Source organism: Drosophila novamexicana, unplaced genomic scaffold (assembly GCF_003285875.2).
Source record: "Drosophila novamexicana strain 15010-1031.04,08,12 unplaced genomic scaffold, DnovRS2.1 tig00001062-arrow-arrow-pilon, whole genome shotgun sequence".
In the NCBI taxonomy this organism is placed as follows: Eukaryota; Metazoa; Arthropoda; class Insecta; order Diptera; family Drosophilidae; genus Drosophila; species Drosophila novamexicana.
This window is the reverse complement of record NW_020824838.1, coordinates 116837-239730: the sequence shown is the minus strand read 5'-3', so window position 1 is coordinate 239730 and position 122894 is coordinate 116837. Positions and strand designations below refer to the sequence as shown.

At 39.9% G+C, this 122894-nt stretch overlaps 11 protein-coding genes across 16 annotated transcripts; 4 read left to right on the top strand and 7 right to left on the bottom strand.

Annotated features, from left to right (window-relative positions):
• The first annotated feature begins 18195 nt into the window (after positions 1 to 18195).
• LOC115766085 (elongation of very long chain fatty acids protein) lies at positions 18196 to 20686 on the top strand. The gene is made up of 7 exons (XM_030709894.1): positions 18196 to 18438; positions 18509 to 18699; positions 18768 to 18848; positions 18909 to 19071; positions 19147 to 19283; positions 19345 to 19626; positions 20537 to 20686. Exons 1-7 carry the CDS (start codon positions 18378 to 18380, stop codon positions 20684 to 20686), a joined length of 1065 nt encoding a protein of 354 aa, XP_030565754.1. The 5' UTR covers positions 18196 to 18377.
• Positions 20687 to 24159: 3473 nt separating this feature from the next.
• Positions 24160 to 58491, top strand: LOC115766047 (elongation of very long chain fatty acids protein AAEL008004). Of its 4 annotated transcripts, none has more exons than XM_030709820.1 (11): positions 39513 to 39609; positions 42633 to 42771; positions 48170 to 48406; positions 51216 to 51298; positions 52415 to 52522; positions 53964 to 54047; positions 55163 to 55219; positions 55282 to 55387; positions 55456 to 55592; positions 55895 to 56050; positions 56959 to 58491. In XM_030709820.1, exons 3-11 carry the CDS (start codon positions 48349 to 48351, stop codon positions 57310 to 57312), a joined length of 1143 nt encoding a protein of 380 aa, XP_030565680.1. In that variant the 5' UTR covers positions 39513 to 39609; positions 42633 to 42771; positions 48170 to 48348; the 3' UTR covers positions 57313 to 58491. The 4 variants fall into 4 exon arrangements, with proteins under 4 accessions (XP_030565681.1, XP_030565680.1, XP_030565684.1 ...); XM_030709824.1 differs by lacking the exon at positions 39513 to 39609 and adding an exon at positions 52880 to 52960 and having other exon boundaries at positions 41941 to 42771; XM_030709821.1 differs by lacking the exons at positions 39513 to 39609; positions 42633 to 42771 and adding an exon at positions 24160 to 24447.
• Positions 58492 to 58932: 441 nt separating this feature from the next.
• On the bottom strand, positions 58933 to 63668 carry LOC115766185 (nuclear transcription factor Y subunit gamma). Its single transcript, XM_030710028.1, has 7 exons — positions 61908 to 63668; positions 60569 to 61536; positions 60349 to 60502; positions 60162 to 60286; positions 59994 to 60096; positions 59633 to 59934; positions 58933 to 59574 (listed from the first exon to the last, which is right to left on the bottom strand). The coding sequence occupies exons 1-7, from the start codon at positions 63465 to 63467 to the stop codon at positions 59463 to 59465; spliced, it is 3324 nt and encodes a 1107-aa protein (XP_030565888.1). The 5' UTR covers positions 63468 to 63668; the 3' UTR covers positions 58933 to 59462.
• Positions 63669 to 64377: 709 nt separating this feature from the next.
• On the top strand, positions 64378 to 65184 carry LOC115766113 (nucleoside diphosphate kinase). Its single transcript, XM_030709934.1, has 2 exons — positions 64378 to 64566; positions 64759 to 65184. The coding sequence occupies exons 1-2, from the start codon at positions 64393 to 64395 to the stop codon at positions 65089 to 65091; spliced, it is 507 nt and encodes a 168-aa protein (XP_030565794.1). The 5' UTR covers positions 64378 to 64392; the 3' UTR covers positions 65092 to 65184.
• Positions 65180 to 66035, bottom strand: LOC115766112. The gene is made up of 2 exons (XM_030709933.1): positions 65370 to 66035; positions 65180 to 65311 (listed from the first exon to the last, which is right to left on the bottom strand). The coding sequence occupies exons 1-2, from the start codon at positions 66011 to 66013 to the stop codon at positions 65197 to 65199; spliced, it is 759 nt and encodes a 252-aa protein (XP_030565793.1). The 5' UTR covers positions 66014 to 66035; the 3' UTR covers positions 65180 to 65196.
• LOC115766114 (tubulin-specific chaperone A) lies at positions 66036 to 66667 on the bottom strand. Its single transcript, XM_030709935.1, has 2 exons — positions 66320 to 66667; positions 66036 to 66259 (listed from the first exon to the last, which is right to left on the bottom strand). Exons 1-2 carry the CDS (start codon positions 66526 to 66528, stop codon positions 66136 to 66138), a joined length of 333 nt encoding a protein of 110 aa, XP_030565795.1. The 5' UTR covers positions 66529 to 66667; the 3' UTR covers positions 66036 to 66135.
• A 607-nt stretch (positions 66668 to 67274) lies between these two features.
• On the bottom strand, positions 67275 to 71785 carry LOC115766158 (elongation factor 1-alpha 2). Its single transcript, XM_030709998.1, has 5 exons — positions 71699 to 71785; positions 70219 to 70274; positions 68788 to 69688; positions 68516 to 68721; positions 67275 to 68448 (listed from the first exon to the last, which is right to left on the bottom strand). The coding sequence occupies exons 3-5, from the start codon at positions 69608 to 69610 to the stop codon at positions 68089 to 68091; spliced, it is 1389 nt and encodes a 462-aa protein (XP_030565858.1). The 5' UTR covers positions 69611 to 69688; positions 70219 to 70274; positions 71699 to 71785; the 3' UTR covers positions 67275 to 68088.
• Positions 71786 to 72534: 749 nt separating this feature from the next.
• On the bottom strand, positions 72535 to 73553 carry LOC115766160 (nucleolar protein 16). The gene is made up of 3 exons (XM_030710000.1): positions 73309 to 73553; positions 72957 to 73247; positions 72535 to 72896 (listed from the first exon to the last, which is right to left on the bottom strand). Exons 1-3 carry the CDS (start codon positions 73404 to 73406, stop codon positions 72656 to 72658), a joined length of 630 nt encoding a protein of 209 aa, XP_030565860.1. The 5' UTR covers positions 73407 to 73553; the 3' UTR covers positions 72535 to 72655.
• A 201-nt stretch (positions 73554 to 73754) lies between these two features.
• On the top strand, positions 73755 to 75277 carry LOC115766159 (cleavage stimulation factor subunit 1). The gene is made up of 3 exons (XM_030709999.1): positions 73755 to 73931; positions 73990 to 74854; positions 74911 to 75277. Exons 1-3 carry the CDS (start codon positions 73861 to 73863, stop codon positions 75247 to 75249), a joined length of 1275 nt encoding a protein of 424 aa, XP_030565859.1. The 5' UTR covers positions 73755 to 73860; the 3' UTR covers positions 75250 to 75277.
• A 404-nt stretch (positions 75278 to 75681) lies between these two features.
• On the bottom strand, positions 75682 to 81343 carry LOC115766024 (protein tramtrack, alpha isoform-like). Its single transcript, XM_030709795.1, has 2 exons — positions 81325 to 81343; positions 75682 to 78807 (listed from the first exon to the last, which is right to left on the bottom strand). Exons 1-2 carry the CDS (start codon positions 81341 to 81343, stop codon positions 77231 to 77233), a joined length of 1596 nt encoding a protein of 531 aa, XP_030565655.1. The 3' UTR covers positions 75682 to 77230.
• Positions 81344 to 81926: 583 nt separating this feature from the next.
• On the bottom strand, positions 81927 to 102333 carry LOC115766066 (protein tramtrack, beta isoform-like). Of its 3 annotated transcripts, none has more exons than XM_030709867.1 (6): positions 101457 to 102333; positions 85431 to 85804; positions 84805 to 85323; positions 84516 to 84620; positions 84354 to 84438; positions 81927 to 83195 (listed from the first exon to the last, which is right to left on the bottom strand). In XM_030709867.1, the coding sequence occupies exons 2-6, from the start codon at positions 85572 to 85574 to the stop codon at positions 82081 to 82083; spliced, it is 1968 nt and encodes a 655-aa protein (XP_030565727.1). In that variant the 5' UTR covers positions 85575 to 85804; positions 101457 to 102333; the 3' UTR covers positions 81927 to 82080. The 3 variants fall into 3 exon arrangements, with proteins under 3 accessions (XP_030565727.1, XP_030565728.1, XP_030565729.1); XM_030709868.1 differs by lacking the exon at positions 101457 to 102333 and adding an exon at positions 88432 to 88676; XM_030709869.1 differs by lacking the exon at positions 101457 to 102333 and adding an exon at positions 87933 to 88012.
• Positions 102334 to 122894: the final 20561 nt, after the last annotated feature.

Sequence of the window (122894 nt, the reverse complement as noted above, 5' to 3'; positions counted from 1 at the left end):
CATATTTCGAACTTTTACTGTTTTTATATTTTTAAATTTATTTTTCGCTTATGCAACAATATGTTTTACACGGGTTTATTTCGCTGGATTTTTTTGATCAACAGAAATGTGTTTTTTATTTTATAAATAAAATTGAGATTGAAAGAAGCAATGTGGCTTACGGTACTGTTGGATAAGTTGCCGATCCCAAAAAAGTAAACAAAAATAAAAATAAATTCAAGAAAAAATAAAAACAAAACAAAACATATTGTCATAGAAATCCAATTTGTAGCAATTGCAGGTCTAGGCCAAGCAATCATATTTTTATTAATCCATCTATCTATCTATCTATCTATATATATATATATATTATAGCTATGCATCTATACCTGCATTCTTAGCCGCTTTCACATCGGAAAAACAAGCTAACTACTTTTACAATTTGATAAGCATCGAATTTTCATATATATTATATTATATATAGTTGGATCTTTATCGATATGATGCTATCCATTTTATATATACGCACCTAAATATTATTTCATATTTCAAGCTTTTACTGTTTTATTTTTAATTAATTTTTTATCGGTTATGCAAGCAACAATAGTTTTTATACGTGTTTATTTCGTTGGATTTTTTGATCAACAGAAATGTGTTTTTTTATTTTATAAATAAAATCAAAATTGAAAGAAGCAGTGTGGTTTACGGTACAGTTGGATTAGTTGCCGATCCCAAAAACTGTAATCGATTCGACATGTGTTTTTCTTGTTAAATGGACTTTTGTGGTAAATAGCTCTACAGTTCTGAAAGTTTCTGGTTAAGATAACATGTCGTTAATTAAGATGCCTGCCCGAGTACGACACCCATTCGAGTAATGTTGAAATTAAGGGGGGGGGGGGGGGGGGGGGGGGGGGCAGTAATACGTTTCACGATGATTAAGCACATGCCAGCATAAATAAACACTTGAAAGACATAAACTAACTGACTAGGCACATTTAATTGCATGTATTTGCGCATAACGGAGTACGATTTATTATCTATGCATGATTTTCTATAAAAGTGCTTTAAGCAAGCGTTTTTTGCTTAGCCAAACTAGCTATTGCCACATACTCCTTCAATATAAAAATATAAAATTACAAATTTAAATATCATAACTCCAAAGCCGTTAAAATGTGTTTCTGATCTTTCGTACAGTTATTTTTAGTATTTTAGTATATTTTCAGCATTTATGTTACTATATTAATTCAATTGCACAGTACGGTCACTCCATTTTTTTAGTAGGAGTTGCCACATCACTGAAAAAACTTGACGCTATAGTGTATGGTCGGATGCGCTCTCTTTATCAAAATACTCAACATGATAAAAATAAATGTTCAGGGGCACAGAGGGCGCTCTCTTAAAGCGAAAAAAGCATGCAAGAGTGACGTCAAAAGCGCGTCGTATACAATGTTTGCGCTCAAATAAAATGAAATGAAATAAGACAATATTATTAAATCATTATTTTATTATTGCGATCATAATTTTAATTGTTTATTTTATTAATGCCATCTAAAAAATTATGAGCCAATGAAGTGCATAACGCAGATTACTTTCGCGCTACCTTGTCAATATATGACCGCATGCATTCTCTGGCTTTTGTCGTTTTTCTTTTGGGTTTATTGTTTTTGTTGTCCGCTTAGTTTCATTTCAGACTTCCTTGTGCATGGTTGTTGCCGTTGTTGCTGCGATTTCTGTTCGGATATAGTTTTGTTTAATTCGATTCCTGTGCGTGGGGGTACGTGTATTTTAATTAATAGTACAAATATATTATAACATTCGTTGTCAGTATCCAGCATCAAGTCACCTAACGGCAAAATTACCGCTGTGTTAAATAAACGCGTAACGTTTTCTACATTATTTAAACGCGCGACGATCACTTTGATATTGTGTGAGTGTGTGTGATATTCTTGAAATTTAAGCAAAATTCCAACGCTGCACGTTCGCTGCTAAGTTCGCCGGCCTTAAATCATTGGCGGTAAGTTCGCATCGATTTTCTGTTAGCAACTTGTTGTGCACTCACAGAATATGCGTACAGTGGAGAAAATTAGTCATCAGAGTAGTTGCTGCGTGGTTTTAATTATAAAAAAAAAAATACAAAAAAAAAACGGTCTCCTGTTTCCCGCCGCGCCCAGCAACGCGCCGTAAGAGTGGCAAACAGGAAAGCAACAGCCAATGTAAGAGAGAAAGAGAGTGCACGTGCATGGGGCGCATAATTCGCTCTTTGCATGTGTGCCTCTGTGTGTGTGTGTGATTGCGCTAGAATGAGAGGGAGAGCACGTTAGCACGTTAGGTCGTACGTGTGCGGTCTGCCCTTTAAGAGGGGAAGATTGAGGTGCGTTAATAACTGTTAATTGTTGTTCAGACCCGCATGAAATAAATCCACAATGGCCACAGCTAAAAAGGCAGAAGCCCTTGCGAATACCAATGAAACGTTTCCTTAACAACAACATAAGTACAATATGCAAATGCGGTTTTTGACACCGCTAAAATGGTGCTGTCAATTGCTTGGCACACATTCAGTTATGTCAATTCACATTTGTTGCATCATGCGCCTCTCCCCCAGTCAACGTCAAACTGTCAAGTACGAGTGCGAACGCGCGCCTGCGCAGCCCTGCGGTTGCATTTTTCATTTTGTCGATCAAAAAAGTTTCACCTGTCAGCAATGCGGAAATTGTTGGCAATCGACAGTCGACAGTCGACAGTCGACAGTCGCCAGTCGATAATCGAAATCGCAATCGCAATCGAGTTCATGCAATGTAGAAGGTCAGCCAGTTAATGCGCCAAAGAGTGGAGCGAATGAAAGCTTGGGGTTTTTTTTCTTTTGTTTTTACGAGAGCTTTCGCAAGTGCGTTGTGCCATCGCATTACAACATTGACGGGAAAAAATGGCTCATTAGCAAACTGAATGTAAAAAACAATAACTATCAAATGTATAAAGTGCAATATGCTAATTGAATTCTAAAAATGTTGCGCATCTTAACCGAATAGCTTAACACTTGTAAATTGTAAAATAAACAAATTAAAAGAAATTAACGCTAAAACCGTTTGCCCAAAGTCAACAAATACCAAATCGAAAGTCCTAAGGTTCAAGTTCGCCCATATATACGCATATGCTCATATATCTATTTTTTTTTTTATTTTTTCTTCAGTCTGTTGATGAGATGCTCCGCACTTTTGCCCGAGAGCAGTCGCTGCACTCGCTGCCAATTGGGAGAGCGCTCAAAATATCGTATCATATAGAAATTTCATTTTAGCACCGCAGCGTCCAAAGTCCAAGCCAACTGGCTGCCGAATCGGCCATACGAATGTGTATGTATGCGAGCGAGTGTGCGTCTGTATGTGTGTGTGTGTGTCTTGGCGTGGCCTGGTCTGATGATGTTTGATGCCAACGTACGCGTAAATGTATGTAAATATATCGCTTATATGTAGGTCTGAGCATCTCATGCTTGATAAGCACTCTTTGGCATTGCCTTAGCTATTGGCTTGAAGTTCTTGCAACCGGTTTGCCCGCAAGAAATGCAAAGAGAGCTTTCAGCAAAAACAGCTCGAAGACATAATTCCCTGTTTTTGGGCTTGAAGCTTTTACTGCCCTTGAATTCGAATTCGAATTCGAATTCGTATTCGAATTTCGTTGTTACGAAATTACATAACAAATAAAAGGTGTCATTGTCAACTCCGTGAGCTAAATATGAACATATATTAAGAGTTAAAACAAGTTTCTCAGTTTTGAAACATTGCCTCAGTTTACCGAATCGAAGCTTTCCATATATATATATATTGTTAAAAACCTGAGGTGTTTTTCGATGAAAACCTAACTATGAAAAACTGAGTAAATTTCTCAATATTTATTTGGTATGCTCGCAATATATAAGTTGAATTATCGCAGCATTAGGAAACTATTGAAGTTTCTTTTCCAAGATAAACACATAAATATGTGTACCAAACTCTCCTGTCTTACCAATATCGGAATATCCTAACATACCTATATCATTAGATATAGATATATACATATATTAAATGAACATCGTTTTCTGGCCAACTACATATTCAAATATATCGCACATTTGCTGAGTATCTACAAGAATTTATAATTTCAGGTGTTTACAAAATTTGTTTATCTGTTTTCTTTCGGTTTGCCTTTATCATTTTTCAGGAACTATGTGCTATATATATAAACTAAGCAGTATAAAATAAACCAAAAACTCTTTGAAATACTTATAAAACGAAATATATAACTTTATAATCATGTTGAATATAGCTCAAATTTTGGTCTGTCTTCTGTCTTCTTCTTATGCTGACCAAGTAACCATGAGTTGTCATGCCCCTTTTCCATATATTGTTCTAGGGTATTCAAAAGTGATTCTTATTGAAATCGATCCGATTCCATGCTGGTTGCTGCGGCACGTCTTTACAGTTATTGTGTTTGACCACAAACATTTGAATAAGTCAAAAAGAGAAGTTAAGAACAGCGCCGACTTCTCGACCACCTGTTGCTCGATTGTGAATACAAAAGATGCCGTTATATGTGGCTGCCACAGCACTTGAGAGTTTTCGGCGTTGCCACCCGGTTGCAAACGCAACGTTTGACCTAATAGGGCTTGGACATTTCAGGCTGTCGGCAAATTTGCATAATATTTTGGAGCTAAATAGTAAAAAAGTTCTTTACCAAAATATTTAAAGTTCAAGTTTTGCCCTTAATAGATTTATGTATATTTCATGTTTCATGCCTTACTTTTGTTTAGGTTTGCAAATCTTTGCTGAACTTTGATCAATTTGGCTAAAACGTTTTGGCCATCTGCAAACTGGTTAATAGGCGAACCATCTGGAAACTGTTGCATTTCGTTTTGCACTGTTTTGGTTAATCTTCGATTTAAGTCTTAAATGGCTTTGACTCAATTCAAAAATGTTCGCACAATAATTTGTTGGCCTTCGTTTGGGATTGTCATTAATTATGTATTCACTGTGTCTTCAGCCTAACCTAGTCTGGCTGTATTCATAAATTTTTGGCACAACTTTGTCTGGTTTTTTTTTTTTGGCATTATGCAATACTTCAGCTGGAAGTTTCTTTTTCTTTTTGCTTTATCCTAGAATGCCGCAGGGTTGGCAACATCAATATTGGGGCAAGAGGCAGGCTTTTAAACGGTAAATCAATGTTATTCATATGGTATGTGTGTATGTACAGTGAATGCTCTACTAACGAACAGCCAACTTGTGTTCAACAGGCCAATTTTATCCTGTTTTTATCTTTTACCCATTTCAAAAAGTACACTTGACTGCAAGGGCTTGATCAAAGAAAATTAAAATAATCAAAAGGTTGTTTTTCTTTTTTAAACAAAATTTGAATGTTTTTTAACATTTTTTTTTTAGCTTTCAACAAGTTTTGTATAAAATATGTCTTGAAACTTTATATTTCAAACAGAAAGTATATTTTGCTGTATATATTTCTAGGAAATATCTTTAAAGTCGACATATCTCTTAAGCTACATTTAGAAGGTTTGAGTTCTCAGCTAAGATTTTAGTCAAGCCTGAGTGCCAGTTCAATTGAACCAGAAAAGAAGTTCTAAGCAAATAAGCAGAAAATGATGAAGAAACCAGGATGTTTATTGTGGTGTTATCGATAGTCGATGTATCGATAGACGATACCAAAAATCGATTACAAGGAATAAATAGAACAGGCTCTTCTGCTCCATCTGAGTTTTCCTCTGAACAAACCAGCTGAGAACTCAGTTTGTGTAAATTCAGCAGGACAAAAGACTTGCCTGCGTACGCTCAAGTCAGCTTTCACTGTACTTAGCCTGCCTGTGCCAGTGCTGCATAATTTCAATATTGTAAACAAGTGAAACTTTTACGTTAAATTGCATTTTGATCGCTTTTATCAAAGGACTGCTCGCATGAGTATCAGGTATTCGAGCCAAATTACTTGCGCTTTCGTTACAACATCATTCATACCATAAAAAATGGAGAAGATAAAGAAGAAGCTTGGCGAAAAACAACAACAACAACAACAAAATGAAATGAAATAAATAAAAGCTGGCCTGACGATCGAATCGATCGGCCTTTATTTAACTCTTGAAACGCTGGAATGCCAACTATTTGAGCACATTTTGGCTGTAACGTCTTTCGTGGCCTAAAGCCGGCCAAGCGTCACGCACTTGAGCTCTTTTTGGGCGTTGGGCTACTTTTGGCCTGTTTAGCTGTGTCTGTGCTTTTCTACTCTGCGCCCTCTTTCTGGCACGAGAGATGGCCAAAATATTTACAAAATTATTGGCTGAATCGCTGCAATAAACAATACGACTTTTTATACCCTGAACCCATTAAACATGGGTATAAGGGTATATTGTATTTGTGCAAAATCCAAATGTATGTAACAGGCAGAAGGAAGCATCTCCGACCCCATAAAGTATATATATTCTTGATCAGCAACAATAGCCGAGTCGATCTAGCCATGTCCGTCTGTCTGTCCGTCCGTCCGTCCGTCCGCATGTTTGAACGCAAGGATCTCATAATCTATAAGAGCTAGAGATGTATATGCTCTTAGTTCCCGCGCAGATCGAGTTTAATTCCGATAATCGATAACTTACTCCGTTTCCAAGCAATCGATAAAAATCTATATCGATATCCTGTTTTTTTTTTGGCAATTTTGGTAAAATACTTGACATATAGCTACTAAAATAGAATATATATATGCATTTGATGTTGGAAGAAGAGGGTTCAGGGTATCCCCTAGTCGGGAGCTCCCGACTAGAACCTCTTACTTGTTTCTTTTTGCCTTTTTGCTCTTGCCAATAAAGTTTGTTGCTTGCGTTTATTTTTAAACTTAAACTTTTTGTTCAGCTTATTAGCGGGTATCCACTTTACATATTCCATCAAGAGTTTTGTTATTTATTACGTTTATACAGAATGAATTTGAATAAAGTCTTAAATAAAGTATAATAAATGAAATGTATCTGCAGTTTTTCATTTAATTTATTCAATTAACCTAGATATTCATTTAAATGCTAGATGATATATTTTGTGTTTAAGCGATAACAACATTAACATTTATATCTTTGTTTATTTAATTTATGGCATATTGTCAATTGCGCCTTTGGGGCTTATTGGGCTAAAGTCAAAGAGACAATGTCTTGGGCACGATTTCCTTAAATAATTGAAATAGTTGTCGCTTCTTTTAAGCACTTCAATTCAGTTGGCTCCAACTCTAAAGCTCAAGTGCCTAAATTTGGCTAAGAAAGTGAACAACTGTGTCAGACATTTGAACTATGCATTTATTTAAAAACTTTACCGACCTTAATAGCTATATATTTAATTGTTAGCCCGGCTAAGCTTTTTTTTACCCCATTTTTCTGCGTTTTTTTTTTCATTTCTGTTTTTGCTCTTCTCTAGCGAAATCGCTGTTGAACTCATTTCTTGCGCTAATTTTGAGCGCATCAAAAATTAATTGTCTTTTTCATTCCATACATGTACAAGTGCTTGCATGTATGTGTGCGTGTGTGTGTGTGTGTGTGTGTGTGAGAGTATTCATCGACCTCCATATGTATGCCGAACTCATTCATGATTTAAACAACATCCACAACGGCGTCCACATAGCATCCACATGTTTCCCGATAATAATGCCTGCGAGTACGCCATTTTGTTTGCATTTCAAATCAGCGCCATCTAGCGCTAATGAGCCGTACACACACAAAATCAAAAACCAACAACAGCAACAATCAAAAGTCAAACGAGTTGAGGGTCAGCATTTTACATATGTATGTACATACATGGCTCATCTTCGCCTTTAAAAGACATATGTATGTATGCATATGTTTTCGGCATTTGCCCTAATCCAAATCTGACCATGAAATTCATTTGCTACGTGTCATAGTTTCCGTTTTGTAAGAAAGCCAATTTGCTTTTAATGCGTCTTCTGTTTTACGTCTCTTGTCTATGCGATTTGTGCAATTCATTTCGCACATGCCCCCTCCCCTGCCTCTAAAAAAAAAAAAGAAAAAAGTTCAACACATAATACATATTTATGTAGTTTTGACTTTGACCCGCTTCGCGTGCCACATTTAATTACACGAAATATACAAGTCGCACAAATATACAAATTATTACAGACTGCTTGAGGGAATTTCCGATTTGTCATCTATTTTAATATAGGCGTTAGATCTTTTACTGTTTTAAAAACATAAATTGTGAGTCAATTTGGCATGTGCTCCAATTAAGTTTAGTTGAATGCAGGCATTTTATTGTCCTGAGCAATGTATTGATTAATTATTTATTTTCTACCCGTATTTATTGTGTTTTCCACACTCGACTGGGTGCGTGTGTGTGTGTGTGTGTGTGTACCATAGAAATTGATTGAAGTTCTGTTATGTTATTAACTGCGGGTTGTATAGAAATACGAGGTATGAATAAAGTTGGTATTTTTACTCTATTCTAGTATATTCTATATACTCCAGCTACACAACAGATTTCATAACTTTATTTAAAGTATTTTTCAAATAAGCCATTTCTCGTTCAACTTGAACTTTGTTTGGCTAAAAATCGCAGTTATTTGCCTGTGCAAGCACACGTGCGAGCGTTGCCAATCGTCTTCAAAGTGGACATCAGTCGACATTTGTAGCGCTAAATAAACAAATAACTGGCAACGCCCGTTGCATAAATTAATAAGTACATATTCAGTTCTGCATTTGCATTTGCATTCTCCTCGAAAAAAAACAAAAAAAAAAGATTAGAAAATAAAAGAAAATACCGACGCGACATAAAAGAAATGACATTTCTAGTTGAACAAGTCTGCGCAGCTAGACACATGCCTAGACAGACCAGAAGTCAGCTAACAAATTGGGTCTCTACCGTATGCATGTAACGGTTTTTGTTGCTGTTGCTGTTTCTTGAATTCAAACGAGTTCAAGCCGCGCTCAGCTCTCTCACCAACACAACACAACAAAACACAACACGCACACAATGGAAAACGGTGCTTTCTGTGCATTCTGACGCTCTCAGCTGCGTTTGTGTGGCATATTTTAGTCTGCTGGCTTTTAGCGGGACTTGCTGCTGCTGCTGCTGTTATGGTTTTTTTCTTTTCGTGTGTTTTTTTTTGCACACCTGTTGTGATGCATGTGGCACAGTTAACCAACGGCTGTGTCCCACCATCAAAAGCGTTTATAAACAAATATACAAACACAGGTACGTGGACAATCATAAGCCGGAAAGCGAAAGTGATTTTGTTAGCAGCTCTAATAGCCTCAAGCGATATGCTGGCCAAAACGAATGCCTAGACAAATGGCCAGCAGCCACGCCAGTTACATCAACAGTCAACATTGCCGCAGAAGATGGCGAACTGCCACAAAATGCCTTAATTCACATACATACACACAAACACACAAACACACACACACACGCGCATCTGTGCATGCATGTGTATGCATCTGCATGCCTGTGTGTGTTGAGCAAAGTTTTCTTCTCCTTTGACTCGCCTTCGCTTTTGCAATGCAAGCACGACTCAGCATAAACAGGGACTGGCCAGCGCACAGCCCCAGCCCCAGCAGCAGCAGCAGCAGCAGCATTGGCCACTGTGGCAATAGCTCAGTTGTATTTTTGGCACGCTGGCCAACGGTTCAACAAGCGGTTGCTCTGCGCCGTCGGCTTTGTCCGCTCTAGCAACAGCGGCATCGTTAAAGCTTTTGATAAACAAACATAAATTAAACACACCAAAAAAACAGCAGTAAAAGCTGCGATTGAAACTGTTAATTTTTTGATTTTCTTGACGAAGGGTTAGATTCTATTTTGCGCGCGTTCTCTCGCTTGTTTACTCTCCCGATGGCTCGTTAGGGCATGATTCACCGTTAAGCTGTGTAATCGCTCTGCTCGTGCGCGCACTCACTGATCGATTCGGCACGTCAGTCGTCGCCGTCGCCGTCGTCGTCGTCGCCGTCGTCGTCGTTGCCGTTGCCGTTGCCGCCTGATAAGGTTCACAGGCGCATCCAGCGAGCCGTCAGTTGGCTGAATAGCGCGCAAGGCGAAGCATCGCGTGAACGAAACGGTAAACTTTACCAAAACTGTCAAGTGTTTGTTGTCACATTGCGTGTGTCTGTGTGTGTGTGTGCGGCCAATGTTGCTGTGATTATCTAATCGTCATAAACACAGCAAAATACATACATACATGTAAACATAAAATAAATACATAATTAAAAGAAACCAAGCCAACGCCAAAAAATACTAGCAAAGAAAAGCGGACAACTTTCCAAAAAAACAGATATATACATAGTATATACATACATACATATATATATACATATATATGGTATATAAATATTAAGAAACTATAACGAACGACACAAACATCAGGTGCGTGGTCAAACTAACGAACTTTGTAACCAGCTTGTAACTGTATGTGTGCCTGCATGTGTGTGTGTGTGCATGTACATATGTATGCAATTCGCATTGTATAATCGCATCAAGTACGCAAACGTGCCTGGCCTGCAAACCTAACTGTGATTAGGGCGTCCGCAAAGCCAAAAGATATACATTCATATGTAAACATATACTAGCAAGTATTAACCGGCATTGTCCGGGCAAAGTGTTTATCTATATTTAAGATATATATATTTAAGATCTGTTAAGCCTAAGGCCTATCGATTAGACTCTCAGACCCTCTTTAACCCTCCGGAAGGTTGTCGTTTTCCGTTTTTACAAAGATCTGTGAAAACGATTCTGAAACTAATCAAAAGACAAAGAAAACAGTTTAAGTAGAGACACGTGCGTTTTTCTAGCTCTAACGGTGGTTTATAATACGCTACAATCGACAGACCGTCATACTGTTATATTTATAACACATTTCTATATAATCTGTCCTAACTGGCCTAATCTTTCGACTGCTCTGCGAGACGGTTTGTTGTCGTTCCAAGTAGCGGCTTATTAGTCACTTATTTTTTATTTCTTTTTGCTTTTTGTTATCATTTCTTAGTTATCATTTCATTGCTTTTTTTTCGTAACTCTTTGTAATCACTCCCCAAATCCAATTAGCTCAAAAATAGTAGCATAAAAATATCATAAGCCGGAGCAGCCCAATTGGCATTGATAACTGTTTGATTATGGCCAATTAGTTAGCGGCGTCCGCCTCAAGGCAACTAGCTCTTTTTTTTTCATTTTTGGCTATCTTTTGCTGCCTGACTCAGCCAAATGGCTGCTGATTCAAATTGGCAACGATAAGAAATTGTCGATCTCATAACCGATTATCGATTGGGGGCGAAATCGACCTATCTCTAGGCCGAGTCGTGTGACTCAGTTAACTGTTTGCTGCGTCACAAGGCTGCCTGCCGTTGCATTTGCCACTTGAACACGCCGCATTTATATATATATATATATCTATTTTTTGTATATATATACATATATGTGCTGATGCATCGATTTTGCGCTCAATTAAGCTTTCTAAACGAGCGATTATGCCAGATAGGGCACATCGCAAAATAACAATGGGTCGCATAATCCAATAGTTCATTTAGAACACCCAACACCCCCCACCCACCACCTCCCCCTCCCCCACCCCCTTTCTGTGACTAATGCAACGCTCGCCGCGATTGGATCAACAAACTTGAAACTATTTCTGCTCGCGTTTTTAGCACAATTTATATATATATATATATATCTATGTATATATACCCTGTACTCTTGTAAAATGTGAGTCCATTTCTATTCGATTTATTCTTCCAAAATTAAGTAATATCAATTCACAGTTTTGACTATGTCCTTGAGTTAAGATCTAGAACAAATTTCTAATCCCAACTCTTTTCGAATCATATCTCCGATGCTTCAAAATAAACCAAGAACGAAAAGACAGAAGACTCAATGCCCAGGAATATGGCTTACGGACTTGCAGATATGTCCAGACCGATTCTTCGTATAGTTCTATATGGTACAGTTGGACGATATTGATAAGACATGATTAATAAATTAGCAGCACAGTGAAATCAAGAATGTTTTTCATGCAAGAGCCTGATTAATCCCCGATCTCTTATCTCTTGGTATATACAGAAGAAATCAAGAAGAAGAAGAAATCTGCCCTAATAAGGTCTAGGTTAGTGTATTTGGGTAGAGTACACATAGAAGGAAGTTGTTATGGTAACTCCTAGTCGGGCATTCCCGTCTAGAGAATTGCAACTTTTTCTTTTCGTGCTCTAATTAATATGGGAAATTCAACAATGACAAGAACAACAACATGCGCTGCATGTTAACATTGCGTGCTGCTCCACATCCCCAACCCCAACCCCCACCCCCCATTCCTCACCCCCCATCCTGCATCCCCATCTGCATGCCAGTGCCAGTGCAACACCCAGTTCTCGCGATTAATTTGCCCAGCGGCCGTGGAGCCTCGGTGGGTGCGCTCGGCGGTGCACACAGCCGGAAGCAACAGGCGTCTGGCAGCGTGCGGCGTGTGGCCTGCGGCGTGCGGCATGCAACGGGTGGTGGGTGGCAGGAGGCGGGTGTCGGGTGTCGGACGGCGAGTTGTTGTACGCCAGTTGCATGGCTCATTGATTGTTTGCTTGGGCGCCAACAATGACGATGACGTCGCGCCTGGTGACACAGCAAATGTGCAAAAAGATAATAATAAAAAAAAAAACACAAACAGGAAAGAATAGCTATATGCGAAATGCCGAATATGCAATACACTTACTTGCGAGCAATGTTTGCTATTAATGCTATTGAATAGTTGCTAATAGTTAATAGTTAATAGTTAATAGTTAATAGTTAATAGTTAATAGTTAATAGTTAATAGTTAATAGTTAATAGTTAATAGTTAATAGATAATAGTTAATAGTTAATAGTTAAAAGACAGATATTGATAAGGTTTTATTCAATTGTTGTTTGTTAACTATTAGGGCTAGATCAGCTCAGCTTTTATCGGCTTTATGTCAAAGAGTATACCTTTAAATGCGTTACATATTGAATGACCGAACTGGTATGCCCTAGATAGTGTATACATTTACAAAAATACCAAGAAAAATATCATCGGCGGCGCCGCAACCCGCAAACCATTTGGCCCGCCTCTCTTTGTTTGCCAATTTTATTTGCTCCACTTTGAGTTGTAATTCTTCTGGGCTTATTATGTAAGCCAAGCCAAGCCGAGCCAAGCGGAGCTGATGCTGCTGCTGTTGCTGTTGTTGTTGTTGTTGTACCTGTGTTACCTGGCGCGATTTATGATGCCACAGCCCATAAATGTTTGCCTTGACAATTGGAACTGTCAACCGGGTGCGAGCCAAAACGAACTGTGACGAATCACGCTCCAGCGGCGCAGGTGGGGCAGGTGTCGGTGCTGGCCATGCCCATCAATGCCGCCTCTCGTCAATATTTCATAATTCGCAGCAGCACATTTATTGACTTGCTTGCGCATTTTGGAGGCTGTTGCACACGCACACACGCATACGCACACACCTTCAATGGAGGTACACAAAACTTGCCACTGACCCACACAACAGGCGCAGCAACAACAGCAACAACAGCAACAAATTGCGACAACTGCTGGGACTGCGACCAAGACTGAGGCAATGCCAACGCCAACGTCAACGGCAACGGCAACGGTAATAATAAAACTTAAAAAAAAAGACAAAAAAAACACACAACCCACAGACTAGCGGCACATTTTTGTCAACGATTGAGTCGATTGAGCAAGCGGCGCTTACGTCGCTGCCAGCTGCAACGCCCCCTCCCCCCCGCCATCTCCAGCGGCAGCAACACATTGCCCCATTGCCAGTCATTGTTCATGACATTCAAAACAAACTTCAAGTGGCCACAGCCGCAGCGCACGAGTACATTGCCTTTGAATTGGCATTAGGCGACGACGACGGCGACGACGACGACGGCGACGATCACGGTCATGGGACTCTGTGGCAGCCGCTGTGGAAGGCCGTTGGTACATGTGCGAAATGTTGCCTGGTTTAGAAGTCAATGAATTCTTATAAATTTAAGTCAATTGTTCAGTGAACATGCTTCTATAATAAAAAACGAGCAAGAAGTGCTATCTGTGGCACGCCGACGATTTAATGCCCTTGCAGACATTTCCCTTTCGCAGATATGTGCAGCTCGAAAATGTTGAGTTTGTTGAAATATCTTTGAAACAGAATATTTTGGCTTAGAAAATCCTACTATTCCGCCGATCTTTCGTATAGAGCAGCTATATTATAAAGTGGTCCGATGTTGATAGGATAGGGGGCATGGTAAAACCTTTAATCCAGACGGTTCCGTTTTGCAAAGCTTCAGGACGAAGCTTTCACTCTGAGAAACAAGTTCGCATAGCAACAGACAGACTCGGCTGTTGATACTTTATGGGTCGGAAATGACGCCTGCTATGCGTTACATATTTCGAGACAAACTTATAATACCCTCTGCAAGGGTATAAAAAGAGCGCTCTGATCGGTAGTGCTAGATTTGCAGACATCCTGGACCTAGTTGAAAATAACTGCTGTCTCTTACTTCAGATTGTTATCAAATCTTTAGATTAAATATAAAATATAAATATCTGTATATACAAAAAGAAACAAGGGTATACCTATGCTTGTTTTAAGTTTGTTGAATGGAAAAGGGCAACTTAACTAAAGTATCCAGACGCAACTTGGTTAAGCTTGAGGATACTTTTAACGAGAAATAAGGGCTATCTTCGGCACGCCGAAGATCTAATACCCTTGCAGACTCAACCTTTTCATAATGCTTTGCCCGTATCTAAGAAGCACAGGGAAAATAGTTAATGCCGAGTTTGGGCAAGATTTCTTGATAAACAAAATGTTTTTTCATACAAAAACTTAATTTTCGACCGATCGTTCCTATGGCAGCTATATGATATAGTGGTCCGATCCAGCTGGTTTTCACATATGTGCTGCGTGCAACAGAAAGAGGGACTTCTGCAAAATTTCATTAAGATAGCTCTAAAACTGAGAGACTAGTTCGCATAGAAAAAGACAGACGGACATGGCTGCTTTAATCAATAACTTATCGACAATTGCAGATAAACTTAATCAGCGACTAATTCTGATGAACACAAACAGCGTAAAATGTTTCAGAAGCGTTCTCTTCGGGTTTTATGGCCGCAAAGAGACCCAGTATTTTGACTATGCTGTTTTTGCTGATGCGGAATATATTCACATATTTTTCATACCTATGCACAACGAAATTATATATGTTTGTTTTTAACAATTTTCAATGACCTTAAAATGATTTTTATGTCGAACTCGAGGCAGCTCCAATAAATGCGAATAAAATCAAAACATTTGCGGCCCGATTCGCTTGCACGTTTGCCAAAATCATTAGCGCAGTCGACTGTGAATCGAATTGGCATATTGAAAGTGGGAGAGATAGTTGGGCATGTCTAGTATTTGGTATTGTAATCCACGCTGGCAAATTCTAATCAGATATTTATGATAGATTTAATATTTACAGATATGTGTAGATCAAGGTATATTAAATATTTATTATTTAAAAGTGTTTAGATAGAAGAACCTGTCTACATAATGCCTTTAAAGTGTACATATATTTGGCAACTACTCCTCGATTGGTTTGCATAAACCATAATAAAAAATAAGAGTCGGGAGTACCCGACTAGGGGATACCCAACACCAAATGCAGCTCGCTTTACGCGCTCCTTTGCCTTAGCATTTGCCTTGTATTATTCAATCCCTTAGATTATTCAATCCATTCAAATTGATGTTGATTAAGAATATATATACTTGCTTGGGTCGGAGTTGCTTCCTTCTGCCTGTTACATACACGTGCACCAAACCATTATGCCCTTTGAATGGGTTCAGGGTATAACAAAATTAAAAGATATTCAAAATCTGGAAAGTTTTCGATAAAACTAAAGTACTGTAAGAGTTTGTATCTTGCAGCTGTCAAGCTCCGAAATAACTTATATATATTCATTTAAATTGAAAATTATGTAAATATATAACGAGCAGCTGTCTGATATGATTATTAAACAATTATCACTCTTTCAGCAAATATAGCACAGCTCAAATCATTGATTCAATTATCGATTTAGATGATTCTCATTCAGGTTTCGCTCCTCGTCTCATGAATCAAGGCGCAGGCTTAAGTGTAGGCTCGCAGCATTGCATTTCTTTGTTATGCCAAGAGCTCTTAATTGAACCATCTTTGAAGTATCTACATCATAAGCCGCAACACGTCACAAATGTGGCCGCAAAGTCGCTCGCTTTGAGCTCGGACAAGGGCGATTAATGACCGCACGGCTGCTTTTGCTTTGCTCTGGAAATGGAATTCCAAATGCCACCCGCTGCTTAAATTGGCTAAGGTCACAGCTTCCGCTGGCGGGGCACAACGTGCAGTCTTTGTCTATTCATTGGCATTTTAATGAGTGGCCCGACTAAGTAAAAAAAAGAAAACAAAAAACAAAATGTACAAATAATTATATAAAATGCTCACATTATGCAATTTCTTCAAGTCAATTCCGCATCGATACTTGTACTTTAGGCACGGAGTAAATGCAACTGCAACAACAACAACAACAACAAAGTACACATTTACCTTTCACACCCATAAATATTATTTTAGTTGAATTAAGTGGTTGATCGCTCAATTGCATAAATTACGTTAGATTGTCTCTGTGTGTGTGTGTTTTTTGTTTTTGTTTTATAATTTTTATTCTCTATTGCAATTAACTTGTCGCGGCGGGGAATTACTTAGCCTCAACATATTGATTTGTCATTGCAATTTTGCTTCCTTTAAAATTTCATGCCATTCATTAATTGCCTTAGTTTTATTTTTCAACTAAATTTGTTTTTGTTTTTTGTTTTCTATGGCCCGCTGTCAATTTTCCGGTAAAAAAAAGCATTAAGCGACAGAATCTCGGGAGAAATTTCACATTGAGCTACAAAAAAAAATCATGTTTTCATTTAAGTAACAAAAAGTATGCTCAAATATTTTCTATGTTTATTTAAAACATATTTCAAGTCAAATCATTTTAGATTATTTTTAGACCAGTTGTCTTTTGAAATTGAAGAAAGTGCATAAAAAAGAGCTTAAAATAATAAATATTAAAAGAAAATGCACCAAGTCTTGATCAAATTGGAGTCTGTAGACGTTAACAGCGCAATAAATTACTCATATGTCATAGCATTATGCCAGATTGGAATAAAAAACGAGAAAGTAAGGATATCTTCGATACGCCGAAGAGTTAATACCCTATGTAAGAATTGTGAAGCTCGCAAATGCAGAGTTCGCTGCAAATATCTTGTTAAATAGAATATAATGCCATACAAGAACTTACTTTTCGGTCGATCTATCATATGACAGCTATTTGATAAAATGGTGCGATCTTGATAAGATGTTGCAGATATATGAAACATAATGCAACAACTCGTCTGTTGATGCTGATCTAGAATATATATACTTTATGGATTCGGAGATGTCTGCTTCTATGCGTTACACATTTCATGACTAAAGTATAATACCCTCTGCCAGAGTATAATAATGCAAATTGCTCTAGACTTTGTTTTAATAGATGTTTAAAATACACGTTGCTTTATGGTCTACTAAATTCCCGTTCACTTTGTAGGCTATGCCTCAACACTATTACTTTTATTATTCTAAATAAAGTACTCTGAAAAAATACACATTTACAGACTTAAAATGTTGTCTAACGTTGTCAGAAGTTGCCTAAGGTCGGCTAAGCTTAAAATAATAAAAACGAGTTTGTTTTTATTAAACCCGGAATTCTTAATTTAAGCCCATTTTGAGCGTAATCAGCTTAATTTGAGCTTAATATGGCTTAGCCTTAAGGCAAAAATGGTATTGGCTTAAGACAGGAAGGTGTTGATTTAAGCGCAAAACAAGTCTGTTTTCAAGTCCAAAACAAACTGCACTTATCTAAATTACAGTTCGTTCGATTTAATCACAATTTAGGAAGAGGGGGATAAGCATGAGCTTGCTTTAGGTAAACTCGTGAATTAAGCTTTAGCTTTCGGCTAAGACATGCATACACCTGGCTGGGAATCACCTGCACAGACGACTGGTTTACTTAGGCACATTGCCCGGGAGAAGTTCTTAAACTGAATCTAAATTCAAAGTCAATTTGTGCATTAAGCACTTGAAGTTGCAGTTGTATCTTTGAAATTGATTTGACGGAATAAAACTCAGTAGTAAATGTCATAAATGTCGATATGGGATTCCATTCATTTTTTCATTAACACAATAGAAACTAAATATTTTTTATGTTTAACAAATTTAACAATGTTTTAAATTAAATTGCAGCTTTTAATTTTGGAAGTCAAACAGCAACTGAAATAACAAACAAAGGAAAACGGGCATTTCTGCAACAACAACAACAACAACACCTGCAACTCCAGCAACAACAGCAACACCTGCAACAACATGGATGTACTCGTGCATGATGCGTTACATTGGTACGGAGACCTAATGGACAATAAAAGCGGTCAGTATTTAGAATCTTTTGAAGAGTTTCAAATTGACTAAACTCAATTTTTTATTGATTTTCGTGATAGATCCGCGTGTCAAGAACTTCTTTCTGCTCTCGTCGCCGCTGCCCACACTTGGCTTGTGCATATTTTATGCCTACTTTAGCAAATCCCTTGGCCCCCGGCTGATGGCCAATCGCAAGCCCATGGATCTCCGCAAGGTGCTGGTGTACTATAATGCAATACAGACCATATTCAGCGCATGGATTTTTTATGAGGTAACTGATCTGATATTATATTCAATTAACTGAATGCATTTAAAAACTGTTTATCTTTTATTCATCAGTACTTAATGAGCGGCTGGTGGGGTTATTATAGCTTCAAGTGTCAGCCCGTCGACTACAGCAACAGTCCCATGGCCATGCGGGTAGGTTACTGGCGCAGTTCCATAAATCCAATCGTTTTTAAAATAACTCTTGCTCTGTAGATGGTCAATATCTGCTGGTGGTACTACATCTCAAAGTTTACGGAATTCTTTGACACGCTCTTCTTTATATTGCGCAAGAAGAACGAGCACGTTTCAACGCTGCATGTCATACACCATGGCTGCATGCCGTTCTCGGTGTGGATGGGCCTTAAGTTTGCACCGGGTACGTGGCCTTCGCCCCAAATCAACTGTCACATATGTGTTTAATAATAAATATTCATTTGGTTATTTATCGCAGGTGGCCACAGCACTTTCTTTGCCCTGCTAAACTCGTTTGTGCATATTGTGATGTATTTCTATTATATGATTGCTGCCATGGGTCCAAAGTATCAGAAGTTTATCTGGTGGAAGAAATACCTGACCACCTTTCAAATGGTATGGACCCACAATTTACACAGCCAAGCAACCTGACTAACTGAATACTTCGTTGTTGCAGGTACAATTTGTGGCCATATTTACGCATCAGTTCCAGCTGCTGTTCCGCGACTGCGATTACCCCAAGGGCTTTATGGTCTGGATTGGTCTGCATGGCGTGATGTTCCTATTTCTGTTCTCTGACTTCTACAAAGCCAAATACCTAAATGCGCAGCGTCGTCGCCGTGAGGCCATCAAGGCCAATGGCCACCAATCCAACGGCGTTCACACGAACGGCAAAGTCAAGCATTTGGGCAGTGGCGATCCCCAGCTAACCAATGGCGGCCACAAGGGCGCCTGTATGGTAAGTTTCAACTGATATCAATTTGCAGGCGCAAAAACAAAAACAAGAAACATCAATAAACGAGTGGCGTAGGTAAGCAACATTAAATCAAGTAGCCCTTGAAAGTTATTAGCCGTGGCTAAGCACACAAATCGACGACGCCCGCTCCAAGTGCAGGCCCCCATTGGAGCCAGGTGAGAGGAGTGCCAGTCTATGCATACTAGAGTTGGAAGCGTGTCGTCTTTTTTTTTTTTTTGTTGTGTGTCATGATCACGCACGACGTGTTCGTATACAATTATCAAGACGAAAACAATTTCGAAACATTCCAAATGTTTAAAGCACTAGCAAGTCCTTAGTTAAATAATCAATTCAATAATCTAAATCAATTGCAAGAAAAAAACTTCATATTTAAGCTCAATTTATTAGAATACGAAGGCTAATAACAGCTGCTTTTATTGATTATTCAATGTATTATATTATATCCTGCCCTTTGATGAGATTAAATTAACTTGCGTGTTTCTTAATTGCAATTCGCGTTTTCAAAATCCGTTCTATTCCATCTCTAATGCTTACAGATACGTACATGTGCGTAGTTGTTGTTGTATTTTGATCAACTTAAAAATTCTAACTAGCTTAGTTAAGCAAACAACACTCGCACACACACACAGACACGCACACACACGAGCGCAGCACTCGCAAACTCTCAACACTGCGCGGGGACATTTCAATTAGCGTAATCATGTGAAGCCGGATGCGAAGGCCCAATCATATTGGCTGCTGGCCATTTGGAAGGCTATGTGCCGTGCTTTGAACTTTAGCTGGGGGCCAGTTCCAGGGGTGTTGAGGCAGGAGAGAGCGGCAGAAACGTGCTCGTCAAAAACGAATCTTACAGAATACTAATCGCATGTTTATCTTCTACATACACTTGCAGCCCGTTTTGGAGGATGAATATGTGAATAGCAATGGGCATGTGAATGCCTATCAGGATGGTTACTTCAAGGAGGGCGTTCTGTCTAGCAATGATGCCATCCTGAATCCGGACAGCAGTAGCTCTAGTCTTCATCAGCGCAAAGTCAAATAACTACTACTAAGACGTACTACGATGATATTCATTATGTTTACTTTAAGTGTTTAGCAAGTAACTGAATTGATAGAGCAGATCGAAACAGGCTAACGGCAGAATAATAATGCATCCATGCAATTATGACCATTGGCAAAAAAAAAAAAAGAAGGAAGCAACAAAAATCAACAAACATCTAAAAAGCAAAATATTAAACCATTATTTGATTTTAGTAATTTATGATAAATACGATTGTAAAAGCAAGCCAGATGTTAGTGTATAATGTGAAGCCACATGCCTCCATATATATATATATGTATGTATATATGGGCAGACCAAGAACCAGAACCAGAACCAGGGAAACTCATTTCCCTCCACCAATAAGACCATCAGCACCACTGTAGCCGAAGCCGTCAGATAGATTAAGGAGAGGATAGCAGAAGAGAAACTGTTATAAGAAAAAAATGTTTATATATATATCTTATATATTGTCGATTGTATTATTCCCCTAAATAATATTCTTACGCCCACATAAATGAACATATTTTTTGTAAAAATATTTGTAGGCTAAATTTGTATTTCTCAATTTGAGGCGTATTCTAAACTGGCAACATATGTATCACATTTATATAATAGGGCAAATTGACAAATCCCCACTTACTACAACAACAACAACAACAAAATGCATATATATAAATATATTTACTTATGTAACGATACACTCACACACACACACAAACACACAAATATATAACTAGGCATTATCATTAATATGAGAATTTTGAATAACAAACTAAGACGTCAACCTAACGATAAAAGATAACAAAACATGCTCTTAAGCCTGCTTTAAACTTAAACGTTAAACTAATTCTAGCTTGTTTTTTGTATATTGAAAGAGAGAAAGGCCGAGAGAGAGTGCGAGAGAGAGAGAGAGAGAAAATGTTTGTTGCAATATTTTGTAAATGGTCTAATTGTTAAAACTTATATATAGTGCGACGTTGTAGTTAGCTAGCCAATTGCAAACAAAAACAAAAACCAAACAAATTTAGCACAAAATGCTAATGCTGCGAAAACAACAACAACAACAACAACAAAACATTATGGAGGAATAGCTTTAGACTTTAAGTGTAAAACAGCTGAAGGAGCAGACAATCGGTTCGACGTTGAGCCCCCCATTTAAAAATTAGATGCAAAAGAAATTTTAGAGAAACTCCCCATAACTAAAAGATTTATATGTATTACCATTTTGTTTCACATTTCATTTTTAAATATTTCAATTCTCGGTGTGGCTTTTGTGCGTAGTTTTTTTTTTTATATTTGTTACTCTTTATATTTGGTTTGTAAATGTTAAAATAGTTTTTTATTTGGCGCTTAGCGAAATGAAGAAGATTTAAGAGTTATTTGTACTACAGTCTGTTAATCTGTGCATTGGTTTCTTTGTTAAGTTGTGGTTTAAGCTGACAAGTTCAAAAACTATGGAAAACATGAGAAAAAAGCTAATTAATTTATATTAAAGAAATATGAAAACAACAATGTGTTTTTAATTAATTGATATGCATCAAAAATGTTCGTCTAGGCTTGATGCCAAAAAGGTTGCTAAGTTCTTGGGAAATGTGCCTTGCAGACTTGGCTTAAACCTTGATAATTTTGGCTTTGCGGTTTGGTCTTCTAGATTAGGTAAATCTTGACATGAAAACATCTCCCACTTCGTAGCAAATGATTTCTTAAATGATCAATAGAAAACATTTTTTGAATTTCCCATGTATATGCCAATTCATAAAATATAAAATTTTATTACTTAGCGTAAACTTAGCTGATTTTCTTGTATAACTTGTCTGTCTTTAGATCTTAAATAATTTGCAGTGACAATCTGTCATTAAAATCGATATTTCTTTAAAAGATCTTTATTTATTGCACAATTATGTCGTCAGCCCGAAAATAGTCTTAAGGAAGCCCACAATTCCTTTTATCAAATCCAATTGGATTGATACCGGATCTTCAGTATAATATTCGTAGAGCACGGGAAAATAATTGTTTAATGCTTGTTTTCTAGTGCATAATTTTAGGCACTCTTGTTAATTAGTTCAAAAGAAAGCATTAATTGATCAAGCTTCATTTGAGAGGGCTTAACTCATTTAAAGTGTAGAAGCAAGCAACAAAATTAAATTTCGTACAAAAAAGTTAAAACGTAATTGAAAAATATTTCTAAGTTTACAGCCTCTTAAAATGTATATAAATTCTAAGCAGAAAGCGTTTTAGTGTAAACAATAGTTGAACCCAAATGTCAAGTTCTCAAAGTGCCAAGTCTTAAGGGCTATTGCACAATTCTGAATATGATTTTCCCCTCCAACTACTTCGTGGGGGTATCAAGTGCACTTGGGTCTAACCTGCGGGTAAAGTTGACTTGCAGTCAATAGACAAAAACACACAAATCGTTTAACACGCCAATATTGAGTCAATAAATATCGGAAATGGGCTGACGTTTTCACAGCTCTTGTCCCTACCGGTGGCTGCATGGGAATTCCCTTACACCGCACCCCCGCCACCCGTCCCACCTACTACACACACTGACCTAATGGCAAATGGCAACAACAACTTTGTACATTGCACCAAAGTGCAGTCGGGCAACTGAAAGCCAACTAATGAACAACGAAGGTTGCTTGCCGCGCTTGGCTGGCCAAAAGTAAAGGAGTTGCAATTAAGTAAAAGTTAATAACAATAATTTGTTGGCTTAACATAAAAATTAGCGATTACTTCATAAACTAATTATTGGCAAACATAAGTGCAATTTATGTTGGCAGCTGGCCGCGTGCCTGGCAAATATTTGCCACCCACTTGACCTTGACGAAGTCGCCCGTCAGCCGTCGGCCACTGTGTTTGCCCAGTTAACACTTAGTCAATTCAGTTGCGGGGGAGCGCGCGGGTGGGTGGGTGGATGGTTAGTTGCTACTAATGCTGGCAGCATTGTGCATTCGCTGAGTGTCACTCGAAGTCAATTAGATAATCGCTGGCTGACCTGCTGGTCAACTTCGTTGCAAGTTCGTTGGTCTGTTCAAGCACTTGGCAAATGTTACGACGTGCGCCACCTGTTGCTGTTTACTTGAACTTCAATCTGTTCGAGAACAGGAGCGCACACTAGGGCCAAAGCAATTAGTGTATTTGCTTTGTGCTTGCATTAAGCGCGGAGCGGGGGGGTTTGGCATGTTGCGGGGGTTAACTAGCAGCTGCTCCACGGAAAGTTTTTTGCGTTGCACTTGTATCGTAAGTTTCCACTGTCAGAAGCTTTTTTTTAAGTTTTGCGGCCCAAGTTCTGCGCCTGCTCGCCAGTTGTGCAGCTTTGGCAGCGCTGCCGGCGCCAGCGTCGCAGCCACAGTTGCTGCGCAGTTGCGTCGTCGTCGCATTGCGCGTTTAACAGCCGCACCGCTCAATTTTCGCTCAGTTTCATTCAGAAGTTAAGCTTAAGCGTGTCTCGCCCGCTCGGTCAATAGACTCGCTCTGCTCATTAGCCAATTGCGAAAGAATTTGGATTTTTACAAAGTTCTTGTGAAATATTTACGTATGTTTCGGCACATTCGGCCATACATATGAGCATATAGTTATTTCAGTCTTGTCCGTGCGTTATTTGTGTTGTGGTTTTTGCGGTTTTTCAGTTCCAGTTTCAATTGATTGCAAGCAGGAGCAGCGCCCCCAGCACCAACACCAACACCAGCAGCGGCAGCACCAGCAGCAGCAGCGGCAGCAGCGGCAGCAGCAACAAGCGCCATAGCCAACACAAATTGTTGGTAAGTTTCTTCACATACGCTTTGTGCTATTACTTCTTTTGCAACTGTTATTGTTGATTTGTTGAACAGGCTGGCAACACTGTGCCGAATAACGCATTGCCCAATATGATAAAGCAATCACATACATACTTCTACTAGAAAAAAATATTAAAAATAATCAAAATGCGGTTTGAATGATTTCACACTTTTGGGCCAGCACATAATAATTAATTACATTAGATTCAGGTTTTTGGTTATATGCAGATTCTTATTATTTATCACCTGTTTTGGCCAGCAACCTGCCGCCAACTGTTAACTCAAGCGCATATGAATAATGTTAAAAGAATGCAATATTTAGCATATTTGCTGTCAAATTTAGCATAGATGACATTTTTGTGTCTTCTTTTGAACTAAATTTGCACTGCATTTCTCTTATGTCCCGCCGTCAGCTGATTTCTGTTTACATTTCACAATTGACCAGGGCTGCAATTTGGCTGTGCTTGATTGTGTTTGCATACTTATTGTTCTTTATCTTTCGCCTCTTTTTCTTCTCTTAAAAGGCATCATTGCATTACTTAATGGAAAGAGTGCAAGTCAGCAGACTCTATGCTGCTCTTAGTTTTAACATGCTTTGTCTGTGAAGCTGTAATGTAGTTAGTTATTACATTGTATTAACCCTAATAAGCACACATTTTTATTCTCTTGTGACTTTAATTGTTTTTAGTATAGAAAATATTTACAATACCCTGCATTATGATCATTGCAAGATATGTTTTATTTTCAAAACCAATTCGATAACATTGCCGATCTAAAAACTTAATTTATATGAGAAGTTTTTACAAATTTTATGATATTTGAAATTATTGGTATATTAAAATTTCAACAAAACATAAATCACAATTTGTATTTTCGCCTAAGAATGCTATCAGGCAATAACAGCATTAACATTTACGACTTTCAGCAAAAAATATATTAAGTTGACGGCATTAATGGGTTAAACGATATTAAGAGCTCTTGTAATTATTAACAGAGTCGCGATAACAGATTGCTTACATTGCTGCAACGAGCTGCAACCAGCAAAGCAAAACAGCTTTTGCAAATTGCAGAAGAGACAAAAGCGGCAACAAATTAAGCTGGGCTCCATGCACAACCTTGGACTTGACTCTTGCCACTGATGGGCAACTGATTACCTGGTCGGCTTACCTGCCTGCCTGCCAGCGCGATGTCACATTATGTCTTTTGTTGTTGAGCGGCCTGTGGCCCTGTTGTTGTTACTGTTATTGTTGCGTTGTTATTGCCGGGCTTTAAACAACTCTTGGAACAACTTTCAAGCTTTTATGATGATGGCACTGGGAGAACATGGCGAAACATTTTATGGCTGGAACAGCCCTTTTTGCTATATCGATCTGATATATTTTTAGTTTGATGTTCACTTCCGCATTGCTAATTTAAGCACAGAATTGATTAAACTCCTTAATTGCTAGTTAAAGAATGCACTGCATGCCGACACGACTAGTTCCTGGTTTGGTTTTTCCCCCTCAGACAGTTCACATGCGGCCTTTGTCTGGGCACTCGGACTCGTACTCGGACGTGTATTGCGCAGATTTCTTCTGGCTAAAATTGCAAATTACAAATTATTGACTGTTAATGGCAATTGAATGACGCGGATTTTCGCTTTCAAACGGTTACAAATGCAAACATTTACGCTATTCCGCGTGCTTTTGCCCTTCTTGGAATGCCACGCACGTAGACCACATTTCATGCGAATTTACAGGCTTACCCTCTTCCAGCCTACGCTGCCTGCTGACAGCAGATCGTCACTGGAAGATCTGAAGCTTGCGCAAAAGAACAATTACATTCGAGAAACGGCATACTGAATACCCTCACAAGCATAGAGTAGGTATAGGAAATAAAATTAAATCATAGTGCATCAGCTGCTTATATTGATCAAGAAGATATGTATGGAATATCCCATATGCGATCGAAGATACGTTTAAGAGAAAGTGTATCGTATTTAGAGACACAATTGTGCTACCTTTTGCTAGGGTATAAGAAGAACAGTCAGCGGTCAATGCGCTGGAGGTCTCCATCCGAACGAAAATTCCCCAAACATTTAAATGTTTAGCACTCGGCGTCGAGGGCTTCACCTGCACATGGCTCCGCTCACTCTCTATAAATAATTCAAACGCACGTTTGTCTAGAACAGGATCCGCTCTGCCAGCGCCCGTTGATCGAAAGGGGGGTTGTGGGGGTGCCCTGTTGCCTGGCATGCTAATTTGTAAACATAACAACGAACAGACATTGACAGCCAACTGTGATTTTGGGCATTCATAAGCGCTCAAAAAAGATACTGCAGAGACAGAGCACGCCAAAGAGAATGCTTGGGCTAATGTGCCAAAATATATATACTAAGAGATTGGCAACGGCAAACCGATCAAACTAGTTGATAACACCAAAGCTACACTAAGAGAAAATGATCCATTAAATCTGTAAAAACGTGCTCCAATTGTCTCAGTATTGATGCGAATTTGAATTTTCTAGGGTATAAAAATGCATTAAAGTCAAAAGAATTTATACATGCATCTACATATACTTCAAGTCTGCCTTAAAAAATAGTTCAGAAAATGTTAAATTTAACAGAAACTGTAATCACGCAATGACTGTCAAACTGTAAATTGTCCGTAGTTAATAAATTTCGAATTTTTTGGGACAAAAAAGTCAAAAGAATTTATACATGCATCTGCATTTACTTCAAATTGCCTTAAAAAAAACAGTTCAGCAAATGTTAAATTTAACAGAAACTGTAATCATGCATGACTGTCAAACCTTAAAATGTGCTTAGTTAATAAATTTCAAATTTTTTGGGAATAAAAATTCCTTAAAAGCCAAAAGAATTTATACATGCATCTACATATACAGCTCCGTAAACAGCTTCAAGCCTGCCGTAAAAAAGAGTTCAGCTAATGTTAAATTTAACAGAAACTGTAATCAAGCAATGACTGTCAAACTGTGAAATGTGCGTGGTTAATAAATTTGTGGCTTTTATGTTGCGTGCTTCATAAAACAGTTAATGTGCATACAAAGTTTGTTTAATGTTCGGTTTGTGAAATTATTTGAAAAAAACTCCTGGTCAACAGACTTTGACTGCGATGTATATACATACAAACATACATATATATGTACGTGGAGAACGTTCCTGTCATGATGATATAGTAAATCTTGCAATCATTGTACGATTTGTAAATATGTGCAAATTTCATTTGTTGCTGTTGCGAATGCGACTGTTCCTGTTTTTTTGTTTTTTGTTTTATATTTTGTTTTGTGCTGTTGTTATGACTAATGAAAACAATTAACAGCATTTTATCTGCCTCCGACTACGTGTGCCGCATATTCAAACATGAAACGAACTCCGAGCGGCATCAGCTGACAGATATTACCAGTAGTACCAGAGTTATGACCATACTTCTAATGCCTAGCAATGGCATCGACGATCCGACTATATAAACAGACGGCGTGGGAGCTTATAGATTGACTGCATGTTCTTCCTTTTTACTTACATACATACATATGTATATATTTTTGCATTTGATGAATCAGTTCGCTGGCATTAGCTAGCTGCATTTGGAGCATTAGTTGAATTAGCCTGGTTGTAAGATATAAATAGAGATATGTCAAGATATTAACTGTTAATTGTGCTAATTAGCCAGCTAATGCACTTACAAACGAGCCACTCAATTGCAACAATAACAACAACAAACAATGCCAATGCAACAACAACAACAACAACAACAATGGCAACAAATTGATTTCAAAATTGTTGCCAGAGCTTACATGTGCACAATACATGCGAGTACAGTGAAAGCTCTCTTGACGAACACTTGCCTTGTGCGAAACTCAGCCAAAGTTGTACGAAATTCAAGTTAAGCCAAAACACACACATCTTGCCCAACATAAATGTAGGTGTAGCTGTTCGCCCAAGGGAGTCTTTACTGTGTTCAACTATGCAGTCGCCGTATTAGTCGTTTAGTAGCTCAGCCAACAAATTTGTTAACCTCTGACATGATTAGCGCTTTTGACAACATTTCCAGCTTGTAATTTGCAGCTAAAGTTAAAGCCAACAACTCTGCAGTTAATTGCGGCAGCTTTAAGCCATGTTTACAGTCTTAAGAGCCATAAAATGACTTCCCTCTGCCCTGCATGACAATGCGTTAAATTCAATTTAAATGCATTTTTGTCCAATTCATTAACAAATATAACCAAAATCTTGTACATTTTTTAAAGACATGCACAAATTTGTATACAGATTCTTAAGTAACTGAACAAGTTAAGGGCGTATTGTTCAGTAATTTTATATATTTATATGATATATAAATACTGGAACCCAGCTAATTGCTTGTTGAATAACTGAAGAGATTCAAGACGTGTCCTTAAGTAATTCCTATATATTTACCGAAACATTACCTCTAAAAATATTAGGAGAATGTTGGCCATGAACTGTATACAAAGCAAGCTGCTAGCTTCTTGAATAATTAAAGGTATTGAGTTTTATCATTATGTATTTATATATATTTAAATTGTGAGAAAAGTTTTGACTATGATCTAATTATGCTGTACATGAACCAGGCTAACTGCTTCTTGAATAACTGAAGAGATTAATGGCGTATCCTTTATGTTTATAATGTTAGGAACTTAGCTTCTCCATCTAATCCAGAATAAATATACTCTATGGATACTCTCTGTAGTTAACAAACAGCTTACACCTCTTTAATTTATACTTCTTCAAAAATTCGTTTCAAAAGCGAAAACAATAAATAGATATATACATACCAAATGTACATGAATAATGATACTGCACAAATAATGGAAAGAATATATAATAAATATATTTATTTATTTGACATGAGATATTGTATTAAGAGTTCAATGAATTCAATTGAATAAAACATGAATAGCTGGGCTATAACAACGTACTTAACAGATTTTTGATTTCTGATTGAGTTTCAATTTGATTGAATGAATATCTAATATTTGTACAAAAGCGAACACAAGGTGTTTACCCGCAGCTTACCAAGGTCTTAATGTCAGCTTTCATTTAAGCAAGTGCCTAAGTTGAGTTCTGACGAGGATATAGACGAGAATATGCATATATATAATATATATATATCAAATGTCAGATCCCCAAAAAAGGAATTTGCCACAAAGCCAATATACTCTGTGCACTTTTTGAGCGAGTATCGAAACCAGAAAAGTGAAGCAGAAGCAATTAGATGCTCTTAAAAGGATATATATAACTGTTGATCGAAACTTAATTAGTTCTGGGCACGCTTTTGAGTAAATATAGCATTGAAACGGAAAACTTGCAACTTATTCTATTTGTTATTTATTAGCTTGGCCCAAAAAAAGCAACAAAAATCAACTCAAGTTTTGGCATAACAAGTGCATCTGTGTTGTAAATGTAAAATTTCCGTTTACATTCGCATTCGCGAGGCATGTATGTAAATACTTTTGTTGCAATAAATGAATTAGGTAAATGCGAGTAAAAGTTCTGTAAACAAATAACATTAACTGAACAACACAAAGCAAACGCACGCGTCGCTGATTTTGCAGCCAACTCATGTATAATTGTATTCCAATTTGCATACACTGTTCGCAGCGCGAAAAGGAGTATATGCTGTCTGTTGCATCGAAGAACAAGAAGTCAAACTGCAAATCTAGATTTGCCTGCAACATAGTTTTCAAGTCACTGATACAGTTTAAGAGCCACAAATAGTAGTAGTAGTAACAGGCTCGTTTACACCTGTTTACACCTGTTTCTTGTTTTGACTGCAAACAGAGCATGCTGCAGTCGTTTGCTTGCGGCTGCAACATCAATATTCTCTTATGCTATGCATTTTGAAAGCTTCCGCAAAACAAACACAATTCAATTAATTATACAAAACTGAAAGGTCAACCCCTTTTACAAGCGTCGACAATTGCCAAGTTAACATCAAATTGACGCAATTGTGCGCAAATGTTGAACATGAATTCATATAGATTGCCAAAAGTGAAAAAAACAAAATGTACTTGGTTAAGTATTTTTTGGTTGTCAGTTTTTTAATGAACACTTTGCTCATTTGCGCCTACATTCAAGATGTTTAAAACACACACAAGATACTTAAAAACAAACTGAAAAACAAAAAAAAATACAAAAGGAAACTTCTCTTTAAGAGAAGCTTGGCATTGAAAGACCACAGCGCGACGTTGATTAAGTTGTCAAAAAGCAACAACAATTGAAAATCCCACAAGATACATTTTCTGCCTCTGCCCCGCCCCTGTCCCTCTCGCGCTTCTTCAGTTGACATTGTCTTTGTGCCTTTGCGGCTTGTGGTTTATGCGTTTTGTTTCACTATTGGACACAAAATATTATATGGTATTGTAATTTTCTGGTATATGACAGACTTTGCACACAGATTAGTAACTTATTAGCAGTTGAGCCTTGGATGCATGAGATGGATATGCTGTTGTGGTGCCCAAGCCGGGACTTAGCTTGGCCTTAAGGCTTCAACAGTTAAGCAACCTTAATTGGCCCAAAACATGCAGGCATTAGGCCTTCACATAACCCTTCCCTTTTGTCATGTACTTGTTTTTATTGCGCTTAACTAGAATGGATACGTGCGCTAGCTATGAAGCAAATTGTTTAAGCAAATACAGAGTTTAATAATAATAACATGCTTAAGTTGTCTAGATAGGAGAAAACGACTTTAAATCTCAGACTCTTAAGCTTGTTTATAGATGCAGTAATATCTGCGCCGAAGGCTATAACAATCATCAGTCTATAGCTTTGTTAAAGTGCATAATAAACGAGAAAGTAAGTATGTATTCAGCACGCCGAAGATTTAATACCCTTGTAGACATTTGCCTTACGGCTCTGCAGATATCTGGGAATAGTGAAACTCGCAAATATTTCGAAAAGCACATATAAGAACTTCATTTTCGATCGACCGATCTATCCTATGGCAACTATATAATAGACTGGAACGATGTTGATAAGATTTTGTATATATCTGAAAAGTAAAGGGAATCTAATAAATGCCGCGTTTTGTTTATCTTGATAAACAAAGAAGTTTTACATACAAGAAGCTACCTTTTGTCCGATAGTTCCTATGGCAGCTATATGATATAGTGGCCCGATCGGGCCGCTTCCGACATATATACTGCCTGCAACCGCAAGACGGACCCATGCAAAGTTTCTAGATAGCCTTAACTCTGAGAAACCAGTTCGCATAGAAATTAACGGACAGACGGACATGGCTATATCATGGCTGATATCAAATACATATACTTTATGGAGTCGGGAGATGTCTCCGTCAATGCACTAAACATTTCATGCCAACGTGAATTATGATTTATATAATACCCTCTACAAGGGTATAGTAATAATTATTTTTTTAATAATTACCACATTATTTTATGCATTCATAATATTTCCAATATACAAGTATAATATTGTTAAATATTTCCACGTTTTGAGTGATACGCATCTAGTATCTAATCTCGTATATCGTATTGCAGGTCTCGAAGTGTTTTTCCGTTAATTGAAATTCTTTATTTCAAAATAAATATCAGGTATTATGATTATATCAGAAACTCAACGTTATTTGCCCTGTAATTAAGCCAACACCTTGCTGCTTTAAAATTGCACACCCTTCTATAATTGATAATTGCCTAACTAATCAATGACTTGTGGGGTTAAAACGTCTGTTAATTTCGCTATTGATTCGGGACTCTTCCAACTGTCTCATTAACAGTCGAGTCAATTAGCGCCCTTCAACTCAATTCCAGTTATTATCGTCATGCGCTAATGTTACAAAGTGCAGGAAGTACTGTACCTTGGGGCATTCGGGACGAGCGTTCGATATAGACAAAAGTCAGTCAATACAATAAGTCGGCCAAGACTTAAGTCGAAGGTCCAGTACATTACGAAAATATGTACACACATTGTCGGCTGTTCTGACGGCGCACATGTTACTATAGATAGACTGAAGTGTTTTTTTAGTTAGGCACAAAAAAAAATGCCAAGTACGCGCTTTAGATAGATTTTTGTTTATCTTGTGCTCGGATAAATAAACTAAAAAATTGCTCCTTGTGTGGGCCAAGACCTAAGCATTTACTTTCAATTATATTCTCACGAGAAAAATATCACAATACGATTGATTTGATCACAAGTGCTCGACTGAAAGATGCCCTGTAAACAGCTATAAATGATGTGTGATTGTATGCACACGTGCGCATAATATTCGCACCTTTCTCCACCTGTACACTTCTAGTATTGATTCTAGTAAAAATCGTTGTGTTTCTTCGAAGATCTTAAATAACATCTAGGAGACAGTTGTTGATTATATACACACATACATGCGCAGCTGGACTTATGACTATGTCACACTGCAAACATTTCAAGCCTATGTAACTTGTGTGCTTATTGTAGAGGGTATTATAATTTTGTCAATAAGTATACATGTTCTTGATCGGCATCAATAGCCTATTTGATAAGCCATGTCCGTCTGTCTGCCTCTATGCCAGCTAGTTTCTTAGTTTTTAATGATCGGACTACTATATCATATCATTACAGTCGAAAAGGAGGTTCTTGTATAGAAAACTTCATTGTTTATCGAGATATCTTGACCAACTGCTTCTCTTATGTATGCAAAATCGTATTAACATCGCATCACTTTATCTTAAAGCTGCCATTGAAACAATCTGCCATTTTCGAGCTTCACTATTCTCACGTATCTGCCGAAGCGAAATATCTAAAGGGTATGCAATGTTCCCTCGTTTACCCATCTTAATAAACTTTTTACGACTTGAAGATGGCATACTAAAAATGAAGATTTTATCTCATAAAAAGGTTTTGTGTCTAGAGGGGAAAAGACATAAAGAAGTGAATTATTGTCGACTCAGCAAAAAAAAATGCGATAGAAATCGATATTTAGGCACGAGCAGTTATCGAAAATGTATATAGACGATGTGCTTTGAGGGAACCTTTATAATTTGATGCTTTGTGAAGATCGTTAAGACTGCGGACTGTAAAGTTTCTAGCTCTTATAAGCTATGCTAAATTCAATCAAAGTGTTATTTCGATATTTATCGATTTTGGGCAAACGAAAACTTATCGAAGTTATATTTGAAATGCTTAGTCTGTTAGTTTCACACTTGAAACTTGTTATGAATATAGAGGATATACAAAGTTGGAAAAGTAGTTCATAGTAGAGGTAAATCCTTAGCCCATGAAAGGTTAAGTGGATTTGCGTTCAACTCGCATGTGCTGTACATTAAACCGAGTTCCGCAGTGCTGAGAATTTGTTGTTTTTTTTTTTGTTTTTATAGATCTATGCGATTCTGTTTGCTTGGCAATTGCGAAATCGTAACGCTTGAGCGCATTTTATATCCAACAAGTGCGGAGGCGACTTCAGATGTTTGCAGTCGATGTCCGCCAATTACGCAAACAGCTGGACCATTTTTGGGCGTGTCTGTTAAATATACATATGTTTATATTGAAGTGCGTTATATATCTATATGCTCAACTGTATATATTAGCTGCCAAAGCCAGTTAGTACATGCGCTCATTGCGCGTTGCCTACCATTAGTTTTGGCCAAAATTTCACGCGTTCGCTCGAGGCTTAGAACCCGTTTCGGCTAGATCGCTTGACAAATATTTAATGGGCCAACTTTGATGGCTGCTATTTATATTCGGTTCATTTTATGCTTGGCTCTCAGGGCTCTCAGGGCCCCCCATATTTTAAATGAGCATTGAGAAAGCTGCGAGCTGGGCTTTCAGCACTTTCAGCCATAATATTTGGTTTGTTTGCCAAGCTTAATCATTATCATTACCACACATTAGCCAACCGTGCCTTCAATTTTGAAAGGTGTCTTTGTCTGTTGTTTTTTTATTTTTTCCTCTCTTTGGTGGGACATTGTGCAACTGCAATTGCCCCGGTCCCAGTCTCAATCGCAGTCGGAGTCGCAGTCGCAGCGCCTGCCACTGCCACTGCCAGCGCGCCGTGCCCCAGATCAAAGCCAAAAACCAGGCTTCGACTTTAATTTAAATAGTTTTCGTTTGTTTTATTTCACTTTGTTTTTGCTGGCCGTCGTTGTCTTTGGCTTTGTTTACAGCTGTGCTGCATACATAATTCAATTTACAGTCGTTTGTCATCGTGGCGGTCACACAATCGCAATCGCAATCCCCATCACAATCCCAATCACAGCCCGGACCAAACCAGACCAGGTCAGACCAGGCCAGGCGGAGAACTGGACACCTCTTAATGAGACGCATTTCACTCTGCTGTTTGCTGCTGCAATTTTTGTGGAATGTTTGTCATTTTTTCAGTACATATAAAGGTGAACATTGCTATAATTGGCTTTGGGTCAGTCGTTAAACAGCTTGCTTAAAAATAAGTTTACCAATCATTTAACAGTCAATCACAAGGTTAGCCTCGTTGAATAGTATGCTAAAAGCTATTTTTGTAGAGGATTTTATAATTTCGTCAAGGATGGAGACATCTCCGACCACATAAAGCAGAAGATATGCATACCTTCTCGTTTTCTCAATGTTAGTAGAATTATCTAAAAAATGTTTTTTTATATTATTTTATATTAGTCTGCTTTAAATTATAGCATAAAACAGATATTTAGATTAGTTATCTTATTTATTTATTATAAATATAAATATATATTTTCATATATTTATAAAATTTATTATTCATATTTAATGCTGGTTTTGGCGACCTTGGCATCTATCTGGAAAAATGGGCTCAGAAAAGGGGCTGTTATATCCCCTTTTGATAAAGAGAACCCAACTTTATAGCTGTTTTTTATATATCCCTGCCTTACATTTAGTTTTATGAAATGTGTCTAATGCAGATAATAGAGTCTCCGAGTCTATAATTGAAGTGATTGATCTTCTGGAGTCATTAAATCACAATATGCTCTTTTGGTCTAATATCTGGGTACATTGGTTTTATTAACTTCGTAACATCATCATCATCATCTTAGTTCTACAATGATACATGTCCATTCGTATTGCAGTCAATGACATCAGACGCATATTTCTTCGCTTCAGAAGCTCAAACCCGACTCTCATTCCTAATATTGTATGCTCCACTTAATAGTAAGAGAAGGAATGGTCCTTCTGTTAAATCGTCCTGCTCTGATCGACATTTATATCTGACAGAGAAGTCGGCTTTAAATATATAGTATATAGTTATCTTAGTATATAGTATATAGTATATAGTATATATAGTATGTATAGATTTTTAATCAGTCACAGCAGAAAAATTACTATAAGTTTTTCCGTATGTCGGAATTACTGAACCAAAAATAAATTTTTGTCTGAATTTTTATTTGCTGTTGTTAAGTTTTTAGTTATTTGAAGGAACTAGAGTAATTATTAATTAGGCAGCGAAAAGCTATATTACCGTAAATTATATCTAAGTCTAGAAGTAAACATATTTGAGAGCTATCAACTATTTATAGCAAATTCCACCTTAGACACTCCATTGTTCCCTTTAGTTTAAATTGTTTTTTAATTGAACTTTTTAAATTTAAAGCAAGAGAAGATGCTTGATTACGAACTCTATTCCAGCCTGGGGAGTTGTAACACGCTTAACTAAATGAAACAGCTTTCCCATGGAGTAGAAAGTGGGTATTACTGCTGGAAACTCTTGTCAGATTATGAAAGAAAAGAAAGAGAGAGACTGGGAGAAAGGGAGAGAGAGGGAGACAGGTCGAGCTAGAGAGAGATTTAAGTACACAATGCTCCCTTTGACATGTTTGAGCATCGCTTGAGAATGCACCAGAGTGAAGAATAAACAACTTATTTCAACATTTGGCAAACATTTGAATTTATTAAATAACAACAAAAAAAAAACAACAGAAATTGGTTTTTAGCTTGACATCAAAATTTGAGTTGTTCGATTTTGACATACATTTTGACATAGTTATTGGCTTTTGCCGAAAGCAAAGTCAATTGCTGTCGTCTGGCTGCTGCCACGCCCCAAAGGTGTTGGCAGATGCGAGTGGCATGGCAATGCCGAGGGGGCTGTTCAGAGGGGGGAGTGGGCTTTGGGCAAACAACATCGAACTACGTGTTGGCTATGTAATTTTGTATTGTCAATGCGCTGCCAACGGCGCCCGCCCTTGACTCAATTTGTTGGCCTGGCCGTGGCGCATGCGCAGAATGCAGAGCGAATTGTTGTGGCTTAAATGGCTGGGCACACATGGCCAGCGCTTGGGCTTGGGCCAAAAGACATTGGCCTAGGCAGTGTCCAACCCATTAGGTTGAGTTTAAATTGTGCGACTGCGTCTAGCTAAGTTAATTAGAGTAACTAAGCAACGCCCACGACTGGCGTTAAATTGTGCAATGCACTCGGTAATTAAATCAAAGAGTTGTAAATAAAAGACGTTCGCTGCTTGGACTATTTTTAATAGCGCCGCCAAATCCCGTTTGCTTGTTTAAGCAACTGGCGCGGCGTCGCTGCTGGCATCGCAGCTGGCGTCGCTGCCGGCGTTGATAATGGCGTTTCATTTACGAAACTTATTAATCGATTTATATGCGCCGGCACAACAGGCAAAAGTGGGCAACACAACAACAGCAACAACAGCAACAACAGCGGCAGCAGCAACAACCAACACTCGGGCAATTTCTTTGACGCACACAGATACAGATACAAATACACACAGATACACAGAGCATGTGTGCGCGCCCAAGGTGAGATGTAAATGTTGTGCGTGTGTGTGTTGGCCTAAACATGAACCGTTAGCGTTTGAGCCATGATGATGACACGAAGTCAAACAACAACAGCAACAACTACAACAACATGTTGTTGCGCGCTTGACACGTTTAGTTTTGACATTGTCAAGCCAAAGCCAAAGAATATTGGCCACCACCCAGAGCCCCCCCCCCCCCTTACCGCAAGCCCCGCCAGCCCACGCGTGCAACATTTCGCAATCATAAGCATTTGCGCGTGCGCAACACTTTTAATATTAGTATTTATATTATTTAATTTATTTATTTATGATTATTATTATTATTTTGTTTTCGTTTATTTGAAAGTGCGTCGCGGCTTTGTATCTAACCAACTATTGTTCAGTTGTGCAATAATGCAATATTAATTGGCCATTTGAAATGGATTTTTGATTCGATTCGACTGCATTGGCCATTGCGATTTTTGTTTGTCTGCCAAATTGAACGGTTTGACATGCGCCTTTCAGCTAATGAGCTAATTAGTTTGCCAGTTATTAACCATTTTCAGTCAGTTGCAGTTGTTTGCACAGATTTATGACGCGCGGCGCATTGTAAACTTAACAGCAGTCGTTAATACAGTGTGCGCTGGCTAAGGCGAACACCAATGCAAATATCAAGACTGTAAACATAAGTTGAAAGTTATTGCTTTATTTTTTAATAAATCAAATTTCGGTTTAAAAGCATTTAATAATTTTATTTTCTAATATTTTTGGTATATACATTATAATATATTATATTATATTATATTATATTATAAACATTTATTTTACTTTACTTTTTGTAAGAGTTCTCTTATCCTAATCATCCTTTAACCCATGTTGCCCTCATAAACTGAGCTGTATTTTGGCAGATGCAGGATAAGCGGGAAATTCCATTTGGCTTAGATTGTATTGTATCGCTCCTTGGCAATTTCATGGTCTACTTGCCGCATATGATTGTTAATAACTTTGCAATTTTGTTACTTCTGTCGGGCCAAAAGCATAAGCTGTAAACGAAGCCCGCTAACTAAATGGGGTAAAATCATTTCCGGTTCATATCCGCACACCTTCTTCCAGCGAGAGGTGCGGCTCAGTCGAAAAAGGGCAAACACAGGACCAGTAAATATCCGTGTGGCAACTGAGCCATGTCCTGCTGGGCCAAAAAGGGGTGGCTCGACTACAAATTGAGGAAAACAAAATACAATGCCAAATAATAAAAAAAAACATAACATCTAAAAAACAACAACTAGCAACAACGACAACAACAAACAGTTGAAAGCGCCAGGCCTCTCTCAACTTGGATGACATAATGCCAAGTGGAGTGTGTATCTGAATATGTGTGTGTGTGTGTGTGTGTGTGTGTGTGTGTGTGTGTGTGTGTGCATACACACGTGCGTGCATGTATCTGTGTACACGCTCGAGTGTAGCTGTGCTTGCAGCTGTTGTTGTTGCTATTGTTGTTGAACACGCTTACTACAGCGGGCGCAGAGCTACTCGTATTTATTTTGCGGCATTTGTGTTTGGAAAGCAACCAACAGCAACAACAAAAATGAGAATGAAAAAAGTAGGCGACAACCCTTGGAAAAGCAACAAAAGTGCACGTATCCCATGGATACACGCTGGCAAAGAGAGCGCCTTATCAATGGCACGCACCAACACGGAGATTTTGTAAGAGGCATAAGCAGAGAGAGGAAGAGAGCCAGTGAGAGAGAGAGAGAGAGAGAGCGAGGAGGCGAACGAGAGTAAGCGCTTATGGCCGGCAAGCAGCCGGCCTTTTTGCGCCACATCCACATCCACGAAAATATGCCTGTCGGGCTGGCTGAATGTATCTGTCAGATACGGAGAGGGCGCGCGTAACTGTGTGTGCGCCCGTTGTATCTGTATCTGTATCTGCTGCTGTAGCTGTGGCAGTTTCTGTGTTGGCGCGTGACGCAACGTGTGTAGTGAAACGCGAATGTTGCCAGCGGTCATGCTTCTTCTTCTTCCACAATCGGCCGCTGCTGCGGCTGTCGCAGTCACTGTCACTGCGGCGACTGCTTGTCAAATGCCGTTCCGTCTGCTGTCTGCTTCTTGCCGCTTGCCAGCCACAAGATACAGATACACAGCACTTGGCACTCAGTGCTCAGTACTCTTTCGCTCTCCCCCTCTCTCTCTCTCTCTCTCTCTGTGGTGCTATCTCCCTCACTCGGTTCCTCTCTCGCTGACGCACCGCATTCACTTATTTCTCTGGGGTTCGCTCGCTCTTCGCCCAATTCGTGTGCCTCAGTTTGCATTTCGCTTTGGGTTGTGTCTTGTCTGGTTCGCTTTTGGGTCAGGCCAGACCAAAAAAAAATTAAATAAAATTAAATAAATGAAAAAATTCGCATTCAATTCACATTCGCGCACAAATTAATTCCTAGGCCTGCCTGCCCAACTGCTGCAACAGAAGTAAATTGCCACAAAAAAAAAAAAAAACACAAATCTAAATAATGATATCATGAGATATCTACAATTACACGTGACTAACAAAAAAGAAAAAAAAAAAAAAGTAGAAAAAAAAGCAAACAAATACGTTTTATTAATGTGTGTTACGTTTATGTGCTGCGTCTTCGTTGAAATCCTCGTGCCGCGACAAAGTCGCGTGTATCTCAGAGATACACGTAATATAAAAACTGTTGTCTGCCCGTTAAATGTTCCAAGTGCCAGTTTCCGCCTACAAAAAGACAGCGGCTTATCTATGTGCAACGTTTTGTATAGCCACTCGATAAATAAGCTAATCTATCGGTTAAATATATCTATATAATCAGATGCACATCTACGTAACCAGCCCAGCCTCCGACACGAGCATCCTGCACTCAGTTAACTTGCCGTCCAACTCGGGCCAAGTTAATTGAGTCCAAATCGCTGGCATTGCTCAATGTTGGCCCATTGTCACCTGCCAATAATCAGTTGGCCAGCGTTTTTTTGGCCAGCTAATTAATCAACAACGATAACACCACAAACTTCACAACAGCCACAACCACAACAACAACAACAACAACTAGCACATCCGCAGCCAAAGTGCACGTTTCGTGGGCAAGTGTGTGGCATTGGAAGATATGACATAATTCCAAGACATTCACATGCCACACAAAAAAATTCATATATATTATATATATATATATACATATATATATTTATAAAGAAGCAGGCACCCAAAGAGCGCACGCTCCCACTCGAAGAGCGCTGCCCGCCGAAGAGTACATCAGGTGCGCGAGGCGACCAATGATCCGAATCCGAGTCGAAATCCGAGTCGTAGTCCAAAAACCCCAAAACGAAGAATGTCTGTCTACCCCGTCCCCGTCCCCGTCCCCACCCCACGCACACACAATCAAAATCATCTTGGCATTGCGATTGCAGCGTTGAATTTAATCTGTCTAGCGGAAATGTGTCTGATACACCAACAAACCCCCCCCCCCCCCTCCTCCTCCCCACACACGCCTCCAGAAACCCTTTCGAATAACGCCCACCCATAACCTAATTGAAATGCATACCGGCAGTGCCCGTTTCTATATGACATATATATTAATATATGTATGCATGCATGTGTATTTAACTGTGGCTTCAGATATATTTGAATATTCGCGGGGGCTTGAATTATTACAAAATTGCATTCTGCGATGGCGACCCAATAAATAACACACACACACACACACATATATATATATATATATATATATATATATATATATATATATATATATGTATGTACATACATACAAGACTGTATAGATATGCATAATAGATAAGCAATAACAAATTAGATGATTGCGACAAAGGGCTGCGCGCGACTTAATTTCCATTTCGTCAAGTTTACCTGTTAACCGTTGCCGCTTTCATTGTTGTTGTTGTTGCAGTTGCTGTGCCTGTTGTTTGGCGACACACATCGCCGCTTTGACCATGAATTCGATTTAATGCAAAAGTCCCAAAAACGTGAATTTATTTTCGGGCGAAAGGAAAACAAAAAGCCGAAACCTATAAAAAAAAACCCAAAGGCATGCGCATGTGTATGTGTTCGTGCGTGTGTGTATGTGTGAAATGCCGTAATAATTAATTGATCGACAAGTGCGCAGCTTTGGTTTTTTTTCTTCTTTTTTGTATACGGCGCGTCGCAAAGCTGCGACTGCGCGCTGCGCGTCGCGTTGCCGAAATCGAAGTCGAATTCGAATTCGATATCTACGAACAGCCGCTGTTGACGGCAGCGCATGTTGTTGCTATTGTTGTTATTGCTTTTTGGGGGGCCCTTGCAACATCGAACCGAAGCCAAGTCAAGCTGAGCCAAGCAGTGCTTGAGCTTGCGACAGCGCTGCTCGCGTCGCTGCCAACGTATTCACCTGTTGTTGTTATTGTTGTCTGCAGCTCTTGGGCGCGCCAATGCATTGCAATTTACATTTCTATGAAGCTCATTTTAATGATCTAAATAAATTTCGAATATTAGCACAAAAGACAGACCCAAAAATAAGAAAAAGAAAAAAAAAACACCTACACATACATTTATGTATATAGACACATATCGCAGCATATTGCATTAAATACCAAAGTCTATAAATTCGTAATCAACGACGGCAGCAACGCTGGCGGCGCCGCAAGCTCAGCTCTTGCGCGCTCAATATCGCGACTGCGACCGCGACCGAGACGCTGACGCTGACAGCGACTGCGGCCGCAGCAGCGACGATGGCGACTTTAACGGCGTCTTCGGCCTTAGTTAGTCAGCCGTTGCGGCAGCCAGTTAGTCGTGCTTTGCTAGTCGCTGTCTGCGGTTTTGCCTCTCTCGGTTTCTCGGTCACCTCGTCTTGTCTCGCCTCGTCATTATTGTCCCCGTCAACGTCCCCCCAGTCACCGACGCCCCGAGTCTTGTGCCTAGCGTCGCGTCGCCTGCGCCAACCGTGTTAAGCTACTGAATTGCATTCAAAGTGTAGTTTGTAAAGTGCTCGGAAGGACACGCGCTTTTCGCTGCCAATTTGGCGAACTTGGCCACACTGAAACAAGACACACACACACACACGCACGCACGCACAACTAAATAATATATGCTTGTATATTTACATATACACATAACGGTTGCCAAAGTGTGATAAGCAAACGCTGAGAGCGAAGAGTGCGCGCCACAAGTAAATGGTGTACTTAATGGCCTTCATCGATTGCCAGGCAAATGCCAGCTGCCGCAGCAACAATTTCAATAATTGATAACAATTCTACAATAACAACAAATGCAGCAACAGCAACAGCAACAACAAAAGCAACAGCAACAGCAACAGCGACGGCAGCAACAACAGCAACACGCACGCATATCCTTAATGCAAGCGATATAACTGATATTACGATATAACTGATATTACGATATAAGCACACAACCGACGCACACTTATAATTATAATCAATCAAATCGAATCGGAGCTAAATTCAACTGGTTTTCCTCCCAATTTCCATAGCCACTGGCAAATTGTTCACGTTTCTACTCGCATACATGCTTGCATATATTAAATAGTTATTAAACAAATTTTTGCAACAAATTCGAGCAAAGACAATACACAGGAAAAATACTGCAACGCACGCTACTACGAAAACAAGGTAAATTTCGGGTTAAAAATAATAAACAAAACATTGACTAAATGCAATTTTTAATCAAATTTGTGTCAATTGTTGAAAATCAAATCAAATATGCATTTAAAAAAGGAATCAACATTTATGCAATTTTTGAATGGAAAAATGTCCGTTATAAGAGAATTCTATTCTATCTAATTCATTTGTATTAATCAAAAGTTCCTTAAATTGTTTTGGCACACAACACTTTCCAAGTCTAACTGACTTAGACTTTCCTGGAACCCTTATGAATATTTCATTACGTGGATTACATCATCGTCCAGGTGATAAATGACAACAAAAAAAAAAAGAAGAAAAAACAATTGCCCACATTGTCCACAATTTAAGCCCAGTCAAGCATATACTAACAAGCCGTTTTTTAATTCATATTTCGTGATTGTTTTTGTAGAATTGAAAATACTCACGCTCGCTATATTTGACTTGATTCGATCGTATGCAAATAAATGTATATTTTCGCATCAGAATGTTTAACGATAATCTACGCTAATTTAACGCAATTTTCGATAATTTATTTTAGAGTTGAACGGGACCTATATCTTTATATTGTTAATAACTCGCGCAGCAGTCAATGAACTATAGTTGATTCCTATTTATAATATTTAATTTATGCTTCATGTTTACCCATTAAAAACCTACACAAAGGGTATTTTAAAGTTGTGCAGATTTGTGGATGTCATGTAAAGTGAAAAGTCTCCATCCACCCAAAGATCTGGACAGATTAGAGACATGTAGGCGGAATTTCTTTTTTAGGCCGAATCTTAAACACATACATATGCTTAATATGAGACGTAAATTTACTGATGTAAAACGTGGTATAAGGCCATTCGGAAATACCCAAAAATGGTGGCCAAATATAAATAAATGAATAATTAGTAAAGAAACTGACATTTTGGTATACTCTTCATCGTGCTTAGAGGGTAGCTCTTAGCTGTGTGCTCTTGGCAACAAGAGTCTTGCTGCGATTTAAGCAAATTTCGAATTCCAATCAATTTTTAACCAGTTTTTTGTTTTTTTTTTTTTTTGGCTGCTTCGTTGTGAAAGGCGTTCCATTGTTGTATTTCTTATGATTGTTGTCGGTTGTCATCGGTTTGGTCTATAAATGTCGCAGTAAATATATATTAAATTAATTGGAATAAATCTTAGCTAGGTATCTAGGCCGAAATGTATGTACGATTCAAGCGTTTCGCATAAACCTTCGTCTAATTGCCGCTTAGATGCGTTTTGTATAAGATACAGTTCATATGTATCTCATGGATACACGTGCCAGTTGTCAGGGCTATCTGGAAAAGATGTTTAGATGTTCATTTAATTACCATTTCAAATCCATTTTAGCCGCTTGTCGGCCGCTTGACATGTGCGCTGCCATTTGGCAGCAAAACACTCTAGATAATTGCAATTGTAGGCCAAATAACCGAACAACCTTTGACTGAGCCCATTCATTGACCCGGCCCGTTGAGCACTGTCAACACTTGGCAACTACCAAGTTGTTGCCATACAAAAATCAATGGCAAATTGAAAACGCGAGCTGCTTAACCAACCCCCAGCCAACAAGCACCCCACCCCCTACCCAGAACGCCCCCCAATAATGCCTGGCTCAAAACGCACGTGACACCTTTTGCTGGGCGAGAATCGAGGCGCGGCCCAGCTCCTCACTCACACTCACACTCCCACACACACATACACTCATACACTCACTGACATAATACGAGCAGCCACAACAACAACAACAACAACTGAAACTACAACAACAATTACGACGAGCCACGCGTCTTTCAGGCGTCATTCATGGCGTGTTGGTTGCACATTAAACGCGTTTTGTTTTAGCCTTTTTTTCATTTTCTGGCAGGGCTGGCAGCAAGTGCCTAACGCTGTGTTTGCGCAGTGCTGCCAGCTGATGAAAGACTAAAAAAAGCCAACTCCAGCAGACAGGAAACAACTTAATTTACTTTAAAAAAAATACCAATAAATATGTTTATAATTTGTATTTCGCAACTATTTTTGGGTTTTTACATTTCTCTGGCAGTTAATAGCTAAACGTGCAGGGCCATTTGCCCACTTTGAATTTAACGTGCTTTATACTCTGGACTATATATTATATATGTATAATTACATAGCATGCAATTTTTGTAGAAATTAACAGAGAATTGAAAAGTAAAACGAATTGAACGAATTGTAAGCTAGAATTCCCGCTGCGTGCAAACGCAGTTTGAAAAACGGCCAGACTTGGCGGGGGGCGGAAAAAGCTTAGCTGGCAACACTGTGTGTGAGTCACACCAACACCAACACCAACACCAACACCAACACGGATCCAGGCGCGCTCTCGATAGAGCCCGATTTTCATTCAAGAAATTCGCTGCGCGACTCTGCGCAAAAGCGAACCGAAAAAAAAGAGAGCAAAGAGAAACCCTAGCAAGCCGCTGGGCTGAGGGCGCAGGCTTTCATTGGAGCAGGAGTGTGGGGGCGGGGGGCGGGGGGTTAGCCGTGGCTGTTACAGCAGAGAGTCGTCATCACGTGATTGTGTCTGTATGTGTGCGTGTGCGTGTGTGTGACAACGTGGCGCCGGTTAAGCGGCATGTTGCCGTCTGAATTGGGCGCCCTGGAAACTCAATTCGTTGCGGGCTCGGCTTCTGTTTTGCTTTGGGGTTCGCTTTAGCTTGTTTTTTTTTTATGCTTTCTGTTTTTTTTTTTTTTTTTTTTTGGGGGTGTCGCTTTACATGCTCGTGTGCATTGTTGCTTCATGCTTTGGCTTTTGTGTGGGCTTACATGGAGCGCACGGCAACAACAGCAAAAAAACAACAACAAGCGCGCTGTAAAATCAGGTCAATGAAATAGCAATATTTGGCACGGCTTTAAAGCGTCGCTGGCATCGCGTTTCGCTGCCTCTTCTTCTGGCCGTGCGAAGGTGAATCTGAGCCGCAGTGGGTCGCCTCCTATTTGTGGTGTCATTTGCTGCGCTTTCAAATCGGGCAAAGCCATTGCCACCCACTCGCACTCGCACTCGCACCAAAAGCCCAAAGACAAAGACAAACTGGGGGGTTTTTTTCGTTTGTTTGTTTGTTTTAGCCCGGTTGACAGCATTTTCCGCTTGCGCGCCTTCAGCTGTGTTTGTTTTGTTGTGGCTCAGTTTGTATCTATTATCTACTTTCGTCCTTTGACTTTGAATGTATTCCTATTCAGCTGGCAATGGCATACTTTCTGTTTGCTGTCAACTGTGGTGTGTTGCCTAGACGGGGGCCTCTTTGCACCTGCCCTACGATAATTGGCCACGCCAAAACTGCAATCAGAACTAGCACTGCCTTTGGCATTGAGCACGATCCTGTTAAGATCATCACACATCATCCCGTGCATTCAGTCAGGCATTGTTGCCCTTTTGTGCTAACTGAAGCTTTAGTGAATAGTTAAACTCCGGGCTCGAACCGGTTAGTTGCAGCCTTGATCCATGGGTGTATTACCAAAGTCCAATATATTATTCAAAGCCATCATTGCGAAAATGTGCCGTGTAATAATGATTTCTCATGTAAATTTCCCAATATTTGAGTGTGTCATGCCAAATGAACGCTTCGGGCCGGAGCTATTAACGTAAAACACATTTACAATATTGTAATTTACGTTAGGCTTGACTTATCAATAAATTGCTGAGCTCTAAGTCTTATTGTTGCGATGTGTGTATTCTTAACTGCACAAACACAAGATTATTGCCAGGCACAAATTAAATGTATTATAGATACATATATATTCGTGGCCCATTTGTGCAGTCTCTGCAGCAATGAGGTAATTAGACAAGCGAGATTCCTTTCAGCGCATATTATTTCATGTTTTTTCAGCAGCACGCGGCGTATGAGTAATGCCTGACCATGTTTACGTACATGCATGTATATATATATGTGTGTGTGTGTGTGTGTGTGTGCGTGTCTTCGTGTGTGCAAGTGACGTCAACAATTGCTACTCACTTGGGTCTAGATATTTATTTATGCAGAGGCCTGTCGATTGAGCTAACATGGCTATATAAAGTGCGGCATATTGTTTGGGCCACATTTGTAAATTGCTATGCCAAGTGCGTCTGCCATAACCGACAAGGGGCAGTACGCAAGGGGAAGGGTGGGAGGGGTGGGGTGTGGCAACAACGAAGAGTCAGCAGCTGCGGCTGTTGCACTTTTCATTTGCCAAACAAAATTTGTGTATTTTGCGGCCGTTGCAAAGAGTTGCCTCGTGCCGCCTGCTTACGTGTGTGTGTGTGTGTGTGTGTGTGTGTGTGTGTGTGTGTGTGTGTGTTTGTGTGTGAGTGTGTTTATTGTGTGTCTGTGTGTCTGTTTGTGTATGAGTGAGTGTATTTGCTTGGTCCGCTTGTTGGTCTATCCTTGAACTTTGATTGCACTTTTGCACACAAATCCTATAATATTTACTTACTTTTCGGCTAAGCAATATTTGTACAGTGAAACCTCTCTTGGCTGACCGCCTTTACACGGTCAAGTCTAAAATATTTCCCACATTTTTTGAGCAACGCTTCATTTAAAATTGTTATCTATGCAAAAACACAACTTGAAATATTCAATATAACAATATAATATAATAATAATATTTACATATAATTTTTTGCTCTTCTTCTTACTTTTTTATTTCCTCTGATATATCCGATAAACATATGTGTATATAAATATAGGTATCTAGCAGGATAAGAACATTAGTTTAGCTTATAAGCTGCGTGTGCGCTTAGGAATGTGTTTGGACAAATATTACTCATACGCCGCCTTGTACGTTTAGGGGTCTGCATGTTTCGTGGCCCCAGCACAAAATTAATATCGATTTGAGCTTATCTGTATTGATATGCGCTTGATTAGGTGCGATATCGTATCTTCTGCTTGAGCTCAAAGTCCGCGCTTATCGACGGAACTAGAAACAGAACCAAGAGCCCGAAGCCCAAAACGAGAACATCAAATTATAAACAACATGTAAATATGCCGCTTAAATGCTGACTGGCAATTTTATATGAGTGTGTGTGTGTGTGTTTTTTTTTGTTTCTTTGGATTTTAGTTTATTAACCTCATTTTATTGCTGCTGTTTAGCTGGGCTTTTTTTCTCAACACATATGCAGGTGTGCGAGAGTGTGTGCGTGTGTGTGTGTGTGTGTGTGTGTATGCATAAATGTATTTAGTTTATTTTATATTTATCTGCATACTGATAAATGTCCAATCGCAATAATTATTGGGTTGAAAGGCGGCCGCCGGGCTTAAGTGTTTTATTTGGTTCACTGTTTAAATGACAAAATGAAAACAACCGTTAAAATATAGTTTTTATATATATATATTATATGTACATATATATATTTTACATAATTGTAATATTCTTTATCATTTTCTCATTGCAGCTCGACACCTTTTGCATTGCACTAGATGCATTAAACTACTGAGCAGCTCGGAACGAACCACCACTAGAAACAAGAACAACATCCACACACACACACAAACAAACAAACACACACACACACACACACACACACACACACACACACACACACACACACACACATACACACATAGCAACAAAATGGCCTTAATTATGAAATACATCGAGAGCATAAACAGATATATGGACTCACATAGTGGTAAGTTGGCATGTGCGACTAACACTTACATACCTCTCTATATATATACACACATCTATATATATATAGTTATATATATATATATATGTGTGTGTTTGGGCCCGCTAATTTGTGTAACCTTGATTGTTGTTGCTGTGGTTGTTGTTGTTGGTCTGTCTGTTGCTCTTCTTTCTCACATTTCTCTGCAAAACGGCAAAGGTTTAACAAATGATTGAGTAATTTTTGACACCAGCTCACTAATTGCCCGGAAAGAAGAGAGCGCGAGGGATTCAAACAGCGGCTCTTGGTTTAGGCCAGCAAATAATTAACTGATAATGAGAAATTTCAATGTCAGTCAACGTCTTGGCCAGAATCAAATACAGCAGAGAGTTACTCTCTTCAAATGTATCCTTTATCAATCTGTGCATATCGATAGATATACACATATACATACATACATATGTATATATTCTGTATTTGCTGAATACACATTGACCCCCAACCCCCTTCCCAGGCCGTTTTTGACAAATGTTTAGCAATTTGAATGCGCTAAAATTATGTTTCAACATGACATAGATACGACTACGTATACCCATACGATTTTAGATATACTTATATATAGCTGCCATAGCTGCTAGTTGTTTCCCTGTGCGTGTCGCCAGTCTCTCTTGTGTGTGTGCGTATTGTGGTTATTTTAAGGGCGCACGTGTAATATGACTTATTTGCGCGATATCGGAAGTAAAATAGCCATCAAATACCGCCACTCTGCATGCCACAGAAAAGAAAAGCCAAAAAGACAGGCATTTACTATAGTACAGCATTTCTAGAAAATATGGCTTACAGGCAAACGAAAAGGCGCCAGTCAGAAAGAACTATTATTTTAAATATGAGAGAGCATTGTGTTGCGGAAGATACAAAAGATACCCTTTCAGATATATAGTAGTTTTCGCATATACATAGTACTTGTGTCTAAACTACAAATACTATGATATAATACAAACACAAATACAATTATGTGTGATATAAGTGCCAAATAGTTTATATATTAGGCTTAATAGGGTTATTAGAATATCTTTCAGATACAAGTGTTTGTAACTTGGTTTTCCACTAATATCAAGCCTACAACTTCTTCTTTCTTTATCATTTACGCCTTATTATACATAGGAAATGTCAGGCGAAAATACTGTGTGCAGCAAAGAGACGTAACTCTACCAAGTTTAAGTTAGCATAAAACCTGTGAACCATATAAATAGGTTACACAATCATAAAAATACCTTGGCTCTGTGTCTTTTAGATTTAAAAGATTACTCGTGGCTGATATTCCACATAAGATCGTAAGGTCAAAGTAATCAAACTATAATATAATATAAATTGTTTGAACTCGCTGGAGCTCAAATGTACCTTAATTTCCAAGCAATTTGCTTATTGTCCTAAGACAGATTACAAACAAAACCCGATTATTGATCAAGAATATAGATAGTATATTACATTGGGTGATTGTATATATACTTAGGCTATGCTTATCGCAAATAGTCAGTTGGCCAAAAAGAATACCCGCAACTAAAGAAGGACAACTTGAATTTATTTGAAGCATTTACAGACACCTTCAAAAATTGTACATTAGCCATAAATCTTACCTAAATCAATGCAGTCTGGCACTTTTATAAGAACTCTCGAGACTTTATGGCCAGACACAGTCGCAACTTGACAGCAAAAGTAAATCGAATACACTTTTAATCTAAAACTTGAGACCAAATACATGTAGTTTATTATAGTTTAACACTTTGGAGAGCCTTCAAATGTTTTACGGCCCGAGTTTGGATTGGGCTCGAGCTGATTGCGATTAGCCAATGTGATAACCAGACCAGTTAGTCCTAAGTTTCGCAATCCATTTATATTTGATATTTGGGCAACAATTTCACTTGGCACATAGCTCTTCAATCAAGTTGGAAATCTTAATTAATATTCGTTTATTAATTTTTTATTTTTTATTTGGACTTTTTCTTCACGGTTTGTTAATCTATTCATCAAACTGCGTCAGTTGTGCGCAGCTCATCAATTTTTGATACTTTTATTATCTAGCCTTTGATTGTTTTTCCGCTATATTGAAATATTTGCTAACGCATATATTTAATTATTATTGATTTATTTATTTTGCTGCTTTTGTTGAGTTTTTGCTTGGGCAATCGAAATTCGCGTGATTATTCGTCAGGTTGCATAAGTTATTCATGAGTTAAACACCCAGCTAAATTTACGCATTTTTATGACAATTATCGCTGAACTGAATGCCAAATGAAGCGAATGAAGAAATTCCAAAGCTGAAAAGATATATGTTTACATATATATATGCTAAGCATTTAAATAGTTGGACTTAAAATGTAATTGTTGTGCAGTCTATTAAACAGGATGAGCTGCACGTCTCATCATCATCATCATCAACATTCTCATTATCATTAGCATTGTCATTATCATTATCATTAGCGTAGCTAATGATCGCCTTGGTGACATTGTCTCAAACATGAACGTGCCACAAATGAGGGCCAATGCCCAATGCTAATGATGTACAGATGATAAGAGCAATGTTGACTTGCCTGCTTTCTTATCTAATAGATACTTTGTGTATGTGCGTAGTTAGTAAACAACAACAACAGCAACAACAACAACAACAACAACCACAAAAACAATGCTTCAGTATTCAAACATATGCCTTGTGCTTTGTTTTGATGCGTGTAGCCAGGTTTTACTCTTGATTCGCGTTTAGTTTCTACTAATACATTATAAATATATGTAATATTGTTTTGTAACTCTTGCCCCATTTCTAATTGCACAGATTCAAGGACTAAGGACTGGCCCATGATGTCGTCACCCTTCCCCACACTCGCCGTGTGCCTCACATACGTCTACCTGGTTAAGGTAAGTCGCCCACTCTGCGGAACACGTGTTTGTTTTATGGCCTCTCGATTTGACCATATGGTTAGCCACCTAATACACAGATTTAGGTCATATCAACAAGACCAGCTGCGTCTACGTCTTAATCTCAAGTGCTATTCCCATGCGGAAAACGCACAACGTGGGCGTATCCACTGATAGCGTCCACAGTTTTGTGTGTTTTTTTTTTTTTTTTGTTTGAGCAAGCTTTATTTATGGCTTACTCACACTCAAACGCACACACATATGAATTTCTAGTCATAAGGCGTTTTTATAATAGACCAACCTAATCAGAGCGTTGATAAGAAACAGACAGCACAGTGAGTCAAGCATGAGCAAAATTCCAGGAGTATTATTCGACGATAAATTAGGACTTAAGTTTGTGGAAATTCTCAGGCAAATGCGTAATAACTAGAGAAGCATCGACTCAATTGGATAAGTTAAAGCCAAATTCCTTATAGGGCAAACGAGCCCTAAAAATAATTATGGACAAACAGGTATTTTATATAAACAGACTGAGGATGTCCATACTTAACATGTTTTTGAGAGTATATATTTACGCTAGTTGGGATCACATTCAAAGCGTAGAAAACAGAGTATCTATATAAACAGACAGCGGATGTCACGCCTTGAATGAGATACCATAAAGCATAAATATAAATAATATAAAGAACTTATTCAAACTCGGCTCAGACTAGGCCCAAACGGATTGTAGGCATGCATCTTATATCTTACTAGGAATATTCCTACTATGCTCCTTTGCAATGCTGAAGCAAAATCATGTCCATAACGAACGACTTAATCATAAAGCGCCTATGAAAACAATTGGTCAAACATATTTCTTATTGTTAAATATTCAAACCATTTGCAGCAAAGTTTCTCATCAGAATCGGACCCATCAAACTATATAGCTTTTAAAGCAACAACTATCAGATATTGAGTTTTTGTTTAAGGAAAAGAACACCTTAGTGTGGTTAAGTAAGGAAACAGTGAAAATCAGTCAAAGAGCATTACATCTTCGGCTTCTCCGAAAGCAACTGACTTTGTTGTACATCACTATGACATAATCATTAAGCGATATTCTCTTGTTTTCATTAACAGGTGCTTGGGCCGCGATTAATGGAGAATCGAAAGCCTTTACATCTACAGAACATGCTGGTCGTCTATAATGCGTTACAGGTTGTATTTAGCGCGTGGCTCTTCTATGAGGTAAGTGGCACTCACACCAAACCAAATAACACGACCATCAACATCAACAACAACAACAACAACAACAACAACAACAAGAACAACACCAACCACAATATCCATCAACAACAACAACAACATCGCTGGCGTCGTCGTTTTGGCTGCTTGCTTAACTGACCTGGAAAAGCGTTTAAAGGCAAACAACTTGCTGCTGGGAACTGCCAACTGCCAACTTCTACTGCCAACTGCTACTGCCAATAGGCAACTGCCTTAAGGCAATTGGCAACTGCTGCTGCTTTTAATGTGCACTTTATTTTATGTTTTTCTTACGTTCTCTCTATCTCATTTTCTTTGGCATTAATCTGATTTCGTTTTTAGTGTTTAATGGGCGGCTGGTGGGGTTCGTACAGCTTCCGCTGTCAGCCTGTGGACTATAGCGATAGTGCCACATCTAGGAGAGTAAGTGTCTCGTCTTTAAATGCCAATAAAACCTATTTGACTGTGTGCAGCAGGAACGCGCTTAGCTCTTGAAGCGTGAAAGTGAAAGTGAAAAGCCTAGGGAAATTCGCGCCCATTTAGCAGACCCTGATTTATAGATTTTCTCCGCAGAACGCAGTTATGCGCATACAACTAGGCATTCATATAAATAAATACATATATATATATATATAATATATATATATTTTGGAATTAATATTTTAGCTTATGTATATGCAAACGCTTGAGGCACAGCCATATAAATATTTAAGATTAACCAGCATTGCTTTACATGATTTTCAATATGTATATTATTATTTTCTTTTGATTTTTTTTATTTTTGTAATCATATTTAGCTTTTTATCAATTAATAAATGCGCCACATAAAAAATACTACACGAGGCGAGCAAATGTGTAGCTGGTTTCTAATTAGACATAGAACTGCCCTGAAAATATCGCTTAAGATATATATATATTAAATATATATATTCTATATACATCATATGTTTTGTATATAAATGCTAGAAAACAATTGGTAATTAATTTGTGCAAAAAACAAAACGAAAAAAAAACAATGAAAAATATCGCTTACAACTATTTGATGCTTTATTAATTAATACCATTTAAACGCTGTCTACTAACCCGGCCAAAATGTATATGTACGTGTGTGTGTGTGTATCTGTGTGTGTGCAGTTGGCTAAATATCAATATCAATGTGTGTCTGTATGTGTGTGCCCGTGTGTGTGTCTGCCATGCCTAATTCTTTACAGCCCGCAAACTGGAAGCAGCTGAAACCGAACGCCAACGCAAGCCGATGCCAGCCTAAAACTCAAAAAACAAAAAAAAAAACATAAATCATTTCACAACTCACGCCACAAAATCGAAATCGAAATCAAAATCAATATCAAAAAATAACCAAAATTCGATAAATAAAAAACCAAAACAAAACAAACACACACACATTTTACACACTCTACATTTGCAGATAGGAGTTTCCGGTTGGCTAACTGGACATTATAGCTTCCGATGTCAGCCAGTTGACTATAGTAATAATCCTAGAACGTTAAGGGTATGTGTTAAACTGACAACGAGCCGTTAAATAACGATATTGATTAGCCTCTACTGATAACGATAAGCTATTGATAACGTATTGGTGCTGTGCTCTGGTCTGTGTGTGTGTGTGTGCGCCCGTGTGCATGAGGTGTGCTTTTGTACCTGAATATTGGTTCTGGGCTTATTATATAATGTACAAATAAATACCTCGATACTTACCTTACATACACATGTACTCAATCCGGGTTAACAGTTGTGGGTTTCACAAGAGTTAAGGTAGCACCTATACACTCATACACATAAGCAATAACTATCTACTACATAAGAACAACTAATGCTAACCCCCCCGTCCCCCCTCCCCCAATAAAAACAATAACAGATCCTAACCCAGGTCGCAGCATGTGTATGCCGTAACGCATAACTGTCAGCACTTAAATGTCCTTCAAATGTCACTAAACCGAGAAATGAGACAAGTCTTGTCGTATTGTCGTTATCTCTTACAGAATATAGAAAACTCTGGGGCCCCTTTCCCGCCCAACAGTGAACACCCCTACCCAACCATGTGGGAACTGTAAACAACTCTCTTTAAACTCTTATAAACCCTTTGTACCCCGGAATATGCATTAAACTCTATTTTATAAATGGCCAGGACTATGATATTTCAAATTTCAAAACCGTTAATCAATTAATTGAATGTGTTTCCCCATTCTATACTATATCTTCTTGGACTATCTGCTGCATTTTGAAAAATAATATACTTCTAGTTAAAGTTTTGATTGAACTGGAACCGAAGCGTGTGCATGAATGTTTCAATTGAATTGAATTACAAAAATAATTTGATTATAATTTAATAACAATAAAAACATAAATTGACTCCACAAATTGAGCGTGCGAATGAAACAGAAGCGACGGCAGCGCCGCGCTTAATGTATACCCTAATTGACGGCACGAATATCGCCTGAAACTGATCTGAAATGCTCAAAAGCTGAAGTGCTGCTCAGTTAGGGTATCCAGAAGTGCGTGTGTGTGTGTGTGTCGAACATTTATTTGCCATCCTCAAAAACAAGCCGAGCTAATCGAATATTTCATCTCTTCTTCGCGTCGCTGTCGCCTGCCCACTCATCAAATCAGATGGTTCATGCGTGCTGGTGGTATTACTTCTCAAAGTTCACAGAGTTCATGGATACGGTAAGTGTGACCATATCTGTCAGTTAATTGCCTTGGCACCCACACACGCGATACCCTTACAGATTTTCTTCGTGCTGCGCAAGAAGACGAGCCAGGTGACTACACTGCATGTCATACATCACGGCTGCATGCCCATGTCCGTGTGGTTCGGCGTCAAATTCACTCCAGGTGCGTTAACCAGGCACGGCTAAACGACCGTCAGATACCCTATAATATATGTCTATGCCTGCATTTAGGTGGCCACAGCACCTTCTTTGGCCTGCTCAATACATTCGTGCACATTGTGATGTACACGTACTACATGTTCTCGGCCATGGGTCCACAATACCAAAAGTACCTCTGGTGGAAGAAGTACCTGACAACGCTCCAAATGGTAAGCTCCTCATACACTACGCTGTTCAAACCGAATCGATAACTAGAAGGAGCGTACTTAACTGAGAGGTGTTTCTTAAATGGCTTTTCAAAGTTAGATAGTTATTGGAAGAGAAACTGAGATACAATCAAATATTTATTTTAACTTCTGGATAGAATATATCTTGGCATATTAACGCAATTTATATTTAACTAAAGTTTGGCTTAGAGCGTAATATGTTATGTATTTGATTATCTATTTTTAAATATATTTCATTTGATTAATCACCGCCTCTTCCCACTTCCCTCTTCTTACTGCAACAGGTTCAGTTCATTCTCATCATGGTGCACGCCTTCCAATTGCTCTTCATTGACTGCAATTACCCGAAGGCCTTCGTCTGGTGGATCGGAATGCACGCTGTGATGTTCTTTTTCCTGTTCAATGAGTTCTACAAGGCAGCCTACAAAAACCGTCTAATGGTAAGTGCCCCAGTGCCCCACACACACACACACACACGAAAACCTTTTCTAAAATGCCGCAAGTCCGGAAATGAGACAACTTTTGAGGTGCAACCGCATCTCACGTCGCCTATTATGATAATTATCAACCATTTAAAAGAAAAGAAAAAAAAGCTCGGGCCTAGTCCATGACTTCCCACGTTGGCTCAAAGCCATTTAAAGCCATGAAATGACAAACATAAAATGCGTTCGCATCCCAGATGCCGGATTGTGAGTTAATGAAAACGAAAACCCAGCGAAGTCTTATATCATAGGCATGTTCGGTCCATGGTTACGGCCGATGTCTGCACCTGCCAGATAGACCCTCCAGATAGGAGGATGGGGAGGGGGAGACGGACGGGGCGGCCTATTGCAAACATATAACTGTGGTCTAAATTCATTAACGAAATTTCGTCAAGTGGGTCTCGGGGAACTGGGTTTACGAAGTCCGCTTTGTCCGACACAAAAGCGCCAAAATGACGTCGTTTAATGATCGTTCACATTCATGAGGCCAACATCGACGTCGACCGCGACTGCGACTGCGACGGCGACGGCGGCGACCCACAGCATCCATTGAGCGGTGCGCAAGTGAAAGTTGAATTGAAAAGAGGCGAAATACAAATGAAAAGGCAAAAAAGAAAACAAAAATAAATAAAAATAAAAATAATAAACAAACGCTGACAAGGCATCTCAGCTGATTGCATAATGTGCGTTTCTTGCTTTTTGTGGGGCACACACACACACACACACACACATACACACACACACACACATATACGCGCATATATAATAAAATTTACAAAAAATGCGAACGCGTGTCGCATGCGCAATATATCTCATACGCCCCGAATGCCCACAACTAAACCTCTTTTTCACACACACATTTGCAGAAGAAGAACGCGCTGCTGGCCAACGGACACGCCAAGCCAAATGGCTACTGCAAGAGCATCAATGCCCACGACGATCTGTTCATGCCACAGCCGGCGGCCCAGACGACGACGACGTCGACGGCCAAGGCCAATGGCAATGGCAATGCGACGCTCAGCAACGGGCATGCGAATGGCCTGAAGAACGGCTACAAGCCTCTGCCCAATGGCAATGCGGCGGCCGTGGCCAATGGCAGTGCGCACAAAACGAACGGTATCCTGCTGGCAAATGGCTTTGGCAATGGCAGCGGTGGCTATGCCACCAAGCTGCTGGACGATGTGGCACAGGAGCTGACACACCGGAAGACACAAAAATAATATCGGGATAATGCGGGTCGGCGCCAACATAGAGCTTAGGATGGTAGCGGAAAGCACAGCAAGCGCCAGGAGCACCATCATATGCTCCAACAGTCATAAGCACATACACACACACACGCACACCTACACACACCTACACACACCCACACACACTCAACAAACGGCATTCATTTACATCAACATAAGCATATATATATACATACATGATTCGGATATTGTATTGACATTGAAATAACTTTTAGTGAGAATGGAAGTGAAACAATAAGGGGCATATTGTTATTGGTACTAATTATTATTACAGAAATTAATAATAGTAATAATAATAATGCATAATAATGATGCTTGTTTTTACAGCGAGCCATCGCATATATTGCATACAATCTGCTGCACACATATTTTTATGTATGTATGTATGTATGTATATGTCGTATGTGCGCATGTTTGTAGCATCCATATAAATAAAATACATTTTTGTTGCTTTTTTCTTTTTTTAACTACTTTAGTTGTACAAAGCTTTGTATAGAAAAAAAAAAACAAAAACAAACACAAAAACAAAAAATCAAAAAAACAATACAATTTATAAATTGAGCCTAATGCTTATTTAACTGAATTGTGTGTGAGCATGGAATTAATCTATGTATTTAAGCATAGAATTTAATTTATATACATACTTATATATATATATATATATAAACTTATACATATATAAATAAAGTAAATGGAAAATATTTAGTTGGTTCTGCGTAAGTCAAGCAAGTTTTGTAAATGTATAAAGCAAAAAAAAAAATATATTAAAATAAAATGTATGTAATTTAATATTAGTCGCAATAATTGTTGAGGAATTTAAACAAAGTCAAGCAAAAAGAAAAAAAAACAGTCACAAATATTTAAGTCAAGCAACAAATACTACAAATACCAACAAATTTGTGCTTCGTTTTAATCATAAACGACCACAAATAAACAAAAAACAAAAACAAACCCTACCCACATGTTTAATTAATTTATTAAAAATAAATTATGCCACTAAACTGGAAAATTATAAAGTATGCAACTTTAGCTATTTGATAACGTTGCATGCAACAACTTACAAAATCAACAAACACACATAAGAAAAAAAAACCATCTGAAAACTTCGAGCATTGATAACAAAAGCAACATTGTTAAACGCATAAAAAAAAAGTAAATATAATAAAAGAACAAATAGACTTTAAGTCCCACACTCTAGGTTCTATAGGTATTCAATTGCAATACGTTTTGTATGCGTAGTAGCCATTTTTGTGGAGCTGGAGCAGTATGTAAACAACACTATGTATGTATTGTAATTATTATTATTATACAGAGACAAAAAAAAATATGAGAAACAAAAATTATGTGTAGAAAATTAGGCAGAAACGGAGTGGAGCATTTTTTCAATAAAACACTAAAAAAAATACGCTTATGCAAATTCAAACTTTGTCTATGGAATTGGGTTTTAATCTCACTTCATTTAAATTTTAAGCTCTCAACCTTTTTTTTATAGCTCAATATATTTAACCAAATGACAACAAACTAATTCCAGCTGATGCGTTTTACCCAATTTTCGGGGCATAAAATACAGTTATAGGTGAAACAATCAACTCGTTAGGGTCTCTATATGATTTTTATTAACATTTATAATTCGGATGTGTTAGATTTTACATATTCCCGCATTATACGCCGTGCTGCGTGGCGTACAATCCGGCTGCGGTCTATAATTTTAACTTAAAACTAGGCTTGTTTGCTATGAGCTAAGCGGGTTAAGCTGTCCCTAAGCAGTAGGCAAAAAGTAAAATGTAGAACACAGATGTCAACTACTTAAGTGATGGATGGGCAATCGTAATGCCCTTAGACTTATGCAAGACCATTAAAAACAAAAATTCTCAAAATAAAAATTATTAACAGCAATTGGTAGTCATTGTACTTATGGAAAGAAGTGTTATTATAAAACTGAATCTGTTTCGATTGTGGTCTAGTTAAGTGTGTGTGTGTTTGAAAAACGGGAGATGGTTGCGCTGATGTTGGCCTATTAGAGTTTATCTACGTGAGTAAGCAGCCAACGGCGCCATGCTTATTAGTGTTGAACTGCAGATTGGAGATTTTAAAAACACTTATGTCTATGCCACAAAACAATTTCAGTTGCGACGAGTGCGACGACGTGCATTACCGGCGAAGGGCGTGGCATTGGACGCGCCCGGATGCTGCCCGCTATACAGATTATCCAGAAACTCATGCAACGTGGCCTCACTGCGAATGGACAAATATTAAATAGCTAATTCTGATTAATTTAGTCCGGATCTCTTACCTGACACCACTGGCTGGGCCGCCCGGATGATGTGCATGCGACTGTGGTTGCTGCTGGTGTGGATGTTGCTGCTGCTGCTGCTGCTGTTGTTGCTGCTGCTGCTGTTGTTGTTGCTGCTGCTGCTGTTGCTGCTGAGCGCCGCGCACAATGCGATACTGTACCATGTGCGAATTGGGCTCTAGATGCGAGAGCGCACCCTTCTGACAGTTGGCCCATTCGGTTATGTCATAGACCTTGCCATCCATTAACGCCAAATATTTCCAGCGGAGACCCAGCATGCTCGTCTCCGCCCATATGTCGCCCTGCCAAAAGAAATACAGGTGTTAATATTAATACCGAGTGTGGAGGAGCTACTACTCACATCCTTGGCCGAGTGCCGTATCTTACAGGAGGCGCATTCGCGCGCCGCATAATGAGGACGTTCAGTTAGCTTGCGAGGATGGCGCTGCGCACATGTGCTACATCTATGGGTGATAGCGAAAATGGTTTTAATCATAATCAGCCTTTTGTAGCTGCTTGTGTCGCTTACCTTATAGTATTGGCCGCCTCGGTCATTTTGGTTTGCAGTTGCGATAGCAAATCGTGCAGCTCCGTCCACGCCTTCTCCGCGTGCAATGCCTCGGCAATGCTTTGGTCATAGGCAAGACGATTTTCCTGTAAGGAATTTATGCAAATGAATACTGCATGTTATCTAAGAAGCTGTTTGTTTAACTTACCGGTTCGCCAATCAATTCAAATGCACGCTGCAGCACCTTGAATGCCTCTTCGGCGCCGGCCTGCTTGTTTTTATCCGGATGCACCAGCACGGCGATTTTCTTATAGTGTTTACGTATTTGCTCCTGTGGACTATCCGGCGGCACGCCCAATATGCTGCAATGAAATATTTCAGTTAGTTAAATATGTATTTTTTTTTGAAGATGTCCTAAGAGTACATACCTGTAGGCATCCTTGCCCTTGCAGTTTAGCAGCGAGTACATGGCCTCTTCGCCAGTCTGTGGCAAGCGACCAGTTTTAAATGCCTCCGCGCTGGCCTCAGGCGGCTTGCGCTTGTAGAAGCGACGCCAAAATGCCCAACGTGAATTTTTTCTAAAGCGTGCATCAAAGCGACGCCAATAGTTGCGCCACCAGATGCTCGGCTTGCCGGAATTCTGCTTCAGTTCCTTGTGCAGCTGGCGTGCATAAGCCACGCCTGCTACATACGCTGTGGTCAGCCGCTCGTACGCCATGCTGCAACCGAGCACAACAATATCATAGACCAAATAGAAGAGCCAGGTGATCAGCTTGAGCGTGTATATCCACCAGGTGTGCAGAATGCGCTTGGCTAGCTCATAATTGCGATTCGAGGCGCTCGCATGCGCTGGCGAATTGGATGACCCATATGCGCCACCCCGATTGCGCTTCGAGGAATACGAGTACGAGCTAGAATTGGAATTTAAATTCGCATTCGATGAGCCGGAATAGCGTTTCGATGATGAGGAATTGCCATTGTTGTTGCTGTTGCTATTGCTGATGTTGTTGTGGTGGCTGTTGCTGTTGCTCGAGCCAGATGAATTATTGGAATTATTCGAATTGGCGTTCGAGAAATTTGCATGCGAGCCGCTATTGTTGATGCTGCTGCTGCGATTGTTGTTGCTGGCGTTGTTTGACTTCCGGCTCGATAAATTGTTATTGCTGCTGCTGGGTAAGCTGCTGTTGCTACTAACGGTGTTGCCGCTGTTGTTATTAGTTGCCTTGTTGTCGTTGGCTTTGGCGCTGAATCCACTTTGGTTGTTGCTGCTCGTGTTGTTAATAAATTTCATTTGGCCAGGACGCTTCTTTTCGGTATTCGGTTTACCAGACCTCAGCGCAGGTTGCGACTGTTGCTGTTGCTGTGGCGGTGGTTGTTGTTGCTGTTGTTGTTGTTGCTGCTGCTGCTGTTGTTGTTGTTGTTGTTGTTGTTGTTGCTGCTGTTGCTGTTGTTGTTGTTGTTGTTGCTGCTGATGTTGTATTGGCTAGCGAAGAATCAAATTTAACAGAAAAGTCAATTAAATAACTATAATCATGAATATCTGGTTACATCGCATTATAAATCAACTGACTGGAGAATAACCCACAGTAATTTATGTTAAAACTTTTGGATAATTGATGCCGCAATCAAGAGCTACCTCAATATGGCAGGGAAATAGGTGGAAAAGGGTTTGCTACAGTCAAAGTTGCTGTTAAAGCCAGCTTATGTCCACCAGTATAAGTAAAAACTATCCTAGTTATAATGTTTAAATTGTGCCTTTGGATTTACCGCTTGTTGTGGTTTTTGCTGTGCTCCCTGACGCCTCTTGCTGCGATGTCCTGTAGCATTGCCGGACCCATCCTTGATTTCGTGTAATGGCGAGCGCTTGGAATTATTGCGCAGCTCCCGGTTACCGTTGCCATTGCCATCTTCCTTGCCTCCTCGTCGCTGCGTTGGATGCCCATTCTCCAAGTTGTTGACTGAACGCGCTTCAATACCCGCATTGCTCCTGGCAAGCATTGTGCCCGAGCTACGCAATGTGCTGCCCTTGCTCAAAACATCTGAATAGGACATGGGCATGGGTTTTACTTCGGCTACAATGCGTCTTTTGCCCTCGTTCAAGCCTGGCACGACTATTGTCGCTTTCTTCAGGGCAGCGGGTGTTGCGGTTGCTGTTGCTGCTGCTGCAGCTGCTGCTGCTGCCGCACTTGTAATTGTTGTTGTAGTGCTTAAAGTTGGATTCGGGTTGACTTCTTTGTTGCCAGAGCTACCAGGAGCTATTTCCACGCTTTTGGGCGGAACGACCTTAGCATGATACTCAGCTATGGGCTGCAGCTGCTGTAACTTCACAGGTGAAGTCGGCTGTGTTGGCGATTTTGTCGATTCTATGGGCGTGGATTCAACATATGCATTAGCATTTTCGGGTGGCTCGCCACCAAACTGTATATAACTGCTACCCGTTAGATTTGGCGACCAGTTATTTACAAGATTATTGATAAACAAATTAGCGCTATTGCTCGGTGCAACAGCCGTAGAGACTGCCGCGGGAACATCATCAACCTGATGGAATTGTGGTGTCTGCTGTTGTTGTTGCTGTTGCTGCTGTTGTTGCTGTTGCTGCTGTTGTTGCTGCTGTTGTTGCTGTTGTTGCTGTTGCTGTTGTTGCTGTTGCTGTTGGATTACAATATTCATCTCGGGCTTTGGCAGTAACGGATTGGTGGCAAACAATTCATAAAGTGGCGTCTGCTGCGCAGCTGACGGCTGCGCCTGTGCCTGGTTCTGTGCAGCCGTGGCCGCAACTTGGTGATGTTGATGCTGGTTCATTGGTGCCATGTTGATATGCGAGAAATTGGCCGCCGCTTGCTGAGCGTAAACATCGTTGACGGCATTCTCTGGACAGTGATAAACCTTAAGAAAATTGCCATGCCCAACAGGCAACACGGAGTACGTTTCGGTTTGACCAGGTGGTCCGGAGTATGCCAAGTTGTACAGATATTCATTATAGACGTGTGCAGATGGAGCTTGCTGTGGTTGTGGTATCATAGGTGGCTGATGATGATGTGGTGGGTGGGGGTGATGTGGGGGAAATTGTACACCCATGTGTGGCGGCCACATCAAGGGCCCCTGCGCCTGGCCCTGTTGCTGTTGATGCAACAAATGTTGTTGTTGTTGTTGTTGTTGCTGTTGTTGTTGCTGCTGCTGTTGTTGTTGTTGCTGTTGCTGATGTGCCAGAAAATTGGCATAGTCCGGACTGTGTGGTGGCAAATTGTGGTAGGTGGCGGCAATTGCTTCGTCCTCGACCATACCCCCCGAGCAGATGCGCTCATCCTGATGTGCCCGCGCCGTCATATCCCGCAGCACTGCGCCAAAAAAAAGGCCCGTGCCAGTGCCTTTTCTTGCACTGACGCTATTGTCCTATTAGAATTTCATGCGATTGTGCGTTTCGCTTGCTTGGCGATGCATTTATGAGTTACTGAAGTTGTTTGCAAATAACGATTGCAAACGCTGCCACACAAATTGAAATACGTTGCTACACTTCTTTCTGCAATCACTTTTAACACAAATAATATATTATGCTTGCGTATGTGAGTGTATGTGGCACCGATGCCACTCACAAGAAACGCAAGCAGGGATGCACACAGTATACTTATATCGATTAACTTGAATTTGCGAATTCATTTTTGAATATTCTAGGTGGTAGCTGTTTATTGTTAAATAAATATAACGTTTGCCAGCTCTTTATATTTACAGCGGTTATATATTGAATCAAATAAAAAGTGCCTAATATCTGTAGCATTTCATTAGGGGCTAAAACGGGTTTTATTAATCCGCACAATATGGCAACCTTGTCTCTCTACCTGTTACTTTTGTTTTAATATGTATTTTTACTTTATTAAAGTTTAGGATGGCTATTCATAATAAATATGTAACATTGTAAATAAACGAGCATGCGTCAATTTAGCATCAGTCAGTTAGCGACGTTATAAAATAAAGGGCGTAAAATTAAATTAATTCAAGGTATAAAAATATTAGTTGGTAAGGATATTTAGTGGAAAATACTATTGAAAATACTAAAATACCAAGAATATAAAACCCTTTAAGTGTAATTCTTAAATATCTTCTTATTCAGATCTTTTAATCAAATTGGATAAAATCATATTATTGAATAAAATAATATTATTGTTATATTGTTCTGGTAGTTTTGCACTGCACATTAGGTATTTTGACAGTTTTTCAATATGGTCATACTACTTAAATAAAAAACTCAACGCTGATGATTGCTTCTCTCTTGGCATTTTATTCCCTATTCTCATTCGCAATGGCCGCCAACAAGGAACGCACTTTCATCATGGTTAAGCCCGATGGAGTCCAAAGAGGACTCGTCGGCAAGATCATCGAGCGTTTTGAGCAAAAGGGCTTCAAATTGGTAGCAATGAAGTTCGTCTGGGTGAGTAAAGCCGGCCACATAATTGAATTAAGAAATCAATAAGTACGCGTGTGCAATTGTCGTGTTTAACCTCAACATGGCATGGGGTCGCCCTTGCTTACATTATAAATGACCGGTTGAGGTTATATATATGTATGCATACATCTGGTTTTAGAGGTCATGAAAATGATAGAATTACATATTTAATTGCAGGCTCAAAAGGACTTGTTGGAGAAGCACTATGCTGATCTGTCTAGCCGCCCCTTCTTCCCCGGTTTGGTCAACTACATGAACTCCGGTCCAGTGGTTCCCATGGTGTGGGAGGGCTTAAATGTGGTCAAGACCGGCCGTCAAATGTTGGGCGCTACCAACCCAGCTGATTCCCTGCCTGGCACCATCCGTGGTGACTTCTGCATCCAGGTTGGCCGCAACATCATTCATGGCTCTGACGCTGTTGAGTCCGCCGAAAAGGAGATTGCTCTGTGGTTCAATGAGAAGGAGCTTGTCAGCTGGGCTCCAGCCGCCAAGGACTGGATTTACGAATAGATTCAGCATGCAAGTGCATGAATCTGTACGCCACTCACATAAGTCTAACAGCGATTCTTCTAAAGAATAAAAATTCCACCTTATATATACATACATACGTGTGTTTTATTCACATTTATATCGGGCCCACTCTGCAGTGGGCATATCGGTTGGCAATACCCAACCGTTGGGTATGCTGCTGCCGCTCTTGCCGTAACTTATATAGGAGTCCCAAATGATTCTATATGGCAAAAGACGTGTTAGTTAATTCGACCACTTTAAATTCCCATTAAACTTACCGCCGCTGTATCAATTCTTGTGTATATCGCTTTTTGTCCGTATTCCCTTGCCTTAAAGGCACCGAAGAGCTTCCAAATATAACTCCGGCCCACTGCGCCCCGCAGTTGGTAGTGGCTTCTTTATTGATTTCATCGGTACACTCCTGCAGCACACTTCGCCAAACTGTGCGCATTCTGGACAGTTTTTCAGCCAAGTCTTTGTTGCCACCGCGAGCCTTGTACAGTTTTTCCAGCAAGTCAAATGTGTGCAACATATTTGTGGCATCGTGCTGTTTTTTGAGTGTGATGTGTTCCGCTTGCTTCTGAACCGGCAAATGTGCTGCAGCTGCTACATTTAACTCGGAAGATAGCGCTTTATCCTTGGCATTTTCTGGAGTATTCCTTTTTACGCTCCATTGCAACTTGGCCCTTTTTTTGGCCCGTTGCCGTCTTTGTTTACGTTGGAGTTGAATGCGTGCAATGCGGTCACACGGCAACTCCTTCAGTTTCTCTAGCAAATTCGTGGTCTGCCACTTCAACTGGCGAGTCTTATTCAAATCCAAGTCATCTGTTGACGCATTGCTCAAACCTTCCAATAACTGTAAATTTGCTATGACACTACTAATATCTGTCTTTATTTCGCTTAGTTTGTGGACTTGCGGCATTTTATCTACATATAAGTGTTGGTTAACGTTGCAAATAGTTTTATTAAGAGTGGCGTGCTTGTATTGAATTTTAACAGGGAAGAGTAAGATTATTATGTGGCTGCATAGAATCAGCTGACAGCCTACGATTTTAGCGCAGATTCGGCTTCTACTAGCACCTCAGAAGCTTTTGTGTAGGCCTCCGTTTCTTTGAGATCCAGTTCATCCTGTAAATATTTTTGCAGCACTTCGAACTCCTTTTGCAATCTGTAAAAAATCACACCATTATTGTTGCCCGCAAATTGATATCATTAAATGATGACTCACCTGCGCTTTGAGTCTGGTATCATCATTTGGCACTCCTGTATCACCTCTTCCTGTTTGCGCAGCACATGATCATCGGCGCCTTCATTTTTGAATTTATCCAGACGAGCCAGCTCTGTGTTTATCTCCTTCTCATAAACTGTCTTCTCCTTGGCCAGGCGCTTCACAACACCCGTTTTAATAACCAGCTGCCTAATACGTGGATCTGCCATTTCTGTAATTTTATTGGTTTATTATTACTTGTACACCTCTAAACAATCTTTAGATGTCAATATTAATTGACGTTTTTAAATTATTTTATAAATTTGTAGCCAATTTCTGCACAGCCGGCTGAGCTTTCTTGTTGTATTGTTTAGAAATGCCGCCTGTGAGTCAGCTTGCAGCGTTGCCACTCTTTCCAGCTTACCTTATGGCCATTCACAATAGTTAACGTTCTGGAAAAAAATGTTACGTATCAAACGAGCGGCAGTTCGAATGTTAAATTCAAATAGTTTACTGTTAAAAGTAGATCCAGGTTATAGCTTTTTTAATTTGGTAACTAAAAGATTATAAGCGGTCCGTGGGCTCGACCAATCAATTTTTCACTTTGCTAACAGCGTACAAAAAAAGCTAGAACCTGTCAATTGAAACAACCATTACATTGTGTGTATTTATTACGGTTAAGCATTCTTTATTTTTATTTTGTCAATTAATACATTAAAAGATCATTTTTGTTTGTTTATTAAGCAACGTTTTCTGTATCCATGAATGGTTTTCTGTTGTGGGCTACATTAATAAGTTTCATAGTAATGACAATGAATGCACTATGTAATGTTTTGTTATGTGGTAAATCGTTTATGAGAAACATTTGGTTAAAGTATGGAAATGCCAATGAGACCCGATAGAACATTTAGAATGTTTACAAAACCGCATGATTATGTTTTATGAATATTTTTATAATACTTCTTAAGCATTTGTCTTTTTTTTTTTTTCTTTTTTGGGATAAATTTTGAATTCATTGCGAATGTAGTCTTGGTTTTTTTTTAAGTATTGTTATTAGTTGCAGAGTGGTTTATAACTAAATTCTGAAATTGCTTTATATAATATAGATTTTAAATCGAATGCCTCCGACTGACTTATCAAAAGTATAAAAAGTGTTTAAAATCTTTTGATTGAAATAATGATTAATGCTTTAAAATTATGTTTAGTGATGGATAAATGAGAGACAAGTGGGGTCGCAGTGACGGGCTGGGCTAGCAGCAAACTCCTGTGGCGATTATATTCTGATTATGTTCAATGCGAGACTGTTTCCTGCGAAACGATTTGCGGTGGCGAAACAAGTTTAGATAGTTATAGTAGATAATGATTATGAATATAATGGCGACCGATTTTGAGTACGCATGCGGGAATGATTCCAGACGACCAATGTGTCCAGGCGCCTCCTCGCCGTCATCATGCACAGCTGGCGTGAGGTGGATGGTTGATGTGCCTAGAGGTCGACCCATTATTGTTGGCGTACATATACCCTCGCCAATTGTATGTGTGTTTATAATAAATTGTAATATTTCCTCAAGTTTATATAATATTTGAATGCAGCAGTAAATAGTTGTAGTTAATGATGGTGATTGATACGCCACGGACTTTGTGTTTAGCCCCTGATTCGGTTTTGATCGTCTATGATTAATAGATACTATAAATTTTAAGTGTGTTGTTGCTCTTGCCATTTGTTGTTCGAGTGTTTGAGTGTTGTTGTTTTTGTTGTTATTTGAATTACAAGTCTGCAGACACCCTAGTTATTTCTTCTTCTGCGCCTTCTCAGCTGCTTTTGTTACTTTGCCCGAGGTCGTTTCTTTAAAGTTCACCGACTTGATGACACCGACCGCCACAGTCTGACGCATATCGCGCACTGCAAACCGACCCAGCGGCGGAAATTCTTGGAAGCTTTCAACGCATAGAGGCTTGGACGGAACCAACACTATGATGGCCGCATCGCCCGATTTGATGGCCTTCGGTTCGGTCTCGGTGGTCTTGCCAGTACGGCGATCGCACTTCTCCTTGATCTCGGCAAACTTGCAAGCAATATGTGCCGTATGGCAGTCCAGCACAGGGGTATACCCATTAGCAATTTGCCCAGGATGATTGAGAACAATAACCTATTAAAAACCAAAACATTTAGAATACCATTAAAGCGATTAACTTTTATATTTTAATCTAACGCACTTGAGCAGTAAAATCGGCAGCACCACGTGGAGGATTGTTCTTCGAATCTCCGGCTACGTAGCCGCGACGCAACTCCTTTACCGAAACGTTCTTTACATTGAAGCCCACATTGTCGCCTGGCAAGGCCTCGGTCAGTGCCTCGTGATGCATCTCAACGGACTTGACCTCAGTGACCAAATTAACGGGAGCGAAATTTACCACCATGCCTATAACGAAAGATGGGGAATTTGTAAGTAGCAACAGAGCTACTCATAGCTGAAGTGTGAACATACCTGGCTTGAGAATACCCGTCTCCACACGGCCGACTGGGACTGTGCCGATGCCACCAATCTTGTAGACATCCTGCAGAGGCAGACGCAACGGCTTGTCAGTGGGCCGCTGGGGCGGCATAATCGCGTCCAGCGCATCAATCAAGCACTTGCCCTCCGTTTTGCCCTCTTTGCGTTCGACGGTCCAACCCTTGAACCACGGCATCTTCTCGGATGGCTCGAGCATGTTGTCGCCATGCCAGCCGGAAATGGGCACAAAAGCGACTGACGCCGGATTATAGCCGATCTTCTTGATGTACGAGGAGACCTCCTTTTTAATCTCTTCGTAGCGTGCCTCGCTGTACGGCGGCTCCGTGGAATCCATCTTGTTAACGCCCACAATTAGCTGCTTGACGCCCAGCGTAAAGGCCAACAGCGCATGCTCACGCGTCTGGCCATTCTTTGAGATGCCGGCCTCAAACTCGCCGGTGCCAGCGGCAACAATTAGCACAGCACAATCGGCTTGCGAGGTGCCGGTAATCATGTTCTTGATGAAATCTCGATGGCCGGGCGCATCAATGATGGTCACATAATACTTAGCCGTCTCGAATTTCCAGAGCGCAATATCGATGGTAATGCCGCGCTCGCGCTCAGCCTTCAGCTTGTCCAGCACCCAGGCGTACTTGAACGAGCCCTTGCCCATCTCCTGGGCCTCCTTCTCGAACTTCTCAATTGTACGCTTATCGATGCCGCCGCATTTGTAAATCAAATGGCCGGTGGTGGTCGATTTTCCCGAATCGACATGGCCAATAACAACGATGTTAATATGAATCTTCTCCTTGCCCATGACGCTATGTAATCAACGACTCCTTGGTCTCTGAGCTCGAATTATACGTTGTTTTTCCTTTTAGATGTTTTATAGAACCTGAATGCAAATTACATACACACACACATATATATATATATATATTTATATATAGAGAGAGATATATATAAATCAAATTTGGAGAGTGGGTGACAATAAAGAGAGTGAGAGAGAAAAAGCAAAGGCGTGTGCTATAAGGACACGAGTGAGCATATCCAGGACTTGCATATGTATGTGTGTATGCTTCTAGGTATATGCATGCGTGAGTGTATTTATGTATGACATAGGTGTGTGGGTGTGGGCGCGACTCTGTTCGCAGTGTAGAGACTGAAATGCTACAACTGTGTAGGTGTATATACGGTGAAAGCTTTTCGAGCGGATATTTACTGTCCTGAGATTTCTGTCCTGCTGGGAGAGATGTCCACTTGAATGGTATCTCAATCCAAAATATCATTTTATGAATGTTATGAATAATTAAAAAAAAAACTTCGCCAAGCAAAGAGATTGAGACCAGGGATTGAGGGAACTGTCCAATATTGGTACCTTCACTGTACACACATTCAATTTAACTTCTTTTGCTATAGACTCACCTGAAAATTGCTTGAAATTTAACTTGCTGCTTACAGGCGCTCCAATTGGCGATGCACTGCAAAATAGGAATAACAAAATTATTTGCCATTTGTCGATTAATAGGAAATAGAGCTTAGTGTAAGAGACGACAATTCAAATGTATTATTTTGCAAAAATATATAAGATTTAGTTATATGCATATGCAAATTACCAATTGCGCCCGACACGTCTGAACGTTAGTAAAGGCCCGGAAAATCTGGACGATAAGTATGCAAGCGAGTCTCAATGCTCGACAAGAAAAATCAATAATGAACCCAGACAAACGACGAGAGCCTCTGGAGCTGAAAAGCGAGCCAGCCGAATGACGACGTTGCCGAATGCACTCCCCACAGTCCCCCCCCTCCGCGACAGCATGCAGTACTCGGAAAATGTACGGCCCGCACCCTTTAGGCAGGCACTTGCACAAGAAACAAAACCAGGTTAGCTATGCATACACCTGCTGACAATGAGCTTTATAATTGTAGTGTAGCAATTATTAAACAACAATTATAAATCAATTTATTTTAAGAGGCAAAGAGCGGGAGGAGGGTGTAAAAATTAATGCTGGTGGTGAAAACGTATTGCAACGGTATTTGTACATTTTACTCACCGCCGGCAGCTGCCGCATTCGTGAGCTCTTTTCTGTGTTCTGAACGGAAAATTCGCGATTCAAAAGGGTGAAAAACTGCACATGCACACATACGCACACAGGCATGCAGAGGCATAAATGCCGCTGCTGCTTCGTGCTGCACTTGGTGCTCATCGTTTCCGTTGGTCGCCGTCGTCTTTGATAAACTTGCAAAAACAACAAGGAGACAAACATGCACGCATACATGCAAACATAAGTGCATGCATATGTACGTGTGTGTGTGTGTGTGTGTGTGTGTGTACTGGCTGTTTAGCGTGATTTATTTTCTAGCCTAGAAACAATTTTTACTTGCACTTTTTCTTTAGTTATTTTTAACTACACACGAGTGTGTGTTAGTGCATTTGCACACAAGTGCAAATTGAAAAGAAGAAGAACCTTAAAGGGAAATGTAAAAATACTTTGCAATGCAGCCTCTTTGCAGTGCATTAACAGCACTTAAATCTGATGAAATATGCGTACACAGGCATGAAGTATGTATGTATTATGTTAACTCAGTTTAAATTTGGCAACATAACTGTGCAGCAAGCTCACGCACTCACACACACACACACATACGCAAACACATGGGAAACTGCAGACTTCTGCAGACACGGCCGCCATTTTGGAATTTGCCAGAGAGCTGGGCATACTTACATACATATGTACATACATATATCTATATCTATGCATGTATACTGTACATTATATATGTATGTATATAGAGACAGAATTTCTTCACACACATCCATAGATATATGTATGTTATGCATTTAAAAAATTAATATTTGTTATTTTTTGCGATCAATTTCGCATGCTTGTATACAAAGGCATACCGTTAGATAAACGTGTATGCAGGCACGTATTATGCAAAACCTCACAATCGAGACACCGGCCGGTAAACACACGAAATTTAAGCCGACTCTCACACTTTAAACAGTTCGAAATACACAACAATAATAAACATTTAAAGCAGCCCGAGAACTTTTTTGTCATTAAGCACACAAAAAATTAATCGATGGATATTAGTCTAAGCGTTATTTAAGGATTTTATGAAAGCTGCACGGACCTTCTCTGTACGTGCACTTACCTCGAAACCAGAAAACGGAAAGACCGAAACCGTCAGAGACAGGCAGTCGGTTGACGATGACACCGAGAGACGATCCGAGCCGATGCACGATGATGCAACGCCGAATGGCTGACAGAGTAGCCACCAACTGGGGCAAGGGATAGACATGGGATGACAAAATTGAGAATTGCGGGTAATTTTAAAAGTCAACAGTGATTGACAAGCCAATGTATTTTTGATAACGCTAGCAAGAAGAAGAACACTTGAGTTGCCGTTAGCTGTTCGTGGCGGTCAGCTGTTCACTTTTTAATGTGTGTAACGAACGTTGGTTTTATTACGGTGAAATTTCTATCCTTGAGCCAGCATATTTTAATGAACGAATAATTTCAAAGAACCCATTCAAACGTATTCACAGTATTTTTACACAAATACGTTATATGTAGAAAAAAGTATCTATAGTACTTTAAAAGGTATCAGATTGAACAAAAATTGAACTTAAATATTCGGTCATCGGCAATCTGCCATTTGTGAGTAGTGAAACTTAAATGGGAATGAAAATTGTTAGTTCCTGTGAGCATTTCCCTTTAGTTAAATCAAAACTTTCCGTAATATACTTTAATATAATCAACACAGAAATGAAATTTCTATCAGAAATTAATTATACATTTGTATACATCTATATGTACCGTATATGCTTATATTCTATTCTAGGTCACAGCAATAATTATTTCCATTCACTGTCCGACTCGTATTCTGGCCAATCTGGCTTAACGCCCGTGGGAAGCTTTTTCTGCTCCAGATATTCATTGAATTGTTCTGGTATTGACATGAATCTGCGTATTTTCAATCGAAATTGCCTCCACGTCCATTGGCCATGATTGCGACGATCTGTTACCATGGCCTTGTAGTTGAACTTGTGTTTATTGAGGAAGTACGAGAGCTCCTTTACCACACCCTTGGGTAGTCTAAAAATGCATGGTATTTATGAAGCATAATAACTAATAATAGATATTAAATTTGCTTACCTGAACTCTGGATCGGCTCTTCGATCAATTGCCATCTGTTCTAGGTCTTGGACGACATGCCCGCGTTTTGGTTTTTCAGGCTCTGGTTCTGCGGCCTTAGAGCCTAGCGCCGCCAGCTCCTCTTCGTCGAGCTGCTCTTCCATGAAACCATTTACAATTTTAACAGCCTCAAGCCTTTCGCGCTTATAGTTGGGTATGCCCACCGACTTGTTGGGATCGCTAGCCAGCCCCATTTCACTGAAATTGGTACCCACGCGTTTACTTTCCAGCCACAATTTCTTCATTTCGGGACTGTCAAGTGAGCATGTTTTATTAAAGGCAACTGAATATGCTTGCGCGCTGGGTAACTTACTCCTTGATGTTGCCAGTGGATTTTCGTGGTTTGTTCATTGTTTTGCGATTGACATTGTAGCGGTAACGCTTACGCACGTGATTCTTGCGAATTTTCATTTTTCGTCTTTAAGATTGTTAACAACGAATGCTATGAAAACAAAACAATTGCACGTGTTGCAGCTGTGTGCTATCGAAATTTGAAACAATCGAAATTAGGATTGCGGCACGCTATTTCGTTTGTAATCTGATTATCGATAGTTTTACAACATATGAGAAAGTGACTGCGATCGATAGGCCTCTTTTAAAGTAAACATCGAAATATCGATGTTTACAGAAAAATATGATTTGAATGGTACGGAATATTGATACATTTGTATGTTTGATTTAAATTTATGACAAGAATTTATGCCATGACAAATTTAAGATTATATGCACTTGTGATATGTTGCTACAATTCATTGATTTTCAAACATCTTAAATGACGACCAGCAAACACCGGCTGCCGCGAACATCGATACATCAACGTTTTTAATGTTTGCTCACATCACTAATTTTATATTTATAAGGAAAGATGCGCGACGAGATTTTGGATCCGCATAATTTGGTTAAGAACCGGGAAATATTATACCGGTTAATGATAAGGTAAGCTGCAATTGACCATTCATAAAGTGTATTAGTTATTTAAAGTCTCTATGTGTAGCCAGTTAATGTACGATGGCTTGGAAAAATTTGCAATGGAGCTGTCAATGCTGGTCAAGGCGGATCAATGTGCGCCAAGTGAGCGTCTGCTGCATGTCATGATCTCGGGCATGCAGACAATGGCTGACAAAGATAAAACCAACACGGATGATGTGCTGCCTGGCATTGATCTAGAATTTGAGCCGGAAGCATCTGCACTGGCGCCAGAGCCGCATTCCTATGAAACTGCATATGTTACGTCGCACAAGCAGGCTTGCCGGGCTGGTGCCTTCAGCTTTGATGGCTCCCTGGTAGCCACGGGCAGTGTGGATGCCAGCATCAAAATATTGGATGTGGAGCGCATGTTGGCCAAATCGGCGCCAGAGGATATTGAGCCTGGCCGCGAACAGCAGGGTCATCCTGTTATTCGCACACTGTATGATCACACGGATGAGGTGTCCTATCTGGAATTTCATCCGAAGGAGCACATACTGGCGTCGGCCTCTCGCGATGGCACCGTGAAACTCTTTGACATTGCCAAGCCGTCGGTAAAGAAGGCGCACAAAGTACTCACCGACTGTGAGCCGGTGCTTTGCGTCTCCTTTCATCCAACTGGCGACTACATAGCCATTGGCACAGAGCACAATGTACTGCGTGTTTATGACGTGCACACGACGCAGTGTTTTGTTAGCGCCATTCCATCGCAGCAGCACAAGGCAGGCGTTACATGCGTAAAGTATTCGCCCACAGCAAAGCTCTATGCAACGGGAAGCTTTGATGGCGATATCAAAATCTGGGACGGCATCAGTGGGCGGTGTATTAACACTATTGCTGAGGCGCACAGCGGGGCAGCCATTTGCTCCTTGCAGTTTACGCGAAACGGAAAGGTAAATATAATATCTATATGATTACCAGTTTTAATGCGTTCCCATTTTTGTTGTAGTACTTGCTCTCATCTGGCATGGACTCGATTGTTTACCTGTGGGAGCTGTGCACCAGTCGACCCATACAGACATATACGGGCGCCGGCACCACCGGCAAACAGGAGCATCAAGCGGAAGCTGTATTCAATCACACCGAAGACTATGTACTGTTCCCAGATGAAGCGACGACGTCTTTATGTTCCTGGAATTCGCGTAATGGCTGTCGCTTGACACTCAACTCTCTGGGTCACAACGGACCTGTGCGCTACATAACCCACTCGCCCAACGCGCCCGCTTTTCTCACCTGTTCCGATGATTTCCGAGCACGTTTTTGGTATCGTCGTGCTAATAATCAATAGTTGGTAGGATTCTAATAAAACTTAAAACTATTTTACTATTTACACTTATTCGTATTTTTATAACTTTCTGAAATGTAGCTACAGTGTTCGGTTACAGGGTCCCGCATAAGTATGCTATATATTCTGATAGTGGTCTACCTGTCGCTAGATGGCGCCAGCGTTTCTCTATTGAGTGACAATATATAAAATATTTTAAATAAAACAAAATGCTACTTGTGCCTAGATTTCGAAATAGGTCATAAAAGATTTTGGTTTTACAATTTTCTAAGGTTTATTTGTAATGTATTTAGGTGTAATTGTAGTTACTATAAAAAACAAATTTAGGAAGTTTCTGAGGAGGTTCAAAATTATTCAAAACTCTTCTAAATTGATTCAGAATATAAAAAAAATTATACTTTTTCGGAATTATAAGAAATTAGAAAAATCATATTTTTTATTTTAGAATTTGATTAATATGTTAAGTAGAAGTCTTACTTGATAAGTGGTAAATTATCTAGATCCAGCCCAGATATCCAGATACTAAATGGAGTTGGACTGCATTCAAGAGGATATATGAGAGTACGTTGTATAAAATCTATTTATTGAGCGCATTGACAGCTTAAGTCGTAATGATTGCTTTAAGTAAATACATTTAAATCAGAAAAATACATAATACAAATGCTGAGTACTGTTTTTTTTTGTGCGTACGTTATGTGGTGGATATATGTAGGACACTAGGCAATTATTGGGTAATATAGCTAGTTGGTAGTATCCATTGTTGAGCTTAAGTAAAAAATATCAGTTAATATTCACTGGAAGTCCCTTGCGCATTTCGACAATGCTTTACTAATTATATCGTTAAAATAACTAGACTAAATATGCTATATATATAAAGTATGTTTATAAATCTAGAAAAAGTCTGCTAGAGCATAATTAAGTAGTCGTTAATTAAGTTTACATAATTTCCATGGGTTGGGCTTGCCAGACGCCACGTAGTTATACATGTTTCACTTTTTTTCATTTTTTTTTTTTTTTTTGATAATTGCACAAATAGCCAATTCATTGGGTTTCCGGTTTCTTGTTTTACCAATGAAACACACCAATTATTCTACGGTCTTTGAGTATTGAACGTAATACTATATACAACAAAACGATAGACTAAAAACAAAATACAGTTTAACAAAATCACATAAGAAATAAACAAACAAAAAATAAAGTAACGAGTAGAAAGTAGCGGGTAAATTTAGTTGGACGGCGCCTACTCGTTAGTTTCAAAAGCACATGTCTGTTGCATGAACGAATGGCAAAGTAACGAGCACACTTTACTCGTTGCTGCCATTCGACGAGTACCTAATTGCAACGAGTCACAGAAAAATGTCAATTATTAATTTAAATATGAGTTAAATCCAAAAGTTATGACCATTAAGGCAGTGGGATAAAGAAATTTCCTACTAGTTAATCAGTTGCATTTGACTTAACACTAAATATTTATAAGTACATAATATCTATAGAACTAAACGTAAGGCTTTATGGACGGAATCTTGTTGAACTTATTGCTCTAACTGTAAATATATAGCTTAAGTAATGAATTTTGCTAGATGATGTGCACTAAAGGGCCTTAAGGATTAGTATTAACTATTATGCGTTTTGAGTGTTTCCAGTTCTGGCCAAGGGCGTAAGCAGAATTTCGTTTCAGAGGGGTTGAGCGTTAATATATTTATTATATAATATCTAATTTTTTCATTAAATGTGTTTTGTATATAAGGAGTTCTTTGTTTTTAAAACTGTTTTTTTTTGTGTGCAGTCATTTGCCTCACATTTCTCACCCCTTTTAAACACACTATGCCTACGCCCATGGCTCTGACAATTGCTTAGCATTAAGTATATTAGTATTTTACAGTTGTTTGTTTTGTTTAAGGCACGCTCTCTCTCTCTCTCTCTCTCTCTTTCTTTCTTCCTCACTCACACTGTGTCTCTCTCAGCTGATCCTAGGCTTAAGTCTTTACGTTGCGGTTTGCGCTGGCGGCAGGCTCTTGCCCTCCGACACCGAGTACATGGCCGGCGGTGAGGGGGATGGCGATGGCGAGATTTGTATCTCGTTTTTGATGATGACGTCATGCTGCAAGCTGAGCATGGCCGCCGCAGCAGCTGTGGGCGTGGCTGGCGCTAGCTCCATATCCTGGTCCTGCTCTTGCTCCTGCTCCAGCTTGACCACATCTGGCAGCAGCAGAGCGTTGTCCTGACAGTCATAGGGCGACTGCTGCTGCTGCTGATGCTGGTGGTGCTCCTCCAGCTGGCGCTGCATCTGCTCCTGTTGCTCCAGTTGCTGCTGCTGCTCCAGTTGCTGTTGTAAGTGCTCCTGCTGCTGCTGCTGCTGCTGATAGAGATTTGTGTGCATATCGCCCGCTGCCGCCGCGGAGATCAAATACTTGAGCGGGCTGAAGGCGCCGATGTCCTTGGGCGACGTAAAATTCTCGTGCGTCATCTTCAGATGATTCTTCATTTTGTCCGGCCGCGAGAATTCCTTGCAGCACACCGGACAAGGAAACACCTTGCGATGCTTGCCCTCGTGATAGAGAAACGCGTGCCGCTGGAAGCTGTACTTGTTCTTGAAGGTCTTCTGCATGTTCTCCTTGGCGCATTCGGTGCACCGATAGACGCCCTCGACAACGCTCGCATATCGAAACAGATCCAGTCCGCGCACCGACATCTCGGTCAGATGCTCCGCCTGGTCATCCAGCGTGGACTGCGCTTTGCGTCGCACACGTCGTCGCTGTATGGGGCGTTTGGGCGTGGCAGGCGCTGTGGCAGACCTCGCTGCAGCGGAGGTTTCATTGTTGCTCAGCGGCGGCTCCTCAAAGCCCGGCAGTCCGGCATTTTCATCCGCCAGCGTGAGCAGCTCATGATCGGTTTCATCGCATTTGTCCGGATTGTTATCGACCACGCACAGCAGATCCAGCTCCTCATCCACATAGTGTGCTTCGGCGGGCGGCGAGGCATGAGGCGGTGGCGGTGGCGCCTGCTGCTGTTGTGCCTGGCAATAGTCCGCCTTCAGCAGCGGATTCCCTGTGGCTGCCATATGCAGCAGTAGCTGTTGCTGCAGGCTGGCATTGTGATTGTCGTTGTTGTTGCTGCTGTTGTTGTTGTTGCTGCTGGGCGTCTGCTGCGCCTGCCGCTCCGCCGCATTGGCCAGCGACTGCAGCGCGCTGCAGCTGCTCTCCTGCTGCTGCTGCATCTCCATGGCATCATCCGCCGACAACGGCAACGGCGTTGGCACCGCCAGCGGCACCATTTCGGGATCCTTGGCCCCGCCGCGCAGCTGCTGCTTGAGCAGCGAGTTGTTGTTGTGCTGCCCTCCCGCCGGCTGATTGCTCGCATTTATCGCGCGTATCTTCAGGCCCAATATGGTGGGCAGATGCAGCGAGGCGGCAGCGCCATTATCGCCACTGGATTCGCGTCCGTTTGGCGACTCTGCTGTTGTTGCTGTAGCTGTGGTTGTTGTTGTTGTCCCTGTGCCAGGCGAGATATGCGTGGACGTGCCGAAAAGCCGCTGCGAGAGCTCGGGTGTGGCGGTTTGTGCTGTGGGTGGGATCAGGAGTATAAAATGTTAAAAAGCATGCGTATTCTAGTCGGGTGTGCCCGACTGGATGATACACTGCAACCAGCGCCTAGAGCTTTTACACACACACATATACAACCACATCATGTGTGTGTTTTTTTCCCCTTAACCCCAGCTTATATATGGGAAATGCATTCTTGATTATCTTCGGTGTTTGAGGTCCGATCTTTGTGCAATTTGAGGGGCTTGAATATGACATACTAATATGTCTATGTACCAAAGATCAAGACCTTTTATTTTGCTTATTTCTGGCAGGAAGGGATGTCTTAAAAGTGAAATTATTTATTTATTTAAAAATTTAAATAGGAGCTGCGTATACTCCAAGAGAACCTGCTTACCAAATTTGAGTTCTCTCCGAAATATGATAAAAAAAAACACGTAATCTGAAAATCGATACTTATCGATTTCATGTAAATTAGTCGATCGATTATTTGAAATATGTCGACTATGCAAACATCTGGATCGAGGTCCGAGCCAGATCTATCCCGATTTATTTAGCTTTTAGTCTCAGAGTTCGTTCATGCATAGGAAACGGTTAGACTCGGCTAAGGACAAACATGATCAAGAATATATATGCTTTAAAGGATCGCAGAAGTTAAAAACATTAAGATAAAAACAATTTACCGTTTGACCTTTTTTAAGGGGCAAAGGGATTAAGAATAAATATACAAATTAAAACTCAAACAATTTGTTTCTTTTTCAGAACTGTTTTTTTTTTTTGTGTGTGTGTGTGTGTATTTTATTTCTCTTCACATTTGTCAGTTAATCGATATATAATAATCATTTATCGTATTTCGTAATCAAATATAACAAAATATGTTTTCTTTTTAAATGAATAATATTGCGTGATTTACTAAAATTGATTAATTTTACAAGCTTAATTGTTGTTTATTTTTTTTTATATTTTTTATTTTTATTATTTTTGCATTTTTGCTAAACCTGCGCTAAGGCCAAACGCATGTGTGTGTGTGTGTGTGTGTGTGTGTGTTTGTTGTGGGTATTAGCACACACATTACTTTTGCCTTTCAACCATATTTAACTGTGCAACAAGCTCTGTTTAATATAACTTTATAATCTTTTTTTTTGTTGTTATTTTCTTTGGGCATCAAAAGCATGACTGTTTAATTATAATATATATAATATTATGGAAGGGATTTGATAATAAACAATATAGTTTTTCGAGTTGGAAGTTTGTTTTTCTTTTTGTTTAGGCGTGGAAATTGTTAGGGGTGTTCCCTCTTTTCATTATGCGCGTGTGTGTGTGTGTGTGTGAATGCAAAATAAACGTATTTGTATATAAAACGTAAACTAAAATTAAAGTTTAAATAAAGTACATACAATACAAATACATATTGTACATATATATATATGTATATATGTGTGTGTGTGTATAGCTGTGTTAATGCCAAAAGAAAATAGATATATGTATATATATATATGCAGATATATATAGTTATTGTTGGGGTAGGCTGCAGTTATCGAATCTGTTGCGATTGTTGGTGGATAGAGCGTTTACTTAACTAAATTGCACTAGCTAACACTAAATAAAGAATTAAAAACAAATTATATTTAATAAATTATTGTATTTAATTATTACTGTTTAATTAATAGCTGTTTTGATTACTTTTTATTTAAATTGGAGCTGTCTGTTTTTTTTTTTTTTTTTTTTTTTTGAATGCAACAAATTCAATTTCAAATTCAATTCTTTATTCTTTGCTTTTTAACTTTTTCAAGTTTTGTTTTTTTTTTTTTTTTTGGAGATCGCGTTTATTCATATTTTGCATTTGTTTTTATTTGAATTGTTTATTTTTGCTGCTGCTTTGTTGAATGTACATGTTTTTCGTTTTAATTGTTGTTTGCATTTTGTTTTTTGTTTTTGTTTTTATTTGTATTTATTTTTGATTAATTTTACTTTTGTTTTGCTTCATTTCTTTGGCGATAATTTAAGCCTCCGATATACAACATAAATTTTAATTGTTTTTGTTTTTTGTTTTTTGCATTTAAAATGTAATTATGTAATAAATTGATAAATTATTTGCATAGTTATTTTCTGTTTCATTATATAATAAACATAATCATATTTAATTCATTATTATGTTAATTATTGTATGTAATATTGTATATAATATATATTAATGTTGCTTTTAAAATTAGTTTATTAACATTTAACGTGGACGCACACAAATCGCAACGAAACATTTGCAATCTCTCGTTGCGATTTGTGTTGCATGTTTTATTTAATTTTTTTTTTTTCGATTTTCGATCTTGGTTTGGATCAGAACCAATCCATATAAATTTTTGATGTTTTCTTTCAACTAGCTTCATTTGAAGGCAACAAGGTAGAACTGCGCTACGCTTTTCACACATATTTATAAACAAATTTAAACGTAAAACAAAATGATAAACATTATGTTTAGTATATATATATATATAAAGGGTATATATAAATTAATTAATAGAGCTATAGCTACGCATACCAAAGACACATGTGCACATGTTTATGGATTAATATATAAATATATATATATGTATATGTGTATATTATATATATATATAGTTAGCATTTGTCATTAACTAAAATTTAGTTTAGTTTTTTTTTGTTGTAGTTTTTAGTTTTTATTGTAACTTGGGGCGTTACAAGGATGTGCTTTATAAGGCCGCCGCGGTGCTGCATTCATTTTATAAAAAATAATATGCAAATGCCAAAATTTGCGATTTTTTGCTTTTATAACTAACATTATTTTAATATTATTAATTAATTAAATATAAAATGTGTTTGTTTTATATAATGTTTAAACTAGTTTGAATATAATTGCACAACATAAGTTCGTATAAAAAAATTAAAAGAAAAGTATATATATATATATATATATATATGTATTCATATATAAATATGTATATGTAGAGAGAAAGAGAGAGAAATTCTTCATGCTGTTTTCTTTTTCTTTTAACAAAGCCAAGTAAATAACTAAAAAACAAAAATTAACAAAATTGAAATGTTAACGGCCTCTGCTAAAAAAAAACCCGCCCCTAGTCTATACATAATCCCCACCCTTCCCCCCAAGCCACAACCTAACCCGCCCACTTAAAGCACATAAGGCACACGTAGCGCCTGGCGCTGCCTCAGGCTTTTCTTACATTTTCTTTTGCTTTTCTCTTTCTTTAATAGTTCTCATTTTGGAATATGCGGCTCTGTGTTTATGTGTGTGTGTGTGTGTCTGTATGTGTGGAGATTACTGCGCCGCGGCAGCGGCCGCTGCTGCCGTTGCCAGCGGCCCCAACGAGCCGCTGGAGGATGATGTCGACGACGATGATGAGGTGGATAATGCATTGTTGCTTGTCGCCGGCAGCGATTGATTCGAGTTCTGCGCATTCAAATCCGGCGGCGTGGCTGTGCCAACGGCCACGCCCAGGCCCGATTGATTTGCCAAACTCGCAGCTGCCACATTGGCGAGCGCTGTGGATGGATTCTCGATTTTGTGTATGATCTTGACATGCGCCGTCATGTTATCCTTGCGCGTGAACTCCTTAAAGCAGAACGGACACGGATACACCTTGACATTGCGCTTGTGCGAGGTCACATAGTGCCGGCAGAAATTGCTAATGTGTGTATAGACCCTGGAGCAGACTTTACAGCGATACGTATGCTCGCCCTCTTTGGTACAATAGTCGCGCACAGAGCCCTCCGTTTCGCCCTCGCCCACATTGCTGCTGAGATTGAGTTTGGTTTTCACAGTGGGCGTAACGGATATGCTGCCCGCGCCACCCGCACTGCTGCTGCTCAGATTGGGCGTGCTGCCGCCCAACAGCTCCGATTTGAGCTTAAAGCCATCGCTGCTATTGTACAGATCTAGATATTCCTGCCCAGCGGCAAACACACTCTTAACATCGCCATTCTGCTTCAGCTTGGGTCGCTTCTGTGCACGCGGCTTGGACGAGGAGGACGAGGCGGGCGACACCAGCGGCGTCGAGGCGGCATTCACCTTGCCAATCGGCGTCAGCTTCGGTATGCTGACCATGGACTTGCCGCCACCCGCTGCGCTGGCTATGCCAATGATGTTGAGCTTCAAACCGCCGCCGCCGCCGCCGCCGCCCCCGCCAGCTGTTGTTGAGGCAGCCAGCGCCGCGGTTTCCGCCTGATGTTTCCGCTGTGCTGCAATGAGGAATGCCTGCTGGCGCGCCTGCTCGTTGATATGTTGATTGTCCGCTGATGGGTTCTGATCCTGCGTCGGTGAGCTGTCCGTTAGGGGATTATACTTAAATTCCACGGGCTCGTCGTATTCATCCAGCATCAGTTGCGGCTCCATATAGGATGTATCCAGGGCGTCGCCATCGCTGTCATTGCCATCTAAAAAATGTTTATTTCATTAATTGGCTGTTGTGCTGTGATGAGTGTGTGTGTGTGTGTGTGTGTGTGTGTAGTATGCAAAAGAAAGGCAAAAACACAAATGAACGAAGTTTCAAATCGGTTCGGAAAAGCTATAGGGATTTTCAAGCCATATTTCAACACTCTAGCAAACGCGATACGAAAACAAAATTGTTTTAGTTTTCAGCATTTTCCATGAATTTTCATCAGCTGGAGTTTTTCTTTTTAGGTGTAACGTTTTTCTTTGGTTTTTTACGCTTTTTGTTTTTACGCGGTTTTTTTTTTTGCATTTTAATTTTCAGCTACAAAATTTTGTTCAATCTATTTTTTGTAATATTTATTTCAAGCGTCGGCCTTTAATCCCTGTGAGCTTCAACCCGATTATCAACTTGACTAATTAATTTTTCTTTTCTTTTCTTTTTTGTTGTTCTTTGTTTTTCTTCTACAGCATTTGTGGATTTGCATTTCTTTGGCATCGTACTAGCGTCTGTTTATTGTTGTTGTTGTTGTTGCTGTTGTTTTTGTTGCATTGGATACACTCACCTGGCGCTCGCAGGATGCTTCAAAAACACAAAAAAATGCGAAACTCAGCAAATGCGCGATCATAACGAATTCGTGTACACACTACAAAATTGAACTCAACTTTTCTCACATTTTCTTTTTTTTTTTTTTTTTTTTTTTTGTGGTTCTGCACACCGACGCGAGAAAACGTTTCGTTTTTCTTTTCCTCTTTTTTTTTTTTTAAATATGAAATGCGTAAATCCCTTTTAGCTTTTCCGATAACACAATTCGAAAATGTTTGCAAATGAGTTGTTCGAATGTTTTTCGAAAGTATTGCGAATGTTTTTCGAAAGATTTTCGAATGTTTTTCGAATGCTTTTCGAATGTTGCGTATTTGTATTGATTTCTTGTGCTGTGTTCCTGGGTTTATTGTGATGTTAACTGATTAACTGTTTGATCTTATCAATAGACTGATTGATTGATTGATTGATGGTGTTTTGCTTAGGGCTAGCATAATAAATGTTAAGCTTAGACTAAGGGTTAATATAGGACAAATCTTGCGCTTTACAATGATGTTCTTGTGCATTGTTTCATAAATGAGCACGAAATGAGAGAAAAACTGAAACATTTTCCACTCACCAGAAGTGCTGTTGTCGTCTTGTTGTGCCATGCGCTGATCTTTCCCGCTCTTTGATCTCTTTGTGGGCAGCGAGTCGCGGCTTTCCTGCAAAAGTGAAAAGTTGGTGAAAACCCAAACATTAGCGACGATCAACAAAGACAACAGAAGGGGGACACACTCACATTCAGATCGTCATTGTGCGCAGATTCTTGCTGGTTGTCATCGGAGCCATCATCGTTGCCGGAATACGACTCATTGCACAGCTTGCCATTGCCCATATCCGAGTCCTATTTTGTAAATTGGGTTCAAATTAATAAAGCCTCTAAACAATGCACATCTATTAGTTGGTTTGCACAGTCTAAACCCTTGCAGCAAGTTACTTTAACAATTCTCATTCTCTACTCTACTATAACTATAAGCTGCAAGGGCATTTAAACTGCGAGCTCTTACGGGTTCTTTCTGCGCACTTACATTCATGAGGCCCTCGCGTTCAAACTCGTCGTAATCGTTGCCGGTGCCATTGGAGCTGCCGGAGAGCTTGCGGGGTCTGCCCCTTTTACGTTTGGGCATCAGGGCGGTGCTGAGCAGCGACGGCTGCTGCTGCTGCTGCTGCTGTTGGTGCTGCTGCTGCGTGGCAGCTGCTTGAAGCGCGGCCGCTGCGGCATTGGCAGCCAGCACATTTGGCTGTTTGCGCTGCTGCGGCACCAGGTACGGCTGTATGCGTTGCAATTGGGGCGGCGCTGGGGCGCTTTCTGCTGATGTGGGCTTGTCATCGTTGACCTCGGTCAGGCCCTTGATGCGCAGACTCTCGGCGACGCGCAGAAAGGCGGTGAGACGCTCCTGGTCGACAGACACCTCGCCGCGATACATGAAGTCCAATAACGACTTCATGTCCGAATAGGGCACATCCTTCAATATGACAATCGGATGCTTTTCGGGATGATTGACAAACAGTGCATTGAAATATGGACTGCAGGCGGATAGCACCATCTGTCAAATACAAAACTAATGTTAGTTAAACATACTAAGTTCCAGTTGATATGCCTTAATACTACAGCTAGACTAAGGCTCTCAGACGTTCAATTAATTAATATTACCTTGTGCGCCTTCAGGTATTGTCCTTCGACGGCCAGCGTCACATCTGTAAAGGTTTCCGCGTGCAGCAGCTGATCAAAGACAGATAACAGATTGCTCTGATGGTTGTTCCAGCGCAAACAAAACCGTTGAGATGCCATCTTCATTTGGAAGCCGTTTTTGGGGGGGGTTTTTTTGTGTTGTTTGTTAATTGTCAGTTGAATTGTTCCGTCAATTGGCGTGGAACAAATTTGGTTCGGACAATAGATTCCTTGCCTGTGTTGTTTTTAACGTATTGCATGCAATTGATAATTCTCTAATTCATATACAAATATATCCTTGACGTCCTTTTTAGTTGATTAGTTGCCTAACATTTTGACGTTAATATCAAAGAATGCTGCAAAGGAATTCAGACATTTAAAAGGAAACCAATTAGTTAGGAATAATGAGAATGCGAACGAGATATTTTGTTATAGCTTCAAATTCAAAATACGTTAATAAATATGTTTTATTAATCACATAAGAGTGTCCAGTTGCCTAAAAGCCCTGTTCTAAAGTTAGAGTCCTTGTTCAACCCATCACAAAAGGATGGGTTAATGGAAATTGTTTTAAGGGGTGGCGGGGCGCCTACAATGAGCCCGAGCCGAGCGCTGGACGCTTCGTCACTCGCTCATAAATTAAATGCAAACCAAATTTAATTTAACAGACGACCCGACAGGTCAAATAGACGGCAAAGGTCTGAATATTATGCAGGCAGCGGCAGCGGCAGCGGCAGCTAGGCAAGCAGGCAGGAAAACAAAACGAAAAATACAACAAACACAAATAAAAAAAAAAAAAACAACTAAATGAGGAAATCTAAATGGAAATTTCAAATGTGTTTCAAATGGGCAAATTACAACAATAACAACCGCTGCAGACCAGCAATAACAATAATACACCCACACACACAGACACAGAGCACGCACCGATCGCAGCGCAAAGCGAGAGCCTCGACTGGCATGTGTTTGTTTATGTGTGTGTGCGTGTGAGTCTTCGAATATGCTTGCCTGTTGCACGACCCAGTTGAAATGGCTAGCATGAAAAGGCACAGTGAAATTCACATGTACACAGGGAAATTTAGTACTCAAGTTAAATTCCCTTTTAATATGAATGTCGAAGGTGACATAAGAGTAGCAGGAACTCATTAACAAATTTAAATATACAACTTTTCAAAGCAATAGAATTTTTTTTTTTTGTATGTATCTAAATGTAAATATTAAACGTAATATTTGTAGAAAAAGGGTCTAGTCTAACATTGGATGAACAAAGTACCATATTGGTGCATTTTTCGTACTGTGGCAACCTTGGGTCTCGCCTTCATTACGCACTGCTTAGTTTGAATGCTGGCATTCATTCACCATTATTTCAAACTATGAAAGGAAGTTTGCATAAAATTTCCCAGTAATATTGATGAATTGCTTTAAGTGCTGCCGCTGCTGGGTTTTTGTGCTATTTTGCTTGTGGGACGACGTGCGCCTGTGTGTGTGTGTAGACTTGAAAACTTGCCAAAGGGTGTGGAAGCTTAGAGAAACAAATTAAAACGAATACACACACACACACACATATATATAAATGCACGTACACAGCTTAAGCAACAGGCACGTAAATTGTGTAAAGGAGAATCAGCAAAAGTTTACACAGCAGCAAAACTCATTAAATTTTCGAATAGCTGAAGTAGCAAACGTAAAACTTGGTAGAATGCTCCAGATCCGGCATATCCAAGTAGCTGGAGACACACACACACACACGCACGCACACGTTGATAAATATTGTTCATAGCACTTATCACTTGATTCATTTTGCCTTTTTTTTTTTTGCTTTTGTTGAAACTCCTTAGCATGCTCGCACACTCACAAGCACACATACAAGGGCCGCATACACATACACACGCTCTGTCCGTTTTCCTTGCCCCTTGCACTTGTTGCTTATGTTTGCCAACGCGCTCTTCTTATCTTATCGCACGGCTCTGCTTTGTACACTTAATTTAAAATCATTAATTTTACAATTTCACTTGCTGTCTAATTATTACACATGCCTTTCGCTTTTTGTTTATGCTTTTGCCCTTTTTCTTTTCTTATTTTCTTGTTTTTTGTTATTGCAATTTTCGTAGTAATTGTTATTGTTTCGTAGTGCACTTGTTCAAATTAATTGAATGGGCTGCCAGTCACTCAAACTAAAATCTCAGAGAGCGCGAGAGTGAGCGTTAGACACTTGCCGCATATTTCTACATAAAAACATTGCCGCTCTCTTACACACGCACACAAACACTACAGCGAATGGCAGCAGAGAGCTTTTAAAGTTCCGTCGCAGCTTTTGCAGCAGTAAAAAAAAAATAATTTGCTTCGCTGATCTAGCGCAGTGGCATTAATAAATAGTTTTTGTTTGTGCGCTTTCATATGTACGTGCACATATTTTTGAAAGAAAAAAATTGTGTTGAATTTATTGTTTATAAATATTGAACTTTTTAAAACAAGTGAACTTCTTACATTATGCACAATGATAACTATTTAGTTTATTCTGCTGAGTTTTAAGTTACGCTTGCCGCTGACACGTCCTCACTTGAGCGGGCCTCACGAGCGAATGAGCGAAGTCAAAACGAATGAAATGAACAAGTCAAAGTCCTCGCGCAGGAAGCCGACTGCGCAGCCCCGACACGCACGCACGCACACAGGCGCACACAGACACATACACACACGCACACGTTCAGGCACACACGGATAGGGCGCATGATAAGCGCTCGTTGCTAAGGGGTGGGAGGCGGGCCTGCGGAGATCACTTTACATGCGCTTATTTTTACACCCCCTTGCGATGGCAGCAGCAGCACACACACAGTCATGCAAACATATATGTATGCAAGCTATATGTTTGCATATGTATATGTGTATTTTCAGGCACTTTTGGGACATGCGCGACTTTTGATTCAATGGGGGCGGCTGGCATTGGCAAAATAATTTTCACGTATTTCACATTTCTTTTTTTATGCACCTTTCTTTACTGGCTTCCGTTAACTGCTGACGCCTGCAGTTTTCCTTTGCTTAACTTTTACTTTTATGTTTTTGCACGTTTTGCTTAATTTTAACTTTGAAACTGCTTGTTTTTCTTGTCGTTGTCGGTGCCCAAAATTTCCAAATGGAAATTTTCACAATTTGGTGCGAGTGAGAAAGATAGAGTGGGAGAGGGGGCGCGACCGAACGAACGAACGAAACGCAATGAAAATCTCTTTGCCGCCAAATTCGTCCGTCTCGTTTGACACCAATACACTGACTGAGCGATCCTCGGCTCCTAAACGACGAGCCAAGCGACGACCGAGGCCTCTGCTGCTGCTGCCGCTGTTGCTGCTTCTTCTTCTTCTTCTACTTGCCCGCTTATTAGCTTCTTGCTACACACACACATAGACAGCAATCCTACATCCGTCGGTCGCAGTTGTGTAGTGCGCCAGCTGCGCTGCCAGCAGCGCAGTCAACGTTACGCTCTCACAAAAGGAACGAACAGTTGATCGCCGAGTCCCCAAGTCTCCAAAGTGACGCTCTCTCTCTCTCTATATATATATATATATATATTTCTCTACACTTGTGTTGTTTTCGCTGCGCTCGCTCTCTCGCACAGTCGGACGTCGGTTCGCTGCTTGCGCCTTTGACTTTTTGAATTTTTAATTTCCCTTGCACGCGATGGGGCCTGCGAGGAGGAGGAGGGGACGGACGAACGGACATGCCGACAACGTTGACGAAACGGGGTTAAAAAGAAAAACATGATGGAAAAAGAAAAAGCTAGAAACAACTTTGGGTGCCGCGCCGCAGCAGCCGTTTTTGTTGCCCTCCATCTTCCTCTCTCTTTCTGTGTGCTTGTAATTGTAAGGGCAATAGGCGGCACTTGGGTTGGGCGGCCATCGGGCTGGTCTGGGGTTGGGCCGCAGCCGCCGTCAATGCCTTTGGTTTTTCCAACTGTGCCTGTGTGTGTGTGTGTGTGTGTGGTTGGCTTGGCTTTTGTGGCAATTGGAAAAACATGTGGAAACTTGAGCCAGCGACGCAGGCCTCATACAAAAAAAAAACAAAAACAAAAAACTTTAATTGTCTGTGTGTACGTGTGTGCATTTGAAGGAGCGTTTGTGTGTAGGCGCTTGTGTTGGTGCGGTATTACGTAAGCAACTGTAAATTCTACAAGTGAAGCGTACAGGCGAATGACGAATTTTCAAATTGGAATCCTATAAGCGCTGCGCAATTGGATTTTTGTTGTTTAGATATGGTTTGCTAGCAGCTTTTTAAGCTGCCAAATGTTGTTTTACCTCTCAATTTCTACGCTGATCCTACACACCTACAAACTTGGCTGATGTTGTTGTTTTGGTTTTTGTCTATTCTATACTCTAAGCGTAACGGTTCCCGCCTCTGCCCTTACCGAATGCTCTTACAACGGAAGCGAGTGCTTTGCCTAATAGGCTCTCTCTAACACACAGGCGCACCTAGGCGAAGATCCATGCACACAAACACACACACACACACACACACACATATATACTGAGCGCCCCAACCCAGGTGAAATAGCAACAAATACAAATACATGAATGTTTAAGTGTGCGTGTGTGTGTGTGTGTGTGTACATACAGACTTACAACAACAACAAGGTAGCCACTGAATCGTAAATTCCTGTTGCTGGCTCAGCTCAGTTCGCTGCTGACGTCGCTGCTGCTGCCGCTAGCGCTGTTGTTGTTTGCCTTGCCCTATTGCGTGTTGTTGGTTGGTTTTTTTTTTTGCAGTCTGTTTAATTTTTTCTACTTTTGAGTTGTTGTTTTTCTGGTGGAGCTTTACCACGAACGATCGCAGTGCTGCTGCCCATTGTTACTATTTTTTTATTGTTGTTCTACTTAGTCGCTGATCTAATATGTGCGTGTGAGTGAGTGTGTGTGTGTGTATGTGTGTGTGTGTGTGTGTGTGTGTGAGCGAGTGTGTGTTTGTATGTAAATGTAAGCGCTCTAACTTCCTCTTTAACTCCTGCTTTTCTGTGTACTGAAACCTTGAGAGCAGTTTCTTTATGTAAAGCTCAGTGGTAGCCGTTTAAGACTTTTAAGAGCAGAGCAGAGCTTTTAAGAGCAGCCCGTTAATAGGACTTAAATGAATTTTCCCCTAAAATGTATGCGCTCACAAAGTGTTACTCAATATTTTAAGCCCAAAAGTAGGTTGATGCTTTGCCTCCAGTTTTTGTTATTGTTGTTGTCTATTTTTTATGTGGGGGCTGCTGCGTGACACTTGGGACACACATGGCCCACACAGTCGCACATCGCCCCCACAATCAAAAGCCGATCAGTGTTGTCGTGCGGCAGCGACGACGACGGCAGCGGCGGCGGCCCAGCCTGCGCTTGTGACCGCGCCGTCATGGAGCTTGCGCTGTTCTCTTAATGTGTGCGTGTGTGTGAGAAAGAGAGCGCTGCGTTGGAAGCTCTCAGGGTCTGTTTGATTTCCTACAGCGCTGTTGGCTGTGTAAACAGAAAAAAAGAAGAATGCTCTAGTCATGTGAGCGCGACTAGGAGTTACCCTGTTGAATCTTCGATAAATGCTCAAAAGATTGCAGCTGATTATCATCGATAATTATATTTTTTGGGATAACTAGAGTTATCGTTATCGATAGTTGAATGTCAACTTTCTGCCATATTCGGTGTACCTGGCCATTATGAAGGGATTGTGGGAATCGATTTGCTGATGCTCACCAATAATATTAATATCCTGCTGCCTGTAACACATCTATGCACAAAAGCCATATACCCATTTTGGCTGAACATTGTCAATGGGCACAGGGTATACAAAAACACGAGTGAATGAGTTGGCTGCGCGCGACAAAAGCATTAGACGAACATGTCCATATCCATATGTGTATATACATATATATTTATATGTATGTGTGTGTGTGTGTGGTAGCCAACTGTTGATGACTGCGGCAACTGACTAACTGGCAGGGTTCTGCTGCCGCTGCTTCTGCTGCTGGCGCTGCTGCCGTCACGCGGAACAGGTATCGCAGGTTGGCACCAAACACATGTACCGCCAGCCAGCCAGTCAGCACGCCCCCCACACCCCCCAAGCAGCGACTACTCCAAGCTACGACGATCGTTTCGTCTCGTCTCGACGTCGTCGTCGTCGTCGTCGTCGTCGTCGTCGTCGCTGTGGCCCGCTAACCGCCAACTGTTTCTGGCTCGGTTCCTCGATTGCTCTATGATTTTCTAATGCTTCCTCCGCCCAGCGCTCCTCCAGCGACAATTTGTTGACTGATTGTGTGAGCCGTTTGGCTCTTAACACATACAGACGCAGCCAAACACAAACACACACATACACAGACACCTATATACATTAATTTTTTTCTCGTCTTCGTTTCGTTTTCTAACGTCGTACGTTCGTCATAAAGTCCCGTTGTTGTTGTTGTTGTCGCTTTTTACCTCATTCGCGTTGGCTTTGGTGCGCAAGTGTAGAAATTCCTTTGCACGTAGGCAAAGTGGTAGCAAATACAACAATGGCAGAAACAAAAAGCTTGCCTCAAAACAAAAAAAAAAGGTCGCCACGTAAGCAGCAGCCCCCATTTACACACATATATATGCATGCACACATATGCATATGTATGTATGGGCATGTGGGCTGCCCAATGCCAGAGCATAACAAAATACATGCACACACACATACACACATATATATATATTAGTGTAGACTTGCATACATACTAGCAAAGTCCTAAGCTCGCAATGAAAGCTCTAAGCGCTGTCCATTGGGTCGAAACTGTCATTGAAATGTAACTGCGTGGGACACACACACACACACACACATGTTTGCGACTGTGTGAAGTGGAGAAATTCAATAATAGACCCCAAAATGCAGCACAGATCAGCGGCGATGTCGCACGGTGGCCAACAACATAAGCAACAATGTGTGCACAACTTTAAAGTTCCTTGGGTACATTTTGTGGTTTCTCAAAGCACACAAAAGAACGTATTTGCTTATGAAAGAGCATGCACGACTAGCAGTTACCCTGCACAAAGAATTAATATTGGGAATACATTTGAAATATTTCGTTTTTCATATTATAAATTGCAGTTTCAAAATATGTCTCAAAATGTCTCCACTGTCGCTGCCCTCTGCTTTGGCATGTTGTTGTTGGGCTTTTTATGATAGTTCCAAATGTGGAGGCGTTAAAACAACTAGCCTAAGCTGTGGGCCCTGTAACGGCCGCTGGTCTAGGGCTAAGGGAACGTCAATGGGCGTGTCGAGTGGACGAGTCGAGTGTTGTAAACAGCAAAAACTCGTTACAGGGGGCTGTCGCTTCAGTGAGCCCCACTTGACAATCGGCGACTGGCAACCGGCAACTGGATCGTCGACTGATTTGTTAGCTGTTGGCCAACTGTCGATGGCTGGTGGCCAACTTTGGGTATGCCAATAGCGAGGCTCGATTACAACATGCATACCGTATGCAATGCATATGCATACACTGTACAACATTTTAATCTATAAGCCAATGTGTCCAATTTCATACTTGTTTGTTTACTCAAAGGCATTTAAAATCATTAAAAGTAGACAAAATACACAAACTATTTTATTAAATATAAAAAAAACTTTGATCTGACACCCACTATAACAGGCGTCGAACCGGGGGCAACTCGTTTGCCAGGCGAACCTCTTTTAACAGAGCTGCACTTGCTCTGCACGTTCTGTTAACTAAAATTGAATGTTAAATTCAAGAGCGCTGTTAAATTTCGAGATGTGCGAACTTAATTCATATAGTTATATCAAAGACAATATAAACACTGTTTATATTGTCTTTGGTTATATATATCAAGTTATATACTATTGTAAAATTGCGTCGAATTTCAAAAAAGGTTTACATTTAAAAGACAACAAGAAACTAAGCCTCAATTTTGTACAGTGTATGTATTTATGGCTGTAGTTTCGCTGACATTTTGTCAACCATAAAATGTTGTAGACTCGCACACACACACACACACACACACACACACGCACACTCACATACAGTGGGCCAGTTGTTGTTGTTTGAGAGAAGGGCGCTTCTTTCAGCCAGTTGCCCCAACAGCTCTGCAACTCCATGTGGCCTGTCAGCATTATTGATCTATGCGTTGTTTTTGTGCCAGCTTCACGCCGCGGCCCACTCAACTGTGTCTGTCCCCCCGATGCCTTGCGAGCTTTTCTTTTATTTTCTTTTCTTTTTTTTTTTTTGATGTTATGGTGTTGTCCTTAATTTAGACATGGAAATGCGGGTCATGCATTCGATGTGCGTATACCGTAGACAACTAGCAGAGGGGGCGGAGGCAAGCTTGACATAGTTCAGCAAATACGGCGCAAAAAGAGCGTTAAATATTGGAAGAAAGATCGTCGCAGATGGGTGTTATATAATGTAACATTCATGCATATGGCATGTGTGAATAATACTCAGATCAACAAGTTAAAGTTGTTCGTAGCATTCACTTTTAGTGTGCGCTTAACTTATATTTTTAACATTTTCACCAACAAGCGTGAAATATGAGTGTAAAACTGTTGCATGTAACATTATTTGAAAAAAGAATGAAATAGGAATATAATAAAAACGTATGTTACAATTCTAATTTATTGAATTCCTGTAGCGTAGTTCTAATTTTCTCATGGCGATGCGCTCCCTTGATTCTATCTGAAGAAGCGCCAGTCGCTCTTTGGTCTGTATTTCAAAGTATCTTAGATCTAGTTCCTTTTCCCGCAGGTGCAGCTCCAGAAGGCGAATATCCTGCTGTGAGAGCGGCTTACGATGAACTCTAACTCCTTCCGAAGCGACAAGTTTCCCGGTGGGATGCTCCTCGTGCTGATTCTCAATTTCAAATGATGTGGACGCCGCTGAAGTATCTTCTGGTTGAATGTTTTCCTTGGTTTCAGGTATTTCCATATTTTCGCCATCGGGGATTTCACTGTTTCTGTTGAGCTGCAGCGGCTTATCGAAGATGTCGTGCAGTTCCTTGTAGTAGGGACAAATCTCCAGTACTTCCGACATGGGAAAATTCGTATTGACATCTATCAGAGTTTTCGCGTTTTTATACGCTTTCACAATTTGCTTGACTTTGGATCGAATTACGTTCGCCTCGAAGTCAAATATAAAGATTTTCGACAACTTTCTGTAAAAGTCAAAACTATTCGGCTGCTCGTAAGGATTTTTTCGCAGGAAGTTAAGTAACTTTTTAAACTTCCTGGATGTCCATTTGGTTGGCCTTCTACGTTTGTTACCAGTTGGTTTCGGCATTTTTTATTTACTTATTTTCTTTCTGTTGATGCTGCAGCGTCCACAGCTGCGACTCGACAGTTTGTTGGAAAGGTGAAGCGCGTCCTTTTTATAGCGTGAATTGGTGAAATTTACCTGGCTTTTGCGTGGGCCGCCTGCCTGCAAAGTAGATTTAGATTTGGGTAGACTTGAGTGACTTATTGGGCAATGCCTACTCCTTGTCGGGCCGGGTATACGTATGCATGCAAGGCTTTTATGATCCTTAAGATATCGGCGCAGCTGTTTGATGATCGTGTTGCGATGGCTTAGGCATATAAGTACGGCTTACCTGGTATGCGGGCATTTCCACGGAAAGGGCCGCCAGGGCGCATTAGGTAATAAATTCGCTTTATGTAAAGTTTTGAAAATGAATTCGATGCCAAAAATACATGAAACACATGAACTTTCATTAAAATCCTTGAAATGCTCTTGTACTTAAGTCTTCACCCACCAAATCTTTAACTCGCATTTTCCATCTATCAGTGGGACTATTACGAAATGCCTCTCAAATTCCCTTAAGCAAAGTTTCATACAATCGCGCATTTCCACATTTGCGGGTGGAAATTCCCAAAGCTCCTTACAGTTTCAACTGTGGATTGCTCACCAGTCCCCTTCAATGGGCTTTAAAACAAGTTATATCATTAATAAAGAATCCACCTACGTGGGCGGTAAATCAGTGGAAGAGGGAAAGCCAGCAAACCAACCACAGGTAATGCCAGTTAATATATGCATGTGCAAAAAGTCCATTCTCAGGTGGAAGCTGTTGATGTAGCAAGTCATTTTTGAGCAATTTTCCCCCTTTCAAAATGTAACGGCGTATTTTGTGATCTTGAGAATGCTTTATGCATTTCCTTGTAGAACATATTTCTAGTACTTCCGATGAAGCAAAATCCGTATAAGATCTATCACAGCTTTAGCCAAAATTTAGTATTTTTCCTTGTCTGATCCATTTGTTTATTTAATTAATGTTTAATGGCATCAGGTTATGAGCCAAAGTTGATTGAAACACATTTAAAATGATTTATAAAAATGCTTAACAGGAATTGTAGCGAATAACAGCTGAAGCAGTGTTATTCTTATAGGCGCTGTTATGTCTTGCTGTTAAGTAACATTTGCCGTCTACTTTAACAGCCGTGTGACAGATTATAGTGAGGGCTGTGCTTTGACGAAATCAAAGTTTTTGTGGTTTTCTTAACCCGCAGCACTGATAACGTACGCTCAAGGAAGCTCACACATACATTGGTATGTGCAACTGTATTGTTTACATTCATGCACGCTCTGTACAGGCATGAAAGATAAAAGCCACTCGCAACTGCAACTCATGAGGAAAGAATTTTGCTGTGAATTGAAATGAGCAACAAAAAATGCCTTTTGCTAGGAACAGGAGAGCGCAAGATCTTTAAAGCTTCATGCACTGCGACCAGCATTGATAGCAACCGGCCAGAGCGGGAGTGAGCAACAGAAAGCGAATTTGTGGAGAGCCTCTCGCGCTCTCACGCGCACCGGAAAGCGACATATTTAGTTACACACATTTTTTTGGGATTGCCAATGACGCAAGGCTGCGCACACACACAATATTTAACGAGTCTGGGTGTATGTGCCGCTTCCTTGCGTTCTGCATGGTAATTAGAAATGTATATTTTTAAAAAGCTGACCCAAATACGACGTCCAGCAAGAAATCCTCTGGAAAGCATACATGCGTGTAAATGCCGAAACACACACACATTTCTATACTCATAAGTGTAGAGTTTTATTAAAACAGCTGCGTGAGCGGCCGCTGGCATGTCCACCCGCACCGCCCAGCTGTGAACGAGGCGAACATGAGGATCGTTCGGCCCGGCAGCAGCAACAACAAACAAAAGAAACGGCAGAGACAGCGACTATTGAAATAAAAGCACGCAGCAGCGTTCGCTGCTTTCTCTTCGTGATCTGGGGTTGGCGCTGAGGGCGAATTGACGACGTCGCGACGCGTCGTTGTCGCTGCCTGCGTGTATATTTTTGTATTCTCCTTATTGCTCTCCTGGCGTGTTTGCGTATGTTTGTATGTGTATGTGAGTGCTACCCCTGTGTTTGTGTTTGTGCAATCGACGTTTGGCCCCTTGATAAAATTGTGTATGCCTGCCGTTCGCTGCTCTGCTCCACCTTAGCTGCAGCCGCAGTCGCAGTCGCAGTCACCACCACCAGTCGCGCACTCAATTAAGCTTATCGCGCACTGTGCGTGCGTGTGTTTGTATGCGTGCGCCTGTATTGGGGATATGTATTTGCGCTGAGTGCTTTAGAGGTGACTTTCCTCTTGTGCGCGCTCCTTGACGGCTGAGAAAAAAATTTGCTTGTTTCAGTTTGTTTGTCTGCCTGTCAGTCTGTCTGTGTGTGGGTGTGTGTGTGTTGGTGCCGTGTGCAAAAGGCAGCGACGCAGCGTTAAAAATCCTCTTTGAGAGGATTAAATATACAACACACAGCTTTTGCTTATTGTCATGTGCTCTTTGCTTTGTGCGTGGTGCACACTGTCACAAATATGCTTTGCTTAGCATAAAAACCAAAATTGTTGGGCATCCTAATTGACATTACGTTTGTCAACCACTGTGTGTCTGTACGCCCTCCAACTACACAGTTGTCACTGTTCCATAAACGGACAATGTCCCCTGGCAAGAGCTTAAGGGTAGCAGCGACAGCGGCAGCGACAGCGACGCTTTCAATTACATTTCATTTGCATTTCGTAGTTGCTTATTTTTATACGTATGTATGTGTGTGTTTATTTTTTTGCTGATATTGCCTTTTTCTGCCCAGGCACATACACACAACACACACTCACACATGGATAAGTCCTCAGTGCTTTTTCGCCGTTGCTTTGACCAATCGCATGCAAAATAGGAAACAATTTTTTCGCCTTGCCACAACTGGGCGAATACTTGACGCGGACATTGGACATTGAGCTGCGACGACAGCGACGCCGGCGGCGTTAATTGAATTAAAGCGCTACAAAATAAATAGGCTTCAGACGGATGTGCGCAACTCTCGCTCTCTCTATTGCTCTCTCTCTCTCTCTTCTTCTCTATTTCAGTCGTTTGCTGTTTATGAGCTTAGCAAAGCTTTGGCTGGTCACGTGCATGTTGAAATCCTTCTTGCAGACGCTGCAAATTTTCGACTTTTAGCCCACTTCCTTTGCTACACAAATGCGAAGAAGCAGCGAAAAGTTTAAAGAAATTCGAAAATGTTGTTCTTCGCTTTGTTGCTATCACTTCGCTTGCCTTTTGCTACATTCTTTTTTGCTTAAAACTTTATTTTTGTTGTTGTTTTTGTTGGTTTTGCTCAATTGCAAAACATATTTTGGTCACTGACCTTTTCTTTTATTTTGCCTGCTTTTAGACTCTTTTTTTGTTGTTGTTTGTGTTCCACTTTTTAAATTCCGCTTTTGCCGTTGTTGCTGTTGTTGTTGTTTTTTTTAGCTGTAGCTTTTCCTTGGGGCGAGCTACTACTGTTGAGCAACTGTTCAGCCGAGGGCTAATAACGCGCACAAACAATTGCATAAAACCTTAAGAGTGTATGTGTGTGTGTGCGTGTGTGTGACACAAGTTGATGAGCTGCTTGAGATAAAAGCGCAGCACGTCAAGTGATAAAAATCAGAGAAGCATTCAGCAACAACAATGCAAAAATAACTAAGGAATTCAGCCGAAAGGAAAAAATGAAAATAAAAAGTAGCAGCAGAAGCAACTGATATGGCAATATTCTGCGTTTAAAGAGCATTGTCAATAATTCTCTGTTGTTGGCAATTTTTGTTTTTGGGGATTTTTGCTCTTTTGATGGAATTTCTGAAGGCAGAGCCTTACAGCTGCGATGACTTAAATAAATAAAGGCAAACAATAACTAAAAGAAAAGATCAAATTAGGAAGCGAGCGCATTGTGCGGAATTTATTAATAATTTTGTATGTTTTTGTATAAATAAATTCGGTAAATTGTAGCTTAAGCAACACGTGCGACAAAAAACCTCCCTGCAGTATCTAGCAAAAGTCCCAGGCAGAGTTGCCGGGAGAGAAAGTACGCAAGTATGTTTGCATGGGATGCGTGTATGTATGTGTGTGTGTGTGTGGGTGGCTGCGCAGCTGACGTGCTTTTGTTTTAGTTTACAGTTGTCATGAATGTTTTTTGTTTTTGTTTTTGTTTGGGTGCTGCAACAGGCAGCTAAACAGTAGCAGCAGCAACAGTTGAAAAGTGTTAGTCATGCTGGCGCGACTGTGTTTTGCGCTCTCTTTAATTGCTCGCGATCACCGGCTGAACAACAGTTATAATTTGAGAATAATTTTTTTGCGCGTGAGCGCAAGTTGTGCGCTGTTGAAAAGCTCGGCCAGAGAGAGAGAGGGAGAGGGAGAGACAAGGCGCTTTTATTGTTTTTGCTTCTGCTCTGTTTCATTAACAAAACAACAGCAATATTTATGTGTGATTAGTTGAGCGGTTGTTATTATTGTTGTTGTTTGAGTGGGTTTCCTTTGCGCTTACTGCATGTGTACATGAGTATGTGTGCGCGTGTGTGTGTGTGTATGTGTGTGAAGTAGGTTAAGCTGACAAAAAGCAAATCGAGATTGGAGATTGGGATATATTTTTTTGTTTTTTTTTTTTTGCCTACAATTTTAATGTGATTTGCATAATTTGTGTGTGTGGCCCAAACGCACAGGTGTTGTAGCTGGTCGTGCGCCAGGGTTGTCATGACGCCGCAGCGGAAGTGATGACGACGCCGCTGCTGGGAATTGCACTAGCAGCTATCAAGTCGTTACACAGAGAGCGAGTGAGACAGAGAAAGAGAGGCAGAGCGAGAGGGAGATGTATTAATGCTTATTCGAATGTATGTATGCATGTATTTATGCTGCTCAAAGCATAGATCGCGCTCTCTCTCTCTCTCTCTCTCACACACACACACTCGCTCAGTTCATTCAGAAATTACGCGCTGTTGTGTGTTCATACCCTGCACCCTTTGAGAACGGGTGTATATGTGGCTTAAGAGCAAGTTTTTATGTAAATTCAAATTATAATCATATTTTGACAATTACAATAGCTATTATTTACAGTTATGAATTAGTAAAGCGACTATTTGTCGCATTATTATAGTTATATAAGAAAAAAAAGAAAAAGGATTTTTTTAATCATGTCACTTTCTATTAGCTCTGCAAATTTCATAACAATCGCACAAGAAATACCCAAGTTCTTAGAAAATGCATTTTCCATGTTGTATGTATTTATGTATGTGTGCATGTGCGTACATATGTATGCATATACGTATGTATGTATAGATGAAAGTATGAATTAATGCAAAGGCGATTCGTTGCTGTGTGCAGGGCATCGTCTGGTCGATCATTCCCGGCTCAAGTACCGTTGCTTTTGCTATTGTGTATACACATGGACACACAGGCCCAGGCAATGGAATGTGTCAGCCAGCTACTGCACGCGAATCGGGGATCTATTAGATTGCTGCCCGGCTGCCCCATCCCGCGACCTCGCCCCCATGCCCCACACCCCACGCCCCTCGCTTGCAGCGCAAAAGGGGTGCGGCCGAGCTGACTGTCGACGATTGACGAGCGCGGGCTGGGCTAGCCGAACCGCCGAACCGTTTTCAATTGCGATCCGATCCGATCCGAGCCGATTCGGATCCGATTTGGGATTGGGCCGAGTCGTTTGTGTGTTGGAAAACAAAAAGGAAATGGGAGACGGAAAACGACAAAGATCACTGAAGCAAAACCGAAAAGCAACAACAAACCAATTTGTATCTATGTATCTATGTATCTTTGTATCTACATATATAAAATGCACAACTACTTGTTTGTACTATGAGATACAATATGCCCGACTGCCTTCGCGATGTATAACAAATGCTGGCACGGATTTAAATATTTCTATACTGTTTTCACTTTGACTTCAACTTGAATTAAATATACTATGAATTTGAATATATTCAAGAATCAAGTTCATCTTAAGGACTAAATAAGATATTATTTTTTAATCCTATAGAGAAAGTCGTTAAAGGCTTTGCAATTTGGAACTCTTCATTCCGTTTATAACGATATTATTAAAAATATAATATTTATTGATATTTGTTTTTTAACAATTTCATGATTTTATCATAAATTAAGATTTGAATATCGCATTTTATTAAGGAAAAATGATTAAAATATAAATATTAGAACAATTCTCTATTGTAGGCTGTTTATTAATAAAAAATATTACAGGAAAGATTAAAATATTTAACTTTCTGATGAGAGTATTTATTTACTATTCATATATTCATTTGAATCCCGAAACCCCGTACAGAGTATAGATACATATACTTGTTAGCATGTCATAAATAAATTTTCAATTTGCAATTCTGCAATAACTCAAAACTTGAAAATTAAAACATAAAACTTCCCTTAAGAATTTGCCATACTTTATTTTGCACAATTCAAGCACATGGAATTACGTTCTAGATACAAATTTCGCTTCAAAAGTTGAAGTTGAAATTCCTCGAAAAAACCCCAGAGATCCACAAGTGGAGACCTGTTCGACTCTACATGGAGAGGTGCAAAGGTGGATAGGGCCAAAAGTTTGGTTAGGGCGGGTCGGGTCGGGTCGGGTCGGGTCGTATTTGGTGTAACATATTCATTTATATGTTTGTATGTAATTGTAACTATTTGTTGCATCTTTTCTATGCACCATAAATAGATAGATACTTAGATACATACCAATAGATATAGATATATGTATATCTATGTACTTACCGTTGCTTGGAAGCTTTCGTAATCCGCTCGTTGTTGTTGTCTTTTTCTTGTTCTTCTTGTTGTTGTTCTTCTAGGCGATGGAAAGTTTTTGCTAAAATAACTGTAAGCACAAACACTTGAGGCACTGTTTCAGATTGGTTTTCTTGAATGCTCCGTTATACTTTGTATTCTTCTTCGTTATTCTTTTGTTATTGCAAAAAGCATAGTCAAGAGTTGCAACAGTTGTGAATGAGTTGAAAACGGAATCGGAATTGGAAAATAACTTAATATAATTCACAGCTGAGCTGAACAATTGCCGCGTGCAAGCAACGGCGGCGCACGAATCTCCAATCAGAACTGAAACGTAGGGATGTCGACGCAGACGCCGTCGCCGTGTTGTCGTTGTCCCTGAATGTTAATATTTGTTGCTGTCGCTGCTGCTGCTGCTGCTGCTGCCGCTGCCGCTGCCAGAGTCGCGACGACTTCGGGCACGAACGAGAGCACGATCACGAAAACCGAACTGTTAGCGGACAGGGCGGCAGATTTGGGCTGTCGGTTAGGGGAGGGGCGACGGTTGGGCGGAAGAGTTGGTTGGAGCCGATGTGCGCCTTAGTATGTGTTCAATGAGCGTGTGTGTGTGTGTGGGTTTCGAGGGGCTGCCACGACGACGAACACGCGCGCCTGTTTTACGACGTTTGTTGGTGTTGGTATCGATGTCGTCGCCGCTGGGTGGATAATAATATCGTCGTCTACGCTCTGCTCCCGTTTCGTGTTATTGTAATGGCGGCTTTCAAATGTGATAAATAGCCGAGTGTTTGTGTGTGTGTGTGTGTGTGTGAAGCCGAGTCGCAGCCTTCGTGTGCGCTAGAAACCGAAAGAAAAAAAACGTTAAGTGGGATGTTGACGGACGCGGACGAGCGGATGAAATGGAATGAGCGTTTGAATTGGCTTGGCGGCCAGTAAAACCAGCCAAAGTGCTAAAGCGCCGCAGTCGGCCAAGAGCAAATAAAGACTGAGAGAGAGCGAGAGCGAGAGCAAAAGAGCAAGCGTAGCAGCCAGCAACATTGACATTTTGAATTGCCGCTCACTAATACAATGATGATATGGCGCAGTGACAGCAACAGCGGCAGTTGCCGCTGCGTTGGCGCTCTTCTCTGGCGCTCGCCCTTTACGCTCTTGACTCTACACACTTAAGCGCGCGCTCTCGCACTCTCTGGCCTGATAAGCGCATGTCGAAATCAAGTGAGCGCCAGCTAGCAGCCGCGCACTGCTCACCACATTGGCTTCCTCTTGCTTGTTCGATGTGACTTGCTATTGCCGCTCTGCGCGCCTCTGCCCCATGTATTTTCATGCTGTCGCTGCCTCAGCGTATTACGAAATATGACAACAATGCAGTTTTGTGGCAGCGCTCGTCTGCTCGTCCTCGTTTCGCTCTGCCGCTGCCGACGTTGCTTCTTCTTGGTTAGCAGTTACTGCATGCTCAGCATAAAACTGTGCTCTCACGCTCTCCACGTTGCGCTCTCTCCCGCTCTCACTCTCTTCGCAAGTGGGTGGCTCTTCGCTTGTTGCTCTGTTTGTTTATTTATTCTCGCATCACTTGCAAATTGATTGCATCTCGATGAAGTTTTTTTTTGCTCAACAAACTACATAAGCTATAAATAGTAACAGGGAAATTTTCTAACGTGGCGCATTCCGCCACATCTATTTTATAAATGCCATCCCATTATAAAAAATAAAACGGGTTTTCGATCAGAACGCGTGCTCCGCTAGCTGGCGCGCGTCTAACTGAAACCGAAATCAAATTGACTTTTCCCCGCTTCACACTTGAGCTTAATTTTATGTGCATACCAATTTTACAAACGGGGGAACCCTAAGGCCCTACCTTACCGGCCGAGTCTGTCGGGGCCCGCAATAAATGGTAATTCAATATTTTAATACATTTCGGGGCGTTACCCAAAACAGATTCCAAGGCCTTAGATAAAGCAAGGATCATTAACGGATCGTTTATCAAAATGCATGAAAACTCCTTTGGGAAGTTTTGAGAGTGGGTAGCAAAGGGGTATTATGGTTTCGGCTTTAGTTCCAATGGGTCAAAAAGAAGCATCTCAGACATCATTAAGTATATGCTGAAAAGTATATGTATATCTTTTTCGAGCACTTCAGGAATATCTTAACTTTTGTGTAGCTCTCTCCCCTAAACTGAAGAAACTGAGCTTTGGCATTGACACTCTTTTGGTACCACATTTAAACCCTTCCTTTTAGATCGAACGAAATACGGGGAATTTATTTAGTTAAAAATGAAATTTTCACAGTTTGGGGCTGAGGGAAGAAGCTTACGGAAATTTGTAGCTGGGTACAGGACATCTTTTAATCAAGTATTCTCTAACTGACCCAAGGTCCTTTCATCGAAATTATATCATATTATATATATAACTGACGTCGCTTTAATTAAGGGAATTGAGCTTATATTTATTATCTTCTTGACTTGGCTTAAATTCAGGGAATTCTAGGTTAGAGACTAATGTAATACCAAACCGGATCTAACTATATATATATATATATAGAACTTTGACTTGGGTTCAGTTCATGGAATTTAACTTCTAGTTAAGAGATTTGCACAAAGCAGACTCGCTAACCAGTTGATTATTTACTAAGTATTTCGTCATAATCTGACAATAAGCCAGACAATTAGCAAATGAATCATTTGAGTGAAGATGAATCATTCGATTCGTCAGAAAGGGCGTTTCTAGTACATAGCACAGGCACCCTGTATTTCACGGTCAATTGTCTCTAGATTTGCACTATCTTTCAAGCGTTAAAAATATTGATATTAAGGTAATCAAATGTAATAAAAAAAATTTAAATATATAGTCTGAAATATATAATATTTGATTGCATAGGAAAATATATAAATCTCGAATCTCGTGCGTCGAAACGAGGACCTCCCATTGTCAGCAATGCTTCTTCCACTTCCACTCCTTCAACGAATCCTGCTTTCTTAGCGGCAACTTAACTTTTTATATATGAGAGAGAGAGAGAGCGAGAGAGAGCGATTAAAGTGGGAGAGTTAGAGCTTTAGTGTAGAAAGAATCCCAATTTTGGGTTGCTCTAATCCCGAAATAAAAATGAATTCAAAAGGAATTCATATTAAATTAAGGAAAAATTAAATAAAATTGTAAGCGTAGAAATCTTAGCTAAGAACAAAATTATATTTAAATTGTTAAATTTAATTTGTTTCAATTTTCCTTAGTTTAAAATTGCAAGATAAGGTACTCGGCTAGGTCTCAAATGTCAGGATGTTTGGCTATATTGCAAAGTAAAATAAAACTATATAAAAATACTGGTTCTACTTTAACCATATAATACTGAGATTTGGATCAGCCCATTTTCTATTGCAACTGGAAAACTAAATGGGTGCGGCTCATGTGCTGGCTGTTCACCTCTCTAATGGGCAGGCTGATTCTGGGTACTGCCCAGCGAAATACTGGATCTTCAAATAAACTCTAATAGCTTGGGCGATAAAGTACCTGGGTACTGCCCAGCTAAATACTGGGTTCTGCAACTGGGTTAACCGTGTTGTGGGACACGTTGATCAACAGGTTTATGGGATCGCGAGCTTGTTTTTTCCCCGCGGCTGATATAAATTAATTGCTTAATTGTTATAGTTGTTGTTGCTCTTGCTGTTGTTGTTGTTGTTGTTGTTGTTGTTGTTGAGGCATGATTTGATACGAAATTTGCTTTTAATTAAATAACTCTCCAATATGCCAGCAGTTCGTGCGAAGGCGTTTCTCTCCCTCTCCCTCTATCTAACTCTCCACCTCACTCTCCACCTCACTCTCTGTCTCGCTCTCCCTCTCTCTACCCTCTCGCTCTCGCTTGGTGTAGATCAACCTTCGGTGCCTGTGCGTAGGGGTTTTCGTTTTCCTCTCAATTATTTGCCCAACCCCCCCTCTCGCGACGACTCACCCCTTCTTAGACCAAAGTCGTGCACTTCGTTAACGTTTGCCGAATCCGTTTTCGAATCGATGACAAAAAAAAAGCGAATAGGTATTCTGCGTGGGATTCTCGAATGCGTCAACTTTTTCACGGACTGTATGGACAAGTCACATACCCTGTAATTGTTGATAAAAGGGTTCTAAGACTAAAACGGGCTAGCTCGAACTTGAAATACCATATTTTCAATTTTTGTCCAAAACCGAATCATTTATAACTGTTAAAACAGGGTATGGAGTAGTCGAATGTGATCAAACCCAGCGCGACGGAGTCAAAGCCTGCTCAAGTTGAATTAACATATATTGTAAGATCTACATAAATAGGGTATTTGTTAGTCGAGCACGTTTTCCAGCTATGCTATTTGCTTGTTTATAATATGGACTTTTGGCTAATGCCCAGCTAAACTGGTTTGTAATTGGTCAACAACGTTTGCCCATCAAGGAGTCGCTAGACCCAATTTGTTTATTGTTATTTTCGGAACGAAATCGAATGGTTACTAAATTTAAAGCGCATAAGATTTGAATTTAATTAAATTCCGTTGCCTGTTTAGAATGACGCAGTTTCCATGGATCATTTGGAGATTTCTAATTAGCATACGTCTTGTATTTTACCCAGCCATTCGATTATTCCCAGTAATAAACATTGGCTAAACTGTCATAGGGATTTTATTGTGGGACATTTTTCCCAACTTGCCAAACTCCACTAGCTGAACTTTTCCCTGTTTCTCTTTGTTGTTTGTCCTTCCTGTGTGAAGCTTTTCAAATATGTAGAAATATGTAGGATCTAACTTTCTAGCTAACCTATCAAAGATATAAGGCTACGTCTAAATGATGCAGAATGTAAATTATTTATATAGGCCCTATGATAAAGGGAATGAATGCCTTTCGCCATAGTCACAGCAAACTGTGTAACCAACAAGCATACTAAAAAAAGAAAATCAAAATAAAACTGAGAGAGTTCCCTAAGCTGCAACGCATTAAAATGCTTGACCTGAATTCCAGGCCCAACGCGCCGCAGCGAAGCTAGCCAAAGACGGGCCAGGGAAATAATGTGAAGCCCAAAAAGTGAGACTAACTTGGCTTTCCTTAACGGAGTTCTTTGAGTGTGTGTGTGCGCGCGAGATTTTCCTGCTAAGTTTTCTAGTTTGTGGATCGGTCTGTTCCCAAAAGCTATTCCAATCGGAATGCAATGGGCAACTGCAGCTGCAGCGCATTCCCGTTTGCTGTTGTTGCTTTTGGCTGGCAGCCATTTTGCTTTTGCCTTTTTTTCTTCTCATAATGAGCGCGCCCTTTTTAATGCAGTGCTCGCCTTATGTCTAACGGTAAGCTCTCTCAGTCGTCTCGCCCGCCTGCTGTCATCGCACACTGTATTGTGGCCATGCCTGTGCTTGGCTTTGGTTTTGGCTGTTCTGGAAGCTTCTCTTTTGCTGCTGAAAAAACGGACGTACATTTTGCTTTTGACGAAAGCGAACACAAAGTGAAAAACTCGAGTGCGCTCAACTCTTCGCGCTCTTCACTTTGCTTCAAATTTGTTGTCATGGATACATTTTGTGTAAAATAATAAAGCTGCCAACTAACGGTTAAGTGCAGTGTGTTATATATTGTCAATAAGCTTTTGACTTCCTTGGCTTGGTAATTGCTCGAAGTTTCGACATTCATGGACAAGCAGAAGCAGCAGCGTTAAGAACCAGCTCCAGCTAGACAAAAGGCAATGCAATAATCATAATTACAAGTTAACCTTAAGAGTGACACAAATCCGGCCGCAGCCACGTTGTACGGCCTCTCGTTCGTTCCCAGCAATTAACTTCAAATGACACAAATGCCACCAAGGCACGCCAACAAACAGCCACCCGCCTCTGCCGCAGTCGCAGCCTTAGTCGCAGCAGCAGCAGCAGCAGCCTCAGCCGCCCACATTTCTGGTGAACGGCAACTTTGATGACGCCCACAATGATGCGAAGCAGTTGCGGTTCATTTGATCAAAGCTTTATTTTTTCTCAGCTTACATACCAAGCAGCTCTGTGTAGGACTAGGCAGAGAGAGAGAGAGAGAGAGAGAGAGAGATAGAGGGAGAGCCAAGCCAACTAATGCAAAGAGAGCGCAAGCGCATTGTCTTATGAATTTTGTAATTGCCACTCATCTTCGCTTTAGCTCAACATACACACAGACACACACAAATACAAATATACAGATGTGTAAAGTGCAATTGCAGCGGCTCTGCCGAGAACAGCTGCGCTGCTCAGCTAGCTCAGTCAGCTTCATTGAAAAACTGTGTGAAATTTTGCCAGCGCCGGAGGATAATGTGCTTGTGTGTGTGCGTGTGCGTGTGTGTCTAACTATTACAAGTGCTGGAGCTTTGCTTTGTCTTACAATTCGACTTCGACTTCGACTTCGACTGCGACTTCAGCTACAACTTCGGCTCATTCAATTCAAATAACTCGTGATTTCGTAAGCCTGTTTTCTGTTACTTGGGAGCTGCAGCTGATTCGAGGCCATTTAAGACAGCGACGCTGACGTTGGCGTCGACCGACAGCAAGTGCGACTGTGAAAAGTTGTTATTGTTGCTTTGGCGCTGCAGTTAGATGCCAAAGCTCCATAGTCTGCATGTTGTTGTTTGTTTGTTTTTTTTTTGTGTGGTATTGCAAGCGTGATGACCTTGAGCCGCTCATTTTAACCAAGTGGCTTTGTATAGCTAATGCGTGTATATGTGTGTGTGTGCTTGTGTATATGGCTGTTAGCCAGTCCCAGTTACTTTTGGCATCTTGTTGAGCGCCGCTCGGTTTTATCTGCTTACCCAGACATTCAAAAGCGATCGTAACTAAATTGTTTTGTTTTTGTTGTTGTTGTTTTTCTTTTCACATTTGCATTTGCTTGTCGCTTCAGGTTTTTTGCTGTCATCTCTTTTGCGCATTCATTCATCGATTTAGTGACCACTTCGGGTGACAGGCCAAAGTGTTGACCATTTGTTGTTGTTGCTGTTGCTGTTAACAGAAATTCTCCACTCTCAAGGCTTGGAGATTTCTTAGATTTCTAACTGTGACAAATCCAATGCTGGCAAAATCAAAAGTTCTCCACTGCACAATTACATCGTGAGCTTTTTGTTTTTGTTTTGGTTGTTGTTATTTTTGTTCATGTTCTTTGTTTCGATACATTCATTCATGAATACTGGGAACAATGTGCGCCAAGTGGCGTCACAAGCGGCGTATGAGTACACATATCTTCAATTATTTATTATCCCATCAACGAAAGTTTGAAGTATTAAAGGCCACGGAATTAAAATAATCAAATAATTTAATCCTGAATAAATATGTATGTGCATCTAAAGTTGCATTCATTTGGCTTACATCATAGTTTTACTGAAATAAAAAAGAGTGTTCTCCATTAGTTCGCTGAGCTTGTTAAGTTGGCTGCGCTTGCTAAGGTTGCTGCAGTTGTTAAGTTGGCCGCGCCTGACTATTTAACAGCTAAGGTTCATTTTTATAGCTGTGATACGCAAAAGGAATAATTCCTTACAGGTTAGTATAACTATCTGTCCAAAGTGATTAATCAGATTAGGTTGGGCAGGAAATTTGATATGAGCTGAAAAATATCAATAAAATTCCAATCGGATTTGCCGACCTTTAAGCAGAGTTTTTTGTAGAGTTTAGTTTACGTGATTTAAGACCAGCTTTAGGAAAATGAAAATGATGAAAATAAATTCGCTGCATTTGCAGTCCAGAATGTGCAGAGTGCCAAGGCAAACAAACAAAAAGAACATAAACAAGCCGAGGCAGAGGTAGCAAAAGAAGAAGAAGAAGAAGAAGTAGCAGAAGAAGAAGACGAAGTCAGAAGTGGACAAAAGTCGTTCGCATTATTCGATATTTGTTGCTTAAGCAGAAGTCGTAGCCTCGCCGCCGAGAAGGTCGAGAGGGACGGAACGGGGCGGCACGGGCCCTCCATAATGTTGACTACATTGAAGGTGAAGCTTGGCTGTAGAGGGTGGAGGGTGAAGAGGGGGAATGGACTGACTGGGGTGAGACTCGCCTAGCTTTAGTTTGGGGCTGTGTCAAAGCGATTTTCTGGCTGGCAGCGCATTTTTTGCTGCCGCAGTTCTTTTTTACCCAATGCTGTCGCGAAATTGTCACAGCGACTGACCCAAATATTTAGGGCAGAGGGGGGGGGGGGGGGGCATGGGGCTGGCCCGTTGCAGCTTGGGTTTACTGAGTTAGCAAGAAATGCCGCAAATGTTGCAACTGCCAATCGTGAATAATTGGAGCACTCAGCCAAGTGCGCGGCACGTTTTGTTTTGTGTTTTTGGTGTTTTTTGGGAGTCTTCTTCAGCCATAGGAAGCCGCTGCCAAGGTAAGCGTTGGCGTTGACGTTGGCCATATGCCCGACCTCACACGGACCCGCTAACCAAAAATCAATATAGCCACAGCAAAATGAAACAGATCTCTTTTACACGCCGCAGATGAAATACCCTTACAGAAATGCAGCTGACAATTGAATTCAAATTGGAGCTATGTGCTACATATATATAGTTGTACGATATTGATCAGATTATATGCTATCTATCTGTGATCGATCGTTCTATTGCACATATACAATATATAGTAGTCCGCTCTTGTTAAGATAATTTGAAAACAACAAAAAGTTTTTTCCTAAATTATCGTAGGATCATATGAAGGCTGTTGGATATAGCTGAGGGGCATAAAATAGCTCGTAGTTCTTTAAGTTTAATAGAATATATTGAGAAACAAATCAATTTTTCAAGCAAAAGCTTAACCCTTTACTCATATAGAAGCTATAAGCTATAGTTAGCCGATCCGGCTAACAACTTTATAAACAGAGTAGAGTTTCACCAAGATATCTTCAAAAGTTTCTACAGACAGACATGGCTATAACGACCTGTCCGTTGTCATTGATCAACAATATGTTTATACTCTACGGCCACGCAGATATCTATTGCAATGCGTTACACACTTTGTGACCAAATTTGGCTACCCTATGTAAGGGTATTAAAAGCAGCCTGACTGCTGACTGAGGCTTATCAGCAACGAGGGAGCACTGTTGTCCTGATAAGTCCTGTTGCTGATAAGCAACACGTGCAGATAAAACGCAAATCAGCAATACGCACTTTGATAAGCCGAGCCACAAAACACAGGCGTCCTGCTAAGAAGAGCCACAAAAACACACACACACACACACGCACACACACAGACACAAGCACAAATGCTTATCATCAGTTCGATGATTAACTCCTGCGCCTCATTATTGAAGTTGTTGTTGTTGCTATTTTTGTTGTTGTTGTTGTTGTTGAGTGTTTCACTTGCCAGCCTGGCCTAGACTGGAGCGAGTGCGTTCACCCAGCTGGACTTTAAATGGGAAGCATTTCTTAAACAAAGAAATAAACTCATTTTAAGAAAAGTTTTGCTTAAAAATCTAAAAATACGACTTTTACAATTATAATTCAAATATTTTCAAAGCTCTAATGTGTTTTATAAGCTGAGGCATTACATGTCAGGCCCCAAGCAGTGCTTTTTTCATGCATGTATGCATGTCATCAATAAACGGCAAATATTTTATGCATTCCTCAAGCATTCTTTTGTCATGTGTGTTTTCATGTGTCTTTTAAGTAGATTATTGTGTTTACAATTTGTTTTCTTATTTGCCATTTATTAAAAATTAAAAGAGAGCTCATCTAGAGAACTATTCTTTAAAACTTTGATATTTCTATATTTCTAAATGTAAATATCAAAATGCTGCAGAGAATGCATTCCGCATGAGTTAGCTTTTCCATAAGCTGTAGATCTTATATACATGCATTCCCTATGCATTCTTTTATCATGTCTGTTTTCAGGTGTGCTTCAAGAAGGGCTGCCTTAATTAGATACATAAAATAGGTAACTCTTTCCGACTGGGTGAGCCCCAAGGTGTCATCGATATGTCTATAAAGTGTGTGTGTGTTCATATCTGTCCCTCTCCCTCTCTCTCTCTCTCTCTCTCTCTCTCTCTCTCTCTCTCTCTCTCTCTCTCTCTCTCTCTCTCTCTCTGTGTGTGAGCGGACCACAAACTTGTTTATTACGCTCGTATCCTGGAACTGTGTGGGTTCCATTTAAAAAGCAAACGAGCCCCAATAAGCTAAGCGCGATAAACATAACTTGTTGTTCTTTATAGCCTTTCAGAGGGTATTTCAATATTTTCACTAAATGTGTAACGCTTAGAAGGAAATATACTCAATTCCATAAAGTATGCATATATATCTGATCAGTATTAACTGACGAGGCATTAAGGCTATGTCTGCCGGAATGTTCGTCCGTATCTATTCAATAGAGTCTCCGCTTATGTAAGTCAGAGTAGGTCCGATTGGATCAGTAGAGAATATAGCTTCCATGGGAATATGTATTTGAAAATTGAGTTTTTAAATGATAAAAATTTATTAAAACTAAAAATTAACGACCATTTCAACTTTTTTACTATCGGATTACTATATTATAAACCCTCCTTAGGTATAATCTTACGTAAAATTAGTTTCTTTTGACAAACCTTTTCTTTTTACATGATATCTTGATCAATCTTGGCACTTACGAGTTTTATCAATATAATTCGCTATAATCAATAACTTTACCATTCAAATCCCACAGCTTAACAATATCGGATAACTATATTACAAGAACCATAAAGAAAATCGATAGAAAAGTATGAAAAACTTCAAATCGGGAGCCTCTTGTCTATAAGGGTATTAAATCTTCGGCATGCCAAATGTTTTTTTTTTCACCTATCTTTAGTATGAATCACTCGACTGAGGCACATGCATATATTTCCCTGCTATATCAAATTATTTGCCCAATAAAATGATATTTATAGCTGGAAACGAGAGCCTTGGACCAGCTCGAGGTTTCGTTTGCATTCGTTCAACTCCTGGAAATTATTTTTGGAAATTATCTGTGCGCCTTTTGCGGGGCGTGGCGTTTGAGGGGGGGCGTTGACCAAAAGGCAAACAAGCAAATGCTGTTATCAGGCGGTTAAAGAAATGCTCCGACGAGCCGGGCGAATGCATTCTGGAATACGACAAATACGAGCAATGCCCCTGGCTGGAAATCCTCTGCCGGGGCGGAAGACCCGCAGCGGCTTATCAGAACCGGGCGAGAAAACAAAACGCAATGCAGCAAACAGAAAGTACGTAAATAGAAGGAAAATGTAGCGAGAAAAACTGTATGTGGAAATTGAGAAAAGTTGAGTTTTCCTTTGCCACAGCGCAGCGAAGCAGAAGCAAACAACGTGAAGGCGATAGCCAAGCAGGAAAAACCTTTACAGGTCGCAGGCAAAGTGCATTCGCCCGAGAAGGGGATGATGCAAGCAGGGGACGGGGGGGAGGAGGAGTCAAAGAGGGGACATATGCCAGGAGCTGGACAATGATAATGCCAGAGGCCGCGGAGAATCCATTAGCAGTCGATGGGTAGCCGGAGAGAGGACGGGTTAAAGGGGCAGCGTTCAATGGGTACGGGACAATGCCCCGCTTTTTGTGCGCCGAGAAAATGAAGAAGAAGAAAATGCACAGCGACTGCGAGGCAGCAGAAAAACACAAATAAGTGCGTCCACCTATCGAGAGTGCCGACTAGCAGATGCCCTGCAATCAGCTCCCAGCTGGCTCAACATAAGCTCTTTAACAATACCGAATATCTCCGTAAAACTTCTTTATTTAAATTACTTGTGTAATTATGCAGGACTTATTAATGATGTATCTGTATGTGTACATACCCAAAATCAAGAAGATACTTCGCTGTTTTACATTTGAGTTGATGATGCCTGATGATATTGATGATTCTGATGAGATATCTAAGCAGTGAAATGTTATTGATATGTCTTCAATAATCATTCACCAATATGCAAAATTTGCTGTCTCAGCTATTCACGATATGATCAAAAACTCGATACTAAAAATCGATATATATATCGGTTTTGAGAAAATGCAGATATGCAAGAAGAGAAGTGAAAGATTTGTGCTTTAAAATCTTTGATATATACTAGAATCTAAATTCTAGATGTTCATTTTTTTCTACAAAACATCGACTAGACATCGATATTTATCGATAATGGAGATAAACTTGTTTGGCATATGATGTGAGACACATTTTGAAGAATTTGAACTTTACTATCGATACTAATCGATGGTATTATCTAAGAGAATGTGAATTAGCCCACATTAAAAAAAATCTGCAACTTTATCGATATTTATCGAATATTGTGCTATCGGAAAAGAGACAAGCTTGCAAGAGAATCTAAATATATAGATTTGCCGATGCCTTCTTCTGCCTGCTGCATAGATTAGCACTCAACTAATATACCCATTTTCACTAGGCACAGAGTATAACAAAAAAAAACAGTGTGTGGAAATGGAAACGGGAGCATGTGGAGCCGCCAAGTGGCTGCCCAGGCGCAGCGTGCTCCCTGTGTGCGTGTGTGTTTGTGTGTGTGAAAGGGTTCAATGCACGATTTCTTTATTTTTCCCAGCCGCTGTCGCTGTTGCCATGGGAAAATGTGGCGCGGCAAATGGAAAACTAATAAATGTTGCAACTCAAAATGTGCCCGTGCGGCAGGATCAATTTGCTTGCAACCCCCAAAAACAAGCCGCGCATTCAATTTGTTAATTGCCACACAATTAAAAAGCCGCGCGAGCAGCTCTCGAGCCAAAGCCAAGTCCGAAAATGAAAATGAAGAGCAAATTCTGCGGGCTCTCTAAAGGATCGTCGCATTTGATTGGCCTTAATTGAGGTCAACAAGAGTTGCCTCTGAATAAATTCTTCAACAAAATCATCGCCGCACACGCGCCGCCAGACGAGCTGCCGCAAATGCAGCAAAATTATGCAGGATCGGGCGGTCGGGCAGCCAGTAGCTAATACGGTAGTCTCCGGGCAAGGCATGTGGGCAGGATCGATATTGGTGGGAACTGCTCAAAACTCAACTACAATAGAAGCCACACGGAACAGTCGTCTGTAAATGATAACATTTTGTGGCTGAGTTGACTTTAGTTAAGATTTCTTAAAGCAAGAACTACTTTTGAGCGAAAGCTCTTTTTTCCATCCGATTGTGCCTATAAGATATATTAGTCCCATTCGATACGATTTTGCAGATGTGTAAGGGAAATTTGAAAGCTCGTAATTCCTCATACTCCGATCAAGAACTGTCAAGTTTTCCCCACTAAAACTCATTTGTTGGACATACATAAAAAGCATGGTAAGTCTCGTTAATGCCAAGATATCTTGTTGGTCAAGATATTTTAAAAATTCAAAATGTTTCTCATTCAAGGATTTAGATTTGTAGTCTCTTGTTCCTACGTTTACTTCTAATACATCTAATAACTTATACTCTACAAAAAGTTCATTCGAAATTCTAATATTTATTTAATAAAGTGCCTTGTGTTGTATCTAATTGTTGGTACATCTATTTAAATAGTCTTAGATTTAATCATACTTAAATAAAAAACATTCCGTTTAAAGATAAAATAAATGGATTAGGTCAAATTGATCGTTAATATTACGTTCAAAGAGAACAAAAATTAGATTGGGCTATATATATTTATTTGAGTCAAGAATTGAGAGAACGTTATAGCAGTCCTATAGGAAGGTCTAGGGCTCGGTTATGGCAGAGGTTATTCCAGGACTTTCAGGTCAAACTTTGTAAGTCTCTAATATCTCAAATCTATCTAGTTTTTTTAACCATAGAAAAACATTAAGGAGCAGAGGAACTAGGGAAATAAATAATATCAATAACAGGTAGCCAGCCATGCTCCCGAATCAACCACAAAAGTTGAATGAACTGTCTTAAAAAAGATCTTAAGGAAAAACAATGGAAAAACTGGTTACAAGCAACAGCTCAAAGCGATTGTCCTGCTGTGAGGATTAAGGTGTAAACGAAGGCTGCGAGAAATCAAAAGATCAGCAAAAGTTAATCAGCAAGGCAGCATGAATAGGCACAAAAGGCTCGAGAATAAGGATAAAAGTGAAAGGATCAGCTTTGTTTGGATGTGGAGATGTGCGTGCTGCGATACGCGTGTGTTCCAGGAATAGCACAGGAATAGCACACACACAACACGCCCACGCCCACGCCTACGCCAAATGAAACTCGAGCCCGCAGGATCTGACAACACTTTGTATACCCTATACCCACTGCAAATGTTATTAATAGGGCATATTGGTTATGTGCAAGGCTAAAAGAAGCATCTCCGAACGCTGTGTATAATTATATATATTTTTTTTATTAATTTATCGATAACTGCGCCTATGTTCACAAGATCGATATATATTGATAGACAAAAAGGCTGTTTTTCTTATTTAGGAGATAAGTTCGCGACATATCTGATCCCAATATATTGTTTCTCTTATCGTTCGATAAATATCGATGTAATAAAAAGGATCCTTAAGCATGTATCTTTGATTCTAATTTCGTTTGCAGGTTCTCGTGTAGTTACACAGATTTATCAATATTATTACCTTACATCTTGTCTGGCTCCAGGGTATATTCTCGTCGTGCACTCTCGTTTAAAGCACTCTTGTTTGAAAATAGTTTTCGGTGTTGAGTAATTTGTGTGCCACGCTCAGAAATCTGTTAAGCGGTTAACAAAACACAAACAAAAACTGTCTCAGGTTCTACTCGGGGTCTGCTAGGGGTTGAATTAACCCCTAGCATGTTGCTGTTGCTGGCTGAGAGAGAGAGAGTGGGGGGAGGGGGGGGGGCTGCAGGACTACCGAACGGCGGCTGATCATATGCTGGTGCGCTATTTCGGTAATGTCAGGTCGGGGCCAGAGTCTCTGTGTGTCTGTGTGTCTGAGGGTTGCGAGTCCCACTTGAGTCCCTATGTGGGCAACCCTCCTCGAAGAGAGTTCGGGGCAAAATTGTTATTTATATCATTGTGTGGGCTCTGTCAATCTTAATAATGATTTCCTTAATGCCCTTTTTTTCGCTTTACATAAACACAAGTACCCGCAGCTGAGACGATTCTCCTTGGCCAGGATAACCAATGCAATTGCAATTGAAATTCAGCACTCGAAAATCGTAATTCGTAATTCAATTCAATTGAAAGTTCCCACATAAACCACAAAGGCATCCATTGCTGCTTTTTTTCTTCCTTTTTAATGATGCGTAAGTGATAAATTATTCAGTTTGAGTTTTGAGAGAGAAAAAGTGTAAGAGGCGACCCAAAGATCTATTGATTTAAATCAAACATATTTTCAATAGAGTATTATAAGTCGTTGATATTGATAAATGAACCGCATGCAGCTGCGATCCTATATTAATCTCAGACCTATTTATCTACTGGTTTTTATATTTCCAAGTCTTGTAGTATTTTGTATCTTGCACTTTATATTCATCGCATCTACATTAGATAGTTGTAAGATATGTTATCTCAAATGTTGAGAGAACCTTTCCTCGTGGATGAAATTGCTAGCATATCTGTTAATGAACAGAATATTCATCGAAAGCGATTCACACCAATGATATCGATTAAGGCGTTGTCACCTTTTACATAGATAATAGGCAAGGCAATCGAATTCGATAAATGAGTTATTCGATAGGTTTGATCTTAATGGAATTTATGATCCTTATGATTATAATAACTTTAATGTAAGCTTGGTTCAATTGCGCGTTTCTTGAAGAAACTTATCGTGTACATTTTATCGATTAGTTGATAACACTTATCGGTTTATATGGTTGGAGCTTTACCGAGTGTATTAAATAATTTTAATCAATTAATCGATAATATTTATCGATATACATAATTTTTTTTACAATGAACATCAAATTAAGATATTAGATACCGTTTGACACGTATAGATAACCAGGACTTTTTTGGTATATACCACATAATTTCGAAATAGAAAATAGTTTCTATTAAAAGTAGTTTAAAGAAGACAAAAGGATTGAAAATTGATCGTTTGCCAAATAGAAACTTGAATGGATCTTTGATTGATGTAGTCATCGGTCAAAGATCAATTCAAGTTTCTTTTTGGTATGAGGGCTCCCTTTAAACAATTCCAATTTTAGCCATATGCGATGCGAATTGTGTATTGGGATACGAATCGGATGCGTACACTCCATGTATCCATTGGGCCACTTGGAATGCCTAAAATTAGATCAATCGCAACCAAAACTTTTTCTATTTATATGCAAATTAATCAAACAAGGAGAGAAGAGAGAGATAGAGAGAGAGAGAGAGAGAGAGAGAGAGAGAGACGCGCATGCGAGGGATATGCGACGGGGCAGCTAAAAAAGATACATTTGCATTTGCATTTACTTTTACGGATACAGATACAGACACAGATGCTCAGATACATGCAGCTGAAACAAAAGCTATTAGAGGCGAATTCCTGTTCCTTTGTCTATGCACAAATTGCCGACAAGAGCTGCTGCCTGCATCCGAAAGATACGCGCAGCTAAATTGCATTTTTATCTATTTTTATATATGCGGGGAAAATGCCGACGTCGCGACGTCAACCAGCCAGCTGAGCAGTGCGGAGGATTATTGAGGAAAATGCATGCACAGTAATTTCCTTCCTGCTGCTGCGCACAAAATAGCTGTAATAATAAAAAAAAAACCGAACTCAAGCCTCGATGCCTGCGCCTGTTTATGGCCCGACGATCAGCTTTGGTTGCGGCTGCGGCTGCTGCTGCTGCTGCTGCTGCCGCTGAGGACGCAGCAAGAAAAGCAGGAAAAACTCCTTGGTCACGGCCACACACAACCAAAGAGGGCCCCCAGTCGGAGTCCCAGTCGCAGACGCCGCTGCAGCCGCAGTCCCAGCCTCAGCTGCAGTTGCAGTTGCAGTTGTCCTCCTCCTATTGCATGTGGCTGCCACAGATCGCTGCCTGCGTGCATTTGTGTGTGTGTGTGTGTGCGTGTGTGTGTGTGCCTAGCCTGCTGCCTGTCGGTCTGTTGCCTGGTTCAATGAACTGCCGTCACCTCTGGACGCTGCGCTGCGACTGCGACGCGCACAATCCTTTTTCTTTATACCCTTGCCGAGGGCATTTTTATTTTCTTACGATTTAGGTAACGCCTTGAAGGAGACATACCCAGAGCCACGATTACTATATCTTAGCTAGTTCGATTGAATTTCTGTCTCAAATTGCAAAAATATCTTGAAGAAACTTGGCATAGATCCGACTCCAATAGCTGCCACAGCTGTAATTGAAAAACTATTTTCATTTTCAAGATATTTTAGCCAAACTTTAAGAGACCCTAGTCAAACTCCGGAATTGGAAGACTTTGAATGCCTACAACTTATCTAATATTGCACTTTAATATTCCAAACCTTTTATGTGGAAGAAGTATTTAACATCAAATAAATTTAAAATATAGCCTCCATATGAATAATCGGTGGAAAACGAAAAATCTCATTAAAATCGAATTCTTACAGTATATATTTGTTATGGGAACAAACGTTCGAAAATGAAGTTCGTATACGAAAAACTGTTGTTTTCTTAAGATTTGGTCAAACTGGGAGATTATGAGGTTAAATATGATTCCTATATTTTAACATGATCTTTTAAAAACTGGAATCAATTATAATATTACTGATGTATGAACTGAATTGGCCCTAAATCTCATCAATATCAAGCAGATCTATATCATATAGCTGCTATCAGCATGTTTCTATAAAAAGAGATCGCCCATCTGTCTTGCAAGGGTATTCAGTCTTCGGCAAACCGTAGCGAAATATTCTGTCTTGTTTTTCTTTGGATTTTTCTTGGCTCACCCTTCACTTGATCTCTTGTGACTTCGCCTCGCCGGTTGCCGCTCTCCGCTGCCTGCCTCCAAGGAGCTGTGCAGGAGTTGTTTTCAAGGGTTTCGGTTTATTTCAAGACGTTGCCGATGTCGTTGTTGTTGCTGTTGTTGTTGTTGTTGTTGTTGTTGTCTGGGGGCTTTGGATTTCACTTGGCGTTGGCTTCGCGTGGGGAAATGTAAACATTTCATCGTCGTCATCATAATCGCTGTTCGCCGTTCGCCAGGCTGGTTTATTTTGTGAGTGTGTGTGTGTGTGTGTGTGTGTGTGTATCTTTGCCTTTGCTCTTTGCTTGCCCCCCGCTCCTGTGCGCCTGCCCCCACCCCATACCCTTCTTCTTTGCTTACTCGGCGCGCGTATCCCTTTTTTTCGCTGGAATGCGCTGATTGTTTACTCAAATAAGTATTTGATCTTCTGTTTTTTTGTCACTGTTGATATTTTTTCTTTTTTTACTTCTCTTTTTCAGATCGTAGCCATCTTCGCGTTGCATTTGTGTTTATCTACAAGGATTTTCAAGGAATCGAAAGCGTGTTGATATTTAAACACATTTTAGATCGCGTTTTCAGTTTTTCGACAGAAAATGAAACTGAACAACTATCGACTCAGGATGAGCAGGATGTGACATCAGTGGCATATGGATTATCTGTGTATATGTATATAAATATATATAGAACTTGTTTAGCAAATCCTTAATAAATATGACTTGATATTCACATGCTAATCCTTGTTAAAACTTGATTTAAGGCGCAAGTCTTTGGGTTCTTAAACTAAATAGTCCACTCTTTAATTTTACTGCTAGAGCACTTCCTTAAGGATTATTGCTGTATAGCTGTATATAATATTATTAATGTACAGTAAAACAAATTTATTTTAGGTATTTTGTTTCTTAGATTAGAATTATATTATATTGTACAAATTAACACCAAACTGCAATAATAATAATAATAATAATAATAATAATAATAATAATAATAACAATAATAATGATAATAATAATAATAATAATAATAATAATAATAATAATAATAATAATAATAATAATAATAATAATAATAACAATAATAATGATAATAATAATAATAATAATAATAATAATAATAATAATAATAATAATAGTAATAATAATAATAATTATAATAATAGTAATAATAATAATAATAATAATAATAATAATAATAATAATAATAATAATAATAATAATAATAATAATAATAATATTAATAATAATGACAATTTAAACTTATGTTGAGTCTAGCACAAATACAAAGATAGCGCACTTGACTGGCTGGAGCCTAGCTCCAGTTTGCAGTGGAGGTACAGTCAGCACCACAAACGCAGGGAGTGTAAAGGATCGTGGTAATGGACGTGCCCTGCAACAAGTCTTAACTGTAGCCAAACAGAGAGAGGGGGGAGGAGATAGAAAGAGAGAGAGAAAGAGAGTCAAGTGAACAAAGCCAGGCAGACCAAGTGCGCGGCACAGCAAACAAATCCGCAACCACCACCAGCAATAGCCAGGAGCAGGGGACGGGGGCTCGGTGCAGTGGCAGGGGGCCAGGCAGCGTGGGGGCCTGGACCTTGACTCTGGCACTGGGACTCTGTTGCGCATATCCTCCACGCACGTACACACGTCTTGGGCGATTATTCATGACTTTATGGACTTGGGTAGAAGGACATTAAAATTGCTTTTACGCCAACTCATCGGCAGGCCAGAGGATCAAACTGGTTCTGCTTTGTATGCCACTCACAATCGCCGGTCGCCAGTCAGCAGTCACCAGTTGCCAGTCCCAGTCCCAGTCCCAGTCTCAGCCCAGTTCCCGTCTCGGGCATAGCCAGAAAGTCGGGCCGCTCCTTTGCCGCATGGACTTGGAATCTGGCGAAACCAGTTTGTGGTCTCCTCTACCTGTTGCCTGGTCGTTGCCTGTTGCAGCGCGGCTCCCACGAAAAAAGGGATACTTGTAAGCAAACACACACCACACACTCGAACACACACTGGCACACTCGCACACTCAGGCATACCATGACGAAGCCTTGTTTATCCAATTTTATGTGTTTGCCTTTGCGCAATCCTTTCGTCCTCGCCACCATCACAGATTGCCGCACTTACCTTTTGTACGTTACTTTTTGTGTATGGACCGTGGTCTCCTTTTTGGTTTTTCGTGTACAGTTTCGAGTTCAAATGAAAATACTTGAGAGATCTGGATAAAAAGACTTGGCGCGCTTCAAGCTGGAGCAAACAGGTCTGAAAAATATATTTAGAGAAAAAACCTTTAGGTTTTTAATATTGAAATCTTTTTTCGAGTCCTTATAAATGGTACTTAACATACGATAAAAGCTATATTTTTATCAACTTCCATAAAGTATTCTTAGAGATTATACATAAAAAATACGACAATTTTAAATGATCATCCAAATGTTATTTTTATCTAAGAATTAGTTTTCTACGGGATCTTAAGTATTATATGTGATACCAATGAATGACCATTTGTTAATAATTAAGGAATCCGTTCTATAACTGATCTTTAACATAAATAATCGATTCGATGATACATATCATGTATATATATGATACACATTAACGACTATTTCATATGTTAAAAATTTGTCGTATAAGTGATGTTTATATGCGATTTCTGCAAAAGCCATCACTGGATAATTTTGCAAGCATTTGATCTTGCCTACAATATTGATATAGAATATATACCACATATGTGATTAAGCAAGTTGATTTGCTTGCCAAATATTATTAATTAATAATTTTCATTTAAAATCACAGTCTATACGAGATCTCAAGTATAATAAGTATTAACGATCATTTGATAAAGTGATCTCCAATATGAAAAACAAGTGATCATTTGATAATTTTGCAAAGAGTCATCTAATTGTTCTTGACTATTATATTGATATAGGACTATTATAATGATATATCTACAGTATGTGTGTGATCAAGCACACGATCATTATGACAAATAAAACAAATTTTCATTTAAAAACGTATTCCATACGAGATCTTAAGTATTTGATAATGGATCAAAAATCTTTGTATTTATGAACGATATGATGTTTTCAAAGGTAATTTAAATGCAATTTTATGTATTTATTTAGGAAATAGTTTTATTACTGATCTTTGGCGTCATTTGAAATCATTCACAAATGACTTTGTTTTCAGATCTCGATTTTTGTGCATAATTTATTTACTTTATGGCGGACCATGTAGATTACTTACATGTAAGCTAGACAAATATCTATACATAAAAAACTTTTAGAAACTTCTTCACCCGTCAAAAGAATTGGTTTTACGATCCTAAATAATACAATTTTAATGATTTTATATAAATTATGAGAGGAAGCTGATACTTTGAGGTTCTTAAAAGGTTTCAGGAAATTCTTTAATATTCAATCTCAACTATATACTATATATTAATATTGATACAATAAAATGTATTAAATGTATATTATTATTCGATCATAATATCAAATGTATATATAAATATGTAACCATATATATACAACAATTATGATCGACCGGCTTAGCTAAAAAAGTTGTACATATGTTTTGAGATACTTATTTTATAATAGTTCATTGCTTTAGAATTGGTTTTACGCTAATAACTAATGAAATATTGAATGAATTGATATAAATGAGGGCTAAAAAATTTTAAGGCAAGGTATTATATATTCGATCTCAACAATATTCTCTAAATAATAACAATACA

What these genes read in the sequence shown, in the direction of transcription:
- LOC115766066 (XM_030709867.1), bottom strand. Translation starts at nt 85,574, where the DNA reads ATGAAGATGGCATCTCAACGGTTTTGTTTGCGCTGGAACAACCATCAG. An exon ending in AATACCTGAAGGCGCACAAG is followed by an intron (nt 85,324 to 85,430) that starts GTAATATTAATT and finishes TGTATTTGACAG; the next exon opens with ATGGTGCTATCCGCCTGCAG. An exon ending in CGCACAATGACGATCTGAAT is followed by an intron (nt 84,439 to 84,515) that starts GTGAGTGTGTCC and finishes TCACTTTTGCAG; the next exon opens with GAAAGCCGCGACTCGCTGCC.
- LOC115766085 (XM_030709894.1), top strand. Translation starts at nt 18,378, where the DNA reads ATGGATGTACTCGTGCATGATGCGTTACATTGGTACGGAGACCTAATG. An exon ending in GCGCATGGATTTTTTATGAG is followed by an intron (nt 18,700 to 18,767) that starts GTAACTGATCTG and finishes TTTATTCATCAG; the next exon opens with TACTTAATGAGCGGCTGGTG. An exon ending in GCCACAAGGGCGCCTGTATG is followed by an intron (nt 19,627 to 20,536) that starts GTAAGTTTCAAC and finishes ATACACTTGCAG; the next exon opens with CCCGTTTTGGAGGATGAATA.
- LOC115766158 (XM_030709998.1), bottom strand. Translation starts at nt 69,610, where the DNA reads ATGGGCAAGGAGAAGATTCATATTAACATCGTTGTTATTGGCCATGTC. An exon ending in GACGGGTATTCTCAAGCCAG is followed by an intron (nt 68,722 to 68,787) that starts GTATGTTCACAC and finishes CTTTCGTTATAG; the next exon opens with GCATGGTGGTAAATTTCGCT. An exon ending in CTGCCGATTTTACTGCTCAA is followed by an intron (nt 68,449 to 68,515) that starts GTGCGTTAGATT and finishes GGTTTTTAATAG; the next exon opens with GTTATTGTTCTCAATCATCC.
- LOC115766159 (XM_030709999.1), top strand. Translation starts at nt 73,861, where the DNA reads ATGCGCGACGAGATTTTGGATCCGCATAATTTGGTTAAGAACCGGGAA. An exon ending in TTATACCGGTTAATGATAAG is followed by an intron (nt 73,932 to 73,989) that starts GTAAGCTGCAAT and finishes CTCTATGTGTAG; the next exon opens with CCAGTTAATGTACGATGGCT. An exon ending in AGTTTACGCGAAACGGAAAG is followed by an intron (nt 74,855 to 74,910) that starts GTAAATATAATA and finishes TTTTTGTTGTAG; the next exon opens with TACTTGCTCTCATCTGGCAT.
- LOC115766112 (XM_030709933.1), bottom strand. Translation starts at nt 66,013, where the DNA reads ATGCCGCAAGTCCACAAACTAAGCGAAATAAAGACAGATATTAGTAGT. An exon ending in CAAGAATTGATACAGCGGCG is followed by an intron (nt 65,312 to 65,369) that starts GTAAGTTTAATG and finishes TTTGCCATATAG; the next exon opens with AATCATTTGGGACTCCTATA.
- LOC115766113 (XM_030709934.1), top strand. Translation starts at nt 64,393, where the DNA reads ATGATTGCTTCTCTCTTGGCATTTTATTCCCTATTCTCATTCGCAATG. An exon ending in TAGCAATGAAGTTCGTCTGG is followed by an intron (nt 64,567 to 64,758) that starts GTGAGTAAAGCC and finishes ATTTAATTGCAG; the next exon opens with GCTCAAAAGGACTTGTTGGA.
- LOC115766160 (XM_030710000.1), bottom strand. Translation starts at nt 73,406, where the DNA reads ATGAAAATTCGCAAGAATCACGTGCGTAAGCGTTACCGCTACAATGTC. An exon ending in TCCACTGGCAACATCAAGGA is followed by an intron (nt 73,248 to 73,308) that starts GTAAGTTACCCA and finishes CTCACTTGACAG; the next exon opens with TCCCGAAATGAAGAAATTGT. An exon ending in AGAGCCGATCCAGAGTTCAG is followed by an intron (nt 72,897 to 72,956) that starts GTAAGCAAATTT and finishes ATGCATTTTTAG; the next exon opens with ACTACCCAAGGGTGTGGTAA.
- LOC115766185 (XM_030710028.1), bottom strand. Translation starts at nt 63,467, where the DNA reads ATGACGGCGCGGGCACATCAGGATGAGCGCATCTGCTCGGGGGGTATG. An exon ending in AGCAAAAACCACAACAAGCG is followed by an intron (nt 61,537 to 61,907) that starts GTAAATCCAAAG and finishes CAGCAGCAGCAG; the next exon opens with CAACAACAACAACAGCAACA. An exon ending in GGCCCAGCCAGTGGTGTCAG is followed by an intron (nt 59,575 to 59,632) that starts GTAAGAGATCCG and finishes GTCCATTCGCAG; the next exon opens with TGAGGCCACGTTGCATGAGT.
- LOC115766047 (XM_030709824.1), top strand. Translation starts at nt 48,349, where the DNA reads ATGGCCTTAATTATGAAATACATCGAGAGCATAAACAGATATATGGAC. An exon ending in TCACAGAGTTCATGGATACG is followed by an intron (nt 55,220 to 55,281) that starts GTAAGTGTGACC and finishes ATACCCTTACAG; the next exon opens with ATTTTCTTCGTGCTGCGCAA. An exon ending in CCTACAAAAACCGTCTAATG is followed by an intron (nt 56,051 to 56,958) that starts GTAAGTGCCCCA and finishes ACACATTTGCAG; the next exon opens with AAGAAGAACGCGCTGCTGGC.
- LOC115766114 (XM_030709935.1), bottom strand. Translation starts at nt 66,528, where the DNA reads ATGGCAGATCCACGTATTAGGCAGCTGGTTATTAAAACGGGTGTTGTG. An exon ending in ATACCAGACTCAAAGCGCAG is followed by an intron (nt 66,260 to 66,319) that starts GTGAGTCATCAT and finishes GATTTTTTACAG; the next exon opens with ATTGCAAAAGGAGTTCGAAG.